Source organism: Quercus robur, chromosome 3, assembly GCF_932294415.1.
Source record: "Quercus robur chromosome 3, dhQueRobu3.1, whole genome shotgun sequence".
Classification (NCBI taxonomy): domain Eukaryota; kingdom Viridiplantae; phylum Streptophyta; class Magnoliopsida; order Fagales; family Fagaceae; genus Quercus; species Quercus robur.
The window spans coordinates 68,601,556-68,744,660 of NC_065536.1; the positions used below are offsets into that span (position 1 = coordinate 68,601,556).

A 143,105-nucleotide genomic window follows, 5' to 3' on the forward strand; every position below is an offset into this window, starting at 1 on the left:
AAATTAAAAATTAAAAAAAAAAAAAAAAAACTTGTAAATTTTGAACAATATCATTTCTATTGAATACCTCAATTTAGCTTAAAACATATTCTTTTCAAATCTCACTCAAATTCATGATCCACAAGATATGGCCTAGTTTATGGCCGATTCTATATATTTTGGGGTTAGACACAAATGTAAAATATATTGTTACTTAATATTTTATAAGAGATACATGAATTAAAAAATCCAACATTTTTATATAATTTAATAGATTAATTGGACTATTTTCATATATTTATAAAACATATTTTAAAACTTTTAATTTTAAAAATGTCATAACAATCAGTATCATAATAACTATCATACTTTAGATAATCAATGTTTCTCTTGGCAATGTTAGATTTTAGTTATTGAACAATAGATTTTAGTAATGAATTTGTCTAAAAAATTATTATTTTTATTTTTATTTTTGATAGAGAGAAATGAAATGTAAAATTTTAGGAAGATTAGAAATTTTATATTCTTAAATTACCGCAAACATAGTAAAACGTATAAATAAAATATTTAAAAATTATTTTTATTCATTACATTTTTGGGCCTTCATTAAATTTTTTTACATCCGAAGACATATAGGCAAAACATTCTATCGGCCAATTAATAGAACATGTCTTCTTCTTCTTCTTTCTTTTTCTAAGTGAGAAGCTTTACTTTTTTATTATTATTTTTGTGCAATATTATAAGCAAAGAGATATAGTAATATATTCTATTTGAAGGGGCCTTAGGCTAATACTTAAATGGTTTAATGGTTGAGCCATCCCTGCACTTATTACACCCATGTGAATTACTAAATCTCTTACTTGACAATAATAAACTTTACCCGTTGAGCTAATTAGAACTCACAGGTTCATTAGAGTGAACTTAGTGAGGCTTTTAAAACACACAAAGAGAAGGTCTGCAATTAAGGTGAGAGAATATTAAAAGAATTGAAATTTCTGCATTTCATTGATATTCATTTAGGTCACTCCGAGGTCACAAGAAGTGTACAACTAAAATAATATGTGGAGCAAATTAAAGGTGGCAATTTGAGCTGTGAATGTCATATACTCCTATGGAGTTATCTCATTAAATGAAAATACGACTTTCGTCTTCATATTTAATTTTTAATCCGAAGTAGATAGTGTTATTCGTACCCATCAATATTAACACATAAAAACATGAAGAGGGCATATTATAAGTAGGTGTTCTCTTTTATTATTAGGCCCCCACTCCGAAATCCTTTTAGGATTTTCCTCCATTGTTGCTTTCTCCACATTTATAACATACCAATGTAGTCATTATTAAATCTCTGAGTAACATCATGGAATTCCATTTACATTTAGTGTAGGAGATGGGATACGTTATGGTAATTTATTTGATTTTGAAAAGTATTTATTAGTATTTAATAAGAGATTGGTGGGTGAGGATTACATATAGGAGTTATGAGCAGTATATATGTTTATCAATACTGTTGTCCTTAATGAGAAATGAGAACATGGAATGATGATGACAGAAGCTGATAAGAATTAAGTAGAGGAGTAATTAAATCTATCTAATTTGTACGCATTAAATTAACTTCACTCCCAAGAAAGAGAATTAATTAAAAAAGAAGAGGAAACTGTGTTTGCTTACGTGTGAGTGTGAGTTGAGATCCCCGTGCGAGAGAGCCTCCCTTTTTGTCTTTGCTATCAATCTCATAGAAAAGTCACAGGTCAAACACTCTTGCTAGCCATTTACATATTTAATAATTCTATTATATTAACGTATTATAAAAAGAATAAATAAATAAAATTTAAAAAAAAAAAAAAAAAAGCTGGTATTAATATATATATTACTTCATGAGCTTTGCCATGTCGAGCATGTCAAGGAATTTTTTAATTATATAGTGAGCAATGCCACCCACAGCCACAGGCGTAAGAATAACAATATGTTATTAGCAAGTAAAGGTCTATCTATACTCTATACGATAGTTGTGGTAAAATAAGCAAATATTAATATTGCACATCTGTTAGTTTTTTTATTTTTCATTTTTTATGAAGTGCATGTGATATAGTATATATGGTTCATGACTTTCTTCTTATTAGCTATCATATAGTTTTATGTGAAAAGTCACGATCCTCTGTCTAAAAAAAGACACTAAAGAGTAGCTAACTTTCTCTTATTTGTCTTCATACTTTATTTGATACCTAAAAAGTGATTGTAAAACCGCATAAAGTAGAGAACTCATTGTTTTTTTCCCCTGAATGCAGAGAACTCCATTTGGATGGTATTGAAAACACCAACTTTGGTAAACTATTATACCTAATTAATACCTTTGCTTTGATGGTGGCATGTGATGTGAGTATTGGCGTTGACATGGGGTTGTTTAAAACTGTGGTTGTGGATAAGTGAAAAATTAAACTGGTTTGTGCTGACGGGGGTTTGTTTTGTTGTATATTTGTAAATGGTTAATCCTTATTAGATAATATTTATTACTTACTCTCGCATACACTTTCTGTGAAATTGTATTTTTAAAACACAATTTTAACTAACGTGATATCATGCATCATGTACAAATCGTGTGTAACTATCCCACACCATTTGTAATTTTGTAGATAACATCCATGCAATCTTACACACGCAAGTTAGTTCAAGTCGACCTCATTGAAAATTGAAAGTTGAAACATGGATCAAAGCCTAGCTATACTTGCTTATCTTTCCTACCTACTACTATCCTGTAGCACATGTATCCCATTAAAAGAGACAGAACCTGATCTGGATCGAGCTCATAGCAGAGCCTCGTCGGATCAGTTTCAACTTTCAATCCACACAGGTACACAGTGTGACCATCGAAAACCAAGCTTGCATGACAAATCTACATCATGTTTATTGTGCAAGAAAATTTTATCATTTCATTTGAGAAAATATTAATTGTAACGACTTAGTTCTGATCAAACAAGTTTTTGTAAGTTTAATATAGAATTAAGATTAAACAATGTTTCTTGGATCACAACATGATATCTTCTTCATAAATATATACATAATTAATGAGCAGACCGATGGTAAAATTGCAAATGTGCAAGTTAATATTAAAATCGTGTAGGTGGGATGAATCAGATTTTTTTCACTTCGTTAACGAATCCTTGTATTATTTTTATTGTGCTTGAAATGCTTGCTTGTTTCTGCTATTTGTTGAAGTAAATCATAATTTTTTTTTTTTAAATTAATCCCTTGTTTAAGTTAACTCAAAAAAATCCGTTGTTGAAGTTGGATAAAGTCAAAATCCAAGTAGAGGGATCAAGATAATTTCTTTTTTCACAAGTTAGGACCAAATTATTTGGAAATTTCCTTCAAATAACAGAAAAGAGGAACAGCTGATGATTATTAGGAAAAAATGGAAGGCACAGTTGATTAATGCACAATTTAATTACACGATAGTCGATACCAGCAGTATTGACTTAATATAATATTGGTGATCTTGATTATTCTTGACTAAACCAATAGCATTTGCACAACACAATCCATTGGGAAATTGGGCATGAAAGCACTCTAACAATATAGCAAGAGCTTGTTGCTATCAACTCCTCGCAGAAAAGGAAAGGACATTGGAAGTGTGTGTGAAATTAGGTAAGAAGCTGGTCCAAAAAGAAAAGTGATGACCAAGAGCCACGGGTTGTGTTTACTGTTTATTTGCAATTGCGTGGACAAAATAGCGATGCAAAGTGCTGCCATAATACTAAAGTTTTTTTTTTTCTTTTTAAAATAGATAGTATAAAATTTCAAAACACTTGATGCTTGTTGTTTCTTATCAACTGAAGTCATCAATTGTTTTTTAGTGTATGCATAATTTGAATCTTTAAGTATTTTGTTTAACAATAATAAATTTTATCATTTGGGTTAACTGAAATCTATTCCAAAATACTAAAAATTATTTGGATTGTTTTCTCTAACGACATAAACTAGTTACTTCCCCACGTCTAAAAGCTTGGAGTCTTTTTTTTGCATCATCTATCAGGTGGCATACTCTAGATATGGTTTTATTATGTAGCATCTATTGCATGCTCTCTAGATGTGTTTTTGTTTGGATAACCTTCAATTTTTGATAGGTTATTTGCACGGTGTATCAAAAGATATAGTTTATGATAACCGCAGTAATCTAACTTCTTTTTAGATGTATGACAAAAAAAATAAAAGCTATCTTATTTTCAATAAAACCAAAAGTTAAATTATTTACAAAAAGGTTGAGACAAAAGCCAATAAGCAAAAAGCTTTTTACCTTTACCGAAATGGTCACTTGTTGGTCACTTTTTTTTTTCTTCCTTATAGAGTTCAACATATGATATCCATTTTTGATGATTGTGTTTTTTATCATCAGATCATGATATCAATTGATTTTTGGTGTAGACAGATATTGTACCTCAGATCTCTTATTCAACTATCTAAAGCTTTATCAGTTGAACTAATTAAAATTCAATACTTGTTGGTAATTGTTAGCTTAATTGGCTTAATTATTTGTGCCTTCAAGAAAATAAGTTTAGTCAATTGCACATGATAATTTTATGAGAGTTGATTTGAACCAAAATTTTACAAAACTTATGAGAAAGGAGAAGTTGAATTCAAATTTATAATGTCTAATCAATTGAACAACAAGATTTTTGACCAAGCGTTTTGTTAGTCAATTAACACATATTAGTATTTAGTATTTATAATAAAAATGTTCAAGATTCGACTCTTTTACTCCAACCATATATATATATATATATATATATAAAAAGAGCAACTATGATTATTTTACATATAGCAATTGAGACTTTAAAATTAATTTATTAAGAATTATTACTGAAATTGTAAGAGAGTACTAATAATTAAAAGAAAAGAGTTAGAGCATTTGCATCCGTTTGTACAAAAATTTATATTTATATTAGTATAAAAATCTATTTTTTCTATTTCTGTTTAAAAATTCTATTCTTAAATGAACTTTACATTTTATTAAAATATTTTTTTTTAATATTTAAATTGTTTTTCTTTCTTCATTCACAAGAACTATTTTCCACCCTTTTTCTTCATTCTTGAAAAACGAAAAGATATAATAAACAATTAAATATAAAATAAATAATGTCAATATAAATTTACTTGGATACTATAACAAACTTGTAAATTTACAAATTTATAAACAGACTAATACAAGTTATTTTAAGTAAAATTATGTAAATTTTACACAAATTCTTTATTATATACAAAGTGATGCAAACCTGTGAATATGATACTCAACGGTGAAATTGCACAGGGATGGGACTTTGGGACCTGGCAATTGGCAACTCCAGTCCGAATTTCAAAATCCAAATTGTACCCTGTCATTTGTTTCATTCAAAATCCTTGAACGATTGATTGATTTCCATTAATATATATGTATAAATATATATATATATATATCCTTTGATTGATAGAAAGAAAATATTATATATAAGACGATCTGTTTTGGCTTTTTGGGCTTTTTAGATATTACAAAAATGACACATCAACCTTCTTCACTGTCCAATCCAGACAAAAGAAGGATTGCAATGCTGACCCTCACTGTTATCACGGTGCATGATAACAAGTTTGCAGAATTTTCACATGGTCACAAATATTTTAGTAATTTCTCAAGTAAAGGTCCTATTAGCCAATGCTGCAAAAGCAGGTAATAATAAGCATTAAATTATGTGTCATTTTGCTTTCAAAAAAAAAAAAAAATTTATGTGTCATTTTATTTTTTTAAAATAATTAATTATGATTTATAATGTATATTCCTTAAAGAATAAAGTTTCTCACCAAACTAATTTAGTGAAAAACCCTTCAAATTTACCATATATTTTTATATTAAGTGTGAAATTTTGAAATTTAACCATGTTTTTATTATATGATCCTCCATGCTTGTAAAATTTCAAAAAGATCAAAGATCAATTGCTATGTCATCAAATAAATGTTATAATTTCAAGTTTTTGTAGTCTAAAATTGTGTATAAAAAATAAGTTCATTGATCACATAATAAATAAAATCCGATTTGAACGAAATTTGATATGCATGTTAAGAACATAAGGAACATGAAATTCAACGATTAGATTTTCAAAATTAACTCCCGAAAAAAAGATATATGATAAGTTTGAAGAGTTTCTCTCCAAATTAGTTTAGAGAGAAACTTTGTTCTTCCTTAAAATTGAAAACATACTTATCAATAATTTATTGTTTTGTATGTATTAATTCATTTTGATTTGTTATACTTTTCTTGATATTTGTTTATTGTTTGACTTTATATCACTATAGGAAATTGGTTCTATTGCATTGCCACAAAACGTTGTAAAACTCCCAAAAAAAAAAAAACGCTGCAAAATGTTTTGCAACACTTTTCTTATAATAAAATATGTGCTAGAATGAAATCACATGGTAGAAAGCGCATGCACTAATTTGTCACATACTTGATGTTGAAGGGTTGATAATTTTGATCAAAATTCTAAAGAACAATTTTGATAATTATGTCAAAGTCTGAGATGATAGTTATAAGAATTTGATGATGTGAAAAATTATCGGTATGAACTCCTCATTGATACAGATGGACGAAGGTGTTGGCTTCATCCAGAGACGAACTTGTTAGTGTTCTTCTTCTCTGGCTTGTCAATACAGATGGACAAAGCTGTTAGCTTCATCCAAAGACAAGCCTGTAATAAGATATGAGATGGAGAAATATGGACACACCGATGTGGTTTTTGCCAAACACCCTCCAATGATTAAGTTAAAATGAGATTCAATTGAAGTATATTGCATAAGAATTCAACTTGAAAATAGTTTCTGGGGTGAGAGTTATGTGTACCTTTGCCTTTGGTTTGTGTGGGTTTTTATAGCCTTTGTCTTCATTGTCTGAATGAATATATGCATTCATGAGATATGGAGCTGTTGGTATTAATGACTGGCTTTTATTGTCTGCCAATGGTTATTTGTCCATTGGTGCTCGTACGTTACTCCTTAGCTGTCTTAGGCATTGAATGTCTTTTATGGCTTTGTCCATCATTGATGTCTGTACGTTACGCCTCGCATTGAGTAACGTTTAATTCGTCCGTCAAGAGATAGACAATCTTAATAATTCATCAATAATGAATGCGGAGGCGTAATAGACTTCAATGGTCTTTTGTCCATTGGTCTGTCGGTTACTCTTTTTCCTGTTGGCGCATTAACCGTTACACATGTCATTTATGAAGAACTCATTTAATGTATGTTGTAGTTGTTCGTCACATGGACAGCGATGTCTTAATGGACGAAGCTAGCTTTCTCTTCTTTTGGACGAGGGTGATTTTTCTCCCCATCAGTTGCCCCCCTACTCTTACCGTTGTTTGTATAGGCAGGGTTGGAATATGAAAGGTGATGAAGCCACTTTCGTCAGTCAATAGGTTCGTCCAGCCAGAATCCGACATGAATGAGTCTAAGATCTGCAAGAGAATAACAATGGTGTTTGGACCATCCACCCGTAGGCAACTTTGTGTTTAGACCATCCACCCGTAGGCAACTTTGGTCGTCTGTCGATCCGTAGGCAACTTTTGTTTAGACTGTCCACCTGTAGGCGACTTTGGTCATTCATCCACCCATATGTGACTTTGTTTGGACCGTCCACTCGACTTTGGTCGTCTGTCCACCCATAGGCAAATTTGTGTTTAGAGTCTTTAGACAATCCACCCGTGGGAGACTTTGGTCGTCCGTCCACCCATAGGTGACTTTGTGTTTAGAGTCTTTAGACCGTCCACCCGTAGGCAACTTTGGTCATTCGGTTCCTTCTACCCAATGCATCACAAGGGGAGAAAATGTTTTTATTCAAATGGTAAGCTCATTGAAAAGTAAGTTAAGTCTCAAATAAGAAAATAACATCAAACTATAAGTTGTGTCAAAACATGACACTTATAAGCGATGTATGCAAATGAAATGCAAACAGAGTAAATGTAAACATGGTTGCAGGGAGTGAAGGAGTGAACTACTGGTAGTAAAGTGTTTGGCGTTCCAAGGACGAGGTAGCTTCTACCCGTCAAATGTCTCTTGTTGGGTGGTTGTCGTCCAAAGAGACTTTCTAGTTCCTCTTTTGGTTCCCATCAATCTTTGGTCTTTAAGGGGTGCTATAAGTCGCTCTGCCATCAATCTTGTAGTGCCTACTATGATCATTCTTTACCATGATCACTTCGAATTCAATCAATCTTCAAGCTCTTCTCATTCTGCAATCTTTTGCACAAGGCTTCAATGTACTCAGGAGCATCAGACTTGGATCATAGGAGGATGACCCAAGTGTACCTAGTGAAGTCATCTACCACAACCATGATATATCTCTTTCCACCAAGAGACTCGGTTCTGGTTGGACCCATGAGATCCAGATGCAGTAGCTCCAATGGTCTAGATGTAGCGGATGTCTAAGTGCCCGGGTGTTTAGCTTTCGTCTGTTTTCCAAGTTGAAATGGTCCACACACCACATTGTTCACTCTACTAAGTTTTGGCAATCCAAGACTAACTCATGCTTAGATACTATTGAAAATTTTTTGTAACTAGCATGTCCCATCATTTGGTGCCATAGATCTTCATTTGTTAAACAAGTGCTATTGCACACAATATCAACATTAGGAACCAAACCATAACAATTGTCTAGTGCACGAACACCACTTATGAGTTTCTTTCCAGACTCATCCATGACAAGGCATTTCCCTTTTGAGAATAGTACCATGAAATCTTGATCATATATCTGACTTATACTTAACAGGTTCACTCTCAGACTTTCTACATATAGAACATTTGCAATGTTTGACAATCTAGGTAGAAAGATGATTCTCTTTCCTTTAATCTGTGATTTGCTCTCATCACCAAAAGTGACATTACCACCTTTCTTGGACTTAAAAACCTTGAAGAGAGATTGGTCTCCAGTCATATATCTTAAGCAGCCGTTGTCAAGGTACCACAAACACATGTCCATAACCTTAAATGTAGACTTCATCATGAAGCACACTTCGTGCTTAGATGACAGATCAGTGGGAATGGTGTTTTCTCTCATCTGCCTTCTTTAACTTTCACTCTTCTTAAATGAACTCCTTTGCATATTTTCATTCTGAGACAGTCTAGTTTCTCCTTTATCAAGCTGAGATATTTTCAAATAATCATCATGATAGAATTCAAATAACTTTTAGATTTGCATTTTTTGATACACTTAAACAAGTAGAGATTAGAAAAAAAAAAAAAAAAAAAAGATGTATTTGAAAACAAATATGTTTTTAAGTCGGTTGCAGCCATGACAAACTGGGGTCAATGGATCACATAGCAAAAATTAACCCTAATCAGAGTGTGTCTGCTCTGATACCACTTGATAGGCCAAGAATGTATTGATCCATTGTGATAAATTAATCAATTAATTAGCCAAGTTAATTAATTAATTCAATTTGTATGCAATAAGCGTGGTAGTACAAACAAATCACCAAATAACTAAAAGTGCAATGGAAAATAAATTGACACGGTGATTTGTTTACGAATAGGGAAAACTTATACGGCAAAACTTATACGGCAAAACCTATACGGCAAAAATTCTACTGGGTGATTTTAAGGTCACCACTACCGAGAATTCACTATTATCACAACAAGCAGTTACAAGTAAAAGAATCCAAGTACCTTATACCAACCTACAGTTGAACCCTTACCCTAATACCTAATTGGACTTGTTTTGTAGTGACAATCTCTCCTTTTAATGCATGACTCCCAATATGTGACTAACTAATTTGATACGCAAATCTCAGTACGCAACTTACTCACTAACTTGAGAAAGATGTTGGCTGCAAAGTTCTTCAGTTCATCAACAATATGAAAATCACGAAACTCCTTGGTTACAAAACCCTACGATATACAAACACAACAACTTCTTGAAGAGAAAGATGAACTAGGGCATATGTCTCCGGTTTACAATATGCTTGTGAAAACTTTTGCATTGAGTTGCATAAGCTGTGACGACCCTTAAAACAACCCTTATATATGTTTAGGATTGTAAGAAAAGAAAGCTCAAACATCTATTCACAGATTGGAGTGAAATTAGATCTGAAAAACTGATTTTCATAAACCTCGATAGATACCCTCTTTGTCGAGCAGTTGTAGAGCATCGGGCTGAAACAGCTTTTTAAACCTCGATAGATACTGGTTGTCGAGTTTTAAAATCCAGCACTTTTTCACTTGATTTTTGGACAGACTTGCATGACTTTAACACTTGAACTTGAAACCTTGTTCTTTGAAGTATTAAACATATCCTAGATCTACCCAATTACAAGTAAAGCGTGTTTTATCAAAGGATTAACCAATTCTATATTGACATATGTTTCTAACATGATTCACATATGTCCTAACAAACCCATTTATAAACAGGTCATATGTTGAGGTTAAACGGGTTTGGATCATATTTTGGTCAACATAGCTAACCTATTTAATAAACGAGTCATGTTCAACATGTGAATCCGTTTCACTCATTTAGTTTATAAAAGTATTAGCCTTTTTTTTTTTTTTTTTTGTTATTATCACTTAATTTATGGTTGTAATTATATGTTTATTACTATATTTATGACTGTAATTGTATTTTAATTTTAGATATATAAGAATTGATAATAAATTATTCAGGGTAGGTATGACATATTAATCAAAAAAGTTATTAAACCGGTCAACTGTATTGATCTTTACATGACTTGTTTATTAAATGGATTAAATGTGTCGTGTTGGGTTGACATGTTTAATAAACAAGTCATGTTAGTGTTGAGGAGTTTTGACACGTTTACTAAACAAGTCGAGTTTGGGTAAACCCATATAACCGAATACTCATGGTTCAACATGACATGAACCTAACCCGTGAACACAAATTGCCACCCCTAGGCTCCAATTTGCCACCACAGAGTTTAATCACATACATGGGAGTTAAAGGATGTTGCCATTAATATTTGGGACCAAACTACCAAGGGAGGGTGGATTAACACAACATAATTGTGAGGGAAATACTTATGTTTGAAACATGAATTAATGTAGTAGATCTTTTAGCTTCTTATCGGGCCATGGAGGAAAAATAGGATCATTCGGGTGATTGTAATGGATAAAACACTTGGGCACTCCTAATAACTAAAATGTGTATCATGCTTGAATCTAATTGGGGTTTGTATTGGTCATCTATACTACTATTAAAGGGGCTTACCCCATTTGGAATCTTCATTTTTTTTAGTTCAAAGATACCCCTATGCCCTTATGTTTAAGTAGAAACAAAATTAAAAGACAATCTAGTAAAAATACAACTCTAACTTCCACTAAAACATTGCCTAAAAAATAGAGTCACTCTCCTGTTGATTTTCAAATTGCTTTATCCACTTATAAATTATATTCTCAAAATAAAAATTATATATAAAAAATAAAGACAGTTTTTTTTTTTTTTTGGCTATAAAATAGGACCACTAAGCCTAACATTTTCACTTTTTTTTTTCTTCCCTTTATCAATACTTAAATGTTTCTCTCTTTTTCTTTTATTTTTTTATTTTTGGTTTCCTTATCTCATGTTTTTTTTTTTTCAAATATCTTCTTCTTTATTTTTGAATTATTAAAATAAACTGATTTTTAATGTACTCTTTTTTTTAATGATTTATTTATTTATTTATGACAGTGTTTAAATTGTTTTCTCTTCACATTTGTTTGTACTACCTTTTTTCATTTTAATGAATGTATTTTCTATGTTCAAAATAAAAATCACTATGTGTGTGGTTTAATTGAATAGAAGAGAGAAACATCTCAAATTGAGATAAATAAAAAATTATAACATTAAAACCTAACAAGCCTCACTACACGTGAAGCACATGTGAAACTTTTGGGAGCTTTCCTTTTCAAAATAGAGATAAAATTTAGTCACGGTTACTCTCATTCCTAACGGTACATAAGGACTTCAAAAAATAAAAAAGGTTTGGTCATTACTTATTGATCGGGGATGAGCTATAAGCATAGGAGAGGTGGGCATTGAATGATGGTCAATTCGTGCTTAGAATTAAAAACACGATTTTATAATTTTAACTTAAAGAGTAAACCATTTAAAAGGTGTGTATCAAAGTTTAGGACATTCACATCAAGAATTTTAAAATTTTTAGCATTTAATACTTCAAAAATCTACTTTATTTATTATACTATCCCACTTTAAGATACATCAAACATCAAAATTTCTATATTTTTTACCATTTCATTTAAATAATATAAATTTACTCATTAAAATAATAATAAAACAACTACACACAAACCATTAGCCAACCCCCTAGCCAATGTGAGAATAAAACCTTTTTTTTATAATAATACAAGCTCACTGTAGCAGTATGCCAAAAATTTTACCATTTGAAAACTTTGATGGAGTTGTTTTTTTGGTGTTTTGATGCTAAAATTTAGCATATACCCCTTTTAGCATCCTTAATGGGAATGCTTAGAGCATCCACAGCAGTGGATCTATAATTTTAGCAATTTAGCACCAATAAAAGTTACTTTATCTATTTTACCTACACACATGCTACAGCAGTGGATCTATTTTAGCTTTCAATACAATCAAATAATATAAACATCACAATAAAATAATATAACCACTGCAATAAAATAATATATCTCACTACCCAAAAAAACATACACAGCACCAACCACTTCTACCATCAGCCACACCCACAACCACAACCACCATCACCACCAGTCACAACCACCACTCTACTTTGGCAACTACAACACAACATAGAAAAGAACAAAAAAAAAAAAAAAAAAAAAAAAAAAAAACAAAAACAAAAACAAAAACAAAAAAAACAAAACCACAACCACAATCACAACCCCATCACCACCAGTCACCATAAACCACCAGCCATGACAACTAACCATGACAACCACAACCACAACCCACTGCTACTGCCACAACCACAACCACAACCACAACCATAAACCACAAAACTCATAGCCAAAATACACAAAATCCACCACCACCACCACTGCCAAAGCCAAAATCATCCACCACCACCACAACCAAAATCCATAAACCCACTGTCAAAATCATTCACCACCACTACCATAGCCAAAATCAACCACCACCACCACAGCCACCAAACCCATATGAAAATACATTTAAAAAAAAAAAAAACAAACAAACAAATAAACTCAATCACAGCAAAGAGAATAGAGAGATAGGCGGCAGCGGTGGCTTGCGGCTTGGGGAGGACAGTGTCGGCATGGGTCTGATTGGAGGACTGGGCGAAGGCGTGGATCGGCGGCTTGGGGCTTGGGTCGGCTTGGGTCGGTGACGTTGAGGCCAGCGGAGGTGTGGGTTGGAGACGAAGGGGAGAGACAAGTGAGAGTGACTGAGAGAAAGAGAAGCACAGATTGGGCGATGGGCCTTGGGGAGATTGGCGATAGGGCTTGGGGTGGGTCGGCAAGCTGGGTCGGTGAAATAGATCGGCGATGAGGGAGCTGGCTGGCGAGCTAAAGAGAAAAAAAAATTGAGGAAGAAAGAAGAAAGAAGAGAAGCCGGAAAGAGAGAGAGAGAGAGAGAGAAAAAAAAAAGGAAATGTTTATTTAATGAGAGAAGAGAGAGAAGTGTAATATTTTTTTATTTTTTTATTTTTTTTAACCTTTGAGCTATAGTGCACATCTATCTTTAGATGTGCACTGTAGCTGAGAAGCTAAATCTTTTAGATTTAGACTGTGTTTGGTTCAATGTAAAATATTTTCCGGAAATGCTATTTTCGGGAAAGGAAAATATTTTCAAGTGTTTGGTTTCATTATGAAAATTTAAATAGAAAATATTTTCATGTATTTGGTAACATTCTAAAAATGCTATTTTCCACCATCACCCACACAAAATCCACACCACATAATAGGAAAACCACCAAAACACCACCACCCACACCACCACAACAACAACAAAAAAATCAGAGATCAAAGAGAGAAAGTAAAAAATCAAAATCACACAGAAACGTAGATCGGTTCGTAGGTCCATCAAAATCACACAAAAAATCAAAATCACAGAGAAAGAGATCGGTTTGTGGGTTTGTGGTGCGAAGGCTCTGGGTCGCCGGCGAAGTCGAAGGCTCGTGGGTCGAAGATCGGTTCGTGGGAGGAAGAGAGAGTGATAGAAAACTTCAGGGATAGAGAGATGACGACGAGATCGAGACGACGAGATCATTGGTGCGATGAGATTGAGACGACGAGATTGGCGATGCCGATGAGCTTTGGGTCGAGAACGAGAACGAGATTGGTAAAGACAGCGCCGATGAGCAATGAGAACGAGATCGGTAACAACAGCGTCGATGAGCTTTGGGTCGAGAACGATGGCGTCGATGATCTCGGCGGCGCGAACTCAACGGCGCGTTTGGGGTGGGGCGCGATCTAGCTCTCTCTCTCTCTCTCTCTCTCTCTTTGCGCCTGTGAGCCCGGAAATGATTTGAAGGTAAAACAGAACCTGCATTCATTTTCCGGGTCAAAGGCCTTAATTTTATGGTCAAAGTAAATGATTTCCCGAAAAACTCTATTTCCATGCGCAACCAAACAAATAAAAAGATGTAAAAGGATTTTCAGAAATCGTTTGAAGTCAAAACAAACGCAGCCTTAGCTCCATTGCTGCATCATGATTTTTTGTGATTGAGAACTAAAAAATACCATTATACCTATATAGCACCACTGCTGTGAGTGCTCTTACAACAACATTATAGCAAATATGTAAACTAAGAATTTTCAAATATATAATTAAAAAAAAAAAAAAAAAAAAGCTAGTACACAGAGAGAAAAAAAGAGGGCCAGGGGCAGGAAGACAGGGCAGGCCAGCTCAAAATTGACTCAATTGAGCAAGTTATACTAAATCCCAACACATTGGTGAATGAGCAAGGATCCAAAGTCCAAACTCTAGCTCACCTCACCTCATTTCAGCTCTGAGATATATATATATATATATATATATATTTTTTTTTTTTTTTCTTTTTCTTTTTCGAAACTGACAGAGCTGGAGAGAGAGAGTCGTCGCAGATATATGAAACATAATTTATACAACAACAGAGTAAGTTTCAACAGACCAATAATTCTCTCTCTTTCTCTTTCTCTGTCTCTGTCTCTGTGATTGTGTGTATTTCCCCCCGTCCTTCCTTTTTCTCCGGCCAACCAAACATCCATAGTTAAATCAAACAAACAAACAGACAAAACTCTAGTCTGTTCCCACATTACTCATTCATTCAGGTTTTGACTTTTTTCACAGACGGACAAAGAGAGAGAGAGAGAGAGAGAGAGAGAGAGAGAAAGCTGTATGTAACTCAGGTTCTCCAACATAAAGTTTGGACTTTTGTTAGATAAGGAGAGGGACAAGGCCTCAAAACGAAAAGGGTTTCTCGGCTTATGGTGTTTGGCGTGGAGGAAAAGGACTTTCCGGGAAATTGAATGATAGGAAAAAAAGAAAAAAGAAAAGACAAGGGGTAAATGCACAGAGGTGAGGTGAGTTCAAATTTTGGAAAGTGAGAGATACTAATACGATTTGATATTGGTGGGAAATTAAATGCAAAAACTGAGGCTTTTAATTAGGGAGCCTTTTATTTTGTTGCTCTCTCTCTCTCTCTACATCTCTCTATATATGAAATAGTATTAATTGCAGAGAGAGAGAGAGACCTCTCCCCACCCCAGTTGACCTTTTTAGTTTTTAGACCTTTTCTAATTTATATAAAAAAAAAAAAAAAATACTCCCAGCTATATTTATTCTTTTCTTTTTGCTACTTAACAATAACACCCCCACCACCACCTCCACCATCACCACCACTCTTCTCTTTTTTGCTTTCTTTTGCTCTTTCTTCTTCAAATACTCGCCGGCTTTCCCTTTGATATTGATTCTCTTTTATTTCTATCTCTTATTCTTTTTTATTTTTCTCTATCAACCAAACTTGTCTCTTTCTCTCTCTCTCTACCAACAAAAGAGAACTCTGTTGTTGTTGTTGTTGTTTTTCAGATTTTTTGAACTGTTGGATTTTTGGAGGTAGTGAGAGTTCGTGGATATTGTATGTTCTGAAAGTGAGAAACAGAAAGGGCTTGCTTACATGTCCCATATAGCTAGCGCTGGTCATAAAGGTATTGCATTTACTTTATAAAACAACTTCTTTCTTCTATTTGTTTGATCTCTATCTTTTTTACTCTTTTGGGTCTCTGAGTTTGTTGGGATCCGATTCAGATCTCTGAAATTCTATAATTTTGGTTTTTTACAGTGAAACCCATCTGGGATTTTTCTTAGTTGGCCTTTTGGATTTCTATTCTTGGTGGTGTTTTTTTTTTTTTTTTTTTTTTTTTTTTTTTTTTTTTTAATTGCAATGAATTAGATCTAGTCAGAGCTATCAGACAAAAAATACGGTGGGAATTTCATAGAGCCTAGTGTCAAACTCCTTTTCATAGATAATCCTTTATTATTAAAAAATAAGAATTGGGTTATGATTTTGCTGTTGAAAGTTTACAGAAGCTTTCTAAAAGTTTTTAACTTTTCCTTGTCTTTTAGTATATTGAAAACGGGCTCTAGATTCCACACAATCAGCCGAAAGTTATTTATTTATTTTATTATTGGTAAATTTTTTGAAAAGGAACAAAGTTAGCCAATAGTTTTTTTTTTCCCTGTGCCATGGAATCATTTTAATTGTTCTATTACTGTTAACACTTTTCTTGTTGCAATTTATTGGAAACGTGTTTGTTTTTGTGGAGAATATTTTTGTTACAGTTCATTGGATGCAGTACATTAGGTTTCTTATTCATCAATAAAACACAAAAATAACATTGAACTAATATTAATTGCGTGCCTAGTGTACTCACCTAAGGAACTGTACTTTACCCATTTTTTAGCCAATCCAGAATCATAAATTAGCGCTGCTTTGCTCTTAATTTAATAATGTTTCAGTGTTATTTTTGTTAAAAACTTAGCAAGTTGCATCTGTCTTTTTTGTGTTTAGTTATTATCATGGCTGCTCAGCTGAGAATTGGCTATTAATAGATATACTTTAATTATCATAAAAGCAATGATAGTAACCTATGCTTTCTCTTTTTTGTTAAAGATTAGGTATAGTTTTGGGTGTGTGGTTATGTCCAGCATCATGGAACTTTGCACTTCAATAATGTGATCGTAACAAGTTCTAGGAGCGTGATGTTTTCATTGCTGTTTTGTTTCTGACCCTTGTTTTACATTCTTGGTTCTGTCCAGTTGTATCATTTGGATATGCACTATTTTTTTTCAGTTTGTGAGACCATTAAATTTGTTTATTTAGAGTGTATGAAAATAATATTAGGTAATGCTTTTTTTTTCATTGCAGAGAGCAATTGAGGTCCAATTGTTTCTCCTTTTGAACTTGAACATCTTATTGTTCAATTGATTTCTCTATTGTTAATTTTTTATGCATTTATTTATTTTTTAAAATAAGGTTATTTAATATTACTTTCCTACATTGTCTTGCGTTTGATGAGCAGGATCACTTCAGTTTCTTGCACCTACCAGAATTGTTGTAAGCTTCTAATATCAAACACAGTTACTCTGGAAATTTCTCTCCTCTCCCAGTTCATGTAAACCATGAAACTTGGTAAGAACACAATCTTCCTCTTCTTTGATTCTGTTCTTTTGTGTAACTCATACATCTGGGATTTCCTTTTTTTCCCCTCTCATCCTTACAGCTTGCAGCTCTTATAAAAGTTTGTCTCCGCCTCATGGGTGGCTTGAGCAAGTTTAATATGTGATATTATGATGTTGGATAGAATATAATAAGAACAACAACAATAAGTCAATAACAACTTTCGATTTTCTAGAATAGGGCTTTATTTACTTATTTTAGAGTTTTTGGGAGCATTTTAATCAAGATTGGGTACTTATATGGTAAAGTATGAATTAGGATCTGCTTAAGAATAAATTTTTGGTGAATTTTCCTATTTTTAGCCCAATTTTGTGCCTAACACGAATTTGGGTTTTCTAAGGGTCTCCTAGCCACCCTAAGACTTCATAGAAGTTATTTCTTATTCTTTTTTCTGGTGGATTCTCGAGTCCTCTTTGTGAATTCAAGGAACCTTGATAAATTATATTCTTAAATTTATCTCCTTTGATGAATAGACTATTCACTTGGGAATTTGACTTCTCAGAGGTACTTGTATTCCATGCATCGTTTATTGAATTTAGCGGTGAATATTGCTTGACACGGCGGTAAAGTTAAATATGTCATGTATAGTCGCTTTTGGTCATCCTTTTCTATTACTAATACCTCATATGTCAGAGGATGAGTGATTATAACTTATGGTTTGGCTGAGAACTTGTGGGCTTACTGTTCTATCCTAAGTTAATTGCGTCTTTAAATGTTCTATCAATTAAATTTTCAAGCTCTAAATTGTCACTGGATTTATTTTCTATGCACTCAAGTTCCTCAATATGATACAGGACCTGAATGATGTGTGTATGACTATATTTATGTTCCTGGTTTCAGTATTCACTGGCATTCCACATATTAATGTACTTGCAGATAGTGAACCAGTGTTTTGCCATTCGACTCTTGGTCATAAGCCTGATTCTAAGCCTTTTGAATACAATGACAATGCTATACACACTGCTATGAAGTCAGGAAACCTGATAATGAAGGAAAATCAAAAGAGGCTCTCATGTGACTTAAAGGGCACTGAGAGGGGTACTGGAGGATTACCATATGACTTAGATGACAGAGATGGTTGGACTGCAACAAACTTTGATTGCTCCCTGAGCATGGATGATTTAAAAATTGAAAACCAAGACAAGGTCAGAGATTTTGTTGCATCACCTATTCATTCTTCCAGAGAAACAGGACCATTTGACAAGGACTCGGATGTTGTTATGGACAAAAGCATTATGGAATGTGAACTGCCAGAGTTGACAGTTTGCTACAAAGAGAGTACTTACCATGTCGTGAAAGACATCTGCATTGATGAAGGAGTGCCTTCCCAGGAGAAGATCCTGTTTGAGAGTGGTACAGATGAGAAAACTCTTTGCATCTTTCTGCCTGCTGAGAAGGATAAAAACAAAGAACTGGTGAAAGAAAAAGAAGATATTGATACATCCATTCCAGATGCTTTGAAGTTTTCAGCAGAAAATGATTCTAATAAGGATTCAGCTAATCAATGTGATCCCAAGGATTTGATGACAACAGGGGAAGACTGCACTGATACTATTGCGAATGATGTCTCCAAAGAGATGTTTTTGCCTGGAGGGAAGCTTCCAATTGTAGATATGGGCACATATACTTCCCACTACAAGTCTTCAAACAATGATGAAGTTGAACAACAGCCCTTCCAGGTATTCATCTCTTAGCCAAAGTTTTTGTGCAATATACCAAAACAACTGGTAATAATAGCTGATTTACACCTTTGTGAAGATCCACTATCTTGAAAGTGTTTATCATCTTATCATGGTAGTGGACAAAGCTTCCTTTCAATGGAAAATTATTTCATTGACAGGGATTCTGGCACACAACTACTTGCATGAGATCTGGGGCATAAAATAGGTCTCATTGTTGCATAATATTTCAATCCATACTATGAACCTTTTCTCTTAAAATAATAATAAAATGTTTTAATGATGTGAAGGTGGCAATCATTCAGTCTCCAACAATGACAACATAAATTGTTCATATTAGTGGTCATATCGTGGGATAGACAGGCACTAGAAGTTGGAACTTACAGTTTGTTGTTGGGTGAAATATTGTTTACGCTTGAGAGAGGATGGCATTTCAAAGTCCAATGCTGATTGTAATGGTTTAAATGCAGGTTTCTGGTGAAGAAGCAATCTTGGAAAACCATGTTTTGATTTCTGCTGCAGAAGAATCAAACAATAGTAGCGAGGATTCAATATTGGCAAACTCAACTTTGGTTTCTGCCAGTGAAGAATCAAACAATAGCAGGGGGGGTTCAGTGTTGGCAAGCACAACTTTGGTTTCTGCAGTGGAAGAACTAAACAATAGCAGTGGGGATCAAATGTTGGCAAGCCCTGATTTGGTCTCTTCAGCAGAAGAATCAAACAATGACAATGGGGATGCAATGTCATCAAGCCCTACTAAGGTTTCTGCAGTGGAAGAAACAAACGGTAGCGGTATCTCCAATGAGTTATATTACAATAGTAAGGTTGAAAATGGCAGCATCACTTTTGATTTTGACTCTATAGCACCTGCAGTCAGTGGAAGAAAGTTGAGTCTTGAAAATGGTGACAGTGGTCTTGAAACAAAAAAGATGTCAGAGCTTGAAAATGGAATTTCTGATACCCAGACAGTTTCAAGGCAACTTCAACATAGTCAGGGAGAGGTAAGTTTTTCCGCGGCCAGTCAGGGAGAGGAAAGTTTCTCTGCAGTAGGTACTTTATCAAGTCTTATAAACTTCTCTGGGCCAGTCACTTATTCTGGCAGCGTCTCTCTTCGATCAGATAGCAGCACAACCAGCACTCGTTCCTTTGCCTTTCCTGTGTAATTAACTTTATACTCCTTACCTCTGGTTATTTATTGTCTCTATATATCCAAATCCATAACACCTTGTATTTGCTTATCATGCCTACAGATTACAGTCCGAATGGAATAGTAGTCCGGTTAGAATGGCAAAAGCTGACCGGAGGCGCTTCCGAAAGCATAGAGGTTGGAGGCAGGGCCTTCTTTGCTGTAGATTCTAAATGCTTCTTCTCTATCCATAGGTCTAGAATCTAATTTTATACATCATTCAAAATTTACCCTTCTCTAATTTTATAAATATATACATCCTCTTTTCTGGCGTGGTGTGTATTGTGCAGTAGGTTCTTAGTGTCATGCATTGAGTTTGGCCCCATGCATGCCAGCTGAGATGTAAGCAATGTCCTATATTTTTTCATTATCTGAATCTAATTTTTCTATGACGTAGTTAGTGTAACAAATTAAACTTTAAGGTTTCAAATAGTTAATTGATGGAGTGCAATATAACTTTATCAGTTAGCCATAGACCTAGTCCTCCACGAAAAGTTTTCATCCGCATATTTCTGACCAATTTAAGGTGAATGGGGTACACTGTAACTATTGTTAGACATCCCTGCAGTAAAGTTCCTATCCATTGTTAACAATTCAATATGAAGCGAAGTTCCCTAAATCTTAAAGCGTTTGGAATCAAGCAACTTTTAATTTTTTTTTTCTTTTCCTGTCATTCTTTTGAACTGGCTCTTAACAGCAGCTCTAGACCCCGGTTGGCATCCCTATCCTGTGTGATGGTATTTGTGCTGGGATTCAATTATCCACTCTTACCTAGTAAATGAAGCTCTATATGATAAGAAAGACATTTAAGAGTTAATTTTCTGCTTAATTCTTATTAATGCCTTCAACCTATATAAATGGCCAAGAATGAGATAACCATTAAAATCTAATCCTAAAAAATAAGAACAAATGCTTATCTAAATACAACTTGAGACTAAAGCAAAGATGAATACAATTTGAAATAATGCAAATCCTAATATGCAGTTGGAGTATTATTTAAACTTCAACTAGCTCTAGGCTATGGAAAGTAGCTACTCGAAAGTTAACGCAAGAGCAATTGTACATGTATTGTCCACAGAGGTGGTGTCTCCCAAATCGACCCCTCATCTCTACCTGTATGTCCATATGTTTGGATGGAGGGAGAAGAGAAGAGAGAGTAAAGGGAAAAAGAGAAGGAAAGGTAACTAAGAATATTCTTAATTTTAGCACATTCTGGCTACCTTCCCCTATCCTTCTCTACTCTCCCCTCCCTCTGTTAGAATTAAGGGAAGCCAAGGGTGGGTTGCACCTAGTGTTGTCAAAAGTTCGAACCAAGAGTGGGAAACTTGAGTAGATTGATATTGTGTCCTTTTTTAAGTTGAATGTATCAGTATCATGTTTCATAGTAGATATTCTCCCTCGCTTTCTAGTACTATGGTTTAAGATATATTTTTCAAGACAATGGCTTTTTTATTTTATTTTTTATTTTTAGCAAAGACAAAAGGTTTGAATTATTATTTGTTTGATTTTTTGAAAGTAAATAAATATACTTAAAAAGGAAAAAGTTAGCTCCAAACCAAATTGAAGTTATTTTCCTATAACTAGTTATTTGGGGATTGAAGAGACTATTCATGTGTAGTTTTAGTCATATAAATTTTTTAATGAATCATGTGACTTGTTTAAATAATATACACATAAATAATTTTATAAATCGCCACATAATGAGTTAGAGGGGATTAATTTAAATTGGAGGTAAATTTTGTCCACTTCAAAAAAAGAGTGTTTGAAGTACATAGAAAAATAAGTTAAGGACCACAACTACAAACTAGGTTAGACTTTTAAGTTCTCAGGCCCTTTTGCTGTAGAATTACAAACCATGTTTGAAGTATTTCTTGATGGTAGTAGCGACAAAAAGGACGATTCATGCACCAAGTTAACCCACAACTAGAAGAATAAAGTTTTTAGAACCTTGTGGTTCACTTAATACTAGTAGTCCCTAAGGTCTTATGAGTATTATGAGGTTCAGAATTTGGAACCTCTTGTCAGTATTTGATATTGGAATTTTTCTTATAATCATATACTCAAAAAGCTCTAGGCATTCATTAAGTGGGGAATCGGTTCTCATAGGCTACTAAAATTATTTTCCTAATGATGTCATTGCACCGTGCTTTGATTTTTTTTTTTTAATAATTTTTATTGGAAGACTATGAACTTTATTTAGAATGAAAAATTGAAATTACATCCTAGTAAAGAACTTGTTCTAAGAAACAATGATGCTTTTCATTCCAAGCGGAGAAATCATCAATGCCTAAAGCATGTTTTACTACTAAGTGTGCAGATCTATGACCTTGCCTGCAAAAACTCAACTCAACATAACCCATGGATGGAAGACATCATGCCATAGATTATTGGGGCCAAAGAGGAAGGGGAAGGAGTTTGCTCGCCTAATGCCTGAGAAATAATTAAAGAGTCACCTTCAATGACAAACTCTTGGATTCTCCCACATCTCTGGCAAACTGAAAACCAAAGCCTTAGCCTAAGACTCAATGGCTAAGAACTTCCAAGCCTGCTTCCTTCTGTGCAGTGAAAACAGCCCATCAACGTTAATCTTGAAAAATGGAGCCGAGGGAGGAATCCATTTGGCCTCAAAGTCCTGAATAGGAACTGTTAGGACTAATTTGCAGCCCCATATTCATCAAGACAGTGAGAAGTGAGAACGCTATTGAAAGCAACTGTGACAACCATAGCAATTTTGTCCCCCTCGCATTGTTCTATCATCACCAAATGCCACAAAAGATTGAGGAAATTCTGGAACTTCACAGGGCCGTTGGAAGCGAAGAGTTTAGTGCAACAAAGAAGGGGGAGTTGGGCTCATAAAATAAAAGTGGGTTGAAACTTGTCTAAGGAAAATGGTAATTTCGATTATTTGCTTAAGTATTTTTTTTTTTTTTTAAGATATAAGTTGTACTTTGAGACAATTTATTTTCTTAAAAAAAGAAGAAGCTCAGCCAAACGTACCAAAATTTGCTTAAAAGAGGGAAGTAGGTTCAACAATCCAACACTTTGTAATAATCTTCAATTCTTTGCCATGTGAAAAAGGGACAGGAATGAATATAAGCAGATATATGTAGAAGGCTGGTAATTCTAAGTGTTTTTCAAAAGCCAGTGTAACTTGATTTGTTGAAGACATTTGGTAGGCTAATAATTGACTACTATTTTAAATGTTTAGTAACTGAATTCATCTACTCGTCTTTGCTCATGAAAAGGACCTGTTATACACATACATACAGTCGTTTTTCCCGGAGGAATTCGAGGAGAAGTCTAGGAGCAAATGCAAGAAAACATTTTAAATTTGTGATTCGAAATTCATGTAATTAATTCGAGCAGAAGTTAAGCTGTTGCCTACCTTTGGTTGGTAAAATAAAATGAAAGATATGTAGATGACAATAATAAAAAGGGCACTCTTTCTTTCACACTGAATTTTACCCACTGTGTTTTTATAAACTGACTTGTGTGAAAGATTTTTTTCCCTAATAAAAGAAACTATTAACTTGATAAAATAGAAAAAATTGAAACTATTAACTATTACAATTTTTTTTTTAGTAAAACATGTTTCATTAATAAAAATATAATTGAAATTACAACTAAATTATTATCTCATCAAATCAAACTAATTTTTAGCAAAAGCTTAATAATATTATCCAAGTGTTCAATAAGATAATATCATAGTAAAAACAAAAATCTTATAGTATAACAAATAACAAAATAGACGCAGAGAGTCACGTTGAGTAGAATAAAATAAGCTAATATTGATATATTTGTTTAAATAGTAGAGTTTTAGGGTATGAAAAGTTTACAATTATAAAATTTATCAATGCAGGGCGGGTATAAGGCAGGGTGAGTCTAAAAAGTCTAAATCCATCCTCGCATTGCCCCATGGTGTGAGGCTAAAATCTTACTTCATCCCCACCACATCACCTTTGTGGGGAGGGGAAAACCTGTGTGGGGTACAAGTCAAGTAAGACGGGGCAAAATTGTCATCCCTATGAGTGACTATATCAAAGGAATAGAGAACTTGGCTATGAATTATAGAGCAAGAGCGAAAGCAAGAGAATTTAACGTAATATAGCTTGATGAATTACATGATTCACAGTGGAAAGCCATGAGTGACCATATCTTTGCTTTATTAAAAATATATATAACAATGAACGTCGTGTAAAGAATATATATAAAGGAATATGTTAGGTTTAGAATGGTAGTCCTAAAATCATGATTATAAAATTACGATAACCCATAGTAAAACATGAACTACATATTATTTGCAATATCCTAACATATTCTAACAGACTAGATATCCAAATGTTAGCTCTAGTTATATAATATTGGATATTAAGTAAAACAAGGAAAATGATTACCTGAATTACTAAAGAAACAACAACAATTTATTGAAAGTTATTAGGTACTCATAATTATAATACTCTTTATTCTTATCTGAATTGTGAATTCCATTATAAATTTAGTTAATGATCCCTACTATTATGTGAGATGAGGAAATATCATGTCTATATTCCTAGAATATTAAATAATTACTTCAATTTATTAGTATTTTTATTCACTTAAGTAATTCATTTTGGAGCCAAACTAAACCCTATAACTTACTATATACCTAATGAACTTTCTTGGAGTATTCAAGTTCAACTTACCTGGTAAACACAAAACATGGTGTTATGTCATTACCCCTGAAAGTAGGGTTTCTAATTGCCAGTTGTTGGACTTGGGAGTGTAAAGGTGATATACAATTCTTAATTTCTTACTTACAGTACCCCTAAAGCATAAAAGGACATAAGTGACTATTAAAATAATTCAAGGACACATGAGGTGGCCTAGTCCCTTTTAGATAAGAAAAAGTAGAGGCCAGGAAGATTATTTTGAAGCACATCACCATGGAATTATCAAATATTTTCTTTCACCATTTGGGCAAAGAAAAATTGAGCTGTTGTTCGTCCTTCACATAAATTAGCATGATAGAAACTGAGGGCCCTACAAGATTAGGTGATAAAACCAACCCCAAAGACGTGAAGCCTTCTAAAAAGGGATGAGATTTCCATGTACTTGTTTTGGAACTCTCTATTTTGTGTTTTGTGTATGCCCCCCCTCTCTGTCTCTCTCGTGGCTGTGCTCCCTTGATGAGTTGGTGGATATAAATCAAACCCATTTCCTCCCCTGTTTGATATAGAATCAATCCCATATAAGTTTTTCATGCAAGCCTCCTAGCTAGCTAGTAAGTAATGGAGCTGATAGTTATGACTACGCTGTGTTTTGTCCTCTTGGCTTTGCTAACACCATCTGCTTCTTTACAAATTCAGGTGCAACCATCACATGAAAGGGGTACAATCTCTCTCTCTCTCCACTAATACTCTTCCTCTCTTTTAAGGTTTATGATCTCATTACTTTGCATTACTGCTGGCAGCCAATGAACTCCAGCATTATTCTCTCCCTGCACTACCAAGAAAGCTCAGACTCTTTGAGGAAGTAACGGTAAGAACCCATTTGAGAGAATCGAAAAATCTTGTTATTTGATTATTAGACATCTCTATATGTTTCTTAACTTAATTCCTCTCTTACTTCGCTGAGAAACAGGTTAAAGAATATGGAGGTCAAGATTCCACATCATACAATGAGGAATATGTTGCAGGTGATCACCTACTTAATTTATATCACAAAATAAAATTCCCTATATATAAAAGTTACATAGCTTTGTCATCATAGAGGGAAAGCGTTGGAAAACAAAGCTATGGCAATATGGGATATATATATATATATATATGTAATGTAAGAAACAGTGACCCTAGGCTTCTATTTAATAGCATCAAAGTAGTAACCTTTTCTCAGGTGCACAAAAAATTTACAGTAGGATTTTTTCGTAGCCTTGACATGAATATTCTTGCAATATTAGATTTGCAAATAGCATTTCTTGGCCTTTCTATTATGAGTATATAAGAGGGCCTCATTCTGATATGGTGCACCTTGTACAGGGCTCTGGAGTTCACAAATGAAATTGTTGAATATTTCCTCCTACTCGAGCAACCCCTTTTATTTTCTCCCTTATTTTTTTCTCTATTGACCAAATGCTTCGTTCCCGAAGACATATATTATTAGCTAGTTATTTTAGAAGCAGAACAGATGCAGTTTTTGTAGCTAGCTTGCAAATTAGTTCTTCAGTATTAATTTGGAGGATTAGCAGTAGTATTACGTTTCTGGTTTCTTATTAATTAGTTATTTTAGAAGCAGAACAGATGCAGTTTTTGTAGCTAGCTTGCAACTTTTTTTTAGGCTATTTGATGAAAGAAAATAAAATTAACTTAAGCTAGTACTTTCGGTTTCAGCTTCTAAACAATACTTTTCAAATAACTAACTTCTTCCAAAAACTTAACACCTTTTTACGGGTTAGGTAAAAAGAAATTAATACACCAATAACAAAATGTTAAGAAGGTAGTATAAAAGTTGGGTCACATTAACTATTCATTTTGAAAAAGTTTTTATGAGAAATTGAAAAAATTATTAAAACAATGAATTATCTTTTTGTTTTTCTATAAAATGTTTTCTAAAATGAATTACTAATATATGTTTTAAGGGCACACATTAATAAATCTCATAAAAATTTATAGTAATACTCTTACGCATATGTGACTAAACTGTCACACTGGTTGATATACATTACTTCTGTTAGAGATATATTAGCCCATTAGCATAGGTCCAAGCCTAATTCTACTTTGTGTGCAAGCCAAGTCTCCTACTTATACTAGAAGTCTATTAGTCTAGGGTTTAGTCTACTATATATACACATGTTATGATTCATTGTAACACAGGATTTGTACTACACTATAATATATTATTGATGTAGCCCTTTAGGGTTTCCTCCGTGTAACTTTCGTGTGTTATTGTGTTTTATACTTTATGCTTTCGCTTCTGCATCTATATTAGCATATTCAACATGGTGTATCAATGCTAATATTTAACAACTTCCATAATCTTACGCACACTGTCTACATTTTTTATTGATATTGACGTTTAAGATGAGTAAAATGTAGAAAAGTGCCAATTCTCATGTAACAATATCTAATTAATTATGTGCTAAACATGGTTCAGCGACATGTTTTAATTACTAATTATTTGATGGGACACGTCCAGGTAAGCAGGCAAAGCATAACAACAAGGAGCAAGTTAATAATGTGGTGCATGGAAACAAAGGGACATGGAGAGAATGGGTGGAAAGAGGTGCAGGTGAGTCAGAGTTTTATACAATGGATTATTCCAGTGTTAGAAGAAGACCTCCCATACATAACAAGTCCATGCCGGTTACTCCATGAAACATGGGATCAAGCTGAGTCAAGGGTATCGGATTTCATTCCCAGAGTACAAGTACAGATCAACAAGCTACTTAAGTCACTTTTTGGATACAGTTTTGGCAAAAGTAATTAGGGAATTGAGGAATGTGTCTTCTTCTATTGTGTATTGTGGCCGACATTACGGAGCAAAATTCTAAGATTTTGTTTTAAAACCCCACAAAAGGACCCTACGTACCCCTACCGGTGCGTACAAGTTAATTCTATATTTGTCTTATCGATCAACTTTTTTTTTCTAAATACTAGTCAAATATTGGGCTCACAAACCCGAACCCCACAGTCTCACGAGTTACAAACACGTTTGTATTAGTTGGAAACCAACAGTACGTGCTTGATTATAGTAAACAAGTTTAATTTGTATTGTATTGATTGATGGGAAGTGGAAGTGGGAGACGTTCGAGTTTCAACCTCGGTATTAAACCCTACGTTACGTTGTCACGCCATACATTTTGGCACATGTGATGTACTTTTGGACTTTGTTGTTACCATCGAGAGGGAACACCTTTCTATGGCATGCTAGTAGTACGAATGTTTGACCCTCTAATAGATTTGAGCATTCCAATTATTTAATCATGGACTCCTGCTCACCCATTCTAATTACCAGACAATCGTGTTTGCATGTTCTCTAGCTAGTTTAATTTGCATATTTTATTGTGTGAATATGGGGCATGAGACTTAGGATTACCCATTCCTATGAGCATTAGCATCAGTCTTTTTAATTTAAAAGTTTTTGTCTATTTTATATTAAGAATTTTTTTTTTTTTCTATTTTACACAACTACTTCAAAAAAATATTCACATCAATTTACCTATTATATACTTTTATCTTATATATATAATCGGTATTGTTCTCTTTTTATTAGTATTTTCATTTAATATCTCTCTCTCTCTCCTCTCACATCTAAAAGTAAAAACACACTAACTTTCAGAACTAATCACTCTCTCACGGTCTCACCTCTCACCCCTCTCTTATCCAAACCCACAATCTATTTCTTCTCTCTTCGCCGCCGCCACCATTTCTTCTTCTTCTTTGCTCAGATCACCTCTCCCTCACGGTTAGATTGCCTCTCCCTTTGTTCAAATCCCAAGCCGCCACAAGCATCCATCTCCACAAGCAGTGTCAAGCACAGAAACTCATTCCAGTCGACCCATAAACTCCAACCTCCTTCACAAGCACTGAGACATGTTCCAGTTGACCCCCAAGCACTGACCCACAACCACAAGTTCACGACAGTGCTCTCTCTCTCTCTCTCTCTCTCTCTCTCTCTCTCTCTCTCTCTCTCTCTATATATATATATATATATTTGTGTGTTTGTGTGTGGGTGTGTTTGATTTTTTGTTGATTTTGAGGTCAGATTATTATGTATTGTAATGTTGTGGTCGTGGTGGTTGTTGGGTGGTGTTGGGTTGTGTAAGTGAGTGGATGGATTGATCGATTGTAGAGAGAGAGTGAGATGGAAAAGAAGAGATGTAGTAGAAGAGTGAAGAGAGAGAGCGTGGAGGTCTAATGGTGAGAGAAAAAACTAATAAAATATTAAAATGCAAAGTCACAGTAACCATGTAAATATACATGTAACATTTTTGTTTATGAATAGTATTATAGATCTGTAAGTAGTTTTTTTAACAAAAATGTATAAAACTCACAACTTTTTTTATTTTACATTGACTAATGGGATTGCTCTAACCCAATTTATAAGTCCACCTCACTCACTATTCACTAACACTAATACTATAAGAATCACTTGAAGAATATTGGGACTGAAATCTTTCACCCAGCTATATGACTCATGCTGCAACTATATAGGTGACTTGTTTATTTCATAAACTTAAATCCATTCATAACTTTAAGATTCACTAAATTTGCTAGTGCAACCCCAATAAAGATTACGAATCAAAGCTATAAGAGTTCTCGAAGAAAATTTCAGGTTATAATTTTCTATGTTTGACATAAAGTATCGATGACTCACAATGTGTGAATTTAGATTGATTAGCCTAAAAAAAGAAATCAAGTAGTATCTCTTTCTTAAACATGAATAAGGCATTGGGTTCAAATATTTGAAAGGAAAGAAACTAATTCTTTGCATATATGATATTGTTAGAATATAGATTCCACTTATAAATTTCCCACCCATGAGGTATTCAAAACTTTAAGAGAAGCTTCTCCCTATTAACCTACCCGTATCTCCTATATACACTATAAATATATACATACAACACTCAGCAGATTATGTGAGTGACAAATTTATCAAATCTAGTGCAGTTGAATTTGGTATTAGAGCCTATCATTCTTATGGCTTCCCAACTCTTCTTCTCCTTCATCTTCTTCCACTTTTCACCTAACTGACACGTCTCAACAAATTTCCTATGTTCCTCACCTGTTTGGACAAATAATTAATTTATAAATTGAACATATGGCATGATAAGAAAGAGCTAGCCCTGTGGAAAAGAAATGCCAACAAGACTGTCATGTCATTAGTAAATTAACATTAGACTGAAGCCCAAAGAAGATAGAGATGACATTAATCTATTGGATGCTAAAGTATAGCAGTTACTTCGAGCGGTTTTCCTTAAGTGAGAACAGTGAGAAGCATGTGAAAGATCGATAGTAGATACCTCAAGACAGTTATTACAAGTTACAAGAAGATTTCTAGCCAAAGTTAATGAAAAAGGCGCAATAAGAACTTGACGCGTGCTATCCTAAATTATCATCTATTAAGTGTAGCAGTGGTTCCATCTCTCTCTCTCTCTTTTTTATATATATATATATATATCCCTAAATAGTATTATCTTTTCAAAAAATGTAGTAATTTTATAAGAAAATCTAAAACATACACATAATTTTAACAATTATCTCACAAAAAAATGAGACAAAAAAGAAAAAAATTTACAAAAAAGGAGACAAAAAAGGGTTTCAAATTTCCCTCTTCCTCAATCAAAAATAACTTCTCTGGCTTACTTTTGCTTTAATCATGAAAGAAGATTGTATTGCTGTGCACACTTCTTCTTGATCCTCAAAAAACTGCACCACAATTGCTGTGTTTTTTCTTTCTTCTTTAGTTCTTTGCTTCAGTTTGTTTGTTTTGTTTGGCTCGTTTTTAGTGCTAAGTGGTAAAGGCTTTTACTCTCCAATTTCAAGAGGAACACGTGTGTGGTTAACAAACTCTTTTTTATTTTATTCTTTATTCTTATTCTTTTATTAAATTATAGGGTAAATTTCACTAATTTCCCTTGAGATTTAAGTTAATGTCAACTAGGTCCAAAACAATTCAAAACTAACCATTTTAGTCCTTTAAGTCCAAACGGACTATAACACTATTAACTCACCTCTCATCCCTCTCTCTAACTCTCTCTCTCTCTCTTTTGTTTCTCTGACTTGGATTAAAAAAAATCTCTATATGAAGAACAAGAATTTTCTCAGTAAACAAACAAGAAAAAAAAATGCTTGAATAAAACCAACAATCAAAACTCACTTTCATTGAATGAGGAGGAAAACACAACAAATTTAAACCCAAACCACAGAACATGCAATCAAGAATCAAGAATCGTGACAAAAAATCAGCCTCTCAACTCAAAATCCTAATCTAAAACCAAAACCCAATCAATCAAAACATCCTCTTAACCGAGACCCCAAATTCACAGATCTCAGCAAGAAAAAACATTTGCTCCTTTTTATGGCTTTGTGACTATCCACCACCAACCACCCCCACAACAAACCCACCATCGCCGATCGAAACCTAACCACCCCTAACCCACACCACAACATTGCCACAAACACCACGGGAGAGAAAACCTAACCCCTCAAAAGCCTCTAAACTCAAAATCCTAATCCTAATCCAAAACCAAAACTCAATCAATCAAGACATCCTCTTAAGAAAACCCCCAAATTGATAGGCTTTAACAAGAAAAAAATTTTGCTCCTCTATATGGCTTTGTGACCTTCCACCACCAACCACCCCCACAGAAAACCCACCACCACTGATCAAAACCTAACCATCCCTGATCTACACCATGGCACCGCCATAAACACCACGAGAGAGAAAACCCAAACCATCTAATGCTGATCCACACCAAAACCCATGAATCACCACTTACCCACACCATGGCGTCGCCACAAAGACCACGAGAGAGAGAGGGAGAGACTCCAACACTAATCCACACCAAAACCCACAAACCACCACTTACCCACACCAAAATCCAGGAATCACCACTTACTAGGGGTGTTAAATGGGTGGGTTTGGGGTGGGCATAATTGGGTTGGGTATATAAAATTTATTTATCCATTAAAATCCATTTAACTAATTGCTTTTATCCCAAATCCAACCCGACCCAATTATTATAGGTAAATCCCAACTCACCCAATTACTCAATTATGAAAATTACCAAAATGCAATTAAAGTGAAAACCTCAACACTTTCTTGGATTCCCTTTTCCACTCTCTCTAAAAAAATTCCACATAAGGACATCCACATCAGCATTTATGTTAAAAATCTAAATAAAAAAAATTTTCTTTTCTTTTCTATTTTCTCTCACTTTCTTGGCAACTAAACAGTGCAACAAATACCCATACTGAGCTCACCAACTACGGCTTCCCAGTCGGACTCTTACCCTCCTCAGTCCATGGCTACTCCATAAACAAGACCAAAGTTCAATGCAATCTTCTGAAGCTTTTTCTTCCACCAGCGCACTCAGTCTCTCAATGTTCCTCACCAGAACCACCACTTGGATCCTGACTACGATGATGAGCTACACGACCAGAGAGATGTCAGACCGGAGGATGGTGGTGAGGCACAAGGACTTGAAGGAGATCGTGGAGGTGATCAAGGAGTATTTCGATAAAGAAGTCGTCGCCGGAGACTAGGTCTCCGAGATGCTCGAGGTCGACCGAGCTCAACTCGATCGGAGTTCCAGACAGCTCAAAAGTGAGTCACTAAGTTCCTTCATTTTTTGCTTTCCACTTGAAAAAACTTGTTTGGTTATCGAGAAAATGTAGGAAAATGTTTTTAAATTAAAATTTTTAAATAATTATTTTTATTGCAAAGACTGTGTATCATTCAAATAGTGTGTTGAGTAACTTAAGCTTAAGTGATCGGAAACGTCTGAGGGCTAGGTTTCTTTTCTTTTCTTTTCTTTTTTTTGGAAGTGCTTGGTTGAATTTGGGTATACTGCTTTCAGGTTAAATGAGGTTTAATGGGTTTTTAGTTAAAACCCAATAATTATTGGGTTTAATTAGGTTGATGCCCATTTAACCCAACTAATAATTGGGTGGGTTTGAGTTTAATTAGAGTGGGTGGCTTTGGGTGAGCAAATGGGTTTGGGCTTACTTTGCCACCCCTACCACTTACCCACACCACCTTGCAGCCATAAAGACCACTAGAGAGAGAAGAGAGGGACGAGAGAGTAAGAGAGAAGAGAGTGGGATGAGAGAGGAAGAGAGGTTTGAGAGTGAGAGGGATTAGAGAGTCAAAGAGTGAAGATTGAAAATTGAGGAACAAGAGAGAAGAAAGGTATGAGAGAGAGAGAGAGACTAAAATAAATAATGGCATTAACACGGTTTAAGTTTAAGGACTGAAATGGTTAGTTTTGAATCGTTTTGGATTTGGTTGACATTAGCCCAAAATCCCAAAACTTAGGAGTAGTTAGTAAAATTTACCCTAAATTATATATATATATATATATATATATATGTAAGGACTCAATTTGTAACGATCCCAAACTGGTCTTGGGTTCGTACGTTAAAGGCCCAAACAATAAAATTTGTAGAGCGTGAGTGTTCAAGAACTAGATTAACTTTTAAAAGTAAAAAGATTCAACCTCACGTTTATAGATGGATTAGAACTGATATAACAATTTGTTTTTCTTTGAAACAAGTACAGTTCTTTGGTTTCTAAGCTTTTTTCCTGAGTGTTCTTTGTGTTTTTTCTATGTTCCGATCCTTTTCTGCATGCTTTCCTTTTATGTTATATACCGTCCTCTTCATACCATCTTCACCACACACGTGTAAGTGGGGTTCAGGGGATCTCTTTCTGTCCCATCTAACACTTTCTGGAACCTCCTACTAGCAGTTGTAAGGTTGCTTCATCACTGTTCAGGCATCATCTCCACATTAATGCAGCTAGAGAGTTAGTTGAGAGGCAATTAATGCGGAAGCAGCTGTTGTTATAGATATTTGTTTGTCTTCTCTTTCTTACCCTTGGTCCCTTATCCCACCTTTAGTGGTGACGTAGCTCCGAAGTATATTTGTAATAAGATGGCGTTCTAATCGTCCTCTGACTCATACTGCCGAGAAGGATTTTGTCCTCGGACGAATACTGAATTCACCTTTCATGATATTCACGCTTCCTTTCGTTTGGTTACCCCTACAATCTGATATGGGCCTCCTCGGACAGATTTGCATCCTCGGATGGGCCACAGACCCAATTAACTTGACTTTAATAATTTTAGTGACTGACCGGCCCCCACAATATATATATATATATATATATTATCTAACATATAAATCGTTTATTGCTATTACCTTCATAAAAATAAGTAACATATCAATGTAATATCTTATTTGTTATTTGATTTTTTTATGCTTTCGTTGATTGTTATTTTAATTTTTGAAATTTTTTAACATTTTAGTAATTTTTAATCTTAATTTTTATATTTAATGGTTTATAATTCAATCTTGAAATCAAGGTTTTTGGACAAGGTAAACTTTATTGAGTTATAACTTATAAAGTACTTAACATTAACCTTAACTAATGCATTAAGGCATTATTAATTGAACCCTATAACATATATTGAGAAAAAATATTAATCATTTTCTTTTTCATTCGGCCCCCAAATACAAATTCCAAATACAAATTCTTGACTCTGCCACTGCTACGAGCATGGATTGATCTCTCTTGATAAAGGACTACATTGTTAGCTAATGTTGAAGTGACTTCTTGTAAAATCCAATCTTCCACTTGTAGGCAATAGGTGGTAGTTATTTTCAGCCAAAAAAATCAAGGTATGAGTAGTTATTTGTAGTAAATAACTACCATTACAAGTGTCATCATTTGCCAAATGTATCGTACATGGAATAAATGACTTTTAATTATTTAAATTCTTAATCATTTAATTCCAACCATAAGAATACTCTCTTCATTTTCATCATTAAGGATGAAATTGAAAAGAGGTTTAACTACAATGATAGCAAAGTGAAAACAAAGGTTTTATTGGTATTCAATTTTGAAGAATAAATAATTGAAAAGAGTATCAATTGCCATTTTAATGACTCAAGTCATTCACTCAACTCAAATCCTATTGGATTGAATTGAATTGGGTTGAGTTGTGCTGAGTTAGAGAATTAGAATTTTGGATTGGGTTTAGAAAGAACAAAACTCTCCAAACCCCACAAGGCCCAAAGCTGGAGCCCGCTAGTTCCGTTAGAGTTGACTTGATTTAGAGACTGGGGGGGTGAGACGAGACTCCAGAGCTAAAACGGCGCGTTTTTGCGTGATGAAGTGAAACAGAAACACCGAAGCAGAAACAGAAACAGAAAGCGAAACAAACACAAACAAACAACAAAGTCCCCTATTATCATCAACGTCTTTCTACTAATCAATCTTCACTGCCTAATATATATATCTCTAACAAAACAAAGTAACACAACACAAAGAATTTCAGATTTGAGATTTTGAGATTCAGAAAAATCAACAACAACAATGGAGGACATTTGGAAGAGAGCGAAAGGGTTGGCAGAAGAAGCGGCGAGGAGATCTCAGACTCTCACGAGTTCCGTTAACATTTCCGATTTGGTCACCGAAACCACCAAGAAATCCATGGAGCTTGCTGCCGAGGCTTCCAAGAAGGCCGATCAGATCAAATCCGCCGCGCTCGATCAGATTCAGATTCAGCAGATCAAGTCTCTCTCCCTCTCCGACATTATCCCCGCTCAGCTCTCTTCGCTCGGCAATTCTTCCGCCTCCTCGTCCGCCTCCGCTTCCTACTCCGAATCGGAGCTCCGCGCTTTCGGTGTCACTGACGATCTGAGAGACTTCGTCAAGGGCCTCACTTCTACTACATTCCAGAACTTCCCAATCCAAGGTAAATACTGATTCAACTCAATTGCCGTTTTCTGAATTTTGTGATTTGATGGAAAAAAGAGGAACGCTTTTGAAATTTGCAGAGGAAGCAGAGGCGTCTAACGTGACGACCACGGTGTCGAATGTGCGTAAAGATCTGACGGAGTGGCAGGAGAAGCACGCTACAATTGTTCTCACTACTGTTAAAGTTGGTTCATTTTATTTCTCTTCTATGCTTTTCTTTTTCCATGCGCAATCTCAATTTTGCATAAAATTCAATTCGTATACCTTAGTTTTACTTTTACTTTTTTGTCTCATGACCGATTTCAGCTCCTGAAGCTTAAAGTAGTCAGTTTTTTAGTCCTTAACAACTTAAAATTGATTGCTTTTAGTTTCTAGCAAACTTAAAATGATTGCTTTTAGTCTTAATGTGTTTAGCATAGTGATAACAGATTGGTTTTTAGTTTAAAAGCGATCACTTTCAAATTGAGGGACCAATATCTAAAATATATTTATCTTCTAATGTTATGGGATTATGTGATTTCATGGTTAGTGGTGTTGGTATCATGAATGTTGTTGTTGTCCTGTGTTAAAACTTTATGCCTATATTTGGAAGGAGAGAAATCCGCAAACTTGTCTTTTTTTGAACTGTTGCTTGTTTCGATCAGGCTAATAAGCTGAGAAAATTCTGATTTTGTGACTGGAAGTTTTATATTATATCAGTGGTTAGGGAAAAAACTTGAGTTCACAAAAATGTTGGTCAAAGTTGAAGTTAAAATTGTTGATTTGTTGATACTTCATTACTTCTGTTCTTTTTGTTTTCATTGCACTTTAAGTTTTTACTTCTCCAAGTAAATGCAAAATGATATTGAGATAAATTTTGTGTTTTTTTGAATGGGTTTTAACGAATAAATTTGTATTGTCCTGGGATTTACTGGATTATAGGTGTTAATAAGGTGATGCTATTTATTACAGAAGCAGAACATTCAATAATTTTTTATTTTTTTCACAGGAAATTTCAAGATTAAGATATGAATTATGCCCACGTGTTATGAAAGAAAGAAGATTCTGGAAAATATATTTCACACTTGTGAACAGCCATGTGGCTCCGTAAGTAGCAGTTTATTTGAGAGAAACATTTTTGCTTTATTGATGGATTCCCACAAGATTTTAAATTTATTTTTGATGCATTATTTGAAGTAGATACTAATTTATTGTTTCTCAGAATCTCCATTTTCCGAAGTGGTGAATCAAAGGAGGCATGGATTGTTCTCTCTTTGTATTTTGGTTTAACTTGGACTCTTTAGAACTAATATCTTTTCTTACAATGGTTTTAAACTTACTCTTAGGTTTGAGAAGCAATACATGGAGGAGCTTAAGCTCAAAGCAGCAGAGGACATAAAAGATGATAAAGTGAAACAAGCTTCTGAAGAAAATGAGAAAGCAGAAGGGGTGGAGAAGAGCTTGAAGGGTCAAACTTCCAACGCTTCAGCTGAGCAGGACTTGGATAAATTTCTTTTGGGAGATCTTGAAGACAGTGATGGGGGTGGAGGTATACTTCCTTGTTGACATGTGGTCATGTTCAACAGCCTCAATTGCAATTTAGAATTTCCCTTCATCTGTTTATGACATGTTTTATGGCCTGTTTGGATGGAGGGGGAAAAGAGGGGGAGTGGAGGGGAGTAGAGTAATGTTGACTAAAAATAAGCTAATTTTGTGCTAAATCTACTCTTCTCCCCCTTCCTCCCCCTCAATCCAAATGGACCATTAGTGTTGCATTAATTACATTTTAGTCTTATTATAAACTACAGCATAATTTTGCATGGAATCTAGATGTGCACTCTAGCAGGTTTAGCATGCATTCCCATAGAGTTTACTAATATCAAAATATTTATGGTCTCCCATTTGATCAATTGCCCTTATTTCTTTTATGGAAGTGATCTTTTGAAAGTGGTGGTCATTGTCCAATACAGAATTAGAATTGTGGAACATGAATGTCTTTCAGTCCATTGTTTTGCATATGTCATTTAGAGAAACAATGTGGCAGCATAATAAAAGGACAAATACCCTTAAATTTTCAAATACTTAATAAAATAGATGGATACATTTAAAATTTAATAAAAAATAATAAGCTTATTCGATTATTCTATTTTTATGGACTCTAGGCACTTACATATTACATATTGCTTACAATTCTAAGGTGTTTGGCTTCCCAATGAGGTCTGATTCAAATGGCACTTCTTTCACCTATAAGAATTGGGTGGTGGTTGGGGTTATGCTTAAAGACCAATTGGGTGTCTGCATAATTGATCAATAGAAAAAGGGGGGTACTAGTGCACAGGGCTCCTGCTTTTGTGGGGTCTAGGAGAGCCTAATTCCTGGACTCAAACCTGTGACACATTGCTTGGACAGAGGGCACTTGCCATCGCACCAATGTCTGACCTCTATGTAATTTATCAAATTAATGTGGGAAAAAAGTACTAAGGTGTTAATGTATGGCTGGCTCTTTGGATTGATAGTCAATATTTTCTCAGTGAAGTTATGGACAATTTGTGTACAAGATTTGCAATATAGTGTCATTTAACTTTTGAATAATTTGGAGCATGTCAAGTAAAACATCTCTGATGAAATAAAAATGTGGTGAATAGAGTTATGAGTCTTATGATTTTTCTGTTCAGTTGGCTGATTATCTTACATGGTCTTTCAGATGATGGTGAGGAAAGCTTTGATGATGATTTTGACAAGATTGGCAATTCAGTAAGCTTTACTTATTTCTTGATTCACTCTTCTTTCATCACATTTTTAAAATCATTGACTTATGCTTCACCTTGATTTCACTTCTTTTGCATATTGAGGAAAAAGCATCCATCTTAATTTGACCAACAATCTTATAGATAAATGACTTTTAACTAATAACCATGGAACTAGAAGCCTGCATCAAATGATTGTTACCTTGAAAATTCTTTGAAATCTTATTGGCAATTACAGGATGTTGAAGATGAAGCACAAACGAAGAAAGCAGCAGCTGCAAGAGGTTAGAAGACTGCCAATTCGAGGGAAATATGAAGTAAAGGCAAAGACTTGCATCTGTAACTAATAGTAATGACCACTGAACGGAAAACAGGATCAGTAGATGCTACATATCAAACTTAATATTGTGATTTTCTTAGGAGGTGCAGTTACTTTGGTTGGCAAAACTGAATTAGATATCATCTGTGTTCTTTTATTTGTTTTAGTGCTATAAATAGTGGCAAGCTATGATGCCTGTTTTAGGTTGTTAGTGAACAAATTTGGGGAAGCTAGACCTTTACATGCCTTGTATAGATGACTTTATTATGTTTATTCTTATATTACATGGTTCTTTTAATGCTAGAAAACCTACTAGTACATACTGATTTATGCTAGCTTGACATATGGATTGCATAAAGATTTGCGAGAATATGCATAACAAAAAATGAAGCTTTAGGAGTATACTCATGTGCGGTAGAGGTTAGTATATGATATTGTAGGGGAGTCGAAGCCCACTTATACAGCCTGGAGTGGTGCTCGTTTGTGCGGCTTGAAGTTAAAATGAATTTCTATATGCGTGAATGAACGGACACGAGAGTAAAGCCCCTCTCTATCTTTCATTGTCTCATTCATCGGGGTAGACAGAAGCTTTCTGTTTTGCGCTATTTGTCTGTGGGGGAGAGAGAGAGAGAGAGAGGTGACCTAAGTGATTGAGTCTCACACGAAGAAGGCGACATAAGTGATTGAATATCCACAATCACATCTCACTAAAGGTGACCTAGGCCATTTGTGCGGTAGGTACGCTTTAGCTGTTATCAATACATACTTTTAACCCTTGATCAGTTTGTAAAATAGGACTAAAAAACTTGAAAAGCACCAATGAAAGATCAAGACAAAATCTCGAAATTCACTGAGTGGATTGATAAGACACCTTGAACTTGATCTAGATGAAAGCGTTTACATTAGGTTAGGCATTTGTAATTTTATCCGAGTGCGAAAACATCATACATCACGCAAACCGCAAGTTAGCCAAAATTTTCAAATTCTACCACACCTCTCCAAATTGTAGCGCAAAATTTTGTATTTTTAATTTGTTTTTACAGTAATTACATACTTTATGAGTCCTATATTTCTTGTTCAAAGTTCAAATTCCATCTTCCCCTTCCCCATTACCTATTTATAAAATAAAATAAATCATTTTTCACTCCAATCTCTCTCCACCATGCGTTGCTGTAAGTGAAAGCCCAAACTCATTGATTCAATTGATATTCAAGCAGATTGGGGATTTGTTGACGAAGATTAAAGATCGTATGTCAAACAATTGTATCAACCTAATAAAACTAAGGAACGAAATGCTATTGTTGCCAAGTGCTTCACCCCCCCCCCCCCCCACCCCACACCACAAAGATCTAAGTTTGATCGAATGCACAATTATTGGTCAAGAGCCTTGTATCTTAGTGATTTGGTCTCCCTTATGAGGACAATTAAGGTTTGAATCTCTCCTCCACCACTTTTTTGTAACAATAATAATAATAATAATAATAACACTTAATCACCATAAATGTTAAATCACATATTGGGTTGTTGTAAGGGATTGTTGTGATTTGGATGATTGACAAGCTAAGTTATTGAGACTGTGGCAATGCAACAATTAGATGAACCATAAGAAATGCTTTTGGTTGTCCATTAATTATGGATAAGTTACTGTAATGCAGATTGTGGGGTCCAATAATCTGTGACCCTGACCCATTTTTACATTGGGGCCCAAGGCCCGAGCCGAGGAAGGTTATAGCCGAGGATAGGTAATAAAAGTCCAAATAGTCTTGAGACTCAGCTGATGATGATTCTGTCCTCGGCATATCCGAGATCTCACTGGAAGGAAGGGCAAAAACGGTATAGGAACAACTTGGAAAAAATCTAAAATATCTAGGTCAATAGAGAAGGGTACGCTGGAAAGTATAACGACCAGGGAAAGCTGCCTTTACTGCCATTCAATACTCTGCACCTGACAGAGCCATACTCTCCAGCTTTTACAACCACCCCCATCCACTCTGGATATGGGCTGATGGGACAAGTATCAGTCTTGAAAAAGTCGATTCTACACATGGATGAAGGATAAGGAACACAGGCTAGTATAAAAGGAAAAGTAAGCAATCCAGAGCAGGGGCTGGGAAAAAAATGGCCAAAAACCAAAGCCTTCCAACCCGCTTCCAAGAGAAAGACTCCTATGGCGATCACAATTTAATTATGTACGAACACCACGGAAAACCACCGTCTTGTGACCAAGGTCTAGCCTTTCAAACCCATGCTTTATAAATGATATTGTTTGGGCCTTTTTACGTGCGAACCCAATATTGTTATGGGTCGTCACAAATTGCGTCCTTACAATTGGCGCCGTCTGTAGGAAAGGCTTGTGTTTTGGCACAGGCGGTAGGTTGAGACAGTCCCCTTGTTATTTCTAGCGGCCGGTTATAGTGTTCTAACGTAAAGTTTCACTAGGGGCTATGTTTCTTTATTAGGGGCTGCGCTTCGTAGCGTCAGTAGCACGAATGGTTCTAGGGGCTTGGCCGAGAAGCTAATTCCCCTTAAACCAAGGTCCCACGCCATAGTCGAGGGGGTAATTCCCCCAACTACTTATACATATCAAGTTTGGGACAGAACTAAGGTATTGCATGGTCCTCGGACTCAAACCTATGGGGAAACCAACTACTTATACATATCAAGTTTGGGACAGAACTAAGGTATTGCATGGTCCTCGGACTCAAACCTATGGGGAAACCAACTACTTATCAAAATCAAGTTTTGGACAGAACCAAGGTATTGCATGGTCCTCGGACTTAAACCTATGGGGAAACCAACTATTTAAATATCAAGTTTTGGACAGAACCAAGGTATTGCATGGTCCTCGAACTCAAACCTATGGGGAAACCAACTACTTAAAAATCAAGTTTTGGACAGAACCAAGGTATTGCATGGTCCTCGGACTTAAACCTATGGGGAAACCAACTACTTAAAAATCAAGTTTTGGACAGAACCAAGGTATTGCATGGTCCTCGGATTCAAACCTATAGGGAAACCAATTACTTATCAAAATCAAGTTTTGGACAGAACCAAGGTATTGCATGGTCCTCGGACTCAAACCTATGGGAAAACCAACTACTTGTCAAAATCAAGTTTTGGACAGAACCAAGGTATTGCATGGTCCTCGGACTCAAAGCTATGGGGAAACCAACTACTTATCAAAATCAAGTTTTGGACAGAACCAAGGTATTGTATGGTCCTCGGACTCAAACCTATGGGGAAACCAACTACTTATCAAAATCAAGTTTTGGACAGAACCAAGGTATTGCATGGTCTTCGGACTCAAACCTATGGGGAAACCAATTACTTATCAAAATTAAGTTTTGGACAGAACCAAGGTATTGCATGGTCCTCGAACTCAAACCTATAGGGAAACCAACTACTTAAAAATCAAGTTTTAGACAGAACCAAGGTATTGCATGGTCCTCGGACTCAAACCTATGGGGAAACCAACTACTTATCAAAATCAAGTTTTGGACAGAACCAAGGTATTGCATGGTCCTCGGACTCAAACCTATGGGGAAACCAACTACTTGTCAAAATCAAGTTTTGGACAGAACCAAGGTATTGCATGGTTCTCGGACTCAAACCTATGGGGAAATCAACTACTTATAAATATCAAGTTTTGGACAGAACCAAGGTATTGCATGGTTCTCGGACTCAAACCTATGGGAAAACCAACTACTTATAAATATCAAGTTTTGGACAGAACCTAGGTATTGCATGGTCCTCGGACTCAAACCTATGGGGAAACCAACTACTTATCAAAATCAAGTTTTGGGCAGAATCAAGGTATTGCATGGTCCTCGGACTCAAACCTATGGAAAGGTCAGCTACTTAATAAGAATTCTAAGTTGCTCAATCCTCGGATCAAATAGCAGAAGAGGTTAAAGCTTTGAAAGTTATAAGGAAGATGGTGAAACGCCTTATTACTCAGTAACCTGTAGGGGCTGTTCATTTTTGGGTTATATGTCCTCGGATGATTACCTCCTACACCGCACCGAGCATTCAGCTATCATCTTGGCTATTTTGGGGTAAGTGTTGTTTTCTCAGGTCGGCATTATTGTGCCAAACAACTCTATTAAGTTCATAATAATATCTTTTCCTTAGCAAGGGTTTCGACACTAAGTGTCATTTGTTCAAGTTGGCATTATTGTGCCGAACAGCTTTCGTAAGTTCATGATAACGTCTTTCTTCTTAATAAGGATTTCAGCCCTAAGTATTATTTGTTCGATTCAGTATTATTAAGTCGGGTAGTTTCAATAAGCACAGAGTAAGATCTTTTTATTAACTGGGATTTTGGCTCTAAGCATCATTCAGAGTATAAAAATAAAAAAGAAGTCGCAAAGTAGTGTGTCTATTTACGACATAACCATTTCAAAAAGAAGAGATAGAATATATGAAATAAAGCAATGATGACCTTTATTAATATAAAGGGGTATTACAGTGTACAAAGAAGGGCTTAAACAAGCCTATATAGAAAATGAGTTACAAAAATAATAAAAAAAAAAAAACAACAAATGAACAGCCAGAAATCTTTTTAAGCTCTGCTCCCAAGTTTTTCCAAATTCTGCCCCATTAGCATCCATATTGAGAGGAGGACCTTCCTTGGTGGGAGAGGAGAAGAAGAGGAAGAAGGAAAAGCACCAGGATGGATCTAGTGGTGGAAAGAAGAAGAAAGAGAGGCAAAAGGAGGCACCAATGAAGGAAGAGAGGAAGAAGCAGAGATACTTTGTCCCTGCGTCAGTCCTGACTCCTAACACGCTGGTGCCATGTTAGCTATGCTCATAAGAGAGCGGCTGGTACTGATAATGGGTGACCCCAGCTCAGCCGCGCCTAAAGATTGACGCGACGAGCCCCTGCTTCGGATTTTGGCTGAAAGGAGGGTAAGAAGTATCTTGAGTTTTTGCCATCTCTGCCCTGACTGAGCCAGTTTGAGCTTCACAAGAACGTAGCATTTCTAGGAAGGGTATGGTCTCTTCATTCCTGCTCCTATCGTGGACGAATCACAATTCAAAGTGTAAGAGAGCGAATAAGGGAAACTCTGGGGGAGGCTAAGAGTTTTCAGACTTTAAAAGGATTGAAAGGTCTCTGTGTAAGAGAGGTAACCTCCTGCTTTCCTTCTTATATGAAGGGCAAAACGGGAGGCATTTAATCTGTTCAAATTTTCAAGAAAATCGGTAAACAAGAATATACCCATTCCACTTCCCCACGCTGTCAATAACCGTCGAATTTAAATGGTCTCGTAAAGGGAAATCATTAAAGGCGCATTTCGGATAATGAAGCGGCAGGAACGCATCATGAATGAATTCAAAGGAATATCTCGTAGTCCGGTATGTTTCCTGGATAGGTGAAGAGACACCCACATTGATGAAGGGCAGATCTAAGCAGACCGCAATAAAGGCGTGGCATTACCAAAATCCTCCTCTCCGACCAAGAGGTCGGACAGCAGGATTTTGAAGGGCTATTGTGGGGTCCAATAATCTGTGGCCCTAGCCCATTTTTACATTGGGGCCCAAGGCCCGAGCCGAGGAAGGTTATAGTCGAGGATAGGTAATAAAAGTCCAAATAGTCTTGAGACTCAGCCGATGATGATTCTGTCCTCGGCATATCCGAGGTCTCACTGGAAGGAAGGGCAAAAAACGGTATAGGAACAGCTTGGAAAAAATCTAAAATATCTAGGTCAATAGAGAAGGGTACGCTGGAAAGTATAACGACCAGGGAAAGCTGCCCTTACTGCCATTCAATATTCTGCACCTGACAAAGCCATACTCTCCAGCTTTTACAACCACCCCCAACCACTCTAGATATGGGCTGATGGGACAAGTATCAGTCTTGGAAAAGTCGATCCTACACGTGGACAAAGGATAAGGAACACAGGCTAATATAAAAGGTAAAGTAAGCAATCCAGATCAGGGGCTGGGAAAAATGGCCAAAAACCAGAGCCTCCCAGCCTCTAGGAGAAAGACTCCTATAGCGATCACGATTTAATTATATACGAACACCACAGAAAACCACCGTCTTGTGACCAAGGTCTAACCTTTCAAACCCATGCTCTATAAATGATATTGTTTGGGCCTTTTTACATGCGAACCCAATATTGTTATGGGTCGTCACAAATTGTGTCCTTACACAGATGATGTGCAATGATGTTCAATATTGGCTCATGTTACCTTAATGGCACGTGTAACAAATCAAACTCCTATTAAGAAAATGGCAAAACTTAGGTATGATTCTTTAAGTTTTCTAATCAAATTTAAACATATGGTTACATTGACCAATGCAATACAAACAGTGTTATCTTTTTCAATAACAATTGTCATCCAATAAAAAAAAAATTAATTCAATAATGTATTTAAATTTAATTGAGAAACCTAGAGTATAACATTAAAAAAAAAAAAAAATTGGTATGAAAATCCTCCACAAGTTATAAGATGGCCACCTAAACAATTCTATGGGTCCTAAATCAAAATTCATTTTTCAAAACATTGCATCAAAATAAATTAGTAGTGAGACACCCCAAAAAACCTCTATGGACTAATGAAATTGGATTGAAATTCGGTGCCTTACCTTGGTTGTAGGGATGGCAATTCCCATCTCATTGTTGTTCCTACTTGTTTGCAATACTATTCAAAAGTAGACTTAAAAAAAAAATTGACTTTTAATCTTAGTAATTGAATAAAAAATTAAAAAAAGCTTACAAGGTTGCAAAATTTTGTGAGGGATTTTCAATAGAACACTCCTATTTTTTGGACACAATAAAACACTTTTTCCTTCTCAAAAAAATAAAAAACACTTTTAGTTCTTGAGCCTCTAGGTGAAGTCAGAAGCGAAACACACTGGCTCTTGCCTAGTTCCTAGTCCCTCCAGTCGATACTCCATACTCCATAATCTCCAACCTCCAAGCTCTATGGCTCTTGCCTCCCTCCTAAATCCCAAGTGCTCAATCAAACAGCTCTCTGTTTTCATAATACCCCGCATATCTTCCTCCCTATTCTCCTCCCTCTGCAGAGGTAGAGAGCATCAATCCTTCTCGCCACCCCAACAAACCCCTCCAATCCCAAAGAAAGTCCCATTCACTGTCTCCGCTCATGGAAGGACGTGGCAAGATCCTTACCATTGGATGTCCAACACCAACGACCCTGATCTCTCTCACTACCTCACCCAAGAGAACTCATACGCTGAAGCTTTCATGGCTGACACCCACCACCTCCAACGCACACTCTTTTCAGAGATGAAAAGCCGAATGCCCACTTCCATTTCCACTCCTCCTGAGCGCTGGGGACCCTGGTTTGTTCATTTCTCACCAACCCCATTTCCTCTTTTCACCAAAGTTTTCACCTTTATGAATTTTTAATTGGTCAAAATACATTCTTGCTCCCTAAACTTCAAACTTTTTCCCGTAATCGCATTTAGTCCCTTAACAAACTTAAAAAGTGATTTCTTTTAATCTTGAGTTTTTAGTCCCTAAACAAATTTAAATTGAGCCCTTTAGTCTCTAATGTTTCTAACATAGTAATGACCTGTCAGTTTTGTAGTTTCGCCACATCTTAGGTACCAACAATGTATTTAAGCCACTTTAATAGCTTGCATTGGTTTTTATTATAAAGTTTGGTTCCCATTGATGGTTATATTCAAGTATTCTTGTTATTGGTAGGGATGCTATTTGATTTTTCTGTGCTATGGTGTGAATTTGATTATTTTGTATTAGTGCTTCTAGGTGTAAAAAATGAGAGCATTGTCTAATATGTTTGGACTTGGATTCCATGTAAGTGCCACAAGGTGAATGCAGTGAGTGATGAGGATGTTAATGTCTTAGACTCATATCATCTTTGATATTGTGCTTGTTCATTTATTGGTTCTGCTTTAATCGAGTGCCAATTCTTTTAAATTTATAATTTTGTTTTATAACGAGCAGGTTGTATTACCAATACATTCCAGAGGGGAAGGAATACCCTGTTCTGTGTAGGAGGTTAGATACTGAGAAGAGTGGTTGTCTGAATGCTTTCCTTCATTATGCAAGAGGAGGATTTGGAGGGGAGGAACCTTTGCTAGACTGGAATAAAATTGCAGAACTTTATGGCAAGTTTTTTTTTTCTTTGTTCTTTATGTGAGAATAAGATTAATATTTTTTTTCTCATAAATATTTGGCAAAGTGGCTTCCTTTTCAAGTGTACTTATTTTTTGTAGCCTAACTAGAAAGCTATTCTAAAACTTAGATACGTCTTTCCATTGTTTAATGCTACACAGCCTAGTTCATTTTATCTATTTAGTATTCATGCTGAGCTAGAAGATGTAATTGATTTTTGTTTCCAAATTCTTAGATTTTAAAGCAAAGAATGAAGAAAAATGCATCTTTAAATTTTAATACGTCCATTACTCCATGTTAATATACCTCATGCAATTGAATCGTGAAAGCCATACCTTGGACCATTAGCTATGCTTTTATGGCACATATGTTTTTTCAATATTGATTCAAGTATATACCTAAAAAGAAAAAAAGAAGATTCAAGTATACATTGTGTTTGGTTTTTCCTTTCCTTTTTCTTTTGTTAGCTAACATTGTTATATTGGTTCTCAACATTGCAGGTTATGTGCATGTGGGTACATGTCGAATTTCACCAGACCACAATTTTCTTGCATACACGCTTGATATTACTGGCAGTGAACGATTCATGCTTCAAATTAAGGACCTTAGAAGTGGATGCGTTGTTTCAAATATACAAGTTGATGGGGTTGTTAGCTTGGCATGGGCTCAAGATGGCAATACTCTGTTTTATACAATAGCAGATGATAATCAACGACCTTACAGGCAAGGTGACTATTCTGAATATTTTTTTCCTGGGGGTCAATATACTTTCTCACCTATGTTTTATATATATTTTTGGCAGGGTTCTCTGTACAAAATTAGGAAGTCCCGATATGGATGATGTCCCAGTGTTTACTGAAAGTGATTCCAGCTTTTGTGTGGACATAACAAGCACAAAAGATGGCAAGTTCATAACTGTGAATTCAAATTCAAGGACTTCATCCGAGGAAGGAACTTATATATATAAATGTTTTCCCCTTTCGAGCATTTATATTGAGTCTATTCTCATACAGTGAGACTTATCTTTTGTTGCGTTTATGACAGGTTTATGTAATTGATGCTGCCAATCCATTAGGTGGCTTGCTCCAAATTCATGAGCGTGTTTGTGGCATACAGTATTTTTTGGAACATCACTATGGTTTCTTCTATATTCTTACAAATGCTCCTTTGAGTGAGAATAATGAGTGTTCTGGTGGAAATTATTACCTGGCTAAATGCTCAGTTGAAGATATACAGTCAGCTAATTGGCAGGTGAAGTTTTGGTGACCATCCTATGTATATTTTCTAATGGCTAAATTAAATTTCATTCCTCATAGTTACTTGTAGGGGCAAAAAAAGAAAAAAAAACCACAGTTTCAAAGTGGTTTTAAATTAAACTGTACACTTTCAAAAGTTTTAAATTGAACTACACTTTTAAAAGGATTTCAATTCAAACACATTACATGTGAAGCCATTAAAGGAAAATGCTTAAACAAAATGACCCCATGTGGCTTAGAGTAAAATAATATTCATATATAATAGGGGAATGTTTTGAAATAACTACATGACATTCCTTTGTTTAAGCATTTTCCATTAACAGCATTGTAATAAGTTTATGGTTTGAATTGAAACATTTTGAAAGTTTTAAGGTTTATATGAAAGTTCTAAAAGTGTGGGGTTTAATTTGAATGTTTATTTATTATCTATCCATTTTGTCATCTTTCACATACATCCATTTTCCTTTTAGAATGTCATCCTTCCTGGTGGAGATATGAGCTTACAAGATATGGACATTTATAATGGACATCTGGTGCTTTCTGTCAATAAGAAGGGGTTTCCTATGTTGTGTTCTGTCAATTTGCCTATCAACTTTAATTATAAGGTATTACTATTTGTTGTGAATTGAGAAATAAAAGATAGTTTAGTCAATTCGAGATGACTAATCTCCTGAACTTGAGAGAGGATATAGACATTTTTTGATTAATTTACTGCTTGCTTCATTCATAATTCCTACGTATGTAAATACTAGTAAGGAGATAAGCTTCATCACAACCAAGTCCTAAAACATAGGATCCAACTCCTACTTAAATGTAAATACAAATTGAAATTAAATCCTAATCCTCATCCTAATCTGCTGCATAATTTTATTAGAATTCTATTCAAATTCAAACTTCTTCAACTACTTCAGAATTATTTACCATTTGGCCTTGGGTCACAACACTATTTCTGCTTCATTACTCTGTTCTTCTCATATTTTCATTGGTAAAGCATAACGTTTTATTTGTTTAATTTACTTATCAAAAAAAGTTATGCTTTACTAAAAAAAAAAAGAAAAGAACAGAGTAATAATATTCTATGTTTTGCCTTTTATACTTTATAATGTTGAAGGTTATCATGTTACAATGAATGTCTCCCAGTATAAGAGAGAAAGAAATGATAAATATAAAGACTAGATTTCTGGATTTGCTCATCCATAGACATTGAGGAATCTATATCATGTTCCTAATTTTATGAAAAAGTACTGTAACAAGCCATGTGTAAAATGGTTTAGCCTATTCTTCTATAAACTGCAGATTTGTGGAGCAGAACTGCACATGCAAATGATGGATTTTATGTTCGTGTAGATATATAAAAAGGAGACCATCAAAGAATATGCATTGAATGAAAACAAGTGCAACATATGGATGTATATATGTGCTTTTGACCACTCTTTCTACTTATAAAAAAAAGTGTGTTTATATGCAAATATGATCAGATATAATTTATTTAGTCATTTTTCTTTGGATAAGTCAATTTATTTAGTCATATAAGGGACCCTGGATCATTAAACATCAGGTTTACAAATGTTTGACTTTCGTCTTTCTGAGATATTTTTAAGTCCAGTTCAGATTATGTTATGGTTGATTATATTTATACATATGATCTACTCACAGAAGAGAATATATATATATATCTCAAATGCTCCTTACGTGTGCAAATGTATTTTTAATTAATGTTCTATTCATCTTGAGTTGTTTTGCAGCATCAAATGGAGGTTGATGATCTTAATCCTTGGTATTTTCCTCTGCCTTCAAATCTATGTACTGTTGTTCCAGGTTCAAACCATGACTTCATGAGCTCAGTATACCGAGTGGTGCTTTCATCACCAGTGGTATGACTTCTAATCAGTATAATACATTATGTTTCTCTCTCTCTCTCTCTCTCTCTCTCTCGCTCACGTGCTTGCTTTTTCTTGCTCTCCCTCTTTCTAGTAATCTATCATATGGAAACTTAGAAGAATTTCTGTGGCTCTTTGATGTGGTGTCTTGCCATTAAGATGACATATTTAACAATTCCCTGCACAACTTCTCTAAACTTGTGTTTTATCTGGATTTAGTTATGCTTATTCATCTAGCTCTGTACTACATCATTTTCTATCTGTCTAATTGTCTATCTAGTCACATTTTTCTATTTTCTAGATTTGAATACTAGCAATTGAAGATCTTTTTGTTATCACCACTATTCTGGTCTCACTAGTCGACATAGTCATCTCCTTCAGTTTTCCTTTCTTATCTGTTCTTAGCCTGTTTAAAGTATTTGTTTTGGCAATCAGGAAAATATCTCTGCTACATTGGGACTTCTGTTTTCAAGAGACTTAAACCAAACTTATTCCAGTCTAGGTTTTAATCTTGATCAACATTCTCATGTAAAAATACTCTTTCGAGTTATATTTTGAAAAATTTGACAGAAAGAGAGCTAAAAATATTCTTCAGCTGTTTTGGAATGGTTAGATATCCCCCTTTAGTATTTATAATTGCATTTAAATTGCAGTTTAAATTTTTGAAAAATAAAAGCAGTGGATTTTGATTGGTGAAACTATCAAAGTTCGATAGTCCTGACATATTCTCATGTTAACTTAAAATGAATTTTTTCGACTTCGTAGGAATCCAATTGAATTTGTTATGTTAATTCTACTATTCTCAGATACTTTTGAATTAGGTACGCTCCTTGATTTTGATCTAAAATTCTTATCCTTTATTTTTGAATGCACAGATGCCTGATGTGATTGTTGACTACGACATGTCGAGACAGAAATACTCGATTGTGCAGCAAGAGGAAGTGAAGGGTGTTTCTGGTAATAGAACACGCTTACCAGCATATGAGGCAGATACATTTCGCTTGCAAAATGAGAAAGAAAATGTCCTGGATTTTGAATCAGAGAGATGGAAGGACTTTTCGAGTGCGTATTGTTGTAAAAGGAAGGAAGTTGTTTCCTATGATGGTGTCAGGATTCCCTTGACCATCTTGTATGCCCAAAAATCCTGGCAGAAAGGTCAGTCTCCTGGAGTTTTACATGGCTATGGGGCATACGGTGAAGTTTTAGAAAAAAGCTGGTGTTCAAACCGCCTGAGTTTACTTGATCGTGGTTGGGTGGTTGCGTTTGCTGATGTGAGGTTGGTTCCCCACATTACGTTGATTTCTATTTTCTTTGATCACTGTGGCACTGATTTTTAAGTGTGCATTAACCAACATTAACTCTATGCATGCATTGTTTCTCAAAAAAAAAAAAAAAAAAAAGAAATCAAAACAATCGGATTGCCAGTGTTTTCAAAGTTGCTCATAACTACTTTTGGAATTTGTTATGAATTCTCAATCTTAAAGTGACGCAGGACAACTAGAACAAAATTGAAATAACGGAAAAATAAAAGATATGACCTAGGAGTTAGCACCTAGGCCTTGCTTGGAGTCAGCACCTAGGGTAGACCTGGAGTCAGCACCAGATCAAAGAAAGACCAAACGGCCATTGTTTTCATTCATCAAAATATCAACTATCTCCTCAAGGAGTACAATAGGTTGCTTATAAAGGATTACTAAGCCCTAGTTCTAATTGGCTAGAAAACCCTAATTGCCTTATTACAAAAATACCCTTGTTGGCTAGGAAACCCTAATTGCCTTATTACAAAAATAACCTTACTTCTAAATTAAAATACTAAAAGCCCAATAAACTACTAGGACCTAAAATATAAAAATACAATTGACTTGCAAATATAAATAATATTAAATAATAATTCTCTTTCATCTCCCGCATCATTCTCCTCTGGTTGGAGAAAACTCGACCTCGAGTTTTAAAGCATTGAAGGATTAGGATGCTGACAAACAACACTTGCTTCAAGTTTGAAATCACCTTAGGGAGCATAGGGAAAAGAAAAACCTTGAATTCCACCGCATCAAACTTATTTGGAATAACAAAATCAATGTGTGGAATCAGTATAATCTCTTCTTGAACCTTATGAGCCATAGGAAGCACTTTGGTTTCAACCTCTTCGACTTCACCAAGATGTAGATCTTCAAGGACTGTGGAGGGTTGATCAGAAGCATATTCAACAACTTCAACTTTCACATCATGTGCACCCTCTAACGTAATACTCTCTTTAGGTGCCATCTTTTCACCTGGCTGTTCTTCAATAGATTCATTTCCTTGCACGCTTGTTAAAGCAACACTTGTCGAGGCATGTACGTCTATGTCAACATTAGGCTTTGGTGTTGCTGGAGGATTCTCCACGACCAAGATATCACCATCAATGTTGTCTTCTATGGGGGCAGCAATAAGTTCATTGTGATCAATTATCCTTGGTTTCCCAATTGAATCAGGTGGAGTCTTCATTTGCTTCATTTGAGCAATCCTGTCTTGAATCTCTTTCATGAGCTTTTCAGTTAATTCCGTTACTTTCCTGGTAGATAATTCCTTGGTAGATTGTTCAAAAGTGCGCTAAGGACATGATATGGGATGAGGATGAGGAGTCATCGCATTTGCTTCAACTTGTAAAGTACCACACTGAGATTGGGGCAGATACTTAGCTCGATAGTATGGTGACAAATACTCATCACAAATATCACCATCAATGTTGTCTTCTATGGGGGCAGCAATAAGTTCATTGTGATCAATTATCCTTGGTTTCCCAATTGAATCAGGTGGAGTCTTCATTTGCTTCATTTGAGCAATCCTGTCTTGAATCTCTTTCATGAGCTTTTCAGTTAATTCCGTTACTTTCCTGGTAGATAATTCCTTGGTAGATTGTTCAAAAGTGCGCTAAGGACATGATATGGGATGAGGATGAGGAGTCATCGCATTTGCTTCAACTTGTAAAGTACCACACTGAGATTGGGGTAGATACTTAGCTCGATAGTATGGTGACAAATACTCATCACAAAGCTTTTCTTTCATATCTTCCCACACAGTAATGGTAGGTTCATAATCCATATAGCGGAAACGTTCAAGATTCTCCCAAAACCTCTGTGCTTTACCTATTAACTTCGACTTGGCATACCTAACCTTTATGTTATCTGCAAAATTTGCTTGCTCAAAGAATCGTTCCATCCCATTCATCCAGTTGACAAAATCTCGTGGATAAGTTTCATAACCATCAAAATAAGGTGCTTCTAATATTTCCATGATTCTCTAAAATAGTGCTTCAACAAATAGCTACTATGATTTTCTCCTTGATAGTGGCCAACTTACTGTACTATAGTCACGGGCTGGCAGCAACTGTGGATAACAGCTTTGGGGCCTATACGTGCAATGGGCTGGCAGCAACAAGACTTCTTCTTCTTCTTCTTCTTTTTTTTTTTTTTTTTTGCAAAATAATAAAATACAGTACACGGACTTAAAATTGAAGAAGCTACAGACACGGACTTTAAAAGAAAGTCAAACGAAAGACTCTAAATTGAAAGACACAGACTCAAAGTACAGACTTATGAAAAAGAAACCACAGAAACTAATGAAAGAGAGCGGAATCTCTAAATTGAAAGAAGGTTGCTCGGCGATGGGCTTGCGGGGCTAGGGGTTGACAATTGTGGTGGTGCGACGACAGGGAAGGCAGCAGCGGCACGAGACATGACGGTGGTCGACATGATAATGGGTTCGGCGGCTGGTGGCTGTTGGGTTTTGGGGCGGTGGGTGTTGATCTTGTGGGTTTCGGCGGCTGGTGGTTGATGGGTTTTGGGGCGGTGGGTGTTGATCTTGTGGGTTTTTTTTTTTTTTTTTTTTCTTTTTTTTGTGGGTGATATTTTCTGGTTCTTTCCTGCGGTGATGCTTCAACAGATCGGTGTTTGCTCTGATACCAAAACTGACACAGGACAACCAGAACAAAATTGAAATAACGGAAAAATAAAAGATATGACCTAGGAGTCAGCACCTAGGCCTTGCTTAGAGTCAGCACCAAGCGGGGAAACCACTAGGAGTCAGCACCTAGGGTAGACCTGGAGTCAGCACTAGATCAAAGAAAGACCAAACAGCCATTGTTTTCATTCATCAAAATATCAACTATCTCCTCAAGGAGTATAATAAGTTGCTTATAAAGGATTACTAAGCCCTAGTTCCAATTGGCTAGGAAACCCTAATTGCCTTATTACAAAAATACCCTTGCTGGCTAGGAAACCCTAATTGCCTTATTACAAAAATAACCTTACTTCTAAATTAAAATACTAAAAGCCCAATAAACTACTAGGACCTAAAACATAAAAATACAATTGACTTGCAAACATAAATAATATTAAATAATAATTCTCTTTCATCTCCCTCATCACAAAGGCTAGAAGAGGGCTGGTTGATATTTTTGAATTTGCATATTGAAGAAGTTTTTGCCTGCTTGCATCTGATATTATGTAAACTTATCTTGTATATATGTACAAAAAAAATTGTCATGATATGATATATGTTATTACAAGCTCTAGTTGATCTGATATGTCGAGTTGTCTTCACCATTTTTTTTTTTTTTTTTTTTTTTTTTTTTTTTTTTATTGTTTGTGTTTTTGAGAATAATCATATATATATATATATATATATTTACTACCAATACTGAGCTCAAGTGTATACTTGAAATTGTACTTAATGTGCCACTTGATAGCTACCTTCTTGGCTGAAGTAAGGTGTCTGTTGCATTGCTGCTGATGCTTTAGATGTTTTATATGACACACGAAGTTATATGTGGGCAGGGGTGGTGGTGGCGGTGATTCTTTGTGGCATAAGTCTGGCAGTGGGCTGTACAAACAGAATTCTGTCTATGACTTTGTAGCATGTGCGGACTACCTGGTTAATGAGGGCTATGTTCATAGAGATCGAGTTGGTGCAATTGGATTTAGTGCTGGATGTCTAGTTGTGGGGGCAGCTATCAATATGTACCCAGATCTATTTCGTGCTGCCATTTTGAAGGTTTGCCCTTAAAGCAAAATGTTTTACCATCCAGTTGTCAATGTTTTGATCCAGTGAAGTAGATTGTTGTTATATGTAGATTTTACTATCAAGATTCTCATGCTCTAGGATTGATAAGGAGATGGAAACAAAGATAGAATTCCAAAGTTTAGAAATAATTTGTGTTTGATAAACCATGTTTTAGTTGAACTAGTATAAATACATACTTTGAAGTTTATAATGAGATACTTTGTGCTTTTTTTATTACTTAATGAGAATGTAAATTATTAGTTTTTATTATTGTTAAATTTTTGGCACTGATGTTTGTGTAAATTTTGTATCAGGTTCCATTTCTGGATGTATGCAACACATTGTTGGATCCTAGTTTGCCTCTTACCATACTAGATTATGAAGAATTTGGGAATCCTCAGATACACTCCCAATTCGAGTCTATTTTGAGTTATTCTCCTTATGATAACGTTACTTGTGATGCCTGTTATCCATCAATGCTTGTTACAGCATCTTTTAATGACTCAAGGCAAATTTATATCTTCTGCTTTTCATTGTCATATTTACATACATTGAATTTTGTTGTTTTAGTATATAGACATACATATATAGGTTATAGTCATAAACTTATATCGGTTGCCTTAATTTTCATTGTCAGGGTTGGAGTTTGGGAAGCTGCAAAATGGGTGGCGAAAGTGCGAGATAGTACATGTTTTGAATGTTCTCGTGCGGTCATTCTGAAGGCAAATATGACTGGAGGACATTTTGGTGAAGGTGGCCGCTATGGTCAATGTGAGGAAATGGCTTATGATTATGCTTTTCTGATGAAAGTTTTAGGGATGTGGAACAACAAATAAATAAAATAAGCTTGCTGTGGAAAAGCTATCTCAAATCAACGGAAGAAATTTTTTGAGTCCAAGTAAAGACCGACTTTTCTTGGCTCAATAATTGCTAGGATCTACTCTTTCTCGTTTTGCAAAGGCTTCCTATAAGCATGCTGAACCACAGAGCCCGCAGGCAAAATGAAAGACAAAGGTAAATGTTTTTTTGTCATAATTCTTAATTTGCATCTTTGATTTAAAGGCTGTCTCCTGAAATGTCTCTTTTTGTATTATGCATGGATTTACTTTTCTCTGTACAGAATGGGAAGTAGTCAAGTAGGCGAGAGATCCACATACTCTTTGTTTGCAATAACAGAGTTCTATGAATTTAGGAACTTCTGGTTTGAGAGATTCACAAGCTTCTCCTAATAAAGATATAATAGTCTTTTTAACCAACTGTGGCCAATCATTTCTTCTTTTATGGTTCAGATGGCTTCAAACTCACAATTTCAAGGACAACAGAGAGATTCCTAAGTGGTGGATTTCTTATTTCCAGTTTCTTCTCATAAACAGAATGGTGATAAATACTAATCGTCATGCTAATACTCAGTTAATTTAGTTACTAGGATATTGCTAGCCTGTAAGTGATTCAATTGTGGCGCTTTCTGGCCTGAGATGTATGTAATGTTATGTTCGGTTTGACATCTTGACTAACACATGTTTGAGCCCATTCTCACTCTTTTCCCTGCCACACACATTGTTTGGATTTTGAGTTCTGTTATTTTCCATATTTATTACAATAAAGTTGGTGTTGTTGGTGGCGGTTGCAGTAGTTATGATAGGCATAATTTTCCTTGTTCTCCTGGCAGTAATGTATACTTTATTTTCTGAATTTTCATAGTACCTATAAATAAAAGATGCATCATGTAACCTTGCATTCCCTTCAAAATTACTGGGGCTGTAATTGCTCCTTGAAATATGATGAGAGTTGTAATGCATTACCTCATGGCCTAAACCATGGGAGGATTTGAAAATAAGAAGAAAGGATTCAGAGTAGTTTGAACGAAGTAGTTTAAAATGCAGTCACAGCGCTCTTACTGGCAAACATAATAATTGGATTCAAGACATGATTTGACTGCAACCAATTAAAATACAATGCCAGTGTGCTTTCATCCAACCTAATACTGAGATTATGGAATAATTTGATTGGAACTGGTCACTCTTGCAACACAGATAGATGAGGAATTGTTTGGGAACAATTTATCTAGTTTTTTTGGTTAAAAGTACTGTCGATAAAAAATAAAAAATAAATAAAATATGTAGGTGACTCATGTGAAATCTGCAAATAATAAGAAAAATAAACAAAAGTTAAACAAAATAAGTAGATAATTCATGTAGGATTCACAAATGGTGGGAAAAATAAGTAATTAGTTGGTTTATAAGTAAGTGGGTTTCAATTAACTCAACTTATGAAGTTTGATAAAGAGCTATCATCAAAAGCAGACGTCATAGATTGAAATTCTCTATAAAATAAAAAAAAATTGGTTTATAAGTACGTCTCAAACGAGTACTCAATGTCCTTCATGTAAACATTATTGTTGTCAAAAGAAGACTTTGCCACCAAGGAACCAGCGGCAGTCACACGAGTACTCAATGTCCTTCATGTAAACATTATTGTTGTCAAAAGAAGACTTTGCCACCAAGGAACCAGCGGCAGTCACACAAAAATGTGAATGGGACCAGTTCTCTTGTTCTCTCACGTGAAGGGTGCCATGGATGAAATTGATTATGATCTTTGGACTTCGCCAAGTGCTCCTTTTACATGCCTATTGCATGAAGTTTACAAACAAAAACTATGCAAAGAGATAACATGTAATTAAAAATTCAACCCGGCTCTTTAAGGGTAGGGATTTTGAATTTATTGAAAAACAACGAGTGTTACCACAACAATAAGATCATAATCTCATATTGAATACCTTATCAGACTATTTGACTCTTTATTTGACCTTTTGGTGATGAACAATGCACTTATATAAAAAAGATGCATTGAGTCATGGACCTTATTGTTTGGATTTTCACCATGCAACAATGTGAGAGAGAGACTTTGATTTAAAGAGCATCCATCACATGCAGTGTACTTCACGTAATCAATGTTTAATTTCAAACATGCGGTACCGGTCGCAATTTTTGTTCAATGCACTATAACAACCTTATTAATGTTTACTACTATATTGATTTCAATCTTAAATTGTGGTACATAAATATGGATAGTTACACGACTTCAAGTAATAATTGAGTAAACCCATCTATTTGCTGTTACTATAAACTAAAAAAGCAGTTTTTATTAGTCGGTTGAGACAAATTGTAATCGTTGATGAAATTGCTAGCCAGTTAATAATAATTTTTTGACAATCATATCGAAAATTTGAATTGAAGATCTTGACCATTATTTTATACATTTATTTATTAATTGGTGTAAGCAATTGCAAAAGTTACAACAAAGAACATATTTTCTTGGTGCAGTTTCGTGCTTCATTCAGTATTATAGACTAATTGGACCAAACCCGAGGGTAAAAACCAAGGATAAAAGAAAGTGATTGGACTTGGACCATATTTAATTCCCTTTTCTCTGTTACATTCAAACATAGTGTACACAATCCCCATTTTATAGATCAAACAAAATATTCAACTTATTTTATTTGGTAAAATTTCTTATCATAATATAAGGGACTTGAGAATTCCGGCTTAAAAAATAAAAGTCATTAGTGCTATAAGTTCAAATCCTATAATACTTAATTAATTGTCATGAAGGTTCCAGGGATAGTGCTTGGGCACTGAGGTTCGAATACCACCAACCTCCTCGATCTATTTGTCTCGGAAAAAAAATAGTATATGCATATTGTAGGCTTGATTCCAATTAATAGTTAAGGTTAATTTTTCTTTTAAAGGTAATCTAGAAGACAATATTTCAATCAAATTTAACTAAGCTGATGGCCAACTTTCATATACTAGTATTTTTTGAGTAAATTCCTATATAGTTATTTATAAGCATATATCATTTTAATGACACTCAGGTAGTAGGTTCAATAAACTTAAAAGATCTGGTATAAACTTTGAAGTTCCAAATTTCATCTACTATACTAATGGCCAAGGGCGGAACTATAGCCAAGAGTGAGGGCCATGGCCCCCATTTAAAAAAAAAAAAAAAAATCATTTATATTAACTATAACTATTAAACATTTTTAAAGACAACCTATAAAAATAGGGGTCAGCCTCATAAGCAAATATTTCTAGTTTTGCGCTATTAGTTTATAGGATTTCCGATATGTCATGGGCAAAGAGTGGAATGGTAGGACTAAAAGATTGAGAGAGCCTGAGACATTGGTACCTTATATGAAGAAAAAAAAAAAAAACTTTCCATAAGCATATACAACCCTCTAAAAAATAGAAAATAAAGAAGAAAAGAGTGGAGGTCTCAATCATTTAAATAAGAAAATAATTATTAATGAAGCATGCATATTAAATATTAATTCCACAAGAAAAAGAAACCAAAACAACGTGGCTAACAAGTGGATGAATAGAATCCCATCTTTCCTTCTTTAAAACCCAAACATTCTCGCATTCTTCTTGCATGCACTTGTAGCCCTAAAAACCAGCTTTCCTCCTATATCCCGGAAACCTGGTCAGACAGTCCACCTTAACACCTTTTTATTTATTTATTTTTTATATCTCAAAATTATTGAAACCAATATTATTGCACTTCTTTAAATAATTTTTAGAAGGCTTTAGTACTTCATATAGAATTTTCGATTAGCTTATATATATATAATAGAGAAGAAAAGAAGGAACCAAGTATATTAATTAGAGATGGATTACAACAAGAACGGTTTTGAGGATTCCGAGAAGGAGAAGCCATATGGTAAAATAAAGTTGAGGTATATGGGTGTGGTCAAAGCTGAAATACTGAAGGGTATGATCAGTCGAGGGATCAAAGCTGAAAAGTTGAAGAGTTTGATCAAAGCGGGTATGACAGCTGAAAAGTTGAAGGGTACTATGATGGTTGCTAGGTCTAGATTGGCATGGTTGAAACTGTGGGCAGTTCGAGCCATGACCATGATGTTGCTGTGTGCTATTGCAATGCAGTTGAGAGCTATAGCTGGAACGTTGAGCCCAAGGATGTTCAACGCTCGGCTTGCATACTCTCTTCCACCAGAAAGTAATTTCTCTGCTTTATTTGACCTGTGATTAATTTGCAATTACCAAAATTAGGGACCTAACTATCATTATCAAGAAGTTTTGGACGTTCTTTTTTCAACTTTAAGCCCTTTATTTATATTTTTATTAATGTTTCCATCTGTTTGAATATCTAGTCTATATATATATACCCAGTCATATTCAGAAAACATTGCAAAAAATTATGAGTGATTGCTATAATTTTTCTTTAAATGTGATCAATTTCTAGATTTTAAAGGTTCTAAAATAAGAATAATATAAAAATATTTTTAAAATACTAGGGTTTTTTTTACCATGGGAGTTTCTACGCAAGAATTACATATAGGGGCAGTCTAAAATACTGAAGAGTCAATCAGTACTTTTACCTAGTTTTTAGTTTTGACATGGTTTTATTTCACCTAAGCATGAGTGGTGTTTCAACTACTCAAGTGGATTAATTAAAAAAAAAAAAAAAAAAAACTACTCAAATGGAACCCATTCTAACATAAAATAATCCTACCTCTCAATTTCATTTGATATTTCACGATTAGCACTTTATTTCGTATATCTAATAATTTATGTAATATTAGATTATTTTATATGACATGAAATTAAATTAATATTTTAATTTAAATTATGAAATGAAAATTTTTTTTCCCTGCATATATACAAGTGACTTTTTTTATGGGTAGGATGTCATTCGGTTTTTGCATGCATGGAAAGCACAATTAGCTACATGTTTTTCAGATTGAATTATATATACATCATCTTTTTTTGGACATCTTATATATGGTGTTATAGGTGAATCATGCTCATGTTTAGATACTACACACCTCTAGCTAGGCCTATTAATTTGTAGTTACATCCTTTCATTTTATTCAAACGTAGCGGCAATACATCTTAAACGGTGTCATCTGTTGTCAGGAGTTTATGATAACAATGGGTATCTGATGGTTTCATGCAATGGAGGATTGAATCAGATGCGAGCTGGAGTAAGTAAATATTATTAATTCCTTTTGGCACTGATCCATCTATTACATGTTGCCCCATATAAAGCTTCTCATGCTTACTACTGTTCTTCACAGATTTGTGACATGGTTGCCATTGCAAGATACATGAATGTCACGCTTATAGTTCCAGAATTGGATAACACCTCCTTTTGGAATGACTACAGGTAAGTGAAACAAATTTTAGTCTCTTATCAACTATCAAGCTTTGAATTTTGGATCCATGAAAAATAATGGGAGCTAATTCTTTCCATTAGTTTAGTTCTTAACTAAATTTGATTACTTGATATGACATGCAGTCAATTCCGAGATATATTTGATGTGGATTATTTTATCACATCTTTGAGAGATGAGGTTCGGATATTGAGAGAGCTGCCTCCTGCCCAAAAGAAGAAAGTAGAAGAAGAATCCCTCTTTTCCATGCCACCCATTAGTTGGTCTAACATGACATATTATTATACTACGGTTGGTTTCTTATTTGTCACCTCACGTCTTATGATTGAACACCTTCTCATCAAGGAAATTGCCAAAATTACTATCATTTTTTTTAAATAACATGAAAATAAAATCGATTTGTGACACATCAATAAAATAATAAATAAATTCCTTAATTTTTTTTTTATGTTGTATTTAAAAGTTAACAAGTTTGTTTATAAATCTTATATAATAAAATTTGTAATTAATTTCTTAACATCACTCTTACATCCAAGGCTGGGACTGATCATATATGCTGTAAAGACTAATTTTATTACATATGTGCATGTTTGCATACAGATCCTTCAACGCATAAAAACGTACGAAGTGGTGCATTTCCAAAAAACTGATGCTAGGCTTGCTAATAATGGAATTCCTGAAGAGGTTCAAAAACTACGCTGTCGAGTAAATTATGAGGCTTTAAAGTTTGCTCCCAAAATTGAGGAAGTGGCCAAGAAGATTGTTAGTATTCTGAGGGAAAGAGGGCCTTTCTTAGTTCTTCATCTCAGATATGAAATGGATATGGTAGCCTTCTCAGGTTGTATAGAAGGTTGCAATGAAGAAGAGATTGAAGAGACCACCAAAATGAGGTGAGACCAATCTATCTTCAATCTTCTAGCTGGCCTATATGATAGCACTTTTTGATATCTATATATGTCTCATTCATTTACTAAAGGGATAAATTTTTTGTGTGTAAATAGATATGCTTACCCTTGGTGGAAAGAAAAAGAAATTGATTCTGTAAAGAAAAGGCAAGCTGGTCTATGCCCTCTGACTCCTGAGGAAACTACACTGGCATTGCGGGCATTGGATATTGATCGTAATATTCAAGTGTACATAGCTGCTGGACAAATATACAAGGGAGAAAGGAGATTGGCAACTCTCAGAGAAGCTTTTCCAAATATTGTTAGTATCTTGAACCTTGAAAAACAACTTATAGTGTGTATCGTTTAGGGTTGTGAACAACTTTAAGCCAAAAATTAGTGTGTTTAACAACCCATTAAAAAAGCATTTTAAAGTTGTCATTTGGAGATTAAAAAAAACGCCTTAGAGTTCACTATTTATACTAATTAATAAGTTCAGAACTAAAAATATATTATTCACTATAATTTATTAAACACTTAAAAAACTATAAAAAGCTTTTTAATTTTATAGCAAAAGCTTTATCATTAAAGTTATACTTTCTACAACAATGCCAAACGAATGCAAATTTTAGGTTTTTTCCTTTCCTTTCCTTTTCCTTAAAGTTTATTTTTCCTATTAGATTACGTATGGTCTTTTAAAACTTTTTATCCATTTTTAACAAATAAACCAATTCCAATGCACAATTTGTTCTCCAAATTTTAGGTTTACACGCTCTTTTTTTTTTTTTTTTTTCTTCATGTGAAACAGGTGAGGAAGGAGACGTTACTGGACCCATCGGACCTTAGGCCCTTCCAAGACCATTCAAACCAGATGGCAGCAATAGATTACTATGTTGCAATAGAAAGTGACATATTTGTCCCAACATATGGAGGAAACATGGCAAAAGTTGTTGAAGGCCACAGAAGGTATATATATCCACCTGTTATTTACTCATCCCAATACATCATTTCTTCGTTTCCCTTTAGAATCAAATAAATCTACGTTATTTCAACTATATATATATTTTGACATTATTCATCTCATTCTACACATTTATATATGCTAATATTCTTTTTCTTTTTTCTTTTCTTCAGATACTTAGGATTCAAGAAAACAATCCTTCTAGATAGAAAGGTTCTTGTGGAACTGATAGATCAGTACAACAATGGAACACTGAGCTGGGATGAATTCTCTGTATCAGTGAAGGCAGCTCATGCAGGTCGCATGGGGAATCCAATTAGAAGATCCGAGGTTCCGGGTAAACCCAAGGAAGAGGATTACTTCTATACAAATCCACAGGAATGTTTGTCAACAATTGATGAAGCATGAAGTGTGCATGATGATACTCCTGGCGATTTGTGGATCATTATCAATTATCATGGTCTACATCCGGTTCTTCTTTCAAGTTTAATAAAGAGCTCTCTCTGACATTTAGCCCAAAAAAAGTGCTCTTTCTTACAAGATTGGAAAAGAAAATGTTTCTTTTTGTTTTTCATTGTGTTGGCTGGTGAGATTTGAAAATACGGTTGTCAAATCTAATTTGTGTAGAGTACCCTGCAAATGCTTATACATAAATTATGCAAGAACATTCAATTTAATTGAACAAGTTATTTTTGAATATTGATCCTTATTCCTTCTATTGTTGAATTCTATTGTGGTGAAGTATTTAAAAATGGTTTAAGCACAAGATCATGAATGTGGATGTTGCAAGAAACCGGAAAAGGTTCATTGGCCAGTCCAAGATCCAATTCTGTCATCCTTTTTAATAAACTTTTTTGCAATCATCCCAAGACAACCTAGTAGAAATTAATGGCTATCTTATGGCTCTAGCATTACTTGTATGGAATACCTGCTTTTCAACTTTGGAATCAAAATTCAATACCCTGCACGAGAGAAGGAAGATGTATCTTTTTTAACAGGGGTCTCAAGTCATGCATATAACAATCCAATGAATGGATGCTCTATATATATGTGAGTCATTGTATTCTTCTGTCAAAGTTGGGGCCACCAGTATACTGTATGGAATATTATACGAGTGACTTGATAAGATTGGGGAAGAAAGCATTCTTATGCCCATAAATTTTTTTATATTATTAATTAAGCCTTCTTCAGGCCTTAATTATAACCCCAAGAGTATAAATTTTTGGTGTTGGTTTGGTGCAACCTAACGATTATGAAACATTACATAGATACATAAGCTTCTGCCTCGGTTTTGTGAATTTTTAGTAGATATTTGAAAATAGAAAAAAAGAAAAATCATATTAAAATAATATTGATATGATGGAAAAGTTATTTCATATCAATATTATTGTAATATGATTTTTCTTTTTCATTATATAATGAATCATATACATATATACCGGATATATGCATCTTCTTTCTCATATTGTGTGAGTTTTAAATAACTATAAAATTGACATATTATAAAAGAGATGATGCATTCATCTGGTACAATAAATTATTATTGGTAATAATGAGCAAGCCAACAAAAATCTAATTTTGATGATGTCTTTATGGATAATTAAAGTTTCATAGTGTTTGAGTTTCATTATGGAATCCACATGTTGTACGGGTGTATATGTCTAATGCATTGAGATAATTATTGCAAATATGGGTTTGGCCATGGTTAGATTGATTTGCATATGGTTTTAGCGGGTCTTAACGCGCTTATTACTTATGATTTTCGTCCTCTGTGCCTCAGTGGCCAAATAGGGCGTTAGAGAAACAAGATATGGCCTAAAGGGGTTGGGTCTTGTTCATCCATTGAATTGGCCTCAAGGCTCAATGTATAATTAGCCAAAAGAGAGCTCTCTCGCTCTAGAAAAAAAAAGAGCTGTGATCTAATTAATTAGGGGCTTGATCTTGTTCGTCCGCTAACTTGGGCTTCAAGGTCTGATGTGTAATGAGACAAAGAAGAGTTATTTCGACTATAAAGAAGAAAAATGAGACGTCCAGTGGCCCAAGTGGTCTAGTCTTACTCATCCACTAGCACAGATTTTAACGTGTAATCAGCCAGAGAAGAGAAGAGAAGAGTCCCTTCATCCATAAAGAAGAAAAATGAGACCTATGGCTTGGTCTTGCTTGTCCACTTACTAATGTCTGATGTGTAATCACTAATCAGCTAAACAAGAGCCTTGAACATTTAGTTTTTTGAATGAGCAATGTTCAATCTTAGGAAAAAGATAATTTGGAGATTGAAATGAATGACCTTTATTTCATAAGACATGATTTTATCAACTCATTGAATTTATCTTTGTTGTGTGGTTGCTGCTAATGGCAGAACTCATTGAATTTATCTTTGTTGTGTGGTTGCTGCTAATGGCAGAACTCATTGAATTTATCTAATTCTTATTTATAAATAAATTGGTTTCACAAACTCATAAATCCGATTTGAAGTGAGCCATAATCTTAATTTTGATGTATGCATATTCATATTTTATGATCTATATGATTCAACTGTTCAAATATAAGCATATAAATGCAGGACATCTACTGCTAAGGCTAATAAACTGAATGTTTGTGGAGATCCAAAAGAGATTATCATAGAATTAATACTAGCTAGCTATAGCTAGACATCATTAAGTTCTTCGTTACTTTAAAATGTAGAATAATGAATTGATGAGAATAAATAGCCTTTTCTTTTATTTATTTATGGTGTGAAAGTGGTAGGAATTACACTTGAATCCAAATAATATGAGGACAGTCACAGTATCACGTGATAATAAGAGTCGCAATTTTGTTTAAAATTTTGATAACAACTCACAATTTTGTTAAATGCATCAAAGCAACCTTTATTAATTACTATTATTTTCTTGTAATCAATTTTGAAATTATTGAAGCAAATAAATATTGATGGTTACGTGGTCCCATATCTCTGTATCCATTGATATATAGGTCAGGCCGTGCATTTACTCTATTACTATTAAATGTAATCAATTGGCTTCTTAACTTCAATCTCTCTCGGCTGATATCTTTCTATTCTTTTTTGGTTTTTGTTTTTTTATTATTTATTATTATTTATTATTAGTTTATATCATTCTATTCTAATCGTGCAATGTTAATTAGCTTTTAAGTAAGAGGATTGAGACTTGAGACACATCATTCATCAAAGTCCACATTTCATACGTAGCTGATGAAATTTTATGTCTCCTAAAAATCATATTAAATTAATGATTTTGACATTTTTTTATACATAATATCTCATTACATATACATTGCTATTCCATCATAAATATATTACATCTGCTTTAAAAAACTGGACATATCAAGTAGTAATCAACTTTATTCCCAAAACGACCATCTTCACTATTGTCCAACTCCTAATTTATTCCATTCAAATGATTCATAACTACAATTTTCTGAAATTTTACGTAGGGTAATGAAATAAACTCAATTGTATGCATTCGGTCACTCTCAACCTAATGAAAAGCAGAAACGTGGCTAAAAACTAGCTAAATTTGTGTGTATCAGTATGATGAATGACACTTTTTGAATTGAGAGATACAAAGACCTTATGGAACGACTATAAGGATTTCCAAAACTGCATAGAAGTCTTTGCATTGCATGCTTGCTTGCCAAACCTATAAGGATTTCCACACCTACCATTGATTGCATGTTTTTCCTTCTCTTTATTGTTGTAAGATTTCTCTTTTGATATGTCATTCTTCTCTCTATATATATGCATGGTCTAATATAGCATACATACCTTATTACTGCAGGTTTTACGTGACATTCTTATTATGTGTTTTGTTACATATAGTACCAATCTGTAATAAAGAGAAGATTAGAAGTAGCAAGAAAGAAAGGACTTGAGGAGATGGATTACAACAAAGTTGAATGTGAAGAATCCAAAGTCGGAGAGGTGAAGGAAAAACCCCGTAATATGGAGGTGCGGCGCATTGTAGAACTCAAAGCTGAGAATTTGAAGGGTTTGATCACGGGAGAGAAGCTGAAGAGCTTGATTATGGAAAGGATCAAAGCTGAAAAGCTTAAGAGCTGGACTGTAGCTCTGTCTATGGCTCGATCAAACTTGTGGATAATTGGCGTTGCAACGTTGCTGTTGGGCACCTGTGTAGTGCAGCTGAGAACACTCAGCAAGACTATGACGCCGAGGCTGTTCACGTCCCTTTCTTCTCATCAAGTTGATGTTCCACCGGAAAGTGAGTGCAATTCTTGTTTCACGTATTATGATTAATTGTTCAAAATCAGATAATAGAGAAACACGTAATATGTTAGTCATGTTACATAGATTAAACTAGGTATTCTGTTATAAATATACTAATATATATGTAATAGAATGATATTGTAGAGAACATCATTTTATTTTCTTCTTCCTGTTTCAACATGATAGCAAAGCTATGTTTCAACAATTTTAACTTAAAAGAAGATCTTATGGCTTATGGTATTACCTCTCATTCATAGAAAATATACTATATATATATCTGGACGCCTGCATGGTGCATGTAGTAACAATATATATAAATAATTAAATATATGGCACAATTTAAGCACAATCTGCTATTGCTTTTTAATAATTGAATGACTATTTTTAAGAACATTTTATCTTTGTTCTTATTAATCTGAAATCTTTCAGCCATTATCTTCAGGAGTTTATGAGAGCAATGGATATCTGATAGTTTCGACTAATGGAGGATTGAATCAAATGCGAGCTGGTGTAAGTACTTTGCTCTGCGTTTGCAGCCTATTCTTATTGCATTCGAAGTTCACTTTCTTTGGGGGTGAACTAGCTAGCTAGGTATCTTAAATATTCCCACAAATGTATCTGATGATGAATTGCCATGATTCTTTTTATGTTGTACATATACAGATTTGTGACATGGTTGCCATTGCAAGATATCTGAATGTCACTCTTATAGTTCCTGAGTTGGATAAAACCTCCTTTTGGAATGATAGCAGGTAGGTCAATTCATATTAACTAGTTTCTTTGATTTAATTTAATTAATCCCTTAGCTAATTTTGAATTGGAAAATGTTAAAAGTATGAATTTTACTATAAAATGTCTACAAATTAATGTGATAACAAATATGATTAGTGCTACATCAACAATATAATAAATTAACTTCTTAATTACAATTTTATTCTAGTGATTTAAATGTTAACACATCAAAATAATTATTGGATTATATCCACATGCCTAAGTTTTTGACCTTATGTTATATCATTAGAAAAAATAAAAATAAAATTAAATCCCTTTATTCAATATGGCAGTAAATTCCAAGATTTATTTGATGTGGATTACTTCATTACATCTTTGAGAGACGAAGTTCAGATATTGAAAGATCTGCCTAAAGAGCTGAAGATAATGGAATACTTACCTTGCTTCTATTCCATGCCACCCGCTAGTTGGTCCAATATGTCCTATTACTATCAAACGGTTGGTTCCCAACTTCAAATATATCATTGCTAGCTGGGTAACTTCTTTTTTTTTCTCTGCAAGTTCTTAGGTATTTCTATTATTTTCAAGCAGATTCTTCCAATGATAAAAAGGCATGGAATCATGCATTTCACCAAGTCTGATTCTAGGCTTGCAAATAATGGGATTGCTGAGGAGGTCCAAAAGTTGCGCTGCCGAGTGAACTATGAAGCTCTGAGATTCACTACACCAATAGAAGAAATGGGCAAGAAGATTGTCAAGCTTCTGAGGCAAAAAGGCCCTTTCTTAGCTCTTCATCTCAGATATGAAATGGACATGTTAGCGTTCTCTGGCTGTATTGAAGGTTGCAATGACACAGAAATTAATGAATTGACAAAAATGAGGTGATTGATTTTCATTTCTTAATGGCCCCAATAGTAAATTTTTTTTTTTTTTTTTTGTAAGAATCCATTTAGCAACATTGTTTTCCGAATTTTCCAATGAAAAAAATTGTGTACGTGTTATCAGATATGCCTACCCATGGTGGAAAGAAAAAGAAATAGACTCGGAGAAGAAAAGAAAATTTGGTGGTTGTCCCTTAACCCCCGAGGAAACTGCACTCACATTGAGGGCATTGGATATTGATCCTAGTGTCCAGGTTTATATTGCTGCTGGAAATATATATGGGGGAGAGAGGAGAATGGCAGCTGTGAGATCAATTTTTCCAAATTTGGTAAGTTGATTTAACCTAGATTGAGGAGTAGAGTAATGCTAGAAGCCTAGAAACACAATTTTTCAAAATTTTTTTTCACAACTATTAATTTAATAAATTGTTATTAGAATAACATTATTTTTATATGAGTCAGTATTGATATTATTTCTATTTATTAATATTAATCACAATATGTCACCTTAACAATTAATTTAAAAAAAAAAAAATTGTGTACCTAAATTTATGGATGGTTGTAAATTGTTAGGGTAAGGTTTGCATGCATGCAGTTGCAGTAAGGTAGGCTTTGGTTACAGTTATATCAATTGTGTTTTGACGTGAAACAGATCAAAAAGGAAACTTTGCTGCCACCCTCAGACCTTAAACCCTTTCGGAAACATTCAAACATGATGGCAGCGTTGGATTATATAGTAGCAATAGAAAGTGACATTTTTGTGCCAACATATGGAGGAAACATGGCAAGAGTTGTTGAAGGCCATCGACGGTAATTTACGTACAGATGATTTAGCCATTAGCACTTAATTGTTAGAGATATATATTATGGCCAAGAGTGACATCAATCCATCTAGTTAACTCAAAATTTGTGTGATTCAATAATTCTTTTGCAGATACTTGGGGTTCAAGACGACAATTATTTTAGACAGAGGGCTTATAGTAAATTTGATAGATGAGTACAAGAATGGAACAATGAGCTGGGACGAATTCTCCCAAGCAGTCAAGACAGGTCATGCTGATCGCATGGGTGGCCCAACAAGAAGAATGGAGATTCTTGGGAAGCCCAAGGAAGAAGATTATTTCTATACTAATCCACAGGAATGTTTGCCACCATTTGTTAAAAAATCAAAGAGTGCATGATAGTGAATAGTGATGTTCTTTTGGATTAAACTAGCAGGGTCTAGTCCCCCACATGCAGCTCATGTTCCAGGACTCCAAAAATGTACATCCTGTAACAAAATTGAACTAATTTTTTTTTTCTTTTCATATGCGATTTTGTTTTCTAATCAATGTGCAATACCTTGGAAATGTGATGAGCATACATTCACGGTAGGCCCAATCCCCAAAAAAAAAAAATTAAGAAATTAATATAACATAATTGAGCTTAAATCTATATATTTAAAATTTTAGGTTAAATAATGTCTCTATATGTTATATAAAATTTAAATTTAAGTATCAAGAGTCATTGTAGCTCAATTAATACTTTTGACATTTTCGATCAAAAAAGACATTCAATGTTTGAATTTCATTTTTTCAACTATCGAATTATTTTTTTTCTAAAAAAAACCCTTAATTTGAATAATGATGATGGCAAGATCTTTAAGGTGGAGATTGTGATCCCTTTCATGTTAGGCAATAGGATGAGATGCGTGCTCTTTGAGTTATGGACAATGTGCATCACAAACACAAATGACGCACTTGGAGCCATGGAAGTTCCACATACACAAATAATAATAATAATAATAAGGAATTTTAAATTTTAATATAATATAATTAGACTCAAACTCAAAAGTGTTGTGTCTCCAATGAAATTAAATGCGATGCACTCATTAATGTATTCAATTTTCCTATTCATTTTCATGATTGATATAGGTTTTGCAATTGAAATATTTAATATTAATAATGGAAAAATTCAACATGACGTCCAACAAAAAACCACATATTCCATGTGAGATGATAAAAGATTCCTTTTATGGGAGCGAATAATTTCTCCTTGACCATGCATGTTTTTTATCAATTTGAATAGGATAATCTTGGTGCAAGTTGGCCCCACCTTTAGTATTCTTTTTACCTCTCATTAAAAAGAGGTTAGTCCTCTAATTCATGGGTCAGAAAGTTATCATCATAGTCTAATCCTTCCATAGAATATGCATTTTTGTAACCAAATGTTATGGATACATCATCTTTGCATTTGAATTTGAAAACTCATAAGCAACTAACAATATTCATCAATGGTGTTGTTGGGACAAGGGACCATATTGGTTATGGAGAAGAGTGTCATATTTTTAGTTAGGTTTTAGATTGGCAAATCCCATGACTTGTAATAGTCAAATGTGTATGTAATGTGTTCAACCATGTTCAAAATGTGTATGTAATGTGTTCTACCATTGGGTTCACAACCCCTAAAACAACAACAACAACAACAACCCACTGTCCTCAACCCCAAAAACAACATCATCTCATTCAAACCCTACAAAATAAAAATCTCCTCCCCAACTCTTCCTTATCCCCATAACTACAAAATTCTCATCTTGTGGGGTTTAAAGGAAGGTGTGGTAGACAGTCTTACTCTAAATTTTGTTTATTCATTTATTTTTTTTGAGAAGTTTGAGTCCAAAGCTCTTAAAGTTGAACCATAAAACTTCACCTCTAGCAAGAGAAAAAATTAAGGGTATTAAAATGCTTGCATTATAAATGATTATTAGGTATTGGTTTGTGATTCCACACAATTTTTTTAGGGGTGGGGAAGTGGAAGATTAGACCCAAAAAAAAAGAAAAAAAAAAGGAATTACTATATAGAATTCACATAGACTTGGTCAAAAAAGATGTCTAATTTGTGGAGGTCTTGATTGTGTCTTTAAGTACCCCAAAAAAAAAAATATATATATATATATATATATATTGCATTAAGAGCTTATAATTCAATATCACTGTCCGATTTTCCTTATAGATAGAATTTCGATTTAAATCCCTTTTTCACCTTTGTTGTAAATACTAAATAAAGGAAAAAAAAAAAAAAAAGCCATTAACATATGTTTACTTTCACACCATGAAGAAGAAGAACTAAACTGTTGGACAAAGAAAGAATACAAATGAAAATTTGAAAAAAAAAAAAAAGTTGTATATATCATGAATCTCTAAACCAGGGACAGACCTAGGATTTTCAATTAGGGGGGCTGGTGTTAAGTGAAAAAAAAATTTTCAAATAAACATTTATATAGTAATAACAAACTATCAACCAAGATATAAATACACAAAATTATTGTTTCTTAATATATTCTAGTAAGATGCAATCATCTACCAACAAAAACAAAAAAACACTACTTTCATAGCTAAAAATACTTGAGAAGTAATAAATATGAGGTAGTGACGTGTTGGTGACTAAGGGGAAGGAAAGTGATTTTTTTTTTTTTTTTTTTTTGAGAAGATGGTGGAAGGAAAGTGATTGGTAAAACTATTTGAACAATTTAAAAACTATAATGGGTAAATCTGTAAATGAAAGAATCAAAAAGCAATTAATTGCCCACCTGTACCCCTTTTTTTTACGCCTCCCATTGTCCCATTTGCCCTTTTTTTTTCTCCGCACATTTCTAACAGTCTTTCACAACTTCCTATGAAAAAAATCTATACACTTTCAAAGTTCAAATGTTTAGCTCTTTCTCTTTGGCTAAAATGGCCAAATACCACTATTTAGCAAAATATGTAAGGATATATGGAAATTCCACTATTTTGTAACTTGAGTTCCTCAAACTTGAGTTTGCCATGTAACTCGAGTTCTAGGAACTCAAGTTCCCTTAAAATCTGCCATTGTGGCACGCACTGAGAAAACTCGAGTTCATTGTAAAATGAAACCCAAGTTCTATAACAATGAGTTTTGCTTAAGTGATAAAATCATGGGATATTTGCCATCTAGCATAATTTTTAGAGACTATTTTGTTAGTAAGCACAGATTTGAAACCATTTAGGAAACTAGCATCTCAAGTCCGTGAAACTCGAGTTCGGTGACAAACTCAAGCCCTAAAGACTCGAGTTCAGACTGCTGAGGTGGAACAATTTATCCACGTGGAACTCGAGTTTCTTAGACTCGAGTTCCATAAAACTAGAAGCAAAAGAACCACATACGAAGAAGAATAGAGGAAGAAGACGATTTGTAGATCTGGAGAAGAACAGAGGAAGACGATCTGGTTGAAGAAGAACAAATGCTGGGTGGACGATTTGGCTAGAGAAGAACAGACGCTGGGGGGAGAAAAGGAAGAAGAAGAAGAAGAAGAAGAAGAAGAATAGATGGTGGGAAATAAAATGGTGGAACTCGAGTCTTAAAAACTCAAGTTACACGTGAATTTTTTTTCCACATCAGATGCCACCACTTGCAACTCAAGACTTAGAAACTCAAGTTCTATCTTAGAACTCAAGTTTTAAACATTCAAGATGCTAGTTTGCTGAATGATTTTGTATGCTAGACAACTAACTAAAATATTAAAAAAATAATCCTCAAACTCGAGTTTGCCATGTAACTCGAGTTCCATTAAAATCTATCATTTTGGCATCCATTGGGAAAACTCGAGTTCATTGTAAAATAAAACCCGAGTTCTATAACAACAAGTTTTGCTTAAGTGATAAACTCATCTTGTTCTCTGTCTCATTCTCCCTCTTCTCTATCAATCTCCAAAAACCCCAAATCTGCTACTTCACCACCATGGCCACCATGCCAAACTCAAGCGAAGCTAACTCAACCACAAATCCCACTTTTATCGAAAAGAGTCTGGGTCGTAGGGATGTGCAAAAACCCACCGACTCGCCAAACCCGACCCAACCCAACCCGACCCGCCGGGTTGGGTCGGTTTTTAAGGCTTGGTGGGTTGGGTTACAAGGTTTTGAAACCCGGACCGTTCAATGAACCGTAAAAGAGAGAGGTTTAAGGTTTTTGAAGTTGGGCCGAGGTCGAACCATGATCGAACCGTGATGACGTCATAATTAATTTAATAATTATTTAAATATAAATAATTATATTAAATTAGTATAAATATAAAAATTAACTAAAATAATTTAATTAAATATAAAAATCTATCTTTCAAATATATTTTTTATATCATAACTTTCCCAAAACAAATAAGAAATATTAAATACTAAGTAAAGGTAGATATGGTATTCTTTATTTATTTATATGTTGATTAGTTAAACTTGTGATAGCAATAATAATATACTAATTAGAAGGACACTTATATTATATTAAATAAAATAAAAGTTTTAAATTATTTAATAGTCTTAAATTAAAATAATTTTAGAATCACACAATTTTATATTTTTTTAGGCACAATAGTAAATTTGAATACCTACCAAATATATATAAACCCATTATTTTTCCTCTACTGCCTACTCTCTATCCCATCAAAATTACAAAAAAAAAAAAAAAAACAGCTAACAATCAAAAAAGGCTAAGACAAGTTTCGGTATTAGATTTTTTCTTTAAAAAAAATTGTAAATATTAATTAGAAGTACTTAACAATTAAGAGAGTTGTCACATCATGTTGGGAAGGTGAAAAAAATGGATGGCTGAAACTCTTCTTACCTTTCCAATGTAATCACTTGGAGGGCTTTGGAAAAACACAAATAAAAAAAATAATACAAAAACTAATGAGTGGAGTTAAAAGAGAGAAAGTGCAGATGGACAAAAGAAAGAGAAGGAGAAAAAGAAGAAAGAAGAAGAAGAAGAAGGAGAAACAGCACCAGAGGATGAAACGTTCACCAGCACTACGTCGTCCGCCACTCCACCGCCGTTCGTCCTCCTCCCCACCACCAGATTGGGTCAGATCGGCTTGTTCTTTTTTTTTTTTTTTTTTTTTCTTGTTCTGATTCAACTTCATTGTAAGAATTGGATTTTGTTTTGTGTTTTGTGTTTGGATTATTTGAGATGTTTTTTGAGATTGAAGCAAAGTTAGATCGGCTTGTTCTTCCCAGCAGTTGTGTTTCTTTTTCTTTTGTTTTTCTGTGTTTTTTTTTTTTTTTTTTTTTTTTTTTTTTTTTTTTTTTTAAAGGTTCAGATTCAAAGGGAACCGTGAGAAGCGGTCTAATCACGGTTCTTAGAACCGTGCGGTTGAACTACGGATCGAACGGTTCCCTGCTTTTTTGACATAGACGGGTTTTTAAGCTTAAAGAACCATGATGGTGGGAGGTTCACGGTTTTTCCAGTCGGACTGTACGGTCCGGTCCGGATTTCAAAACCATGTTGGGTTATAAAAAAAAATTTTACAGCGGGTCGGGTTGGATTTGGGTTATAAAATTACAAACCCGTCAAACCCGACCCAACCCACCCATATTTAATATATATTTAAAATATATTATATATTTAATATATTTTTTTTAAAACCAGCTTTAGGGCACTTTTATATATATATATATATATATTTAAATATATATTATATATTTAATAATTAAAAAAAAAAACCAGCTTTAGAGCAACACTTTCTCGGTTCCTCCTACTAATACTAATTTAATATATATATATATATATATATGAAATATATTATATAATTAATAAATTTTTTAAAATAACGAGTTCTTCTTATCCTATATAAAAGCCAATTAGTTCACACAAACCCTAATAAATTACTATTGTTGTTTAGTCATTAGTGTTGTTTGCCTTTAAGGAGTTACATTGATACTAATTTTTGGGTTTTCTTTAATATATTAATATTTATATTTTTTTCTACTAAATTTAATAATAATAATAATAAAAATTTGTCAAACCCATGGGTTCAACCCGACCCATGTGGGTTGGGTTGGATTGGGTTGAATTTTTTTTGACCCACCATGGTGGGTTGGGTCAAAAAATCCCCTTAACCTGACCTAACCCAACCCATGCACACCCCTACTGGGTCGCACCCATAAGATTTAATTTTTGGGTTCATGTCTTTCCTCCTCCTTTCGCAAATACCCATTTGCATTTGTAGTTGCTCCTTTTGGGTTCATGTCTTTTTTATTCGATTTTTAATTTCCCAATTATCCATCTGCGTTTGATCCCACTAGAACTGTCTAACTCCAATTTCTTGCTCAACAACATCAGCTTTCCTTTCCTTCCTTTTTTTTTTTCTTGCTACTCTAGTTCTCATAGTATATGCCACAAGATTTTAGTACTAGGTCTTTGTTTTTTTGTGTTACTTTTCTTGTTTTTAACATTTTGGTCATAATTCTGTGGTTAGGTGGATATGGGTTTCCACTTCATTTGTCATTGCTTTTGAGTTCCAATGTGTTATTTTGTTCCCAAAGATGCTTTTCTGTGTTCTAATTTATTTTTACAATACTTGAGCTTGAAGAGCTCAAGTTATATTAACATAAAACTCGAGCTCCTTGAGCTGAGTTCCTAATCCACCTTAGCATGTCATGGTGGCAATTTTTAATGGAACTCAAGTTCCACCTCAAACTCGAGTTCCAAAATAGTGGTATATCCCTACACAGTTCACAAACAGTGGTAGATCTCTACATATATATATATATATATATATATTTTTCCAAATAGTGGTATTTGGCCATTTTGGCCCTCTCTCAAACGGTTTCAGTCATTTCAGCCTATGAAGTTTCAAAACCACTTCCCATTCATATTGTTGTTCATGTGAAGTTTCAGAATTGTTCCTGTTGTCATTCAACGCCAATCAACATCCAATGAGAGGCTCAAAATTTTGATTATGTGAGAAAATAAAGAGACGGTGAGCAACGTAATGCACTGGGCGTCGCCAGTTAGCCTGGTCTGGTCATAGTTGGCTTGGCTCATGACTCTCTCTCTCTCTCTCTCTTGACTGTTTCATTTCTCTTTATTTCTTTTGGAATTTCAGTTGTTAATACTTAATATGGCTAAATTTTTGTTTAGGTTGGGTTTTTTTTTTTAGTATATGATTGTTTTTGTTTGGACTGGACTGTTTGGATTGTGGTGTTGTTTAGGCTGAGTTTTAATTTTATTTTGTCGAGGGGGCCAAGTTTTTGAAAGCAAAGGGGCCGAATTCTATTTTTTTTTGGGCCCAAGTTGAATATGGGTATATATATATACTATATTTTTTTGGGTGGAGTCAGGGGGCCCAGGCCCCCTACTGGTTCCATCCCTGCTCTAAACCCAATTGAGAAAACTCGAATTGGCCCACTTAAATTCTCCTCCAATATGTTACACAAACTCAAAATTTGCCTACTAAGTTAACCCAAAATCCATGCTACAAAACTTGGGCTTCTGTCGGAACTTAACACACACACACACACACACACACACTTCCCCATTGGGCTAACAACCCCGAAAACAAAAGCAAATACCCTCTCTGCTCAACTCCAAAACGCCACCGTCTCATTCAAACCCCACAAAACAAAACTCTCCTCCCCAGCTCTTCCTTATCAGTTATCCCCATAGCGACAAATCCTTTTTTCCCATTTTTCTGCCAAAGAAAACAAAGTAGTTTTCCAATGGCAACATTTACACTCTCTTCTAGTCTTCTCCCTAAACCCTTAACCCTACTTTCTCACTCCAAACCCTTCACTCCCACACCTAGCCTCCACATCCAGTGCTGCAGTCTCCCTCACTGGAACCCAACTCTTGCCACCAAATCTCGGCCCTCCATCAGAGTAGCAGCCGTGGATGGAGATTTCTCAGCTAGAAGAAGCAGTAGCAATAGCAATGAGCCCAGAGAGACCATTATGCTGCCTGGGTGTGACTATAACCACTGGCTCATAGTCATGGAGTTCCCTAAAGACCCTGCCCCAACTAGGGAGCAAATGATTGACACTTACCTTAATACCCTCGCCACTGTCTTGGGCAGGTTCGGTTTTTCTTTTTTTTCTTCTTTTTTTTTTTTCTTTTCTTCTTTTACTATGATATTTCTAGTGTGCCCATGTTTGCGTGTATGTGTATGTGTGTGGAAAAAAAATATGCATTATTATGAAAGTTTGAATTTTTTTTTCATTTCCCAAGAGATGATACTGAATTGATATATAATTGGGTAAATGAGAAAAGGGTATTTTCAAGTTATGATTTTGAATGTAGTTCAATGAGAAATTTGGGTTTTTTTTGTTCACCCATTTTCTTGTTAAGAAAGATGTTACTAAAATGATAAGCAACTGGGTAAATGATAAAATGTTACTTAGGTGACTTAGAGAATGTATATGACAGGGTCCTAGAGAGGTTATGTGGTGAGTTTTGGAAAAGAAATGAGTTCCTGCAAAGTATATCAAATTGATTGAGGACATGTATGACAGAGTTGCAACTAGTGTGAGAACATGTGGAGGCGACGAGGTGTCATAAGTGAGTTTCCTATCATTATAGGTTTGCATCAAGGATTGCAATTAAGTCCACATCTCTTTGTATTAGCAATGGAAGAGCTCAATAAATTGATTTAAGAGGAACTCCCTAGGTGTACGGCCTTTTTAGATGATCTAACTTTAGTGGATGAAACTAGGCATGGAGTTAAACTCAATTTAAAATTTTGCCAAGAGGCTTTAGACTATAAGGCTTTCCGTTAACTAGGAAAGTTTAGTAAAAGTAGAAATAGAGATAGAGTTGGAAGACTTGATACTCAAGAAATACCAAATGAGAATGTTAAGATGAATAAGTGGAAATGCACGGAAAGATAGGATTCAAATTGAGGAAACTTACTTAAACATTGGTGTGCCCCCTAATGATGAGAAGACGAGGGAGAGTCGCTTGCGATGATTTAGTCATGTTTAGAGGTGAGTGATTAATGCACCATTGCGAAAGAGTGATTTGATTCAAGTTAATGGAACAAAAAAAGATATAAGAAGACCAAAAGTAGCATTAATGGAAATAATAAAAAAATGAAATGTCAATTAAGGAAGTGGTCTGTTGAGGATCCATAGCCAATTAGCCAACCATAAAAATTTTGGGGCTAAGGCTTGGGTGTTGTTATTTTATGAAGGAATATGTTATACCTATCAAAAAATATATATATATGAAGGAATATGTTACTAAAAACGATAGGTAATTATGTAAATGGCAAAGTTATTTGCAACTGATTATTTTGAAGGTAGCCCAATGAGCTTTGGCTCAAATGGGACATCCTTTTATCATAAGAATAGGGTGGAGGGTAAGCTTGTGAGTTCAAATCCCAATGGGTGTGTGTAACTTAATAATAAAAAAGAAAGTGATGATTTTGAAGAAAATTATGAGTTGAAACTGGATTTTGTGGCTGTGTGATTGCCTTTTCATTTTCATTGTTCTCCATTGCTAGAAATTGTTTGAGGAATTTGTTTGTTTACCAACTACATCTGTTGATGGATACTAGGTCTTTGGGTTCCACAGATTTGGAATTTCATATGTAATCTCTTGGGATTATGCCTCTGATTTCTTTTGCTTCATTTGGGGTACTGCCACCTTTCTCAAGATAGGGCTGCTTATGTGCAATCTGACACATGGTTGAGTTTTTTTGTTAGCATTTTTTCCCCCAAGTATTTTAGTTTCTTTCCTGCACCTAAATTGAAACAATTTTGGTTTCCAAAGGATGTAAGATTTCATAATTTTGAATCATTAAATACCTCAGAAAAACACTCCACTCATCACTGGTAATGGCATCCTATGTGGTGCCCCATATCTATGGTTCGAACCCCACCTCCTCTCCCTCACTATCTACCTATCTCAGAATAATGTTATTATTTTCCTTCTATTTAAAGATCTTCCTGGTCACAGAATTAAGATGCATATTCTAAATGGGCAGTGATAAAAAAGATATTCTTCTATTATTGATATTAATACTGTAATTGTAGCTGTAGTAGGTGGCATTTTTTCCATTACTGTTATTTCATAAATATGGAACCTGTGTTTGTGTCTCAGCATGGAAGAAGCAAAGAAGAATATGTATGCTTTCAGCACCACCACGTACACTGGATTTCAATGCACTGTTGATGAAGAGACATCTGAGAAATTCAAGGGTAAATACCTATGTCAAGCACTTGTCTTTTGACCATTATATGGGTTTTGTTGATTTTGCTTCTTTCTAATGTATTTTCAACCTCATCATTGTAGGATTGCCTGGTGTTCTCTGGGTATTGCCAGACTCATACATAGACGTAAAAAATAAAGACTATGGAGGTGATTCCCATGCTTTATTTCTAAATTGACACATAGTTTTTGTTATGTCTATATATTGTAATGATGCTATGATGATGTTTCTAATCTTCTTTTTTTTTTTTTTTTTTTTTTTACATTATATCTTTTGTTGTAGGGGATAAGTATATCAATGGGGAGATCATTCCTTGCAAATACCCTACTTATCAACCTAAACGCAGTAATTCAAAATATGAGAGTAGAAGGTATGAAAGACGGAGAGATGGCCCCCCTCCTGAGAAGAAAAAACCCAGACAAGAGGCAACCACTACAGACTCCACCTCTGGCTGAGGTAGTGGAACTTTAGTGTCACGCTATCTTTTCTTTTGATTCAGTTTTTCTTTCTTTATTTCACATTTCTTTGCTGGATGAGGTTTCCGATTTTACTTGCCCATGAAAAATTATCCTTTGTATTTCAAACAGTGATTGAAGGTACCAGTTTATCTTCCACTGTTAAATTTAGACATATCATGATTGTAATCCGTTTTGTTTTGTGCTGTTATGATTGCAGGTTGTTAAGGCTTGTTTTTGAAATTCTAGCCGGATAGCAGTTGCAATTTATCATTCTTCAGTGTCTGCAAACTATAGTGCATGGATAGTTTAAAATGAGGTCAGAAAACCTGCTTATAAAGTGAATTTGGTCAGATGCAGTGTTCTTGTATGTTTTGCAAGATCAACCTAAGTAGCATCATCTGGAGGAATATGTAGCCTTGCTGTATGAGTATGTTATGCAAAGGGGATTTTGAGTTACATGAATCTATGTTTAATTCTGAGTTACTTATGCAGCAACTATTTGTAGTTGGATTCATTGATATGTGATATCAATTTTCTTTTGTTATTCCATCTTTTTTGCAGCATAAAGCAATGCTCCTTGAAATTCATAAAAAATAAAATTATTTTGTGTTGTGCTTTTCTAACAATGTCAAGCATGTCATATCACCCTTTGCTAGTTTGGTGATAGTCACATGCGTATGTTTGACATCTCTTGAAAGTTTGAATCTTAGCTTTATCACCTTAACACCTTTGCAAGGCAGCCAGGTGAACTATGTTGCAAACTTAATGCACATCTAATAGTGCATTTTTGTACCACCACACACCCTTGGTGCAATGGTCACTCCACAAGTATAAGTGCTTGTGGGGTGTGGGGGGCAAGGGTTGGGGTTCAAGTCTCTAGGAGAAAGTTTTACACACATATACACTTAGATTAGATTATAGCAGAATTTCTATTTTGTATCAAAAAAAAAAAAAAAAAATAGTGCATTCTTGCAGTGGCATATCATTTCAAACCTTTTGTCCATTTTCAGACATCTAATAGAGATTGAAGTCATTCTACATTCTTTCCATGCTAATAGAGATTGAAGACATACTAGTTGGATTAAACTAGTAGGGTCTAGTCCCCCACATCCAGCTGTGATGTTCCAGGACTCCAAAAATGTACATCCTGTAACAAAATTGAACTAATTTTTTATTATTATTTTTCTTTAGGTTCATTTTCATATGCGATTTTTGTTATCTAATCAATGTGCAATACCTTGGAAATGTGATGTACATACCTTCACGGTAGACAACCCCCCCCCCCCCCCCCCCCCCAAAAAAAAAAAAGAAATTAATATAACATAATATAGCTTAAATCTATAGGATTAAAATTTTAGGTTAAATAACGTCTCTATATGTTATATAAAATTCAAATTCAAGTGTTAAGAGTCATAGTAGCTCAATTAGTACCTTTTGACATTTTCAAAAGAGACATTCAATGTTTGAATTTCCTTCTTTCAACTAAAGAATTATTATTTTTCTAAAAAAAAAAATCCTAATTTGAATAATGATGATGGCGAGATCTTTAATGTGCATCACAAACGCACTTGGAGCCATGGAAGTTCCACATACACAAATAATAATAATAATATAATTAGACTCAAACTCAAAAGTGTTGTCTCCAATGAGAATAAATGTGATGCACTCATTAATGTATTCAATTTTCCTATTCATTTTTATGATTGATATAGGTTTTGCAATTAAAATATTTAATAATGATAATGGAAAAATTCAACATGACGTCCAACAAAAAACCACACATTCCATGTGAGATGATGAAGGAAGAAGAAGAAGAAGAAGAAGAAGAAGTTTTAAATTTTAATATAATATAATTAGACTTAAACTCAAAAGTGCTAGGTCTCCAGCGATAATAAATGTGATGCACTCATTAATATATTCAATTTTCCTATTCATTTTCATGATTGATATGGGTTTTGCAATTGAAATATTTAATATTGATTATTCAATATGACGTCCAACAGAAAACCACACATTCCATGTGAGAGGATGGAGGATTCCTTTTATGGGAGTGAATAATTTCTCCTTAACCATGCATGTTTTTGACCAATTTGAATAGGATAATGTTGGTGCAAGTTGGCCCCACCTTGAGTATTCTTTTTACCTCTCATTAAAGAGAGGTTAGTCCTCTAATTCACGGGTTTGAAAATTATCATCATAGTCTAATCCTTCCATAGATTATACCTTTTTGTAACTAAATATTATGGAGACATCATCTTTGCATTTGAAATTGAAAACTCATAAGCAACTAACAATATTCATCAATGGTGTCGTTGGGACAAGGGACCATATTGGTTACAGAGAAGAGTGTCATATTTTTAGTTAGGTTTTAGGTTGGCAAATCCCATAACTTGTAATAGTCAAATGTGTATATAGTGTGTTCAACCATGTTCAAGATAATTTGTTCAAGAAGTAGCACAATAAAATCAAAAAAAGCAAGTTTCAAGCACCCATTGATCAACCTTTAATCAATCGAAGTTTGAAATCTCTAGATTGAGGCTTGATCAATCGAGAATTAAGGTAGATGTATTTTAACTCTAGAACATCGGCTATGCCTAGGTTTTTTACCCTACTATCATTAAGTATAAAAGGTACATTTCAAAAACTAAAAATGATGTTGGTAGGCTATTTTTCCCTAAACCCTGTTGAGAGAAAATCAATACCTATTCTTCGCACACCGGATGAATATAGATTGCGAGATATACAACGATGATGGTATAATTGAATAGTTAAAGTTGAAAACATAAGAGCCCAATAAGTTACTATAGTAAAGAAAATCTTTAAGAGGCTTTTGGAGTATGTTGGAGGTTCCAACATGATGCACATTATCCTCTCCATTTTCTATTTCATGATTTAGATTACATGTTCCATACTTAACAATATATTAATGTTATTTAAAATTTTAAATAACACATTACTAAAATTTTAAATGACACAGACCAACCCACCTAGATATGGTTGGACCCATGGGTTGGTCTTTTTTATTATTATTGAGCATTAGTAGAGCACCAACACATATAAGAACAAATTTATGCCCTAATAAACCTAAGCATTGCACTAATCTAACCCGTACTATTTTATTAGTGCTCCAAAGTTTAAACCAATACAAATAATAGTAGATTTATATTGATAGTGCATCAAATCAACAAAAATAATCAAACCAAATGATATTTGATTTAGTTAGTAAGATATTAAATAGCTATATCTCAACTCAGTTGAGAAACAAAATAAACATGAACTTGTTTTATTATTCTATAGTTAGTAGGATATTATATAATTTTATCCTAATTCAATTGATAAACAAAAGAGTAAATGATAAAATCATATAATATATTTTTTAGATACATATTAAATATAAGTGAGTTGAGTTAGGTTAGGCGGATTTGTGATTCTGCTGACCCACGCCCAACCTAATCCATCGAAAATATATATATTTTGACGATCCAACCAAACCCACCAACCTCTAAAAACCGACCTAACTTGGCAGATTGAGTTGGATTAGGTCGGTTTTGGTCTTGGCAGAATATGGGGTTAGCTGCACACCCATAGGTGTAATCTACTCTTTGCCACATGCATATATATAGTTCAAGCCTATGAGTCCTAGGTAGGGAGAGTAATATGTTATATGGTCCCTCTCCATAAAAGGAAATGGAGCAACGTGGACAATTGGCTGCGACTGATGTGTGTCTGATGGATGGCACTTTAATTTTTCTCCTTCTGTCAATTTGTTGTTGGTGAATTGGTGATGGATCACTGCAAGCTAATTCTCTGAAACCGTATAGGAGCTTTCTCTATTTCTTTAAAGGCAAGACTATTTCTTGCATTGCTCTGTATGCCGGCGGCTCCTAAAACCAGTTTTCTGGATATTATAACCAGAATCTGGTAAGGAAACCACCTTAATTCGGCATAATACCTTTTCCAATCAACAAAAAAATTGTATTTGTTTTGATTGGTGCAATTGAAATTTAAGCTCAAATTTTTCTCTTAGTATTTTGTCATGCTTCTTACATCGTGGTATAATATATATATATGTAGTAAGAACTTATTACTGCATGTTGCTACATAATTTATATTTTTAAAAAATACATATAGTTGAAGGGGTTGAGTATGGGAGGGATCAAAGTTGAAAAGATAAAGAGTTGGATTGTAGGTGGGTCGCTCTTTGATCAATTTAACTTGTGTGTGGTTGGAGCCATAACGTTGTTGCTGCTGTGCACCTATACAGTCCACCTGAGAGCAATGAGCAAGACCACGACACCCAGGTTTTTGATCTTCTGGTCTTCTCAACACATTGACACTCCTCAAAGTGAGTATGTGATATATATACTTGTTTTACTTGTGATGATTAATGCAATACAACCTTAACATATAGAAAACAATAATGTTATTCAAGTCATCAGGGAAGATATGCTTTTCTATTATTTTTCTAATTAATTATGAAATGAGTTGCGGATCATCATCTTGGTCATTCAATCTGAAATTCTTCTCAGGAGTTTATGAAAACAATGGATATCTGATGATTTCGGCCAATGGAGGATTGAATCAAATGAGAGCTGGTGTAAGTACTTTACTGCTTTTACATCCTTTTTTTCCGCATGCAGCTTCACTTTCCTTTGGAATCACTAGCTTTCTTAAATGTAGCCACTATGAGTGCCTTCTGAATCATTATCCTTGATTTGGTTATGCTACACAGATTTGTGACATGGTTGCAATTGCAAAATATTTGAACGTCACGCTTGTGGTTCCTGAATTGGACAATACCTCCCTTTGGCATGATAGCAGGTGAGTCAATATCAAAATCACAAAATCCTCTTTATTTCAGAGTCAGATTTTCTTTCTTATTGTCCAAAAAAAAAGGATTTTATTTTTTCATGTCATTTGATGTAGGATTAAATATACTCTGTATTTTAAATAAATGAAGAGGATGCAACTCATCTAATTCTATTTCTTTCTTTCTTTCTTTTTTTAAACAATTCTATTTATTTCTTATTGCTCCCCCACCCCCCCAACTCTTTTTGGAATGTATTGATTATTGAATCAGTATGATGTTTTCAAACTTAGAAATGTCAAAAATGTATATATCAATTCATATGAATACCATATAAAAAAAATTCTTAATGAATTCATTTGCTGAATGGCAGTCAATTCCAAGATATATTTGACGTGAATTATTTCATTACATCTCTGAGAGATGAGGTTCGGATATTGAAACAGTTACCTGATGAGCAGAAGAGAAGAGTGAAGAATGATTCAATTTATACAATGGAACCCCATTCATGGTCCAATTTGGGCTATTATTACTACCAGGTTGGTTTGCAAGGAGTTGTGCGTATAAGCTTTTACTGCTCTTATGATTTATGTATATGTATGTCTGCATGCAGATTCTTCCCAAGATAAAAGAGCAGGAAGTTGTGCATTTCAATAAGACTGATTTTCGGCTTGTAAATAATGGGATTCCTATAGAGTTTCAAAAGCTGCGCTGCCAAGTGAACTATGAAGCTCTGAGATTTACTCCCACAATAGCAGAAGTAGGGAAGAAGATTGTCAAGCTTCTGAGGCAAAAAGGTCCCTTTTTAGTTCTTCATCTCAGATATGAAATGGACATGTTAGCATTCTCTGGTTGTAATGAAGGTTGCAATGAGACAGAAGCTGATGAACTCACAAAATTGAGGTGAGTTGTCTTTGTTTCTTAAAGATCCAAGAAATAAAAATGAACCTTGATTTCTTAAAAACATTTTAGCATCACTTTCTGTAAATGTCCAATGCATAAACAAGTTTAAAACAACATTTTTCACAACTGCTATTGTCGTGCATAATAAACATTCTTCACAACTCTTGCTGTTGTAATTGGTGAAAAATAAAAGTGACAGGTGTTGAAAGAAAATGAAAATAATGTTGTTTTAATCATCACAAATCATACTAAATTTTGTGAAAAATGTAGAACTCGTTTAGTAGATGAGTTTGAGTTATATTATTTGGATGTTTTTGATGTACCTATAGGTGAAAAAGTGTTGAAATATATGAAAAGTTGTTTAAAATGTAAATATGTAGGTTAGAACCACACAATCAAACTGGCCGTAATCTTCCTAACATTACTCGCGTGTAAATTCCATACACAATGTCTTGTCAGATATGCCACCCCACGGTGGGGACAAAAAGTAATAAATTCTGGATTGAAAAGAAAAGTGGGTGGGTGCCCTTTAACTCCCGAGGAAACTGCACTTGCATTGCAGGCATTGGACATTGACCCTAGTATCCAAATTTATATTGCGTCCGGCAATATATACGGGGGAGAGAGGAGAATGGCAGCTCTGAGAGCAGCTTTTCCTAATCTAGTAAGTTGATCAACATAGCTTGATGCAGGACAACTTCAATGCTATAATATTTGCATTAATACATGGTCATCGCTTGCTTACCTATTGTTTATTTGTCGGGTGAAACAGGTTAAAAAGGAAACATTGTTGGCACCCTCCGACCTTAAACTCTTCCGGAAACATTCACACATGAAGGCTGCATTGGATTACATTGTAGCAATAGAAAGTGACATTTTTGTGCCTTCCTATGGAGGAAACATGGCAAAACTGGTTCAAGGCCATCGACGGTATTGTACCAATTAATTATTTAGTCCTTAGAATTCATCATTGCGTTTTGATGACCCTTTAATTCATCTAACATGCACAAAGTCTATTTGTGGTTCAATTTTTTTGTAGATACTTGGGGTACAAGATAACAATTTCTCTAGATGCACAGCTTCTAGTGAACGTGATCGATCGGTACAAGAAGGGAGGGCTGAACTGGGATGAAGTCTCCCAGGAAGTGAAGACAGGTCATGCTGATCTAATGGGTAGCCCTACTCAGAGAATGGAGGTTCCTGAGAATCCCAAGCATGAAGATTACTTCTATAGTAATCCACAGGAATGTCTGCCACCAATTTGGTAAAAATTCAAAGAGTACATGATGCTCGTTATGAATTACTGTTGGTAGTTTATTTTTGGAATCCACTAATATTCTTTGTTCGCCACATGCTGCTATTGTACATCTCCTGTGATCAAAATGGAAATACTTCTGCTTGTGTTTGAGTTCCTGTTCGGTCAGGGTTGGAGCCTTGGGCCTTTGGGATAGGCCAGTACTGCATTAGTTTGGTAACTAAAACCAAAAAAGTGTTACTTTTGGAAATATTTTTCAAAAACAACATGCCACTTTTTTTCTACCCTTTTTTGCTGCAGAAGTACATAATTCAATTGGCATAAAACTTGATACATCAGTTTGTAATACTAAGTCTCCCTGACAATTAATAATTAATAGCAATGACTAAAATGATAGTACTGATTGTCATTATAAAACAATAAGGATGGCAGGGATATGTTAATCATGTTAATTAATAATGTTTTCCATCAACTTCTGTGATTTGTATATTCTATAACACATGTAAAATGATGTTGCTTTTATGCTTTTATAAGAACCAGTCACAGTCAGTTTGATGTTAAGCCGCTTAGAAATTGCTGAGAATATATCATTTGGACATTTTCTAATATGTAAATGCTGATCCCTAGTCACTCACAAGATCGTAATATATATTTTTTCATTGCAAATCTAGAGTATGATCATGGCAATGATGACGGATATTTGACGCCTGAACATGGAATAAGAGAATATGTTAACAACAAAGATGGTTGGAAGTAAAAAGAACAGATGAGGTTTAGAGCATGGAAATTTGTGGTTTAATGGGTTTTTTCTCTAGGAAGATGTAGGCGATATGATGAGGCTTTTAAGGAGTTATGATTTAAACAATGATGACAATTATGGTGGTTGTGATGGGTTCAAACTTCAAAGTTCGAAGACCCAATGATTGGCTTTGGCAGATAACACATTCTTTTCTGAAATAGTAACGACATTTTTTATGAGTCCAACCCAGGGTCCCAGCATTTGCTCCTTGCTTTCTGTTTTGTTGGTGTTGGGATATACAAATGCAAAGTCGTGGTGGATTTGAAACCAGTTGTTGATTTAGCTGTTTCTAGGGGAAGTTTTGAACCCAAGCCTTTGAGATTTATCATGGAGGACCCAGGTGCTGGACAACCTACCATGGAGCAAATTCAAAGTGCTACAAGTCATTTTAACACTACCTATAACCATTACTGCATTCAATGCTTCCTGGTTTTAATTTTGCTTGCTCATAGCTGTTCAAAATATTCCAGGAGGGGTTCACTACTTCACTTATAAACGTCCATCTCAAAAGAAGGCTTTAATAATGGAGAGTTTTTTACTTAATTAGATGAAGCAAGGAGTAATTGTGGGTTGTGACTGAAAAAGGTGCTCTGTGTTGAAGAAATGTGAGAAACAAAGAAATGCAAAAGACATGAAAAACCAGGCTATGTGCAGAGAATTTAGTTTCATGCATTTGAGATTATGTATGATAACCAAAAAAAAAAAATACAGGCCAATGGCACCACTTGAACAGATTCATAGAAGGAACTCCCCAAAAAAGAATTTGTAATTTATGGAGCAGTTTGGGTCACGGATCCCATGGAAAGTGTAAAAACTCAAGATAACTGAAGACACAGCATGTACAATAACCAGGAGCTGGCTCTATAGAAAGTAAATAAGAAATCTAGGAGAAAGAGAAGATTCATGAAATTCCCATACTAGTTTTATGTTCTTAGCCGCTTTTGAGCTTGATCTGAGCCCTCTCTGCTGCCAGCATCAGTAAGATGTGTCATTGCTTGGAGGCTAGATGGGGGATTCTCATGATCCTGGAAAACGAAAGAACCATTATTTAAGTCCAAAAGATCACTGTAAAAGAGGTCAGTGATAAAAAAATTAAAAAAATAAAATAAAAACCCTGCACTTTCAGGGATGGGGAGGAAAAAAAATAGAGAGAAGTGGCAACAGGTAGTAGTAAAAGGACTTCCTGTTTAACCAACTCTACATGAAAAACAATTACCTAATTTATTATTTATACCTTAGCAATTGATGTTCCAGAAGTCATCCCTCTATTTGCTCGCTTCCCAAGATCAATCTGCACTGAGACGCTGGCCTGTGATAGATCAACACCTGCACTCTGCAGTGCTTGTGTCAAAGTGTTCAATAACCTGATCATCACCAAAATCAATCACTCATCAGCTTATACTTTTGGCACTCAATTCCATGAAAAGGCTTTGAGCAAAATAATGTACGCATGCATTGGCACCAGATGATGTAAGTTCCGTAAGCAATAAAGTATTTTTAATTGGGAAAAAATGAAAAAGGAAAAGAAAATCTTGCTGGCCACGCCTGGCCAAAATCCATAGTGGGCTAAATAGTTTGACCAATCTATGAATCTCTATGCAGAAATCACAGAACAAAATAATTATAGTTGAAAAGATATTTAGAAAGAAAACCAAGAAAGATGAAGGACACCATTAAAAATCCACAATGGAAATTATTCCACAACAACAATAAGCAGACGAGGACCAGACAATATTCTCAGCCATCCATCTTCTGATTGATATATAATTAATAAAATTTTGAAAAATAAATTTATGAAAAAAAGGGGCTAAAATTTACTTTACACCCTTGAAGTGCAGGATTACTTCTAAATCAGTCCATCACATTTTTTCCGTTAACCCTACCTAAAAAAATGTTTCTTGTATTTTTCTATTCAAAATGACATCATTTATAGGTGGGTAACAACAATATTCTAATGGATGTTGACGGAAAGGGCATAATTACATTGTTGTAATACTTGAGGGTGTAAATTGTTAGTTTCCATAGTCAAGGGACTGATTTAGAAGTGACCACAAACTTAGAGGGCATAAATAGTATTTTAGTCCCAAGAAATAAACAAGAATAATGATACAATTCCAAAACAGCCTGATTCAATATCTATAGAGTAACATGAAAATCAGGCTCTTTGATTTTATTCGTGATTATAAACCTAAATTATAAATTTCTCAAACCCAACGCTTAAAATGTCTAAATATCAAATCATAGTAGGTGTCAAACGTGAAAAATAGACATGAATAATATCATCCATACCTAACCAACATTTGAACAACCAAAACATTATATCTTTAACACTAGTGATGTGTAGAAGCCTTTTTAAAAACAATTGAAATTGATTTCTGAAAGAATGTGAGTTTGGTTCGCTCTTACTATGAGTAAGATTGCTAAAGGTACTATCCCCACAAGAGAAGCCTTACTAATGTAACTAATGACTAAGCTTGTGGAGCTTCCCAAAACAGTCAGAAGTATAACAAGCTAACACAGAAAATGTACAAGCAGATTTACCAAGGAAAAGTATCAAAACTGAGGCAAGAATATAAAGGTACAAGAAATCAACTGGAGGGAAAAAAGAAAGGAAAAGAAAAGAAGGAACCCTATATATAAATAGTAGTCTAACTATAAAGTTGGCATACCAAATATATCAAGAAGCATCATAATTATTTTTGAACCTAAACACAACAGATTTCTATGATTACCCACCCTTGAGAGTAAACACTTGAGATGCTAATTGTTCCCCCTTCAATTATCAGCTCCTCCTGTTGGTTCAGTGTTTCACTGGTCATGGGAGACTGAGTTGATTGTGCATCAGAAACCAATCCCTGATGAGGATGGGCTTGCACACCATCACCTCTGACAGAAATAGGCACGTTTGCCTGCAGAGGGATGGGCAGAGGTAATCCCTTGTTTGCTAACTCTGGTTGTCGATCCATAGGTTTGCAGGTGATATCTCTGCTAGGATCGGATTCTACAGGATTCTGAGTGCTTGTAAGCATGGTTGGGGTTATAGAGACATTATTCTCATCAAACTTCCCAGGAAACGTTGTCCCCAGACCAGAACCATTTTTTATGGTTTGAGGGTGACCAACAAAATTCTGAACACGCCAGTGACTATTTCTCTGTCTCAAGCAGGTGAGCGAACAAGTTAACAGTGACAATAATTTCAACAAGAAAACAAGCATCCTATTCAAATCAAATGCATCCTTTAATTCCTCTTCATCACCAGGAAGATTCCATCAGCGGTGAACAGAACCAATCATTAAGCAGATACTAGCCCATCACTTAAACCAGTCAATGAATATGTTATCTTATTCAATATTTCAGAATCAAACAAATACCGAATAAAGAGAATCAAACAAATACAGAATAAAGAAGTTTTTAATTTTAGGACTGTTCAAGCCCCAAGCAATGGCATTAACACCAATGTATCAACTTTGACAAGGCCTAGTCATCATACATTCACAAAAGACCAAAATTTAAAAAATCTAAGGCAAATAACATTTTCAAAATTAATTTATTCTAGGTCTCAAATTTTACCAACTTTTTGTGGATTATGAAGCTTTGAAGATGATTTTATATGCATTAAAATTTTCTCCCCATAAGTTGCATACATTTATGAACTATACATTCATGAGAAAAATATTTTTATATGTGAAAGGAAACATATGAAACCATATATCTTACTACTATGAAGAGTTATTTACTAAAAGCATAACATCATCCACCATAAGAGGGACCATGTGATGAGATTCTCTTCATATATCAGTCCCACTACAGAAGGCTTCTTTAAACTTGTAAAATGCATAGGTCAATTCCATATTAAAAAGTAGAAAACCTGTATTCAATATTTAGTATTTACACATGAGAATTCACTTAGAAACAAGCATGCAGGTCATCCTTAAACACAAACATTGTGCAAAGCCAAGTATCAGGACTTTACCCATGGCATCAACTTTGTGGGCTCAGAACTCCATCCCTGGTAAGAACCCTCATACTTCTGTACCCTTTCTTGTAAATATTGAACATACTCAATCACCTGAAATGGCACACTGACCATCAGTCAAATTAAGCACAAAAAGGAGAGAGCTAATTTTAACAAATTTGTTATAGTGTCCACTAATAAAATAACAACTAAAAGTTTAACAAATTTGTTATAGATTATTCACTAATAAGGTACCTCTAATAGGAATGATGCTGTATCTCTCTTTTGATCACTATTGGGTATAAGATCTCTCAATATCTGGAATCTGAAAGAAAAAAGATTAAGCTTCACCAAACTTTTTTTTCATATAAGTAAAAGGGGTGGCAACAATAAATGGATAATATATAAATAAACTACACATTCAAACATCTTTATTCATAAAAGATCTATTAGTTGAGCAACCTATCATGTTTTCAGTCACAAACTTGACCAGTTTGACATGTAACTAAACCAGTTGGTGTGATGCCACCCCACAACAATGTACAATTTTCACCTCAAACAGAACAGAACCATCCAAACTTCACAAGTAGTATCTGTTTTTCCTACTCAAACTGCACTATTAAAGTAATTCTATACATTTATAAACATAAGTGCAATAATTTTTACAAGGTAAAAAAATGACATGAACAGCTTCAGAGTTCAGATGAATTATGAATCTCATTACAAGTTGCTTATCAAAAGTATATCTATAGAATCATTGAGAATGCTGTAAAAGACCCACAAAAACCATTAAATCAGATAACGAAATTAATTTTAGGACGAATACCAATTATGTTAGAACCAATGCCACTTGGGCCAAAAATAATGTCGAACTGTGAATTGAGTAATCCAACTATACTATTCAGATTTTTTTTTTTTAATTATTTATAAATGGCATACTATCTCTATTATAACAGATAAAGAAGTTTCCTTTGCTCTGGAATTATAAAAGGCTAATCCAATTGCATGTGTTAGCACCTTCATTCTCTTGCTATAGAAAACAATATCGATGAACAAAGGCATCATCAATGCACCATCCAATTATAAATTGAGTATAAGAAATTGATGAAATATGGCACAATGGAAAAAAAAAAAAAAATTGTTGACTCCATCACAATCACATATCATAAAGTTTGTTGATTTAATGTCTATTACTCTCTCAGCTCTTATACAAATCAAAGTGACTGCAAGATAAAGTTAATGACATCAACAAAAATATAAAGAACAATAAAGCCTACAGAAAAAACCCCACTTTGAGTTATAGGCTACCTGTAACAAAAATTCTTATGGTTTGGCCTATTTAATATTAGGTATTCATGAGATAAGGAATGCGTAGACACACTAAGAAACACTTCATAAGAAGTATGGCAGCTAAATCCAAAAACCACACAAGGCCAATATCCATCAAAATATAGAATTTAATATTCATTAGCTCTTAAAATCATGGTTATCAAAATGTTTACTGTACAAACATTGTTGAGGGACTCAAATATACCTCTCGTTGATTTTGCTCCTCCTCCGCTGCTCTGTGACTGAATGTTTCGATCGTATGGCACTAGCCTTATCATTGTTCTTAGCATCTGGTTTCATAGTCAATATCCCAACATAAGGATTCCAAATTTCAAATTCAAACGGAGAAAAAAAAATGCAGTCATTAGTCAACCCCAGTATTCCAAAAAAATAAAACTGACCCATAAAAGAAAAAACAAAGTTTAAAAATTTCACCCATTTTCCAAAACAATTTTAAAACAAATATGAATATCCTCATCAATAGAAAGTGTACACCATAGACAAGAAAAATCCAAACTTTTAAGGGACCAACGTCCATATCAGTTTCCAAATTCAAGGGGCAACAAGAATTTCAAAAAGATTAACCTACGTAGTTAGCGTCAGCCCAAAAGAAATTGCAGTCTGTATAAGAACATCAATTATTTATAACATAACGTGGCACTAGGTAAAAGGGATCTCTCAGAAATGGATCTAACATATAAAACATGGTACGTGAAAACGAAAAAAACAAAAGGGTTAGTCTAGAATAGGAGAGAAAGTAGAAACCTTTGTTGTTGTTGTTGGTGGTGGCCGTGTTGGTGTTGTTGTTGTTGTTAGGCGTGGAAGAAGCGGCATCCTTCTTGGAGGTGAAATCTTCATCCTCGTACTCCTCGTCTTCCTGATGATTACCCTTCTCTGTTCTCATCCTTTCTTTATTATTATCAAAAAAATAAAATAAAAGAGGCTGGTGCTTTGCTTTCTGCTCAGATTTTCAGTCTGTATGAGAATCTGCAAAATTCCCACAAAACCAAAAAAATTAAATTAATTAGAAAGAAATAGAGAAAGGGGTAAAATTGGGAAAAGTGAATGAACTTTGGTTTGATTGACTGGCAGGGATTTGAGATTACGATTAGACTTTACAGTTTAGACAGAGAGAGAAAGAGTAGATCTTTTTTTGTTTTTGTTTTTATTTATATTTTGGGGGGTGTTTATAAGTTAGTATATATCAGAGACTCATGAGAGTATATATGTATTTGATTTCCGGCCAGTTCAGCACTATTATTAAGAAGTGTATTATATATAATAAATAAATAAAAAGTATAAAAATAATAATAATAATTATAAAATGTAGTTAATGGGGGTGTTAAAAAAATCCTACGGTTATGGCTGCTCTGCAAAGGCAGTGGCTTATGAGTTTTGATGAGTCACTCACCACTCACCAGCACCACCATGATTCCTCTGCCTGTGCTGCTGCCATAACTGATAACTGGAGGTATCATCATCATCATCATCTACAATACTCTAACATGCAACATTCAACCAAGAATAACATGTGACTTTTGCAACCAAAACAATAAAAGAATAACATGTGACTTTCCTCACGTGCTTCCCGTGCTAACTTTTAATTATACCTTCCTTCCTTTCTTTTTTTTCTTTTTCTTTTTTATCCTTGATGAATGTTAATTTGGACTTAGGATCTCTCAACCCCGCCCCCAATTTACTCCGTTATTGAGTTAAATGTTTTAAATAATTGAGTGTAAGAATATGGCTCGAGACTTGAACACAAGCTAGTGTCCACGCAAAGACCCGACTTTAAGACAGCAACACCACAAGTGGTAGTCAGCCAAGACTCTAATCTGCAATTCACGACATGCAAAGGGCATGTCAAGAAGAATAAGGGTACTAAGGCCTCACCAATCACAAGTCTACTATCTAGGGTTTCTCATAGCAAAACAAAAAAGAAAGCAGAAAATCTTCCTATTAGGTCTTTCACTAAGAACAGCCCCCCTATTGCCAAACTAAAGTCTAGCTTATCAACAATCGAAGGTGAGCTTTTAGAGGTGGTATTTTAACACTCACCAAGTGATGAGAATCAACAAGCATTCAAGGATCCATTGCATGTTCCAGTTGGGCCTTTACTAAAGCAAGATCTTGGGTCAAGGTTTCTATCAAAAATCTGAATTTTAGTTTTCTTGGGCAAGTATTCCAATATTTTTGTTGGTTCTCAAAGCGTGTTGATTGAGGTTCACATCACCAAGGATGGAGGATCGAAAATCATGGGCTATCAATTTAAAAGGGAAAGTGATAGAGCTATCGAATTCAATGGTAAACATGATTCGGAAGAGCCCCACAGGATTGTGAAGGTGAGCTTTTAGAGGGTGGTATTTTAACACTCACCAAGGATGGAGGATCAGAAATCATGGGCTATCAATTTAAAAGGGAAAGTGATAGAGCTATTGGATTCAATGGTAAACATGATTCGAAAGAGCCCCACAGAAATCATGGGATGGTTCGATCTAGATTTGATGAGAGCATGGAAGTTTATCTTCCGATTGTCTCCAACAAGCCTACAGCAAGGCTCTCTCCCCCTCTCAGACCCAGCATGGTAGTCCTGGCCAAACCCGTGGTGGATTTTCCTCACAGATAGACCAACACCAGTAGAGAGAAATTCCCCCATGTGGAAAATGATGTCCTGCCCTTATCCTCTATCAACCTTATGCGAATTGGTTCCAATGGTCAAAATAACAGAGGACAAAGTAATGGAAGATTCACCAATGATAACGAGCTGGGTAGGGAATATGTAAGTTAGGAAGTAAGTCATAGTATTTCATCCTAAAAGGAGCATCGGCCTCATGATTAGGTGCATGCGAGAAAGAGATGGGAGTCCTAGAGCATTCATTGCTGCTAAGAGCATAGAGGAGTTCTCCAATCGCTTTCTGAAGGAAGTCGGGGGGAAATTGTAGAAGCAGGAGGTTTTCAAACTAGCTGTTGACGATTATCCTCCTTTAATTACTTAATTAATTATGAATATCATGGTATGAAATTGCAGAAGGGCTCTGAGCCCAAACTTTAGCCAAACAGTTATAGACATGGTGAAAGAAAGCTCGCTAGACATTTTTATTGTTACAGAGACTAGAGTTGGAGGAGATCGTGCTAAAGAAATTTATGATAAACTTCCTTTTGATGGAGCTATTCATACAGATACCTTAGGTTACGCTTGGGGACTTTGGATTCCGTGGAATTCTGGAAATCAACCACTTAGCTTCTACTGAGCAAGAGATTCATGCCACAGTTAAGGTTAGTAATTCCAACTTTTCTTGGCTATTATCTACAATATATGCTAGTCCTAGATTTCGTGAGAGGTCTATATTAGGGAGTAATCTTACTAATGTTACTGCTAACCATGAGTTGCATTGGGTAATGATGGGTGATTTCAATGAAGTGTTAATGAGTAGTGAAAAATTCAGTGGGCAACCAGTGAATATTAGAAGGGCCATGAAATTCCAGGAATGTTTGAATTTGTGTGGAATGATGGACATGGGATTCAGTGGTGCTCGATATACCTGGTCTAATTTAAGGGGAGTGAATGAGCTTATTCAAGAGAGACTGGATAGAAGTTTCTGTAATGCTAGCTGGAGACATCTTTATTTGGAAGCTAGTGTGAAGCATATGACAAGAATAAATTCTAACAACTGCCCTATTTTGGTTGAATTTGAATCTAATACCTCTCTTAACCTCCCTCGACCTTTTAGGTTTCAGCTAGGGTGGTTAGCTCACCTGAATTTTCCTAATGTTGTATGGAAGTCCTGGACCAATGCGGAATCTCTAAATGCAACTGTTAATGAGTTCACCACTTTGGCAAGAAAATTGAATATAGAGGTGTTTGGGAAAATTTTTGCAAGAAAGAAAAAAATTGAAGCTAGACTAAATGGTATTTAGGTTGCCATGAGTATCAAACCGTCCCAATTCCTTGTTGAGCTGGAGAAGAGCCTGAGGAAAGACTATGCTAAAATTCAGAAATTAGAGGAAGAATTCTGGGCTATAAAGTCAAGAGTTGAGTGGATGGTTAATGGGGATCGTAACACCTCCTTTTACCATACCTCTACGTTGGCTAGAAGGAAACGAAACAGGATTCTAACCTTGCAGGATAGTAATGGAATGTGGTTGACTGAGGTAGCTGATGTAGCAAACCACATCAGGGAAGGATTTATATCTTTGTTCACCTCTGGTATAGAGATAGGATACAGGAGGCCTTGGAACATTCCAAACTGGCCAGTGCAAATATCAGAGGAAGATGCTGCAGAGTTGTCATGCTTTGTTTCTGATCAAGAAGTGAAAGATGCACTATGGTCTTTAAAACCTTTCAAGGCTCCAGGTCCTGATGGGCTACACGCTGGGTTCTTTCAACGGTTTTAGCTGCTAGTTGGAGACGCAATTACAAATACGATAAAAGGGACCTTTACCAGGTCCTGATGGGCTACACGCTGGGTTCTTTCAACGGTTTTAGCTGCTAGTTGGAGACGCAATTACAAATACGATAAAAGGGGCCTTTACTAATGGTAAGATACCGGAGCACATAAAGAAAACCTTGATAACTCTCATTCCTAAACACACAGAAGCTAATAGACTTGGTAGCTTCCTCCCGATAAGTTTGTGTAATACAATTTATAAGATCATCACGAAAATTATAGTTGCTAGACTTACACCCTTTTTGTCCAATCTCATCTCCCTAATGCAAGTTGCCTTTCTTCTAAGTAGAAAAGGTTTGGACAACGTCATTATAACTCAAGAAATTCTTCATACTATGAGTAGAAAGAAAGGAAATGTGGGATAAATGGTGAACAAATATAGACCTTGAGAAGGCCTATGATAGATTGGAATGGAGCTTTGTCCAGGATACTCTCAAACTCTTTAACATACCAGACTACCTTGTTAATGTGATAATGAGCTATATTTTATCCTCCAATGTGGCAGTTTTGCTCAATGAAGGAGATTTGGAAGAATCCCATCCGATGAGAGGTATAAGGCAAGGTAATCCCTTATCTCCTTACCTCTTCATAATGTGCATGGAGGTTCTTGGATTTATGATAAAGGATAAATGTGACTCAAAATTATGGGACCCGATGAAGGCATCTAGGGGTGGGCTAGCCTTCTCCCACTTGTTCTTTGCGGATGATCTAATTCTCTTTGGGAAAGCTGATAAGAAAAACTACACAAGTATAAAAGAAGCACTTGATAGTTTTTGTGAGCTATCTGGGCAAAAGGTAAATAATGGAAAGTCTCAGGTTTATTTCTCGCCAAATGTCTCCAAGAAAAGGAGGGAAGAATTATGCTCTTGTCTCGACCTTCACTCAACTCCAAATCTTGGGAAGTATCTTGGATTCCCATTGAAGCTTCTGGGTACAACAAATTAAGATTTTGATTTTGTTATTGAAAGAGTGCAAGTGAGATTAAGTGGCTAGAAATCACATCTGCTATCCTTTGCTGGGAGAATGGTCCTTACTCAGTTGGTTTTGTCAGCTATCCCAGCTTATGTCATACAAGGAACTATACTGCCTAGAAAATCCCTTGAAGCCATTGATAGAGTAAGTAGAAACTTTGTGGATCTTCGGTGGAAAAAATGAAGTTGCACACTGTTAGTTGGGCCAAGATCATTAGGCCCAAGATCATTAACCGCAGCAAAACCCAAAAATTTAGCCCTTCTAGCCAAGCTAAATTGGAGGATGCATAAAGAAAGTGATAGTCCATCTGCTAAAGTGCTTAGAATCAAATATTCAAACCTGAGAAGAATATGCTCAAGAACCTGGTCTATTATGAAGAAAGGAAAAGAAGTTTTTGTTCATGACACCAAATGGGTAGTGGGTGCAAATAGCTCACTAAATTTTTGGCATGATAAATGGCTAAATGAAGGCTCCTTGAGAAGTCTAATTGTTAGGCCCCTTAATAGAGGGGAAGATCGATTGGAGATGGGGGAGGTGACACAGGAGGGGGGCTGGAACTTTAGCTATTGCTCCTTTGTCTTTCCCTGTGGCTTGTTGCAAAGAATTCAGGCCATTCTGATTCCCTACTCAGATGTGAGCTTGGATAACATTAGTTGAGATTATTCTAATTCTAGGGAATTTGATGGAAGAAGTGTTTACAAACTAGCAAAAAGAGAAAGCAATGTAATGGATGAATTCGTTGGGAGTTGGATTTGGAAAGTGGATATGCTGCCAAAAATCCAATGTTTCATATGGAAAAGCTATTTCTTTAGTCTGCCAGTTAAAGATCTACTTGTTGCAAGAGGCATTGCCGAAGACAGTAAATGTGAAGGGTGTGGGAGAGAAGTTGAGACTATTATCCACGTGCTCAGGGATTGTGATATAGCAAAAACGTTTTGGCTAGACATAGGAAATGAGAGGTGTGATAACAATTTCTTCACATCTGATTTGTGCAGTTGGTTGAAAGAAAATCTAAGGTCCTCCACAGATTTGGTGGAGGCAAATGTGCCATGGGGAGTGTTATTTGCCTTTGGTATATGGGGATTGTGGATCCAGCAAAACAAGAGAGTATTTAATCAAGCCACATCGAATAGTAGATTAAGCAAAGAAGTGTATAACATGGCTCTGAATTACCATTATTGTGCTGGTCATGCTAAGCCTATGAGAACCAAGAGCCCAATTAATGTAAGATGGAACAAACCAGAGATGAATTGGTACAAGCTAAACACAGATGGGTCAGCTATAGGAAACCCAGGTAAGACAGGTGGTGGAGGTATTATCCGGGATCATAATGGAGGGTGGATTTCTGGATTTAGCAGAGCCATTGGAATAGCAACAAGTGTAGAAGCGGAGCTATGGGCCTTAAGGGATGGTCTAAAAATTTGCAGCTCTTTAAACTTACTAGCAGTTGAGATAGAACTTGATGCCAAAGTCGTGATGGACTGGGTGTCGGAAAATACCACTAAAAATATTGCTCACTTTGCTCTTATATTGGACTGCAGGCAACTAATGGGGCAAATTCCTAATCTGAAGGTCAAGCATTGTTACAGGGAGGCAAACCGGTGTGCAGATAGACTAGCGAAAATGGGAGCAACTCAGCAATAAGACTTTTTGTTATTTTCTAGTCCCCCATTGGATATTATTTTGTTAATGCTTTTATGATTCAATTGGTGTATGTTATGAGAGGCTATGCCTATTTAAGTTAATGAAGTGATTTCCGTTCTCTACCAAAAAGGAAAGAAAAAGAGTGTAAGAATATATCACCTAAAAACATATTTTGATCGACTATGTAAACTATCAAAACTAACATGTGCGATGGTTACTTCACAAGTATAAATGCTTGTGGGGGGTAAGGGCCGGAGTTCAAGTCTCCAGGAGGGAGCTTCACATACATATACACTTAGATTAGGCTAGAGTAGAATTCTATCTTGTAAAAAAAAAAAAAAAAAAAAAAAAAAAAAAAAAAAAAAACTAACATGTGTTTGCAAATAGGAGCAGAAGAATATCAAATCATTAAGGCCAAGATCAACCAAAGCCAACCCAAAGATAATAAATCCTTCTAATATCTTTTTAGCCTATGGTTTTGAATTTTGAGATTTTCATGGTTAGAATGATCTTAGTGAATTCACTCTTTGTAACATCCTATTTTAATGAATTTTGGTTTTTAAGGTTAGTTAATTAAAGGGTGTTAATAAATTGATTTTTGGTAGGGAATGGTAAGCAAAATTAGTTTTAAACATGATCTTAACATTTGAATTTTATTTAAAATATATATGTACTTGAATTTTAGTTGAAAATTTAAGTGGAAACCTGAATTTACCCAAAAAAAAAAAAAAGGTGGAAACCTGAAATTGTGGTCACCACCTAGCCTATTTAGTTTGATAAAAGCCCATCATGACATACATGCCCAAATAAGACTAATGGACCCTACTTTGATCCAAAATTGAGTCTATAAAAGGTAGTTTTCATATAGGTACTCTCAAAATTATTTGGTACAAATTTGAAGGTTATTTTACAATAGTTCAAAAATATCAAAGTTTTTTCTTCGAAAAAAAAAAAAAAAAATCATAGTTTTCGTACTTTTTTTCGTTGATTTGCTTTGAGGGAAGAAAATCAAATTAGATGAAAAAGGCATAAGTTGGGTTAATTCATTTGCTAAAGTTGTTCAAGATAAAAATTAATTAATTTGAGTATTTACTTATATTAGATTGATCCTGTGGTGTTATAATTTGAAATTTTGGTGGAGTTGTTCGTAGTAAGCAACCTTTTCCCTTAATTGGCAATATTTTTGCTTAAAACATATTGTTTAATTTAATGAAATAGTTATTTGATTCTCATTGTAAAATATATTATTGAATTATTTTAGTTAATTAATTTATTTATTTAAAAAAAAAAAAAAGGGAATCTCATTCCTTATTGTGATAGAGCTTTGACTAATAAATTAATTTTGCAGACGTTTACATTCTTAAATTTGCAAACTTTTTCATCCTTCAAAAACTTGGATCAAGAAAAGAAAAAATATATATTAGCATCGATATGAACCTCTCAACATGTGAACATGTAACTTAATTGTGTTTCTTTTTGCTCATCTACTGCTTCATTTCTTATTGTATAAAGCTGTGTAATAGAAAATTGCACAGTTTGAGTTTAGAAATTAAACACTAAAATGATTCAAATCATGCATTTTGATTCTTTATTTTCTTTTCTGGTTAGATAAATAATTGAGAGTTGAGAGGTTGGAACTCCAAACATCAAAGTGGATGCCAATAGGCAAATAGCATTGAACCGCATACATTTTAATAAAGTATTGATTGTCATATATATAGTGCATATGCGATGTTAGGGACCAAACATTTGATCACCATGAGGACCCATAAATTTCATAGCCAATGGAAGACAGTGAACCAGAAAGTGGAGTAACAAAATCCAAATCAAACCCTATTTCAACAATGCTGTTGGGTCCACCTTGACGCCAGGTACAAGATTGTGCTGAAGGATAAATCCATATGGAAAGCTTATATATGCTATAGGACATGATCGTATCATCCTTAAAACATTTTATATTGGATTATTAGGTAATTGATAACTATATTCATATTTTTTAAGGAAAATAACATTTTTTAGTTCCATAAATCTATAATCTATAATGGGTTAAAACTTAAAACGCAAGTTTTCACCTTTAAAAAAATGCTGCTATGAACTATGAAGCATCATCCAGAAAAAATAGTAAAAGAGCTAGTAAAATAAAAGGCCTTTGACATTAGGCTATTGTCTCATTAGTCAATAATTAATTGATCAAGATAATAATGAGTAATTCTTAAGTACTCTTAGAGCATAGAGAATGATACTCCCTCCTTTCACATTTATGGTGGGATCCACTTATTAAATTTATAGTGGGGTCCATCATGAATATGAGAGAAAGGAACATAACTTCTCCATACTCTTGAGAATACTCCTATAATGACAGCCCTCTTTATTGCTCTGTCACTTAATTTTGTGTAAACATTAATAAAAACTAATTGAAATCTGGTGAGGGATTGAGCTGGGTTCACGGGATTCTGCAGGAGTTTATGGCCTAAGAGGCTAAGACATTGGCAATTCTGAAGGAGTTTATGAACATGCTTAACAGCTACAACACATTAACAACAACTTGAGCAAGAGTGAGGGATTACTAAGGTCCTAAATGGTGCTAAAATGGTTTCTCCTAATTAATTTGAATCACTATTTTTGTTTTTACCCCATGATAGTAAACTAATAATATTATGAATCGTTGGTTGTGCAAGAAAGTAGAGTTTGAATCCTATTACTCTTATTTTACTTGATCTTAAACATAACTGTAGGCTTCAGCATTACATTGTCTATCATAGATGACACACTCAACTATCCCCTCTAATGAGTTATAGCTCAATTGACATTTTTATTCTCTCATGATAATAGAATGGAGGGTAATGTCAAGGGTTTAAGATCCATTGAATGGGTTTGTAACTTAATAATAAAAAGAAAATATATGTTCAACTAACCATTAGGAGAGTAATGATTCCATGCGCACACAATACACATTCGATGACTATGATTATTGTATGCAAAACATTTTTAAAGAACAAAACGTCTTCTAGTCAATTTCTCATCTGCCTTTAAAAAATGTGCTGTTCCTCCAATGAACTAAATGCAACCATTGAGGACAGTACTATGGATATGCAATTATTGAGAATTTCTTAGAGGTGATCCCTTATTTCAAAGATGTGCCAACAAGTCAAAAAAACGTTTGGGATCATTTGAAAACGTTAAATAAAATATTGTTTAAGCCCGACTTGTGGACCCATATGTCAATCTTATAATAACATGTACGCCTTACTCACTAAATACTTTTCCATTTTTAATAGTGAAAATACCTCTAGTAAAAAATAATTAGTACATAATAACCCTATTTTACAGATACTGACTCAATATGTATAGAATGATAATAGATTAATGTTATAAGAAACAAATCTTCTAGCAGTGTTTAGCCATATCAATAAAACATGGAAAATGCTAATTAATGTTACGAGAAACAAATCTTTTGGTGAATTTCAAACACAATAGATCATGCCAAATTAACTTTTTTATGATTTATGACACATCAATCTCAAAGAATGTCTTTTTTTTTGGGGGGGGGGAGAAAAATTAGTTTGTAAAGGATATGTATTAAAATTTGTAATATCTTTCACATCACTTATAAAACCTATATGTAAGAAAGAAAAACATAAGCTTGCTTGACTAGCAATCTAGCATACAAAAGAGCTAAACCAAGTTAACCGGACTTTATGAGCGGAAGAGAAATGCTTAGCTGCAGCGACCATGGTTGCCTCTGGGCCATCAGGCGACTCAGCTGTTGGATTCTTTTTCAATTTTTCACCTTCGCCAGAGGCACAAAAGCATAAAGCGAATGTTGTTAAGATTGACGAATACCAAGCCTCTTTCTTTTCCTCACTCATCTCTCGCTAGCAAGCCAAGAAAATATTGGAGGCAAGTCTATGAAAGTAGAAACAACAATTGCAAATATGTTATATATGTGTTGTACGTACGAATTCCTAAAGAAGTGCTTAATTTGCTTGTAGATCAGTCTCCGAGAACCACGTAATAGACAATATCAGCCAACGTATGAAGTATGAAAAAAATATTATAATGACTGTAGTATTGAAAAATTAATATTACAAAGAATTTATATTATATATATATATGGTTGGGTTCAAATTACACCTGGTGTAACATTGCTTAGAAAGCATTAACATCGTGGTGTAACACCCCCCCCCTCTCTTCCCTATTACTATTTTACACTTTATATGGGCTGCAAAATTTGGTGTTGGTCCTGTTGGATAAATGAAGGGGACAGAGAGGTGGAGAGATTAGAGATTTATAATATTTTATGGTGTAACTATATTATTTTATTGTGTTGTATGAAAAAATAAAAATTGGAATGTTGAGTGTATTGTAAATTAAGATGATATAATAGATAAAATAACTTTTTAGGATGTAAAATAGCAACTTTTATACAACCCCGGATGTAAATGTTACTTATTATATTTTGTAGTACTTTTGATAGTAATACAATCATGTATACAACATTTTTCATAATATTATAATTCAATAATAATAGTATTTTTTTTTTGTTAATAAAATTAATATTAGTAAGCCTCTGTTTGGATACCAATAGAAAATGAAAATTATTTCACTATTCAGTTTATTTTTACTACTATTTATGGGCTCTACTACACTTTTTGGTACTATTCATGGGTCACACTGTACTATTTCAGTTAACTTTTACCTTTATCCATAGTACTTTCAGCAATAAGTTTTTTGTTTTCAGCAATAAGTTTTTTGTTTTAGCAAAATAAGCGGTATTCAAACATGTCATAATTGTATAAACTATAAAGCTTACAAACGCATCTATAGTTTTTTTTTTTTTATAACCAAAATCTACCTTAGGCCTAATCATTGCTAGCTACCGTGGCTTACAATCTCATAGAGTTACAATGTTTCCCAACAAAGCACGCTTTGACGTTTGCCTAGCTTACACAGGACTTTGTCATTCCCAACAGCCTTAGATTTATAATGTAATGAAAATAATGCTATGGTAGTAGTTAGTTGCCGAGTAAATGCTCTTGTATTATATGTTTTGCAGTGGTGGAATCCCAATGGTTTTGGGCTCATTGGGCTTGGACCCTCAATTAATTTATGTTTTGTTAGATATAGCCCACAATGGTAAGTCCCAAAAGGAATTTGGCTGATGAATGGTGGTTTGAAACGGTTATGTAGTTACTATTTATTGTGAACCTGACTACCCAAGAAGAAGCTTAGGCAGTGGAGGTGCCCTTTGGGGTGTCCCAAGCTGGATCACCCTTCCCAAATATTAGTTGCTCACTTCTCTCTTTGCTTTGATGTTTTCCCTCCCCCCAGAAAGAATGTTCGAACCCCTTCTTTATCTCCCTCCATCCGTTTTTTTGGACTTGCCCTTAGTGGGCATGTTATGATCAGAGAATCTTTGGCTTGTCCATGGGTTCCTCCACTTATAGGGTCTGGGTGGTTTCTTGAGTATGAGCTACTATTTTAGCATGTCTAATCACGTGTTAATAATAAGACTCACAACTATGCTGTCAAGATGATTTTTTTTGTAACTTGTATCTGACGCCGAATCTTGTGTTCGGTGGGTGGATTTCCCCAAGACATTACCTTCTTTCTTCAAGGATAGTGTGTCCTACTCAGACATATTAGCCGTGGACGCATTGATTTATATGAAAGCTTGGCACTTGTTAAACTTGGGCTGAACTTACCCTTAATGGCCTCGAGCTTGGGTTTGGTGTGGGCTGGACCCTTCTTAAGTTCCATGCTTGGCCCAGCATAGGCCGAGTTCTTGCCCAGCTACATGTTTGTTTGCCACATCATGAGAACTGCCTCTTGAATAGAACCGCGGAATGTTTTTTGGAGCATTTTCCATACTGCTAGCACATTCACAAAGTCTGCTTCTACATGAGATTCCTAATAATTAATTGCCACACCAAATTGTTGTCCCCTGTTAAACACATTACACATGTGCGCATAGCCTGTACACTGTGCACATGTTTTAGATCATCACAAGCCTTCCCAATCAACCTGGTAGCCCATCCACACTACTTAACATCGAGCTTTTGCCCATGCAATGCCAACCTTCAAGTCTAGCCATATAGCCCACACAGTACATCAAAAAACATGGCCATATGCAACTAAATCCACTTGGTCATACAAGCCACATACGGCCCATATCTCAAAATACATCTATTTTTTTTCCACAGTCCAACATGCTACGCTACAATCTAATTAGAGGCAACACAACCCTGACACACAGCTTGCTCTCTACTTAACCATGGCCTAACCCATACAAGGCACAAAGCTGTAATGTCTCATCCCTGTCCACAACATATATGCGATGACCACAAGTCCATCATCCTCCTGCAAATTGAGTCAATTCCCACAGAGTCTCTAAAGGCAGCACAACCTAATAATCTTGAACAGACATGGCATGCCTCCCTTATGCCCATGGTTTTGGGGTAACTAACGTGTGTGCAATTCATTAATGTGTCACCATATATATGCAGCTTGGCTACTTTTCACAATGATCAAGATTCAATAGTCAAGATATGGCTACTGGCTTTTATCATTATAACTTTTTCATTCCTTTATTAGTTTGACCCAAAAATCAATAGGGCCCAGAATGTGTTCTTCAATTGAAGATATTCACATAACATCTCCATTCTCCACCAGGTAAACCCAGCCACTAGATAATTGGATCCGCTCTCTCAGCCTCCAACTACATATATAACTATATATCAGAAGTATTGGAGAATGATGGGTTTTTGCATCCACCCTGTTCTGAACTAGTATAAAACCTCAACTAGCCGTGGATTTGGCCCACCGTTAGGCTGAGGACAGGTTCGGGCCTTGTAACTAGCCCAAATAATTGTCAATTGTCCTGTACTGTAATCAAACTTTTCTTTTTTGTAGAAGAAAATAAGTTTTTGACTTATAATGAACTGTGATTTATAAGTTTGACACACGTGATATTTATGACATATACGTGATTGTAAAAAGCATATGTATTAATGAGTTCTAAATCATCCTCTAAAAACAAAAATGATGGAAATTATACTGAATTAATGTGTAGAATGAATATTAAGGACACAATTATTCATTTTTATGTTGGTGTGTACTTTTTTAGAACCTTATCCGTACTTGAAAATCAATATGGACTATACTTGAGTTTTGATTTGCATCAGACGTTATCCTAGTTTGGTAATATTCAAGGAAAATACATTGGCAAGATAATCAAATTGACACTGCTTCAATCTAAAGTTGAATGAGTAATTTAGCATTAGAAGTATGATTTACAAGGATAGATAGATAATTTTTTTTTTTTTTTTTTTAAAAAACCCCTTAAAAACTAGTATAAAAGTGTCTTTTGAGATAATTAGAGAGAGCATTTATTTTAGGAAACAACAAAAAGGTAGCTTCTTATGTTGAACAAGTCGTGCTTTTTGGCATAAATGGCATCAATTTGAATGAGATAATGATACGTTGAATATATATATATATATATATATATTCATATTCATATTTAGCGTTACATTTGAAGTAAGACTTAGGTACAGTACTTAGATATTGTTCCTTAAGTTCTATTCTTAAGATTCTGTCATGTGGATTTTTTGTTGCGGGATAAAAGTGTATTTTTTAATTAAGTAGTCATATGGTTGAATCTTAAGAGGGGAACCTAAAGAAAAGCATTTAAGGTACTGTACCTAAGTTTTGTCCTTACATTTGTTGCTCAATTATCAACCATATCTACCCTATCCTATGTCTAGTCAGTAGCAACTTCTATAATTATTAGGTTCCCACTACATGATGATTCTTCTTTAATTATTATCTGACTAATATATGCGTGTACATGTAAGCAAGTATTAAGCCTTAGATCTCTTATTCGATAATAAAATAATTTATCAGTTAAATTAACTGGAACCACATATCATATACTTGAGTTTAAACAAACTTATTACAAAAATTGTCAATCAATCATGGAAACATCACATATAGTACTCAAACAACCTTACGGTTGAAGTCACCTATAACATATATTACAAAAAACCTTATTGTAATACTTGGTCTAAAAGGTCAATATTGGGACCCTTCAACCATTTGTTTTTTTACTACTAAATTTGATTACAAGGTATTAAATACAAGCAAATTTTAGACAGTTAACCATAAATTGTGCAGGCAATGATAGTTGAACATGTGGGGGATATTTGTGTTCAATGATGGGCACAGCATTTCTTGGGCAAAGAATTGCAACGTCTTTTATATATACTAGTGTGGGTTGCACGTGCAAGGCACGTACTGCCCTTTAGTGAGAAAATTAATATAGATTTTTTTTTTGTTGAAAAAGTATGAAGTCATGTACTTAAATTTAAAATAGCTATTTGAATTTCTATTTACTATGACAATTTCTTAGAACCTATTTACTAAATGTAATATCTACTCATCAAAAAATGCTACAAAGAATGATAATGAATGTCATCATCTTTCCATAATATTTAAATTTTCCTAATAAATGATGATATATGCTACAATTTTTTTAAAAAATCTTCATCAAATTAAATACTTGCAATCATCTACAATGAAGATCTTGTTATTCATACTTCATTCTTTATAATCTTATTTTATGAATTTAACTACGATGTTTAGCTTACTTATTTTTAATGAACACCCTTTTAGCTAGGAAAAGAAATTTAAAAAAAAAAAAAGAAAAAAAAAAGGAAAAAAAAAGACATCTGTCATCAAAGTTCCTATTAGATAAAATTATAAGTCTAGAAGATTTAAACCTAATAAATTAGTGTTCTCTAATTAACAAATAACATACCATAAATCATCATTCTAACTTTCCAAGTATGACTATCAGTTTACCGCATAAAATTCAAAATATACGAAGAAATTTTTTGGAACATTTAAATTTAGTAGGAGTATTTTAAACATTGCACAATGGAATATTTTAGAAATTACAAGGATGAAATTATTCAACTTTAGTTTAGGGAGGAATGAAACTACCCCAAACATAAAGGAGGAAAGTGCTACTTCGTCAATTTGTGTGTGTGTGCAAAGTAATTTTTTTTTTTTTTTTTAATACTTGAAACAATGTGTTAAAAAAAAAGGCGAAACTACACTATTGGTCCTTGAAGTTTGCCTTGTGTGCGCAATTGGTCTCTTAAGTTTAAAGCGAGCACAATTAGTCCCTTAAGTTTTAAAACTAAGTTGTATTGGCCATTTTACTAACTGCTGTTAACGATATTACTTATGTGGCTAACGGAATAATGACTTGGCATTTTTTTTAACAATGTGGCATGTTTTTAATTAAAAAATTTTAAAAAAAAAATAGTTCCCACGTTAGATGAAATTGAAATCATATTGACCCGATTAAAAAAAAATCCAATATTTATTTTTCCATAAAAATTTAAAAAAAAAATAGTCGATATTTAAAATCAACTGGGTGTTCATGGCTAACGGAACCCTCTAGTTTTTCATAAAAATACACCAATCCTACCAATCAATATGAAAATTTGGCAACTGGGTGTTCATCAATAACTGGGAGAGTAATTGAGAAAGAGTCAAAGGGCATCACAAAATTCATCTTGATAATTATTCACCAATCCTACGATTCAATATTAAAATCTGACAAATGGGTGTTCATCAAAAACTAGCAGAGTAATAGAGAAAAGGCCAAATGGGCATGGAGTATGTACCCATGTTGATCGCAGCCCACACCCATTTCCACGAACAAGAGATTCATGGGTGGGTAAGAGCCGTTGCTGCTTATGCATGTGCTGGTGCTCGTGGAGGTACTTTGGTCGGCTTCCATGGCTGCCGATGTGGCTTTGGATTGCGGAGTTGGAAGAGGTTGGATTTTAATTTTGGAAACTATTTTTTTAAAAAAATTTTAATTAAAAACATGCCATGTTATTAAAAAAAAGTCAAATCATTGTTCCGTTAGCCACATAAATAACACCATTAACAACGGTTAGTAAAAGAACCAATACAACTCGGTTTTAAAATTTAAGGGACTAATTGTGCTCGTTTCAAACTTAAGGGATCAATTGCGCACACAGGGCAAACTTCTGGAACTAATAGTGTAGTTTCGCCAAAAAAAAAAAAAAAAACTAAAAAAACTATGTATAAAATAATAAATTTTGGTTCAACAAATTGACTAAACCAAAAAAGAAGTCTAGGAATACAACAAAATGTCATGGTATTTTTACAATACCTTTATTTCTAGCTATGGCGGGTCCTAGTATGATATTTTATAATTTTATTTTAGAGTACTGCTACGTCCACAATATTTTCATAATAAATCATAGGTGGTAAATTGTTGCTTGTTTTAAATTGAGCTATCCACTTTTAACCGTGCATTTATAAAAATAAAATAAAAAATAAAAAAAAGAAGCCAATTGAAGAAAATTATGCCTAAAACAATGAATTTTGGCTTATCGAATTTTACTAAGCAAAAAAAGAAGCCTAAGAACACAAAAAAATGCCACACAAAAAAGAAGTTTAGGAACACGACAATATGTTACAACATTTTCGCAATATTTTTTATTTCCAGCTACAGATGGCCCTAGTTTGATTTTTTTTTTTTTTTTTTTTTTTTAACGTCCACAGCATTTTCACAACAAATTTTAAGTGGAAAATTATATGGTTTTGAAATTATGCATTAAAAAAAACAAACAAAAAGACAACACAAGAAAATTGTGCGTAAAACCATGAATTTTGTCTCATCCAATTTGACTATGTATACTAAAAAAGAAGTTTAAGAATACAACAAAATATCACAACTGTAGGGTGACGAATTCGGGGTTCAGGCCCAACAGGTGGGAGATCCTGGCCCAAAAGTCCCTCAACAATGAATTTGTAGAGAGCGAGTTATAGAACTAGGTCTTTGACAGGAGAAAATGAAGTTACGACCAAGCCATGCAACCTAGTTGGACGTAGGGATATTCCTTCGAGCATTTTTAGTAAAGGTCCCTGAGGCTGTTCTTGTTGCTTCTCTCTCTTTCCTCCTCCTTTATCCTTTCTTCTCTACACCCTCCGATCTCTCTTCCATGGGGATCTCCTTTCCTTATATAGCTCCCTTCCTGAGATCATGTCCCTACACTTGTCAGTCATCCCATCCTCCACTCGAGTGCCTGTTCCATAGGTCATTCTCCCTCCTTTCTGTGAGTTGCAGTGGCCAAGGTCACTCTGCGTTCCTGTCCCTTCCACATTAATGCGGCTGGAAAAGTAGTTCCCTGGCATTTAATGCGGCAGTTGTGATTGTCTCTTCCTCCTTCCTGAGTGTCACGCATTGTTTCCGTGTACTGGGCGACCTTTCGCTAAGTATGGGGTGCAAATTGGATGCTTACTTGGTGAGTCCGAGGAGGTGTTCCTCCTCGGACGCCCCTTAGTAGGCCCGGCCTATCACTATTGGGACGGGGTATCCTACGCCCACGCCTTTTCTTCTTTATCGCGGCTGGGCTTGGTACATGAGTTATGGCCCAACATCAACTGACAGACTTTACCCACCACAATAGCCCCTCAAAATGTCGGCCTTTTTTGAGTCCGAGAAGAAAAGGCGGGATTTTGATACCCACTAGACGGCTCGTGGCTAACCACTGCTTCACACGTGGAAGGGGGAGTGCACGCCTTTACGTGCTTCATTAATGCTGTGGGCAGTTGGTGGCTCAGGGGGAAGTAACCGCAGCTTTTGAGGTTTTACACTCGCTCAATCCAACGGTTAGAGGCAGGATCTACGGTGGACAGCGCCTCGCATGCCTTAGACGCGAGCGCGTCTGTTCGATTTCCACCAAGTATAACAGGTCTTGAGGGCGCTCGTCTCTTATTTTTGACGAGCTTCCCAATATTCAGAACTTCTCAGAGCCTATTCCTCCAGTCTGTTCTTGCTTCCGCTGCCATTCTCTTGAAGACTTCTTCGAACCTCTTACCCGTAAGTTCGCGCTTCTTCTCCATTATTCTTCATTAATCATACTGCCTTCAAGTTGTTTTTAGGATTAGAGGGGATGGGTAGGCTTGAGAAACTGGTAGATTCTCCGGCCGGTATGGCGGGCTTCAGGGCGAAGTATCGTATCCCACCGGAGGTAGGGTTAGAGTACTGTCATCTGGAGGACATTTTGATGAAACGGAGAACAGAAGAAGTCGCAATTCCAATGATAGCCTTCGTGGAAGGAGGAATGACTATTCCGATGGGGAAAATAACTAGGGACTATCTGCGTGGCCATAGGTTGGCCCCCCATCAATGCACCGCTAATGTATTTCGGATCCTGGGGTGTGTCGAAGCCCTGAACGATCAGATGAACCTCGGCCTCTCATGGCACGACGTGGTTCATCTTTACGAATGCCATAAACTCGGCGACACATACTATCTAAAGTCTAGGGTTGACGCAGTGAGGTTGATATCTTGCCTTTCGAAGTCTAGCAAAGGCTTGAAGGACGACCATTTAATCGTCTCCGGGCCATGGTCTGACGGCCCTCACTGTCCGACTAGGGAGGGAAAACCAGGTGGGGTGTCGTAGAATTAGATGCCGTGGGGAGGATTTTGGTTTCAAGCTCCTCCACCCCTCTTTCTTTTACTTGCTTTAGATTTGTTGGTTTGATTGCATGTTTCCTCGGACTAACATAAATCATTTGACGGCATTTGCAGACAAGAAGCTAACCACTCCTCGGCTGAGCCTAGTCAATGTCCCAGCTCTAAATTACCTCCTGAGGTCCGAGATTTTTGTTAGCAGGGACGGACAACTACGGTCGGCTCCTTTAATTTTGGATTATACTCCACTCACACGAGCCCAGGTAGAAGCCGGGCAAGCTATAAGGGCCGGTAGTCCGAGATTAGCACGGATTGACGTGTCCATACCAGGGTTCCTCGCTGATACAGACTTGCCTCCAATTCAATTACCCCCCCAACACGTTTTTCCCCCAGTAGTTATCCCAGAGGTGGAGTCCGGCTCCTCGCATTCATCCTTAGAGGATCAGATAGACCGGTTCCAATTTACTGAGGAAGGGGAGGCCTCAGTCAGAGTAGTAGAGATCTCCGACTCTGAAGCTGATTTGGACTGTGCCTCAGCGGCTCCTGGTACTGGTTTGGTCGTAGCACAGCCTGATCTTAGCGAGGACACAGAAGAAGAAGAAGGAATGGACCTCCAGCCGAGGACTGGTCTCAGGGGCCTTTTATCCAACAGGTCCAAAGGGCAGACCTCTAAGGAGGCCTCGAGAGAACAGGTCGTTTCCAAAGCCCCCGCTCTTCCTCCCCCTCCCTCGTCGGGTGCGGCGCTGAAGCCCATGCCTAATCTAAAGCGAAAAAGGCCTGTAGAAGAGGCAGAGGAGGGGGAGGTCGCCCGTGAGAAGGCCGGGCCTAAAAAGAAGGGCAAGGAAACAAAAGAGACCCGGGAAAAAAGAACAAGGTCCACTGAGAGCCGAGATGAGGCGGTCACTCAGAGGGTACCTCGGACATGGTCTCCTCGGATCGAGCTAGATGGCGCTCCAATCCTCTGGGATGCGACGCTATGGGAGTCCCAGCGTGAGCCAGCTTCGTTCTTGGCTGAAGCGTTGCAGCAACCTCTTCTCTTGCCTCGTGATATGGAAGGCCTCAGGAAAATTCGTCAACCGGAGCTTTTCATGTCACTGAAGAGGGACATGGCTGTGGTAAGTGGAATCTTCTATCTTATCTTTGTGTTGAGAACCTTCTTATCGTCTTATCTTGGTATCGTCTTCATTTCCGTCTGAGTGCAGGTCACCCAACAAATTTATGTTGCTGAGGAGTGGGCCAAGCAAGCTCGGGAGGAGGCGCATAAGGAGGCTCAGTCCCGTGCCACAGCTGAGAGGGCCGCGAGCGATCTCAAACGAGATCTTGATCGTAAGGATCATGAGCAGAAAGAAACAAAGAAGGTCACGGCGAGTGCAGAGGCTGGCCTGAAGACTGCTGAAAAGCAAACCGAAGAGCTGCGCAAGCAGCTCCGATACTTTGAGGAAAAACTGTCAGCGGAGCAAGAAGCGGTCTCGGAGCTTAGGGCCGAGCTCGCGAGGGCGAAGGAGGAAGCCCTTTTGTCCAGGGAGGTTGCCGAGAAGGCTGTGGCGGCTTCGTATGAACGTGGAGTTCACGATACCGAGGAAAGATTGACCGAGGAAATCGCCACTGTCTGCAGGGATTATGTCACCTCGACCTGGGGATTGGCCATGGATAGGGCAGCCGTTCCCGCAGATTCTGATCTCAGGAAAGCTGAGAACATCTTTTATCCTGCCGAGATACGTGAGACACCTGGGGAGGCTGCTTCCACTGAGCCCCTTCCAGCAGATCCCCCCATTCCCGAGACTGGCAGCATGGAACAAGCTACGCAGGGCCAGTCACCCGAGGATAGTCTTCGTATCAGCGAGATCCTCGCCCAGGCCCAGGGGATCGCCCCGGAGAACCCAGTAGTGGATGATCAGCCTGCCCCAACTCAGGGCCCTTAGGGACGTAGACTAGGAATTCGTCTGTCCCGCTTTTGTACTTTGTTTTGTTTGATCCTTACTTAATATTTTAGAACTGAATTACTTTGAACTTTATATGACAAAAGTTATTTGATTACGTATATCGCTGCCTTACTTCATTTTGTTTTAATCATGGATGAATATTGGTCTTACCCTTTTACTGCTTTAAAATCGAACAATAATAAATAAAGACGTTAGAATTGCGATACTTTGTAGCTGAGCAACACCGTTTTCAATGCTGATTTTTCCCCAGTCCATGATTGAGAAATCCGCGCAGGACTTGGGCTCCCTTCAACGCTCTTCGTGAGTCAGGAGCGATTAACCCTTGATGTAAGAATTGCGTGGTTAATTTCCCCCAAGTCTGTGGTCCGAGGAGCCATGCGGGACTTGGGTTCTGTTTAACACTTAGTGAGAATCGTTGTGTGGTTAATTTCCCCCTAGTCTGTGGTCCGAGGAGCCATGCAGGACTTGGGTTCTGTTTAACGCTTAGTGAGAATCGTTGTGTGGTTAATTTCCCCCAAGTCTGTGGTCCGAGGAGCCATGCAGGACTTGGGTTCTGTTTAACGCTTAGTGAGAATCGTTGTCTGGTTAATTTCCCCCAAGTCTGTGGTCCGAGGAGCCATGCAGGACTTGGGTTCTGTTTAACACTTACTGAGAATCGTTGTGTGGTTAATTTCCCCCAAGTCTGTGGTCCGAGGAGCCATGCAGGACTTGGGTTCTGTTTAACGCTTAGTGAGAATCGCTGTGTGGTTAATTTCCCCCAAGTCTGTGGTCCGAGGAGCCATGCAGGACTTGGGTTCTGTTTAACGCTTAGTGAGAATCGTTGTCTGGTTAATTTCCCCCAGTTCTGTGGTCCGAGGAGCCATGCAGGACTTGGGTTCTGTTTAACGCTTAGTGAGAATCGTTGTCTGGTTAATTTCCCCCAAGTCTGTGGTCCGAGGAGCCATGCAGGACTTGGGTTCTGTTTAACACTTACTGAGAATCGTTGTGTGGTTAATTTCCCCCAAGTCTGTGGTCCGAGGAGCCATGCAGGACTTGGGTTCTGTTTAACGCTTACTGAGAATCGTTGTGTGGTTAATTTCCCCCAAGTCTGTGGTCCGAGGAGCCATGCAGGACTTGGGTTCTGTTTAACGCTTACTGAGAATCGTTGTGTGGTTAATTTCCCCCAAGTCTGTGGTCCGAGGAGCCATGCAGGACTTGGGTTCTGTTTAACGCTTATTGAAGATTGCACAATAGAGCTACATCAAGCAAAATATTCTTCATTAATAAAAGTACCTTTTCAGGTTATTTACATTCCACGGACGAGGCACTACACGTTCATCCAAGTCTTCCAAATAGTACGCTCCAATGCCAGCCACAGAGGTGATACGGTATGGACCCTCCCAATTCGGCCCGAGTTTTCCCCAGGCAGGGTTCCTCGCATTGCCGAGGACTTTCCTTAGCACTAGGTCCCCAGGCGTCAACGGCCTTGACTTCACCTTGGCGTCATAGCCCCGCTTGAGCTTTTGCTGGTACTGAGCTAGATGCACCATCGCGCAATCCCTTCTCTCTTCAAGGAGGTCCAGGCTTTTCTCTAGAAGCCCGTTGTTAACGATAGGGTCGAATGTAGCAGTCCTTTGGGAGGGAAAGTTTATCTTTAATGGGATGACGGCCTCGGCCCCGTAGGTTAATGAAAAGGGGGTTTCTCCCGTGGATCGGCGGGGCGTGGTGCGATACGTCCACAAAACATGGGCGAGCTCTTCAACCCACCTCCCTTTCGCGTCGTCTAACCTCTTCTTCAGCCCATTCACTATGGTTTTGTTAACTGCCTCGGCTTGTCCGTTACCCTGCGGGTAGGCTGGTGTAGAGTACCTGTTGACAATCCCCAATTCACTGCAATATTCTCTGAAGGCCTTGCTATCAAATTGTAGTCCATTGTCCGAGATTAGGGTGTGTGGGGTGCCGAATCGGGTGACAATGTTTTTCCAGATAAACTTCTTGACATCAACATCCCTAATGTTTGCCAGTGCCTCAGCCTCAACCCATTTCGTAAAGTAATCGGTGCCGACGAGAAGAAACTTCTTGTTCCCCGCAGCTTTGGGGAACGGACCTAGTATGTCTAGGCCCCATTGTGCAAATGGCCAAGGGCTGGACAATGGGTTAAGCTCCCCACCGGGCTGATGTATATTCGGAGCGAACCGTTGGCATTGGTCACACTTCTTCACATATTCCAGAGCTTCCTTATGCATGCTTGGCCACCAGTAACCCAGCGTCATAGCCCTGTGGGAGAGGGACCGGCCCCCCGTGTGGCTCCCGCAAATCCCCTCGTGCAACTCCTCCAGAATGAGTTCAGTTGCGCCTGGGTGTACACACACCAAGTATGGCCCCGAGAATGAACGTCTGTAGAGCTTGGAGTCCTCGGACAACCAGAATCGAGAGGCTCTCCTCCGGATTTTGTCGGCCTCGACTTTGTCGTTGGGTAAAGAATCATTCTTCAAGAACTGTACAAGGGGGTCCATCCAGCTTGGTCCGCGGCCGACATTGTGTATCCGAACACCTTTAGCCACCTCCTCCGTGGGGCGGCAGAGGTCCTCGACCAAGATAACCCGCGGAAGGGGCTGGGCCGAGGATGTGGCCAGTGTTGCCAAAGAATCGGCGTGAGTATTCCCGCTTCTGGGTATATGCATCAAACGGAAGCCATCGAAGTGGGTGCGTAAGCGTTTAGCTTGGGCAAGATACCGTTGCATTCTTTCATCTTTCGCCTCCAATTCCCCGCTTACTTGCCCCACTACGAGTCTTGAATCCGAGAATATGCTCGCGCATTTCCCACCCAGCTTCCGGATCATCAACATCCCTTCCAGCAGCGCTTCATACTCAGCTTCGTTGTTCGTTGCCTGGAATCCCAGTCTCAACGACTTCTCCAGGGTTATACCTTCGGGAGAGATCAGAACGAGCCCCACTCCAGATCCCTTTTGGTTCGCTGCACCATCAATGTATGCCCTCCACTCATCGTGCTCTTGCACAGAAATCGCACTGACCAGTCTCCTATCATTATTCGGTGACCCTGACACGTCCACTCCTTCCACGGTTGGTTCCGCGAATTCAGCTACCAGATCAGCGAGGACTTGACCCTTTATGGCGGTGCGCGGCATATATCTGATGTCAAAGGCGCTTAAGATGGTGCCCCACTTAGCGATTCTCCCAGTGTAGTCGGCGCTGCGGAGGACTGATTTCAATGGAAGTTGGGTTAGCACAACAACTGTATGTGCTTGAAAATAGTGGGGAAGCTTCTTTGTAGCTTGCACGACAGCCAATATTGCCTTTTCGAGGGGGAGATACCGGGTCTCAGCCTCCTGTAGCGACTTGCTTACGTAGTACACGGGCCGTTGCGTGCCGTTGTCCTCTCGGATCAGTACTAGGCTGACTGCATGATCGGCTACTGCGATGTACGCATAGAGTACCTCGTCGGTCTCGGGGCTGGACATGATCGGAGGTCGGGCGAGGTATTCCTTGAGCTGTTGGAAAGCCATGTCACACTCCTCAGTCCACTCGAAACCCTTCCACTTGTGCAATAAGAGGAAAAAAGGTCGGCATCGATCCGCCGAGCGGGAGATGAAACGGTTCAAAGCTGCTATCATGCCGGTAAGCTTTTGGACTTCTTTGGGATTCTGAGGCGGTTGCATACTATGAATGGCCCTTATTTGGTCAGGGTTAACTTCGATCCCCCGGTGGGTTACCATGTAGCCAAGGAATTTTCCCGATCCCACTCCAAATGAACACTTGGATGCGTTCAGTCGCAGCCTGTACCTTCTCAGGATGTGAAACACCTCGTCAAGGTCCCTGATGTGGTCGGTCTCTAATTTGCTCTTTACAACCATATCATCTATATACACCTCGACAGTTTTTCCCATCTGCCGTTCAAACATCCTAGTCATCATCCTTTGATAGGTCGAACCGGCATTCTTCAGGCCAAAAGGCATCACCTTGTAATGATAATTGCCAATTGGGGTGACAAAGGCAGTTTTTTCCTGGTCTTCCGTGGCCAAGGATATCTGATGGTAGCCCTGGAAAGCGTCCAAAAAACTCATTCGGGGATGCCCGACGGTTGCGTCGACCAGTCGGTCTATTCGCGGCATTGGGAAAGGATCCTTCGGGCAAGCCTTATTTAAGTCCGTGAAGTCCACACAGACTCGCCATTTCCCGCTCTTCTTCTTCACCACGACTGTGTTCGCCAGCCATTCGGGGTAGAAGACTTCCTTGATAGCCCCAGCTCTTTTCAATTTCGCCACCTCTTCCCTCACAGCGTCTGCATGCTCCCTTGACGGGCGCCGAGGCGGCTGCTTCTTTGGGGTAATAGCTGGGTTAACGTTAAGGTGATGGCGTATTAGGTCTGAGTCGACCCCAGGGGCTTCATAAGGATCCCAAGCGAACACATCCTCATTTCGACGCAGAAAATCAATTAGCGCCGACTTCTCCTGTGCTGGCAGCTCCGAGCCAATCTGGAAAAACCTTTCGGGGTCTGATCCGACGAGCACTTTCTCTAGCTCTTCACAACTCACCTCCAGGTCCGGTCCTTCATTACCTGCAACTCGGACCGGGGCTTTTGATTGCTATAAGGTATTCCCGGTTGAAGTGGAAGGCGCGTCGCTTAATTGTCGAGCAATGGCCGATACCATGCAATGCCTGGCCACTCCTTGATCCCCCACTATCTCTTTGATTCGGCCCTCTGAGGGATACTTCACCTTCTGGTGCAGGGTAGATGACACAGCCCCTAGCGTATGAAGCCATGGCCGTGCCACGATAGCCGTGTAGGGTGAGTATGCATCCACCACAATGAAATCCACTTCCACTATTTCTATGTCTGTTTGCACAGGCAATCTGATCATGCCCTTAGGGATGACGATTTTTCCCTCAAAGCTAAGCAGAGGAGTGTCATATGGCGACAGGTCCTCCTGCTTTAAATTCAGCCCTTTATACAGGTCCGGGTACATCACTTCCATGGCGCTGCCCTGATCAACTAACACCCTCCTCACGTCATAACCTCCTATTCTGAGTGTCACGACTAGGGCGTCGTCATGGGGCTGAATAGTTCCCTCTTTGTCCTCTTCCGTGAATCCAATTAATGGCACTCTCCCTCTAGCCCTCTTGGATTCCTTTTCGCCTGACTCTGTCGGGAACCTACCTACTGACATTACTCTGAATGGGACGGAACCGGTTCTCCCAGGTGCGGCAAGAATGACATTTATCGTGCCGATGGGTGGCCTCAAGGTACTTTGCCTGGTATCGACATTTGACTGCTCAGGACGTTGCAACAGATGCCCTAGCTTTCCTTCTCGGACGAGTCGATCCACATAGTTCTTCAGATTCCTACATTCGTCTGTGACATGGCCGGGCTCTTGGTGGTACGCACAATATAGATTCTGATTGCGTTTTGAGGGGTCACCTGCCATCCTATTTGGCCATTGAAAATAGGGCTCGTGCTTTATTTTTCCCATGATCACGTGTAATGGCTCTCGGAACACAGCGTGGACTACCTGAGCCCCTGTAGATCCCGACTGTTCTGCATAATCTCTTCTCGGCTTATTACTGTTACTGAAGCGGTCCGACCTGAAGTCCCTTCTCTCCTGGGGGACAAACTTCGCCTTTCCCTTCCCGGTTTGCTGGTCCTCCTCGACCCTCTTATACTTGTCTATCCTGTCCATAAGTTGCCGCACGCTGGTTGCTGGCTTCCCTGTGAGAGACTTTCTCAAACCATGCTCTGTTGGCAAGCCCCTTTTAAAGGCACTGATGGCGACGTCATCGTGACTCCCCTCTACCTCGTTGTGCACCTCCCAGTATCTGTCCGAGTAGGCCTTTAACGTCTCTCCTTCTCGCATGGACAGAGATAAAAGGGAATCGAGGGGCCGAGGGACTCTAGTGCTGGTGATGAAGCGGGAACCAAAGGCCTGCGTCAATTGTTTGAAGGAGTCTATAGAGTTTGGTGGGAGGGCATCAAACCATCTCATGGCCAGGGGCCCCAGGCTGGAGGGGAACACTTTACACATTAACGCCTCGTCCCTGGAGTGAACGGCCATCCTCTGGTTGAACTGGCTCACGTGCTCCACTGGGTCAGTTCGACCATTATACAGGCTAAACGTTGGCTGATTAAATCGCCGAGGGAGCACCGCCCGCTCTATCCTACGGGTAAATGGCGACTGGGAGATTCGATCCAGGGCCTTGCTCATGGCGTCATTGACTAAGCCTTGGTAAGGTGGGCTTTTGCGGCCGCGTTTGTGAGGCCTCTCTTCCTCATAGGAGAACGTCTCGCTCGGGGGGGTCCTCCTCCTTCGTCTGTATTCATCATCCTCACCACTGCTAGTATCCGAAATGGGCAAAGGACGTTTTTGTTGGGCTCGCCGCAGCCTTTTCCTCAAATCCTCAATCTCTTGCTGCAGAGCCTTCTGCTCGTTGTGCTGGCGGGATGCATGGTCTTTCCCTTTCGAGCGACTTTTACTCGTGTGAGCGGTGTTCACACTGCCCTCTCGTTGATCATTTTGGTCTTTTGCTCGTTCAAGGTTTACAAAGTTGTCCTGTCGTTGAGATTCAGTACGTCCAGCTTGGCGCGGACCTGATCCTTCCATCCCTTGCTGTTTCACTTGTCAAGACACAAGTTCTTCCCACAGACGGCGCCAATTGTAGGGTGACGAATTCGGGGTTCAGGCCCAACAGGTGGGAGATCCTGGCCCAAAAGTCCCTCAACAATGAATTTGTAGAGAGCGAGTTATAGAACTAGGTCTTTGACAGGAGAAAATGAAGTTACGACCAAGCCATGCAACCTAGTTGGACGTAGGGATATTCCTTCGAGCATTTTTAGTAAAGGTCCCTGAGGCTGTTCTTGTTGCTTCTCTCTCTTTTCTCCTCCTTTATCCTTTCTTCTCTACACCCTCCGATCTCTCTTCCATGGGGATCTCCTTTCCTTATATAGCTCCCTTCCTGAGATCATGTCCCTACACTTGTCAGTCATCCCATCCTCCACTCGAGTGCCTGTTCCATAGGTCATTCTCCCTCCTTTCTGTGAGTTGCAGTGGCCAAGGTCACTCTGCGTTCCTGTCCCTTCCACATTAATGCGGCTGGAAAAGTAGTTCCCTGGCATTTAATGCGGCAGTTGTGATTGTCTCTTCCTCCTTCCTGAGTGTCACGCATTGTTTCCGTGTACTGGGCGACCTTTCGCTAAGTATGGGGTGCAAATTGGATGCTTACTTGGTGAGTCCGAGGAGGTGTTCCTCCTCGGACGCCCCTTAGTAGGCCCGGCCCATCACTATTGGGACGGGGTATCCTACGCCCACGCCTTTTCTTCTTTATCGCGGCTGGGCTTGGTACATGAGTTATGGCCCAACATCAACTGACAGACTTTACCCACCACAACAACATTTTCACAATACTTTTATTTTTAGGATCCGAATATATATATATATATATATATATTATTTGAGATGAATGCTACATCCATAATATTAGGACAAATTCTAAATAACAAGTTATTATTGGTTTTAAACTGAGCCCACTACTAATATCACTTTTTTATCCATAAAAAATACTTTGCCACTTAAAATTTGTTGTGAAAATGTTGTAGACATAACATTTTTTTTTTTTTTGATCTATAAGGAACTGAGATCTCAGTGATTGTGAAAATATTGTGACAAGAAAAAGATGTTATAATATTTTCATAATACATTTATTTTCAATTATGATTTGTCTCAGTCTCTTATTTTATTTTGACTTTTAAAAAATTGACACCGCAATAATTGTGAAAATATTATAAGAATTTGTTGTGTCAGTGTAACTGTGTATGCACGTATAAATATTTAAAAGAAAAGACAAAAGAGCACAAGAAAAACCAGTGTATTTTGAAAAAAAAAAAAAAAGGCCGATGAATAGTGCAGATTGTTAATAATTGTAAAAATATTGTGAAAATTTATTAAGTTAGTGTAACTGTATATACACATATAAATATTTAAAGGAAAAGACAAAAATAACACAAACTAAACCGGCTTACTGTGGAAAAAAAGAAAAAAGAAAAAAAAGAGCCTAATGAACAGTGTGGGTTGAACAAACCAAAAGCACTGTAGTGAATTATTGTTTGCGCATTCACGCTTTTTATATATAGAAAATATTTTGAAAATTTATTAAGTCAGTGTAACTGTATATGCACATATAAAAGACAAAAATAACACAAACTAAACTGGCTTACTGTGAAAAAAAAAAAGGCTAATGAACAGTGCGGGTTGAACAAACCAAAAGCATTGTAGCAAATTACTGTTTGCGCATTCGCGCTTTTTATATATAGTGTATAATCCATGTGGGTTTGGTTTACCTCTAATACTTTTTAAAAATGAATTTTCATTTGTTTTAATGAGAGATTGTCATATCAACTACGATCTAAATGAAATGTGAAGATTAAAACTCACTACCACTTACTATTGTATATTTAAAATAAAAGGACATGTCTAGTTAAAAATGTATTTGAGGTAAGCCAAATCCAACCCATGCATTCGATATAATTAAAAATAATTATAATTACACACATATATGAGTTCAAATTATACTTGACGTAAAAGTTATACATTTTTTAAGTCATAGATAAATTTTGTTATCTTTATTTTATTTAGATACAGACATGAGTTTACTTTTTCTTTTTATGGTTTATTTATATTAAACTCTTCGTTTTTTGTACAACATTAACTCATCTAGGTCAAAAATTAAAAAAACTTAAATAAGACATGTGACACAAAATTATACAACAACTTGGCTCCTATTTAAAATCTAATTGAATTTTCTCTCAGTTTTAATTAGGGGTGTTCAGCCAACCTACCAAAACCGACCTGACCTAATCCAATCCGCCAAGTTGAGTTGGTTTTTAGGGTTTAGTGGGTTGGGTAGGGTTACAAAATTTTTTTTGATAGCGAATCGGGTTGGGTTTGGGTCATAAAATTCCAAACCCGCCAAACCCAACCCAACCTACTATATATTTAATATATAGTTAAAATATATTATATAATTAATAAATTTTTTAAAATAATCAGTTCTTTCCCCTATTCTATATAAAAGTCAATATTAATGTATATTAGTTTATATATTAGCATGTATATATATATATATATATATATATATGGTATTTCTTTTCCTTCATTCTGGATTTGGATTTTGGAACACAGCGATTGAGAGAAAAAGACCAGAGTAGACGTTGTCATAAAAAAAAAAAAAAGTGTGCATCAAGGTTTGTACACGTGAACAACACATAGTACTAATAAAGGTAATTAAACACAAAAACACCAGGCAGGTCGAGTGTGTCATAAAAAGTAAAATCCATGTGCGCTTCCTTCACCGCCCACCGGATTAAGATCATATCATATCATTCTATTTTTGAAAATCAACATTCAATGTCGGTTCCGTTCCGTACATAAATTAAGGCAACTTTCAGCTCTATTCGTCCACTACTACGTACGTGGCAGTATTCTAGTTGATGTCTCGTCTCATTCTGCATTATTTTGTTTCTTTGCGTTTTGTATTATAGGCTACAAATACTACAAAAATACAATGTATCTAGTCACTCCTATACCTCTCTACAATATGATTCTCTATTTCAAATTAATAATCTACTAATGCATCTCACATCTTTAATTTGTTCTGCAAAACAACAACAACAAAATATTGTATTAAAATACCTAAATGACTTTACCCTTGTACTTATTTATATTTAATACGACAATAAAATATTTAATATTGATAGATAATCTAAGGTCATAAAACTAATAAAGTAATGGGTTATTCTTCTATTCTCTCTCTCTCTTCTTTTTCTTTTTTTCATGATTTTATTTTCTCTACTCTTTTTTCCCAACCATATATAATATACTTATAGAGTACGTTTGGTACACTGAATGTAGTTTACATTAGGAATAATAATCTTTATTACATAATGGAATAACTATTACTATTCATAAGTTTGGTTATTACATATGAAAAGCCTATAAAAGATGATGTATAAGAAAATTTTATATTTTTGGAAATATATTAATTTTAAAACCTATTTTATGCACTAAAGAATAACTATTACGTCAATTTTAAAGAATAATAACTATTCTTCAATTTAAAGAATAATTATTCCAATGTAATAACTAATCCATGTAATAAGGATGCAACCAAATGATCGAATTGATATTACACATGAATAACTATTTCATTATAAGAGCTATTACAGCATACCAAACGTACCCTTAGGGCACATTTGGTAAACTGTAATAGACATTGTAATGTAATAGATATTCCTATGGCATAACTATTCGATTGTTTGGTTATGTTTTTATTACAATAAATAGTTATTTCTTATAAATAGCTATTCTTCAAAATGAGGAATAAATATTCCTTATAAAAAGTACTGAATATCTATTCCTTCACATTATGTAATAACTTTTTAAAAAAATTTCCTAAAAAACCATTAATTGCCACATCTTTAAAAAAAATAAATAAATTTTCCTTCTTGTTAATTATTAGCTTTATTTTGAACACCCTAAAATAAGTGTATTTTAGGAAATTTGACTTATAATGATTTAATTACACTTTCTTTTTATACTCTACTAAATTGTAGATGCATATTTAGGATTCTATTCTTAAATGGTCACCAAACTAATGAATAGTAAAATTTATTACATTCTAACTTAATGTATTCCTTGTAATACTTATTCCTATTCTCATGTAATAATCATTACAATATACCAAACGTGCCCTTAAATAATATTTCAATCCTCCACAGAAATAGAGACAATGCTTTCATTAAAAAAAAAAATGGAGAAAATACACATATGACGTATCACTTATTAGTTATTAATAAGACAAAATGTGCGCTTGTTATAAATATGAAAATTTCCTTTTGCTTGCGTCTTGTGAAAATAAAATTTCAAAAAACTTCCCATCATCCATTGCTTAGACCATCTATTTGTGAATAGATCTTCCAACCCAATAACTAAATCAAATATTTTACCACCCCCCCCCCCCAAAAAAAAAAAAAATACTAAGGGGCTGTTTGGTTTTTTTTTTTTCATCACACTCATCACTTAAAATATCCCAATTTCCTAAACACACCCGTTTGGCAACTGTTTTCACTTCATATCACTCAAAATATTTCAACCTTTTTGTGGGTCCCATACCTGAGCTGAGTGTCAGACCCTTCTATTTTTTCAAATTTTTTATTCTTTCTTTCTTTCTGACTCTTCACAACAATGCTTCTTCTCTCTTCTCAGCCATTACTCCAACAACCTCCTTTACTCCTCTCATCCACCTCTCTTAACCTAAAATAAATTTGCTCCATTTGTTTTACTTTTTCTCTTCCTCATCATCTCTCAAGTGGTACGTTTGGAGTTTCATTTCTTCACAGTCGAAGAAAAGGTGTCATTTTCGAAGAACCCTAGCCCAGTTGAAACCCATCAGACACCGAGAAGCCTAGCCGAAACCGAGGCACTCTTCGGATCTCTCCCTTGCTCAGCTCGTGAATTTTCTGCCAAAGACTTTGCCTAGGTGAGAAGCAAATCTACACCCAAATAATCTATAATAAAAACCCATAAATTTCGGTATGCCAACTTCAAAAATTATATTCAATAATTATAGTCAAATGTCCCGAATTATCTACAGATGCTAGACAGAACCAATTTGGATTTGTGGTGGTATGAAAATGGAGTAGTGATCTGGTGGTATGAAAATTTTTCGTTTTTCTTTCTATTATTAGTGATATGTACGGATTTTGGATTTTGGATTTCCTTAAGGGGATTCTGGATTTTGATGTTAAATTGAAGGTTGATGTTGCATTTTCGGATGAAGGTATGATGTTGGTTTTGGATATGAAGCCGTGTGAAAAGGAAAGAAAAGAAGGGAAAAAGAAAAATAAAAAAGGATGATGAAGAAGACCAGACCAGACCCAGCGTGAGAGGAAAAAGCAAAAAAGAAGAAGAAGAAGACCAGTGTGAAAGGAAAAAGAAAAAGAAAAAAAAAAAAAAAAGGTCAAAAGTTGTGGCTGACCTCTGACTAATGGGTCCCTCAGCGTGTGTTTAATTACTAAAATGCCATTGGAAACTAAGTTTTGGAAATTGAAAACACCTAAAATGTGTTTTCAATTTCCATAACTCATCACTCAAAAATCAGAGAATTGAGTGATGGAAACAAAAACTGGAAACAAATCCAAACAGAGTTTTTTTTTTCGTAGGACCCACATATTTTGAGTTATGAGTGATGGAAACAGAGTTATGAGTTATAGAAACTACAAATCCAAACAGACCCTAAATAACGTATTGTATCATGGTATAATGTACAAGAATAGATTTAAGAATGTATGTAGTTGGAAACTTAGGATATATGTTATCCACGAAAATCCTAAGAGGTAATGAGCTGAAAGTGAAGGTGTATTTAATGAGTGTGTAAAAGTGAAGGTGTATTTAATGAGTCCAAATCTTCTGTCCCACTTTTCCTGCTCCACTCTATACTCCACCAATAAAAACTTGCCACGTGTTAACATAATTAATTAAATATTATCATTAATTAATAATGGTATTATTAATAAGTCAATAATGATAGTATTTAATTAATTATGTTAACACGTGGCAAGTTTTTATTGGTGAAGTATAGAGTGAAGCAGGAAAAGTGAAACAAAAGATTTGGATTCGTATTTAATGAGTGTGTAAAAGTGAAGGTGTATTTAATATTTAATGTTAAATAATATTTTTTTATACATATTTTTATAATAAAAAATTTTGTACATACATATAAGAAAAGCACACCTAACATATTAATTTGTGTATGTAAATTAATGAATTATTAACAAGTATATATTTTTGGGATTTCAATTAGCTTAATTGGTAAATTTTTTTTTTTTTGAGATAGTTTCAACTTATAGCGTCCGCTCCTGATGATAGTTCTTTATCATCAAACCAAAACATCAATTAGTTTTCGGTGTAGGCGAGGATTGAACCTCAGATTTTGTATTCAACCATCAGAAATTTTATCAGTTAAGCTAACTGGAACCCACTGTAAAATCTATTATTATTGAATAAGAGATTTGAAATTCTAATCCTGCATACACCAAAAATTAATTGACATCTTGGCCTAATAATAAAAATAACTAACATGAAATGGATGTCATATGAAGTTGATGTCATTAATTGAAATTATACGTTATCTATAAAATAAATAAATCAAATATGTAAATTAATGTTAATAATTGAATATTTATCATTATCTTTACGGAAAAGTTTTGATGACATAGCAAATTCAATCAACTTTTTTGTGGATAGGGTTTTAGGAACTCAGTGGAGTTACTCAAAAATTTCTAGAGAATTCTAGTATTATCTTTGATACTTATTTGTTAACAAATGACTTAAGAGTAAATATTAATTAACATGTATTTAGCCTCTATTTAGGAAGCGCGTTTTATGTGTTTCCAAAGGAAGCGTTTTTTTTCTGTAGATCCCGTGTACTATTCACAATACCCACAAGTACCATATTCAGCAACTTTTTCTCTAAAACTGAGTTTCACAGTATTATTCACACATTTTAAAATTATTTTGCTACAATATTTTCAATTTTCAGTAATAAGTAGTATCCAAATAAACTCTTAATATTTCATCTAATAATATTTGTTTATATATATATTTTTAAAATAAAGTCAAATTGTGTACAATTATAAAAAGACACAAACACATTGAATTTATATACGCAAACCAATAAACTATAAATAAGTGTATTTATATTTTCATAAAACATAGAACATAATTAATAATTTAATGTTGCCAAAAACCTTATAACTTAATAATTTCATATTTACCACCGTGTATCTTTAGGGTCCGTTTGGATACAGTTGAAAAACTGAAAACTGAAACTGAAATCTGAAAAATACTGTAACAAAATAATTTTTAAATGTGTGAATAGTACCGTGGGACCCATTTTTAATGAAAAAGTTGCTGAAAAGTGAAATTTATGGGTCCGTGAACAATACACGATGTGCACTGATTGGATGAAAAAAGTTTGAAAAGTCAAAATTTGCGGTTACTGTTCATGCACTGTTCAATGAACAGTAACCGCAAGTCTAAAAAACACGTGGAAAAAAAAAAAAAAAAGGGAGAAAAACGCAAACGCGCTGGAATCAGCGCAATCTAAACACAGCTTTAGTGTGGTGGTCACTCCACAAATATAAATGCTTATGGGGTGTGGAAGGTAAGGGTCGGGATTCAAATCTCTAAGAGGGAGCTTCACACACATATGCACTTAGATTAGACTGGAGTAAAAATTTTGTCTTGTATAAAATAAAATAAAAAAATCTCATGTTCAAATCTTTAACTCATGTTATTACTTATTGGTCTAAAAATAGAAAAGATTATCATGTTCTTAAAATGTAATAGTCCTTTAAAATTTTAAATTTTTTTTTTTTTTTTTTTTTTTTTTTTTTTTTTTTTTTTTTTTTTTTGGGGGGGGGGGAGATAATTGAATGGATTATGGTTGAAAGAAAGCATTGAATCTGGCTAGACTGAGCAGTGTGGCTCAGCACTCGCATTATATTCCATTTGTCTCATCCAGAGTCCAAACAGATAGAGATGGAGGACATGGAGTAATTCAGAGGTTGCTTCGTGAACAATAAATAATAAAGAAATAGTGACACGGCAGGAGATAAGAGCGATAGGTGTCGGATAATACAATGATATTAATTCCACCAGTCACCATCACATGCAGATGCAGATGCAGATGCAGATGATGCAGTCTTTGCAAAATGCTTTATTATTAGTTTGACTACATGCAGATGCAGCATTGCATGATACACTTTACTGTGGTCTGTGGGATCAGCTAATAACGACTATATATAAAAGATCCAAGTAAAAAGTTATACGGTATTGTGGGATCACCGGGATCCTTCACTTCTAGGGATAAGATCATAGCCTTTGAATCTATAGCACTGGTTGAATCAATTAATATTCACTGTCTGCCGGTTACAATGTTACATCTCTGCTAATCGTATCGGTTATTACAATAATCAAGTTGGTATCTTAAAATTAATGAGATCAATAAATATGGTCAACATTGTTGACCATATATAAACTAATTAATATTTGATTTAATGGATGAGATTTGTTGGATTCCACGATATATATAAACTATGTTGCTAATTTAGAGGATCTTATATATATAAAATGGATTCCATGAAAATCTTAACCACGACAATGGACGGCCCTGCACGTCCATTTGCCGTCTTGCACGTATCGACTTCTTTAATCTTGCAAATCAATGCAGCATTTGACTCGATCATCATTATCTCAGTTTTTAAAAAGTTTTCAATAAAAAAAAAAAGTGTTAGCTTGGCCAAAGTATCTCGCCCTCACATTACTTGAATGTTCACTTCTTGTCCATTCTGTATGCATGCAGACTGAAAGAGAAGCCAATTGATCGATCTACTAGTATTGTTGGAGGGTCAGCTCAACGCACTTTGGATTATAAGACAACAACTTTAAATGGGGTCTTTTCAATTACTTTGTGTTCAAATTCTACTATTTCTATTAACTATATAAAAAGCGGCTATGTCGTTACAGTACTTTAGTATTGTGCATTCAGTGTGTTTGTACTGTGCAAGCACTGTAGTGGCAATAATGCTTTGATTTTTTTATTTATTTATTTTTATTTTATTATTATGTCTTTTCTTTCTTCTTTATATACAGTGCTTTTGGTTTAGATAATCGGCACTAGAGCTACAGTCCCTAAAGTTTTTTTTTTTTTTTTTTTAAATATTTATGTAAGCTAGTATATATATTGTTATACTGACGCAACAAATTTCATAATATTTTCACAATTATTGACTGGCACTATAGCTACAGTGCCTAAAGTTATTTTTTTTTTCAATAATCAGTTTGTGTTTTTTTTTTTCTTTTAAATATTTTTAGAAGCTGGTATATATATTGTTATACTCACACAACAAATTTCACAATATTTTCACAATTATTGACGTGTCAATTTCTTACAAGTCAAAATAAAATAATAAAATATGAGACTGTGACTAACCACAATTAAAAATAAATGTTTTGAGAAAATGTTACAACACTTATTGTGTAGTGCTTTTGCTTTATCACAAATGCGCATATGCACGGTAGCTACAGTGCTTTTGGTTTAGTTAACTGGCACTATAGCTCCAGTGCCTACAGTTTTTTTTTTTTTTTTTTTTTTCAATAATCGGTTTGTGTTTTTTTTTTAAAAAAAAAATTATGTAAATTGGTATATATATTGTTATACTAACACAACAAATTTCACAATATTTTTACAATTATTGACGTGTCAATTTCTTACAAGTCGAAATAAAATAATAAAATATGAGATTGTGACCAACCATAACTAAAAATAAATGTTTTGAGAAAATGTTACAACACTTATTGTGCAGTGCTTTTACTTTATTCAACTAGCACTATAGTTATAGTGCCTAAAGTTGTTTTTTTTTTTTTTTTTTTTTTTTTTTTTTTTTTTTTTTTTTTTTTTTTTTTCCTTTTAAATGTTTATGTAAGCTGATATATATATATATATATATATATATAGTTATACTAACACAACAAATTTCATAATATTTTCACAATTATTGACGTGTCAATTTCTTACAAGTCGAAATAAAATAATAAAATATGAAACTGTGGCCAACCACAACTAAAAATAAATGTTTTGAGAATATATTACAACACTTATTGTGCAGTGCTTTTGGTTTATTCAACTGACACGGTAGATATAGTGCTTAAAGGTTTTTTTTTTTTTTTTCAATAATCGGTTTGTGTTTTTTTATTCTTTTAAATATTTATGTAAGCTGATATATATATTGTTATACTGACACAAAAAATTTCATAATATTTTCACAATTATTGATGTGTCAATTTCTTACAAGTCGAAATAAAATAATAAAATATGAGACTGTGACCAACCACAACTAAAAATAAATGTTTCAAGAAAATGTTACAACACTTATTGTTATCACAATATTTTCACAATTGTTGAGATCTTAGTTTTTTATAGATCAAATAAAAAAATGCTAAGTCTACAACATTTTAACATTAATTTCTACAGTGTCTAAAGTTTTTTTTTTTTTTTTTCCTTTTAAATATTTATGTAAGCTGGCATATCTATTAATTATATAAAAGGAGCTAAAGGCTCATGAATAGTGTTTTATTGGTTTATTCAATTAGTGAGATGCACTTTTTGTTTTGTTTTTTTTTTTTTTTTTTCCTTCAAGTATGCCAGTTAGTTTGAGCTTTGTTTTTGCTTTTGTTTTTATTTTTATTTTTTTAAAGATTTTTATATGTTTACTTTGTACTTGCAATGCAAGTTTACATTGTAAATACACAAAAGTGGTTAATATTATGCACATTTGCACAAAAAATGGTAAATATTGTACAAATTTTGTAAATGTGTACAAAATTTGACAATTTTTTATGTCTACAATATAAATTTACATTGTAATTAAGTACAATGTATACATAGAGATATTGTGAAAATATTGTAACGCATGTGTCAATTCCTTATGGGTCAAAATAAATTAAAATAAAATAATAAAATACCATACCGAGATCTAGCATAACTAAAAATGTCGTAACATATTGTTGTTATTACAATATATTCACAACTAATGAGGTGTAAGTTATAGGTCAAAATAAAATAATAAAATATTGAACTGGGATCCGTTACGGTCTTATACGAATGAAATTAACTTTTTATGACATAATTATTAAAATTCTTAAAATTAATGTCTCTTTTGATTAATGTAAATTTCTATGTATTTTAAAAATCAAATGATTTATATCTTTATTTTGTGATACAAATAAAATTTAGAATGGATCCTAATCACTACTTTTTTTTTCCATGGCTAGCACGTGTTGCCTTAACTAGTAGTTAGTAATATGACCAACCTACTTACTCTTTCTCGTGGCATATATAGTCAATCTTATATAAGATATAACCAATTCCAATTTTAAAAAACTTTTTTATGCAAAAGCTACTACAACAAACATTGTTAGTATTATTCTGTAAGCAATACATGAATTTGAAAAAGAATCTATAACATTTTTATATAATTTAGTACACTAATTATTGTATTTTCATCTATTTGTAAAACTTTTTGGAAATAAATCTAAACAATCAAAAATATATCAAGATAAATTTTATATTTTAGATCATTTTTGTCTCTCTTAATGACATTTGATATATTTTCAGGTAAGGAACATTGGATTTCAATAATGAATTTGTAAAAACTATTAATTCTGGTTTTGGTTTTGGTTTTGATAGACAAAAAAAGGAAGAGTTTAGTCACTTTCCATGTTTTATACTCTTAAACTAACACAAATATAGTAAAATGTGTTAACAATATGCACAACATTTAAAGAATTGAATTTTTTTTCATTAAAAATTCATTGTAAAACAGATAGACAATACATTATATTAGCTAATTGAAGAGGGCCTTAAATTTTTATTTTATTTTTTTTATAGAAGAAAATAAGTACTTTTATTATGAAGAAACAACTATATCATTTGAATTACAGCTTGAAATTATGGTGGAGCATGCTCCATCCATACTATAAAATCTAAAACATCTTTTTGCAAATCTTGCATGATTATGAGTTTCCTTATTGCCCTTATATTTAGTGTGTGGAAAACTAATCCAACTATAGGAGAGAAAGATAAACTTGGCTTCTTGGATTAGAGTTCCATATTGGGAAAAAGAGGATGCATTTGTTGATGGGGCGTCCTTCACAATATATTTTATTGTATAGGGGTCTTCGTCCATATTTCAGTTTTAAAGCTCTAAATGTCTACTTTTTAATAAAACAAGTTTTACTTAGAAATATTATCAAATCTTGGACTTTGAGTAGATTGAAACTTTGTTGTCTATGCGCAATTTATAACCCAGAGTCAATTTTAAGTCTTTTAACACAATTTTATTGATATAACCCAATTTTGACATGCTTTGACACTATGATTTGCCAACACATATATCAACCCTAACAAATCCCGTTAATACGATGGTTAAACTTATGCTGTAATTAATGGAAATTATATTAGATGAACTTTTGCTTGAACAAAACAATACTGATGATGATTTGATCGTCAGTTGATTTATGATCGTCCAGATGAAACTGTTCCTCGTCAGACCAATCTTCTGCAACCCGTGAACGAACGAAAGGAAGTAGTTTGCCGGCGTTGTGCCTGCAAAAAGGTCTCCGATGCCAAAGTCAGTAAGATTGACAAAGGAGAACAATGGGAGTAATTTTCTAGAGTGTTTTCTTACCCTCCCCCTTTCGGGGTTCCGACTTTATATATGTGTGTTTGCAGGTCTTCTCTTTTAGCCGTTGGTGGAGCCTTGATGGAGGCTTTAATCTAACCTGGTAACGTCTTTGCTGGGTGTTAATGATGAGCTGCCATTCCCAACGGTCTGAATGTTTGATTACTGTTTTGTAACCGTTCCGTGGAGAGTGGGAATGAATGTTCGGATCTTTGAGCAACGACCTTACCTCTCAGGACGATTTTAGTAAGATCGTCCTTATCTTGCATTGTATGGACGATTACCATTTTGGTCGGGCTTATCAGCTGCCCCCCTATTCCATGGTCGTCCATTATTTGGACGATTATAGGAATATGAAAAGATTGTTATTTATTTTTCAGAAATGGCGCTTCGAGTTCTGCTCCGCATTGATTGCGTAGTGGCGGCTGTGGCTCCTCTCAGTGCCACGTGTCAGATTTCTACTGGTGGGAGTGCCTCGTTTCCGGTGAGTGCCTTTTCAGTTTTCCCGCACTTTCCAAGGCAGAAACCTTTGATTTCTTTTGGCTTTTCCTTTTTGCATTTCCTCATTGCAGTTGATCTCCCTTACGCATATTTTGCTCTTCACCTCCTCAGTTTCCTCCCTAACTTCCAGGTACGCCCACCCCATTTACGCTTTTCTTTCCTTTTCAGTTTTTCCTTGCATTTGTGTCACTTAAATTCTTTTCCCTTTCTGTACTGGTTTCTCTTCTCACTGAGTGGTGGAGTTAGTTTTTTTTCTTTTTTCTCTTTAATGGTGGACACTTTCGAAGTTAGGCGTAGCTTCCCTTCCGTAGCCTTTCTCCTTGCCCGCCTAGGTTCCTTGATAGAATTTTCTGGTGACCTATTGGGTGCGCCTTCCCTTGCCGGTTCGTACCCAATAGTGGAGGAATTTGTTAATAGGGGTTCTGGGCTAGGTTCGGCGTTGGGTGTTTTATACCCACTTCTGTTGGAGTCTCAGGCTTGGTTCCGGTCTATCAGAGGGCAACTAAGAGAGGAAAGTATGGGTTTAGAAGAAGGGTTAGGTGATTTAGAAGGGGGTTCGTCCTCAAATGTGGTCGAGGAAGAGGCCGGGACCGTTGCTATAACCACCACTCCTTCCCGTGCTCCTTCGTCCTCCCATTCCCCTGTTCCGGCGACGACCCGTCGCTTTCATGCCCTGAAGGAAAATTGCTCCTTAAAGGTTGAGGTTTTTAGTAAATTTAAGGACAGATTCCAATTTCCAGAGGGAACTAGGGCTCGTCTACCCAGGAAGGGCGAAAAGGCTTGTGCCTTTGCCCACGGAGAAGTTTGCTTTTATGAGGCTGCTTTTTCATGTGGCCTCCGATTCCCCGTCCATCCATTCATAATGGAGCTTTTTTACCATTTTAACCTTGCACCGGGGCAACTTATGCCTAACTCTTGGAGAATAATGATTAGTTGCATGGTGATCTGGACGACCATTGCTGACGGGGATATGATCTCAGTTAATGAGTTTGTCTACCTATATCGTCTGAAAGAGTCCAGAGAATTTGGGTATTACGAGTTCGTCCCTTGGTCTAGGAAGGCTCGTCTGGTAGCTGACCTCCCGTCGTCCTTTCGCTACTGGAAATCAAGATACTTCTTTGTATCTGGGGACGGTTGGGAAACGTTGCCTGACGATCTGTGGGGGAATGTACCTAGATTGCTGCGACGATGGGAAACCGCGTTGATTGGTGCGTGTTCCTCAATGTTGTTGGCCCTTCTCCTTTTTTTTTTTTTTTTTAGCTTCTGTGTCTTGACGTCGTCCTTTGCGGTGAAAGACCGTCCGGAGCTAGAGGCCAAGTTTGCAAAGCGAGTGCAGGCTGCTCTTGAATACGCAAGGACGATAGAAGATTTTGGTGAGCTGATTGATCCGCGGACCTTGGCTCGTCACTGCCTAGGACCAGAACCTTCACTTTACGTTCTCAGTACCCTTGACCGTGAAGAGAGAAAACGTAAGTTGCACTTCACGCTTTTTCTTCGTGTTTATCTGCGCTCTTTTTGTTCGTCCTTACATCTTTTTTATTCGTCTTTACACCCCTTTTATTCGTCCTTGATATCATTTGGGTAGAAATGACTTCGAAATTCAACAAGGAGATGTATGATAAAATTAAGGGCAAAAAGAATGAGCCCCTGTCCAGCATAGGCCAGAAGAGGCTGAGAATCACAGATAAGGAGAAGGAGAAAGAGGTGGAGGCGAGAGGGTCGTCCACACCAACCCTTGGTCTGGACGAAGGTCTGGTTGCCTCTCCTGGTGTTTCAATCGAGGAGGTTGTTCGTCCTTCGAAGAAGCAGAAAGCTGCTAGCAAGGGGAAAGGAAAAGCTGATGCCAGCGTTTGGTCAGATGCAGGGACGGCCATGGATCGTGCTACCGAGCTCTTTACTCCTGCTGAGATGAGGGAAGTCACGAGCATTCCTTCGCATGAGATGGTGAGCCGCCATGTCCATAAACTCGTGCAGGTGAGTCACCGTATATCCTGTTTTTTCTTCGTTTTTATCTGCCTGACCGTCTTTGTTGTTTTTCATTGAGCTAATTTTTATTGACTTTGTATTCGTCCATAGGTGTTGGGGGAGACCATGCACATAACCACTCAGTACCTGGCGAATGAGGAGAAGGCCGTCGTGGCCAACTCGAAGGTAGATGCTTTGGAGGCTGAAGCTTCTGGTTTGCGCAAGGATTTGATCGCGTCTATGGACTCTCTCAATGCTTCTAAGGAGCAAGTCCGTGTGCTGACGGAGCAGCTGGATGCCGAGAGACAAACCGTGAAGCAGAAAGACGAACTGCTAGCGGCGGCCGCTCAAAGGATGAAGGTTGCAGTGGCCAAGGCCGTCACTGCTTTTCAATCCACTGAGGAATACAACACCATTCTCTTCCAGTGGTACTTTAAAGGGTTCGAGCTGCTGCGAAGGTATCTCGTCAAGCATGGTCCTGCCGCGAGCCTTGACGATTTAGACTTTGAAGCTGTTGATAAGGAGATTGAGGAGGACGAGGCGGCTCAAACAGGAGCGTCCACCGGCGTCGAACCACCTCAGGCTACCCAGGACGATGACGTTCCCCCTACAGCTTAGTTTGCCTTAAGGAAATTTCCATTTTTTTTTTTTTTTTTTATGCACCAAGTGAAGAACAGCAGTTGTTTGGATGCCCCTCCTGTTTTTGGGGCCCCCTTTTTTGAACAATTTAACTTTATATTTGAATTTATAAATGTCTGTGCTTGCTCTTTTGATTTTTTTGGAAATGTTTCCCATTACCTGACTTTTTGGTCGTCCTGTATGGATAAAATTGTGTTGATCAATTTGAAGGGTTTGTCCCTCTTGCTCTTCTGTACAGATGAGACCATGTTGTGCAATGTACATGGACATCGAGGGAATTTAGCCTTAGAGGCGACGTCCATCTCTTTAAGAAACTTTTGTCGTCGTGATGCTTCGATGTAATTCGTTCAAAGAATTTTGCCGTCATTATTCTTTAGACGACGTAATTCCGTTCATGATTTGTATCCATTGAGGACGTAATTTAGCTTTCAGGGTCGACGTACATCCATTAAGGAATTTTATCGTCACTAAGCAATGTACGTCCATTTAAGGAGTTTCATGGTCATTAAGCTCTTTAGGGACGATGCACATCCATTTAAGGAATTTTATCGTCCTTAAGCTTTTTAGGGACGATGTACATCCATTTAAGGAATTTTATCGTCATTAAGCTTTTTAGGGACGATGTACATCCATTTAAGGAATTTTATCGCCATTAAGTTCTTTAGGTACGATGTACATCCAATTAAGGAATTTTATCGTCATTAAGCTTTTTAGGGACGATCGCCTGTGCTTATCTTTGGAAACAGTGATGAATGATTTGCTCGATAATATTCAAAGGATGCTGGATAATACTTATAACTCGAACAATTGCTTACATAAGATAGAAGTATCAAATTGGTTTTACAATGAAGTTTATGGTTCCTTTTCGTAATACCTCTTTAGATGCTCAACGTTCCATGGACGAGGTAGTCTTTTCCCTTCTGAATCCTCCAGGTGATAGCTGCCCTGACGCGAATAATGGACGACTCTGTAGGGTCCTTTCCAGGACGGTCCCAACTTACCATGTGCTGGGTCCTTTGTGGCAGGGGTGACTTTTCTAAGGACGAGGTCACCAATGTTGAATCTTCTTAGCTTCACTCTTTGATTATAGTATTCTGCTATCTTCTGCTGGTACTTCGCCATTTTCTCAGCTGCCTGATCTCTGATCTCGTCCAGGCTGTCTAAGTTTTCCTTCAATTGGTTCTCATTGGTTTGTTCGTCAAAAAATTCCCTCCTCAAGCTTGTGAGACCAACTTCGACTGGTATGACTGCTTCTGTGCCATATGTTAGACTGAATGGTGTTTCTCCAGTTGGTGTCCGTGCTGTCGTCCTGCATGCCCATAGGGCGCCTGGCAGTTCCTCAGGCCACATTCCTTTTGCCCCCACCAATCGGGACTTGATGATCTTCAGCAGGGTCCGGTTGGTTACTTCCGTCTGTCCATTGGCCTGGGGATGCCCTGGTGATGAATACTTATTTTTGATACCCAAGTTCGAGCAAAATGACCTGAAGCTTTGGCTGTCGAACTGACGACCGTTGTCTGATATGATCGTCCTTGGTATACCAAACCTGCAAACAATATTTTTCCAAACAAAATTTTGTACCTTTGCTTCGGTGATTGTCGCCAGAGCTTCTGCCTCCACCCATTTTGTGAAGTAGTCGATGGCGACGAGCAGAAACTTCACCTGTCTCTTTGCCTGAGGTAAGGGACCCATGATGTCGATCCCCCATTGTGCGAATGGCCAGGGAGATGATATTGTGGTCATCTTCTCTCCGGGGATTCTTTGAACATTCCCATATCTTTGGCAACTGTCACACGTCCTCACAAAGTCAGCTGCGTCTTGTTGCATTGTTGGCCAAAAGTAGCCAGCTCTCAGGATATTTCTGGCGAGGGATTTTGCCCCCGTGTGATCTCCGCAGATCCCACCATGCACTTCCTCAAGGATGTACCTGGCTTCCTCCTTTTCAACACATCTCAAATACGGTTGGGAGTAGCCTCTTTTGTAGAGTTCGTCATTAAGTATCGTAAATCTGGCTGCTCGTCTCCTGACCTTTTTAGCTTCCTCTGGATCGCCCGGTAGTTGTCCTTCTTGAAGGAATGTGACTATCGGGCTCGTCCATCCATGGTCTGTGTGGACGGAGGAAATCTGAACTGATCAACTGGTTTGTCAGCTTGAGGTACTTCTGCATCCTCGCCTCCTTTGCCTCGTACTCTCCCCTTACTTGTCCAATGACGAGTTGGGAATCGCTTTTGAGCACAACGTTCTCAGCTCCTAGTGCTCGAGCCACTCTTAATCCTGCCAGTAGTGCCTCATATTCTGCTTCATTATTGGTCACCGGGAACTTAAGTTGGACTCCATACTTGATGACATTCTTTTTGGGAGAAGTGAGGATGATGCCAGCTCCGCCTCCGTGTTGAGTGGACGATCCGTCAGTATTAACCGTCCACACGCTCTCTATGTTTTCAGGGACGGTGAACTCTGCTATAAAGTCTGCCAGTGCTTGCGCTTTTATAGCCACCCTTGGACGATATTTTATGTCGAACTGGCTGAGCTCGACTGCCCACTGCACCATTCTTCCTGCTGCTTCGGGTTTGTTTATTGCCTTCTTAATGGGCTGATCCGTCATCACAATGATGGGATTGGCTTGAAAATATGGACGGAGTTTCCTTGAGGCCATAATCAGGGCGAAGGTGATCTTCTCCATACGTGGGTACCGTGCCTCGGCGCCCTGGAAGGCCTGGCTAACGTAGTACACAGGAAGTTGTAAACCACCATCTTCTCTAATCAATGCCGCGCTGACAGCCGTGATTGAGACGGCTAAGTACAGGAATAGCTCTTCACCTTCTTTGGATGGGCTCAGGAGGGGTGGGTTGCTGAGATAACTTTTTAACTCTTGGAAGGCCGCTTCGCATTCCTCCGTCCATGAAAACGCTTTCTTCAAAGTCTTGAAGAATGGAAGGCATTTGTCCGTTGCCTTCGAGACGAACCGGTTGAGGGCCGCAATTCTCCCTGTTAGGGACTGCACTTCTTTGACCGTCCTGGGTGAAGACATTTCCAGGATGGCCCTGACCTTTTCAGGATTTGCTTCAATCCCTCTCTGCGACACTACAAACCCGAGAAACTTTCCCGAGGAAACCCCAAAGGCACATTTGGACGGGTTTAGTTTCATGCTATACCGTCTGAGAGTATTGAACGTCTCTCTGAGGTCGTCCAGATGGTTTTCTTCTTCCTTGCTCTTGACGAGCATATCGTCAACGTAAACCTCCACATTTCTCCCGATTTGCTTCTCGAACATCTGGTTTACCAATCTTTGATAGGTGGCCCCTGCATTTTTGAGCCCAAAAGGCATGACTCGATAGCAGTAAAGTCCCTGGCTGGTGATAAAAGCGGTCTTTTCTTGGTCTCCTTCGGCCATTTGTATCTGATTATATCCTGAAAACGCGTCCATAAATGTGAGAAGTTTGTGTCCTGCTGTGGAGTCTACTAGCTGGTCGATTCTGGGCAACGGGAAGCTATCTTTTGGGCATGCTTGGTTCAGGTCTGTGAAGTCGACACACATCCTCCACTTCCCATTTAACTTTTTGACCATCACTACGTTGGCCAACCATTCTGGATAGTGAACTTCTCGGATAAATCCTGCTACAAGCAACTTATTTACCTCGTCCATCACTGCCTTATTTCGCTCGGGAGCAAAGACTCTCCTTTTCTGTTGGACAGGTTTCTTTTCAGGATCAACATTCAGATGATGCTGGATGAGGCTTGCTGGGATTCCTGGCATATCCTGGTGGCTCCAGGCAAAAATGTCGAGGTTGCTCTTCAGGAAGCTGATGATTTCGTCTTTCGTCTTTTGGCTCATGCCCGTCCCTATTTGGGTCGTCCTTGGAGGGTTCCCTTCAGCCAGATCTACCGTCTCAAGTTTCTCCATAATCTCTGGTGTCTTCTCCTCAATTGTCCACGTATGATTTTCCTTTGAGGCTAGGACGGCATGGTAACATTCCCTGGCCAGCACCTGATCACCCTTAATCTCCCCGATTCCATGTTCTGTTGGGAACTTCACCTTTAAGCAGTAGGTGGAGATAGCAGCCTTCCAACGATTAAGCATTGGTCTGCCAATGATCACATTGTAGGACGAGGGTGAGTCTACTATTAGAAAATTGTGTTGGTTAGTTACTTGAAGGGGGTATGACCCGGCTGTTACTGTTAACGTCGTGATTCCTCTGGGGTACACTTTGTCTCCGTTGAAGCTGACTAGGGGAGACTCAAAAGGACGAAGTCTTTTTGGGTCCAGCTTTAGTTGTTGGAAAGCAGGAAGATAGATTATATCTGCTGAACTTCCGCTGTCGACCAGGACTCTTCGCGTGTTGAACCCCTCGATCATGATCATAATGACGAGCGGATCATCATGGGGCTGCTTCACACTTCTGGCATCTTCCTCAGAGAAATGCAAGTCTTCACTGGTGCGTCTTTGCTTTGACGGAGGTGCATCGTGGACGCTGTTTACCTGTCTTTGGTATGACTTCCTGAGAGACTTGAATGATCCTCCGGCGGTTGGTCCCCCGGCGATGGTTTTTATTTCCCCTAGCGCATTCTGTGGACGAGGTTGGGGGCGATCTTCGTCTCTTCGTGCATTCACTGGCTGGCTCTTCTGTCTGTACCTGCTGAAATCCCCCCTTTTTACATACTGTTGTAGCTTCCCATTGCGGATGAGCTCTTCAATCTGCTCTTTCAGGTCCCTGCAGTCCTCCGTGTAGTGCCCATGATCTTTATGGAAACGGCAGTATTTCCTCTTATCGCGTAATCCAGGTGCTGAATGGAGTGGTTTTGGCCACTTTAGGGATGGTTCGTCCCTTATTTCTGTTAGAATTTGATCTACGGGCATCGCCAGCGGGGTGAACTTTGACGGACGAGGGTTTTTATCGTCCCTTCTTCGATCGTCATTCCTCCTGTCAGGACGTTCTCGTTTTAGCCCTCTTCGATCGTCCTCCTTTTCCTTCTTCTTTTCCCTACTCTTATCTGCTCCATCAATAGCTGCCAGAGCTTCCTCCGCGTTCATGTACTTCTGAGCCTTTAACAGTGTCTCGGCCATTGTCTTAGGGGGGTTTTTTGCCAAGGATGCTACAAAATTCCTGGACTTCAATCCTGCTTTGAAGGTTGTGAGATGTACCTTGTCATCCGTCTCATCTATTTCCAACATTCCTCGGGTGAAGCGTGTCACGTAGGACCTCAGTGGTTCCTTCTCTCCTTGTTTGATGGTAAGTAAGTGGTCGGCAGTTCTCTTTGGTCGCTGCCCCCCCACGAAGTGACGGACAAAGGAGTTGCTCAACTGTTCGAAATTGTCGATGGACGATGTTGGCAACTTGTTGAACCATTCCCTGGCTACTCCTTTGAGGGTCGTAGGGAATGAGCGACAGAAGATCTCGTCAGGTGGCTGTTGGAGGCCTAAGGTCGTCCTGAAGGTATTCAGGTGATCCAAGGGGTCTTTCAGCCCGTCGAAAGGTTCTAGTTGTGGTAGACGG

General features: G+C 36.1%; 11 protein-coding genes across 20 annotated transcripts; 8 read left to right on the forward strand and 3 right to left on the reverse strand.

Moving 5' to 3' along the window:
• The first annotated feature begins 15,074 nt into the window (after positions 1-15,074).
• On the forward strand, positions 15,075-20,911 carry LOC126719082 (uncharacterized). 5 transcript variants are annotated; one of them, XM_050421645.1, is made up of 6 exons: positions 15,075-15,498; positions 16,004-16,122; positions 17,497-17,606; positions 18,495-19,333; positions 19,804-20,492; positions 20,584-20,911. In XM_050421645.1, exons 3-6 carry the CDS (start codon positions 17,597-17,599, stop codon positions 20,690-20,692), a joined length of 1,647 nt encoding a protein of 548 aa, XP_050277602.1. In that variant the 5' UTR covers positions 15,075-15,498; positions 16,004-16,122; positions 17,497-17,596; the 3' UTR covers positions 20,693-20,911. The 5 variants fall into 5 exon arrangements, with proteins under 5 accessions (XP_050277602.1, XP_050277604.1, XP_050277603.1 ...); XM_050421647.1 differs by having other exon boundaries at positions 16,035-16,122; XM_050421646.1 differs by having other exon boundaries at positions 15,075-15,493.
• Positions 20,912-25,434: 4,523 nt separating this feature from the next.
• LOC126716465 (protein GOLVEN 6-like) lies at positions 25,435-28,129 on the forward strand. The gene is made up of 4 exons (XM_050417292.1): positions 25,435-25,886; positions 25,969-26,036; positions 26,139-26,193; positions 27,690-28,129. The coding sequence occupies exons 1-4, from the start codon at positions 25,787-25,789 to the stop codon at positions 27,866-27,868; spliced, it is 402 nt and encodes a 133-aa protein (XP_050273249.1). The 5' UTR covers positions 25,435-25,786; the 3' UTR covers positions 27,869-28,129.
• Positions 28,130-35,393: 7,264 nt separating this feature from the next.
• Positions 35,394-39,331, forward strand: LOC126719083 (uncharacterized). The gene is made up of 6 exons (XM_050421651.1): positions 35,394-35,976; positions 36,059-36,162; positions 36,967-37,064; positions 37,304-37,506; positions 38,662-38,711; positions 38,943-39,331. Exons 1-6 carry the CDS (start codon positions 35,595-35,597, stop codon positions 38,991-38,993), a joined length of 888 nt encoding a protein of 295 aa, XP_050277608.1. The 5' UTR covers positions 35,394-35,594; the 3' UTR covers positions 38,994-39,331.
• A 6,491-nt stretch (positions 39,332-45,822) lies between these two features.
• On the forward strand, positions 45,823-56,937 carry LOC126719084 (uncharacterized). Its single transcript, XM_050421652.1, has 12 exons — positions 45,823-46,334; positions 46,963-47,126; positions 47,634-47,856; positions 47,936-48,078; positions 48,176-48,384; positions 48,860-48,994; positions 50,135-50,263; positions 51,145-51,545; positions 55,087-55,303; positions 55,627-55,820; positions 55,950-56,326; positions 56,433-56,937. The coding sequence occupies exons 1-11, from the start codon at positions 45,955-45,957 to the stop codon at positions 56,146-56,148; spliced, it is 2,394 nt and encodes a 797-aa protein (XP_050277609.1). The 5' UTR covers positions 45,823-45,954; the 3' UTR covers positions 56,149-56,326; positions 56,433-56,937.
• Positions 56,938-59,740: 2,803 nt separating this feature from the next.
• LOC126719086 (rhamnogalacturonan I rhamnosyltransferase 1-like) lies at positions 59,741-64,047 on the forward strand. The gene is made up of 8 exons (XM_050421655.1): positions 59,741-60,328; positions 61,249-61,316; positions 61,410-61,498; positions 61,631-61,796; positions 62,106-62,395; positions 62,507-62,711; positions 63,198-63,355; positions 63,524-64,047. Exons 1-8 carry the CDS (start codon positions 59,980-59,982, stop codon positions 63,756-63,758), a joined length of 1,560 nt encoding a protein of 519 aa, XP_050277612.1. The 5' UTR covers positions 59,741-59,979; the 3' UTR covers positions 63,759-64,047.
• Positions 64,048-66,931: 2,884 nt separating this feature from the next.
• On the forward strand, positions 66,932-70,513 carry LOC126719085 (rhamnogalacturonan I rhamnosyltransferase 1-like). Of its 2 annotated transcripts, none has more exons than XM_050421653.1 (9): positions 66,932-67,065; positions 67,189-67,588; positions 68,036-68,103; positions 68,257-68,345; positions 68,658-68,823; positions 68,917-69,206; positions 69,331-69,535; positions 69,859-70,016; positions 70,141-70,513. In XM_050421653.1, exons 1-9 carry the CDS (start codon positions 67,042-67,044, stop codon positions 70,385-70,387), a joined length of 1,647 nt encoding a protein of 548 aa, XP_050277610.1. In that variant the 5' UTR covers positions 66,932-67,041; the 3' UTR covers positions 70,388-70,513. The 2 variants fall into 2 exon arrangements, with proteins under 2 accessions (XP_050277610.1, XP_050277611.1); XM_050421654.1 differs by having other exon boundaries at positions 66,933-67,065; positions 67,148-67,588.
• Positions 70,514-77,573: 7,060 nt separating this feature from the next.
• Positions 77,574-81,180, forward strand: LOC126719087 (multiple organellar RNA editing factor 9, chloroplastic-like). Its single transcript, XM_050421656.1, has 5 exons — positions 77,574-78,042; positions 80,067-80,164; positions 80,259-80,324; positions 80,458-80,631; positions 80,851-81,180. Exons 1-4 carry the CDS (start codon positions 77,690-77,692, stop codon positions 80,628-80,630), a joined length of 690 nt encoding a protein of 229 aa, XP_050277613.1. The 5' UTR covers positions 77,574-77,689; the 3' UTR covers position 80,631; positions 80,851-81,180.
• A 3,111-nt stretch (positions 81,181-84,291) lies between these two features.
• LOC126719089 (rhamnogalacturonan I rhamnosyltransferase 1-like) lies at positions 84,292-87,881 on the forward strand. Its single transcript, XM_050421657.1, has 8 exons — positions 84,292-84,978; positions 85,163-85,230; positions 85,366-85,454; positions 85,814-85,979; positions 86,054-86,343; positions 86,803-87,007; positions 87,116-87,273; positions 87,383-87,881. The coding sequence occupies exons 1-8, from the start codon at positions 84,780-84,782 to the stop codon at positions 87,609-87,611; spliced, it is 1,404 nt and encodes a 467-aa protein (XP_050277614.1). The 5' UTR covers positions 84,292-84,779; the 3' UTR covers positions 87,612-87,881.
• A 1,254-nt stretch (positions 87,882-89,135) lies between these two features.
• On the reverse strand, positions 89,136-95,184 carry LOC126719090 (transcription factor BIM2). 5 transcript variants are annotated; one of them, XM_050421663.1, is made up of 8 exons: positions 95,093-95,184; positions 94,447-94,668; positions 93,887-93,971; positions 92,608-92,677; positions 92,371-92,466; positions 91,134-91,549; positions 89,632-89,761; positions 89,136-89,422 (listed from the first exon to the last, which is right to left on the reverse strand). In XM_050421663.1, the coding sequence occupies exons 2-8, from the start codon at positions 94,583-94,585 to the stop codon at positions 89,321-89,323; spliced, it is 1,038 nt and encodes a 345-aa protein (XP_050277620.1). In that variant the 5' UTR covers positions 94,586-94,668; positions 95,093-95,184; the 3' UTR covers positions 89,136-89,320. The 5 variants fall into 5 exon arrangements, with proteins under 5 accessions (XP_050277620.1, XP_050277616.1, XP_050277619.1 ...); XM_050421659.1 differs by lacking the exon at positions 95,093-95,184 and adding an exon at positions 94,788-94,930; XM_050421662.1 differs by lacking the exon at positions 95,093-95,184 and adding an exon at positions 94,801-94,908.
• Positions 95,185-116,473: 21,289 nt separating this feature from the next.
• LOC126720006 (uncharacterized) lies at positions 116,474-118,342 on the reverse strand. Its single transcript, XM_050422492.1, has 2 exons — positions 118,021-118,342; positions 116,474-116,784 (listed from the first exon to the last, which is right to left on the reverse strand). The coding sequence occupies exons 1-2, from the start codon at positions 118,340-118,342 to the stop codon at positions 116,474-116,476; spliced, it is 633 nt and encodes a 210-aa protein (XP_050278449.1).
• A 1,458-nt stretch (positions 118,343-119,800) lies between these two features.
• LOC126720007 (uncharacterized) lies at positions 119,801-120,640 on the reverse strand. Its single transcript, XM_050422493.1, has one exon. The coding sequence runs from the start codon at positions 120,638-120,640 to the stop codon at positions 119,801-119,803; it is 840 nt and encodes a 279-aa protein (XP_050278450.1).
• Between the last annotated feature and the right edge of the window lie 22,465 nt (positions 120,641-143,105).

What these genes read in the sequence shown, in the direction of transcription:
- LOC126719082 (XM_050421645.1), top strand. An exon ending in TTGAACAACAGCCCTTCCAG is followed by an intron (nt 19,334 to 19,803) that starts GTATTCATCTCT and finishes GTTTAAATGCAG; the next exon opens with GTTTCTGGTGAAGAAGCAAT. An exon ending in CGTTCCTTTGCCTTTCCTGT is followed by an intron (nt 20,493 to 20,583) that starts GTAATTAACTTT and finishes TCATGCCTACAG; the next exon opens with ATTACAGTCCGAATGGAATA.
- LOC126716465 (XM_050417292.1), top strand. Translation starts at nt 25,787, where the DNA reads ATGGAGCTGATAGTTATGACTACGCTGTGTTTTGTCCTCTTGGCTTTG. An exon ending in GCAACCATCACATGAAAGGG is followed by an intron (nt 25,887 to 25,968) that starts GTACAATCTCTC and finishes TACTGCTGGCAG; the next exon opens with CCAATGAACTCCAGCATTAT. An exon ending in CAATGAGGAATATGTTGCAG is followed by an intron (nt 26,194 to 27,689) that starts GTGATCACCTAC and finishes GGACACGTCCAG; the next exon opens with GTAAGCAGGCAAAGCATAAC.
- LOC126719083 (XM_050421651.1), top strand. Translation starts at nt 35,595, where the DNA reads ATGGAGGACATTTGGAAGAGAGCGAAAGGGTTGGCAGAAGAAGCGGCG. An exon ending in GTGAACAGCCATGTGGCTCC is followed by an intron (nt 37,065 to 37,303) that starts GTAAGTAGCAGT and finishes ACTTACTCTTAG; the next exon opens with GTTTGAGAAGCAATACATGG. An exon ending in TTGACAAGATTGGCAATTCA is followed by an intron (nt 38,712 to 38,942) that starts GTAAGCTTTACT and finishes TGGCAATTACAG; the next exon opens with GATGTTGAAGATGAAGCACA.
- LOC126719084 (XM_050421652.1), top strand. Translation starts at nt 45,955, where the DNA reads ATGGCTCTTGCCTCCCTCCTAAATCCCAAGTGCTCAATCAAACAGCTC. An exon ending in GATAATCAACGACCTTACAG is followed by an intron (nt 47,857 to 47,935) that starts GCAAGGTGACTA and finishes TATTTTTGGCAG; the next exon opens with GGTTCTCTGTACAAAATTAG. An exon ending in GCATCTTTTAATGACTCAAG is followed by an intron (nt 55,821 to 55,949) that starts GCAAATTTATAT and finishes TTTCATTGTCAG; the next exon opens with GGTTGGAGTTTGGGAAGCTG.
- LOC126719086 (XM_050421655.1), top strand. Translation starts at nt 59,980, where the DNA reads ATGGATTACAACAAGAACGGTTTTGAGGATTCCGAGAAGGAGAAGCCA. An exon ending in TGACATATTATTATACTACG is followed by an intron (nt 61,797 to 62,105) that starts GTTGGTTTCTTA and finishes GTTTGCATACAG; the next exon opens with ATCCTTCAACGCATAAAAAC. An exon ending in GTTGTTGAAGGCCACAGAAG is followed by an intron (nt 63,356 to 63,523) that starts GTATATATATCC and finishes TCTTTTCTTCAG; the next exon opens with ATACTTAGGATTCAAGAAAA.
- LOC126719085 (XM_050421653.1), top strand. Translation starts at nt 67,042, where the DNA reads ATGTTTTTCCTTCTCTTTATTGTT. An exon ending in TGTCCTATTACTATCAAACG is followed by an intron (nt 68,824 to 68,916) that starts GTTGGTTCCCAA and finishes ATTTTCAAGCAG; the next exon opens with ATTCTTCCAATGATAAAAAG. An exon ending in GTTGTTGAAGGCCATCGACG is followed by an intron (nt 70,017 to 70,140) that starts GTAATTTACGTA and finishes ATTCTTTTGCAG; the next exon opens with ATACTTGGGGTTCAAGACGA.
- LOC126719087 (XM_050421656.1), top strand. Translation starts at nt 77,690, where the DNA reads ATGGCAACATTTACACTCTCTTCTAGTCTTCTCCCTAAACCCTTAACC. An exon ending in CTCGCCACTGTCTTGGGCAG is followed by an intron (nt 78,043 to 80,066) that starts GTTCGGTTTTTC and finishes TTTGTGTCTCAG; the next exon opens with CATGGAAGAAGCAAAGAAGA. An exon ending in AAAAAATAAAGACTATGGAG is followed by an intron (nt 80,325 to 80,457) that starts GTGATTCCCATG and finishes CTTTTGTTGTAG; the next exon opens with GGGATAAGTATATCAATGGG.
- LOC126719089 (XM_050421657.1), top strand. Translation starts at nt 84,780, where the DNA reads ATGGGAGGGATCAAAGTTGAAAAGATAAAGAGTTGGATTGTAGGTGGG. An exon ending in TGGGCTATTATTACTACCAG is followed by an intron (nt 85,980 to 86,053) that starts GTTGGTTTGCAA and finishes GTCTGCATGCAG; the next exon opens with ATTCTTCCCAAGATAAAAGA. An exon ending in GAGCAGCTTTTCCTAATCTA is followed by an intron (nt 87,008 to 87,115) that starts GTAAGTTGATCA and finishes CGGGTGAAACAG; the next exon opens with GTTAAAAAGGAAACATTGTT.
- LOC126719090 (XM_050421663.1), bottom strand. Translation starts at nt 94,585, where the DNA reads ATGAGAACAGAGAAGGGTAATCATCAGGAAGACGAGGAGTACGAGGAT. An exon ending in CAGCATCATTCCTATTAGAG is followed by an intron (nt 92,467 to 92,607) that starts GTACCTTATTAG and finishes GTGCCATTTCAG; the next exon opens with GTGATTGAGTATGTTCAATA. An exon ending in TCAAGTGTTTACTCTCAAGG is followed by an intron (nt 89,762 to 91,133) that starts GTGGGTAATCAT and finishes GGTGATGATCAG; the next exon opens with GTTATTGAACACTTTGACAC.
- LOC126720006 (XM_050422492.1), bottom strand. Translation starts at nt 118,342, where the DNA reads ATGCCGCGCACCGCCATAAAGGGTCAAGTCCTCGCTGATCTGGTAGCT. An exon ending in GTTGATGATCCGGAAGCTGG is followed by an intron (nt 116,785 to 118,020) that starts GTGGGAAATGCG and finishes ACGGGCTTCTAG; the next exon opens with AGAAAAGCCTGGACCTCCTT.
- LOC126720007 (XM_050422493.1), bottom strand. Translation starts at nt 120,640, where the DNA reads ATGGCAGGTGACCCCTCAAAACGCAATCAGAATCTATATTGTGCGTAC.